We start from the raw sequence: 144,179 nt of genomic DNA on the forward strand, positions 1-144,179 counted from the left end.
ATACTCCCAAATACTTCAAATTTAGGCTTGCTGGCTAACTTTGTATTCTTCAATGATAATGTAAAAAGAAAAGGAAAAGAGAATTGATAACATGCCTCTGGAAAGAGAGTTGCAGGGCTGGAACTGTGAGTTGGCAGGGGCCATAGATAAGTACAGAGTTTTATGCATCCATCTTTCATTAAAAAGTTAAATGTTTGAATTATGAGTTACACCCTCATATCTGGTTACTGTAATAAATGGTATTATATATTTGATGGAAGATTGGGAGGAAACAGGAACTATAGATTCATAGAATACTTAAGCTGGAAGGGATCTGAGAAAGTTCCAGAAAGAGGAAATTTCATTCACATTTCCAGAGTATCAGAAACAGACTCATGAAGGATTTAAATTGCTTAATGTTTTGGTAATAATGGAAGAAAGAAATGGACAGGGGGTTCACACCTTTAATTTCTGCTACTAAGAAGGCAAAGGTTAGCAGTTCTCCAACTCAGAAATTCTGAGCTGTATTGTCTGTTCTAATATATTTGTCCCTTGGGCTCCCTCCTCTCAAAATCCAACATTCACAACTTTTGACCAATAAGATTATTTTCTACTTTCCATAAAATCTTTATGAGAATGGCTTCCATAACTGAGAGTATCTTTGAGTAAAATATGAAAATGGAACATATCAGATGATTGTAAGAAGCATTATTGTAGCATTTGCTACAGTAACCAGATTTGAGGGTATGAACTGTAATTCATCTTGTACAGATGATTGATTACCATAGGTTTTTCTCTCTTTAATCACACAAATTTTTTGAAAAAAAAAAATCCTTATCCTCGATCCTACTCTGTCTATTGTTATTTGATCACATGCACTAAATATATTCAATGGAGAAAAATGCAACCTGAAAGTCTCTTTTTAAACATTGCATATCTCATGCATTTATTAAGATGTCCTGTGATTCTAATACAGTATATTTTCCAGAACTCCAAAATGGGGTCATGGAGAGTCAGACATGACTGGCATGACTGAACAACAACAAAAATGTCATTCTAGGACAAATGCATCCTTGAACGATAGCTTTGCTCAAAAATCCTCTGAAAATTGTCATGAGAGTTTCTCAACTTGGGTTCCATGAAATCCTAGATAAAAATCTGACTCATGATGAAAACTACAAGACTGAGAATCAAGAAGTAAATGGTTAGAGTCAAAGGCAAAGAAATTTATTAATGCACTAATGAGGTCTGCTTAGATTGGGAGCTACATCAACTTTTTAGAATATAGATTGGAATTTTAAAGGTTTTTAGGCCCATTTAGAGTACCCAGTCTGAGGTTATAATGTTACAGGAGTTATGAAAATTTAGATTTGTATAATAGGTCAGTTAATCAATCGGCCAAGTATTGGGGGCACAAATAGAAGCAAAAGACAGTCCCTGTTCTCAAAGAACTCATAGTCTAATGAAGGAGACAATAAACAAACAGTATTTGATTATAAATATATACAGAATAAGCTATATATAGAACAAATGATGATGATATTTGTCCTTTGTTCTTAAAGAAAACTATGACATCAGGGATGTGATGCCATGATAAGCACATGAATTGGATTTAAGTGAGGGGTTTGTGCTAAGTCACCAGCCTTTCTTTTTCCTCTGGAGCATCTGGGCCCTGTGGTCAGATATGAATCAGGATGACTGCAGTCAGGGTTAAGTGAATTGCTCAAAGCCACACAACTGGGAAGTATTAAGTTTATGAGACTGGATTTGAAACCAGTAAACGATGTTGAGGAGTTTTAAGAAAATATCTAGAATTGAGAGATGGAGTGTCTTGCTTGAGGAATAGTACGGAGACCAATGGTTTTGTTGTTGATGTTGCTGGTTTGTTTTTGCAAGGCATTAGGGTTAAGTGACTTCTTCAAGGTCACACAACTAGTAAGTATCAAATATCTGAGGCTGGATTTGAACACAGGTCTTCCTGACTCCAGTCCAAGACTGGAGTCTTAGCTACTCCAAGGAGATCAAGTTACTAGTATTATAGACTAGTATTATGCACAATATTCTGAACAAAATCTGAATAATAAAATAATTATCCATTGTTAAAGAACAGCTCCAGATAATTCTATCTTTTAATGATTTAACTTTTTAAAATATCTTTCATTTTTAGATCACTAGACTTTCTCCTAGTATTTCTTCTCCTTATAGAAATCAGTCCCATATAGCAAAAATTATTTTTAAAGAAAAAAAGAGGAAGAACCAAAAAAGTCAACTACACTAATCAATATTTCAAAAAAGTCTGGAAATATGGTTGACATATCAAACCCAAGGACTTCCTCCTTTACATGCCAATATTTCTGTATCTTCTTACATTTGCCCTTGGCTTATATCTTTGCTCCTGATTAAATATCTTGTATCTTTATGGTCTAATTTCTCCAATTACATGATCTTACATGATTGATGGAGGGGATGGAAAGAGGGAGAGAGAGAAAAGAAAAGGGAGAGGGAGGTAAGGAGAGAGAGAGAGAGAGAGAGAGAGAGAGAGAGAGAGAAGAAAAGAGGAGAGGAGGGGAGGGGAGGGGAGGGGAGAGGAAAGGAGAGGGGCAGCTAGGTGGCACAGTCCTGGAGTCAGGAGTACCTGAGTTCAAATCCAGCCTCAGACACTTAATAATTACCTAGCTGTGTGGCCTTGGGCAAGCCACTTAACCCCATTTGCCTTGCAAAAACCTAAAGAGAGAGAGAGAGAGAGAGAGAGAGAGAGAGAGAGAGAGAAGAGAAGAGAAGAGAAGAGAAGAGAAGAGAAGAGAAGAGAAGAGAAGAGAAGAGAAGAGAAGAGAAGAGAAGAGAAGAGAAGAGAACTGGAGAAAGTAAGGAAGCAATTCCTAGTAACCAGATATTGTGAAACTCTTTGACTACACCTATTTTCTACATGGCATGTATCCTTACTACAATTGTATTTCAAATTCATGTCCACTTTTCCTCTGAATTCTAGTTTTTATTGTTGTTTGTTTTTAGAAACTTTTCTTCAAGTTTTGTAGGGATGTTTTGCATCAACTCTTCTAATCATTTACTAAATATCTGTTTCTAAAAGGTAATTGAAATCTGCCTAATTGATAATAACAGGAATTACACTGGTGGCAGTTCATGAGTAACACAGCCTTCCAAAATTATCCCACTTACATTGGCAGCTATCTCTTAAGAACTCAACCTGTCAATGAAAATGGGAGTTGAAAAGGTAGTTCCAGAATGGATGCTATGTATTTTTCTTCTAAATATATATCTTCACTCTAAATCATGTCAGATAATTTTCCCATGTTCGTTGAACTCTTCATATTCATTATTTCTTATGTCACAATAATAGTCCATTACATTAATATGTGATATTTTTCATCTTTCTATATTCAATAGACATCTGTTTGAAATAAAAAAGTGCTTATATGATGATTTTCATGTATATTGGATTTTTCATGGTTTTTTATCTTCTTGGGTTATATGCCTAGCAATGGAATCTTTATTAAAAAGGATATTTAATTTAGTAGCTATTATAAAAAATATAATTCCAAGTTGCTTTCCAAGATTGTTGGACCAATTCATGACTCTGCCAACAGTGTGTTGTTTCCATCTTTTGTAATCTTTGTCAAGTTTTCAGATATGAGATGAAATCGCCAAGTTGCTTTGCATTTCTTTTTTCATTAGTGAACTGGAGCAACCTCCTATTTGGTTGCTCATATTTGCAGTTCTTTTGAGAATTTTTTCATCATAGTTTTTGACCATTTATTCTTTGTAGAAAAGATCCTAGTTTCATATATTGATGTAAGTTCCTCCTGTATTTTAGATATCAGATTCTTATAAGACATATTTCATAAACACTTTTCTCCTCTCTTCCCCTCCCCCATTGATAGTAAAGCCTACATTTTCACATAAGTATTTTTCTTGTGATTCAGTATGACTGTGAATCATGGAACGCTACCATCTTAGTAGAATTAGATTTTTAGGTTGCCCAAAGGGCAATGTAGTAAAGCATTATGAACATAAATAGTGTGCAATATATCATGAACAGTGACTTGTGTGTAAGAATCATAAAAAAATGTAATAGCATGTAGGATTGGAAAAGGAGGCAGGTCAATCATATTGTAAGTGGGAGGAATAATAGATGAAATAAGCTGAGTACATGATGGGATGATTTCCCTGATGTATTTTCTTTTACCTCATCCACAACATGGAGAAGCAGACCTTCTTCCTTCCCCAAGCCATAGGGATAGACTTTCCCTAAAAAAAAATACAAAAAAGGTACCTAATTGACCCTAATTTCCCCAAGACAACTTCCATGTCACCCAAAAGTACAAAAAAGTCTCAGGGAAGCTGTGATTTTCTTAGATCTGGTGGATTTTTGAAGACTATATTTATAAGTCACCCTGTCCTTCAAAATATCCTGCCTTCATAATAACACATAGAGGATGTACTGTTTGTGAATACCCCATTTTGCTGGAACATCAGATCTGAATTAAATGAGTGTTGGTATTAGAGAGGCCTCAGGGAAGTATCTACAGAATATTAGTACGAAATAGAGGAAGGCCTTAACTATATCAAATACATCCTTTGTAGAAGATTTAAAAAAAATAATTGAACAAAAATTTATTAGATAAGATTGGAGTACTTACATGAATGAGATTTCATGCAGCATATTATGGTACAAGGGTGTCAAATTCAAATAAAAATTGATCCTTCTGGGATGCATATTAATTTAGAAAACATTAACATTATCTGTGTTGCATTGTATTTTTATTTAATTTCTTAAATATTTCTCAGTTAAATTTTAATCTGTTTCAGTTTGTACTCTGGAATTTTGTAGGGCCCCTGAACTTAAATATTCTTTTTTTTGCAAGGCAATGGGTTAAGTGGCTTGCTCAAGGCCACACAGCTAGGTAATTATTAAGTGTCTGAGACCAGATTTGAACTCAGGTACTCCTGACTCAAGGGCCGGTGCTCTATCCACTGTGCCACCTACCCACCCCTGAACTTAACTATTCTGTTATTGTAACATAGATAGAGAAATGGTTGGAGTCAAAGTTAAATTCTGCCTCCTATCCTGACTATCTGTAGGGAAGTTATTTAACTTCTCTGTAAATCAATCTCTTCATTTGTAGAATGTGGATTTTGATGGCCTTGAAGATCCATTTAAACTCAAAATCTATGATCTTATAATTGAACAATCTTTGATGAACTGAAGCATTTAGATAGAATGGATATGTGTATAGAGATGTAGAAATATATATATAATATATATATATATACATAGATATAGATATATATAACTAAAGTTAGAGATTTTAAATTACAGATAGAGATATGAACCATTTTTTTGGGGGGGGAATAATATTGCCATGTTAGGAGGCAGGGTATTCAAGTAGATCTGATAGCAGAATTTATAGTTTGAAGGCATCCATTTGACCTTGACTTTGGGAGTTTCTCGACAGAGGAAGACTGAGAAGAATTCATTCTCCATTTTGTACCACAGAGAAGGAAGTGCTACTGGCAGAATTGAGCTGTTCTGATTTCTAGACAAAGACCCCATTACTCATTTCCCCTCTATGACTAGTGGGACATCATGGCAAGATGATAGCATTCAGAACCAATGGGATTCTCCCTACCAGTCACAGTCTGCTTCTTATTATTTAGAGATAGAAAATACAAGATAGACAGGTTCTGATCTTTTCCTCATCCCCAAAAGCAACTTCAGCCAAAGCATTAGTGCTCATTTCTACTGCTATTTACCTTCTGAATAAATCTTCCTTTGCCCTTGCATTGTCATATACATCCTATATCCAATTACAGTATTAAGAAAATATAGAAGCTAAAAAAAGTCATTAACTTTATTAAGGTTGATATAGGTAGAGATTTGAGAAGAAATTTTGATCTTAATAGAGATGGAAGACATATCTCTATGTCAGCATAGGCTGAGCTGCAGGAAAGAAAGAGCTGACACTGATCCACCTAGAATTCTCTCAAGCAAGATTGGTATAATAATGTCACACCCCCAGGCAAGCACAAGTTTTCAGAAATAAGAAAGATAATAAACCAAGATATGTAATTTTAAATATATCTCCATAGACCTAAATGAGATTAGCCCTTGAGTCAGGGTCAAACTAAGCCCAAGCGGCACTATTCCCATTCATGAATATGACTATACACTATAGAAATTGGGCTTCCCTTTATACAATTTATAGATAGGACACCCTGTGCTTCACAATTCTACATGGGGCACCCTTCCCATTTAAAAACCTTATTTGGAGATGTCATCCCATGGAATTAAATTTTGAAGATTCTCTTTTATTTTTTTCCTGTTCTTTTTTTTCTAACTGAGATGCGTTTTATTACTTTTTTTTTTTTTTTTTAGGTTTTTACAAGGCAATTGCAGTTAGGTGGCTTGCCCACCCAGCTAGGTAATTATTAAGTGTCTGAGACCGGATTTGAACCCAGGTACTCCTGACTCCAGGGCCGGTGCTTTATCCACTGCACCATCTAGCCACCCCATGTTTTATTACTTTTGAAATGTTATTTTGCTCAACTCTTATGGTTGTGATTGTTAGTAACAGTTTTGAGTTTTGAACTTTTGTTAATGCTGGTTGGAAGAAATTTTGTGTCATTCACTTTTCTTGTACTTCTTTGTTTTGGTTGTTTAATTTTAAATATCACTGTGCTTATTTTTTTATTGTGATATTTCACACCACGTTTTAGTTTTTTTACTTGCTTCATATTTCGCTTTCTTTTGTTTTATTCCAAGTGGAGCTTTCCCCAACTTGTTCTGGAAATGTTCTTTTGTTTTTACTTTTCTCTATTTTAAGAAGACTACCAATTCTTTCTGAATGCATTTTTTCTCAGTTTTGGAGGCACATATATTAAATCAGTTTATAATTATCTACCTTAATTTTTGTGGTTTTTATTTCAGGAAAGTTTTACTTTTATTTCAAATTTTTAGAGTGAAAAAAAAGGAAAAAAGTTTAGAAGCTGTTGCCCTTAGCCTCTTAGGGACAATTCCTTTTCCTATAAACTGTCCAGAGATAATATAAAAATGCCATTAGATGAATTGCTTTCTTGACACCACTGTCTGTTGCACTATTTTGACAAAGTATCTGGTTCATGTGGTTTAGTGTAAACAAGTATTGGATCGAATTTCATTCTGGTCCCATTGTTATTTGCTATATATTGGAACATGAGAAAAGTAATATTTTTCATCATCTTAAGTTTATTTCAGGTTATTTAATTTTGATCAGTTTTGCTACTTACTGTGAGAGTGGTTTTGGACAAGTTACTTAATGTTTCTGAATCTATTTCTTCACCTAAAAAGAGAGGAAATTGGAACAAAAAAACATTAAAGTCAATTGTTTTAGATTAATCTTCTTAACCTTTAATTCCTTTATGTTTGTAGTCCAGACTTTTCTGACCATAAATGCCCAGATCACCAAAGGCCTTTGGAATATGTACAGATGGCCTAACATAAGACCTTAGCAAACCCTACAATACATAATAGGTGTAATCTCCTTTGGTTTGCTCCATAGTTGGAACAGACTTCATTTATAAAACTGGACAAGTGGCTGGTCTTTCAGACATTCTTTTTATCCTCTCCTTCCTGCTTTATACAGAGGGTGAAGGGTGAAGAACCCAGTTCATCCAAAGTGCATATGCCATGAACTATGAGAGGTGACAGTCCTTCACCAAACATGCAGGCACCTCAAGGCATCTTTGGAGGATATCTCTAAGATCCTGGGCTATACATAAAATGAGAGGGTTGGGCTCCATAGCCTCTATTAAACCTTCCAGCATTTGATACTGAGCCAGGATTTTATATATGTATACACACCCACACACACACACACACACACACACACACACACACAGACACACAGGCACACAGACACACACACACTTTGTGTGTGTTTGTGTTTCTCATATATATATATATATATATATATATATATATATATATATTCAAATACACATTATTAAATGAACTTTGGAGTGCAATATATTTTCTTTAACCTACTGGATTTATTTACTAACAATTCTCTCTGAGGATAGATGCTATGGACTAGGCTGCATAGACAATGAATATACAAATTAAATGAAAGATAAAAGAAGAATTAGGAGGATTTCTTTTTTATTTCTTCTGGTAGGAGCCAAATTGTAGAAGCCTTAAATACCAGGCTGAAGGCTTAGTACTTTATCCTTGAGATAATAGTCACTGCAGATTTTTAGTAACAGGTTGATCAGTCAAAACTAAGTATTGATACTTCCTTTTCTGACTGTTTCAGAGCTCTTGAGAGGTTATTATCATAGCTAATGACTGTATTCCTTTGGTGAATTTGCCAATCACTGAATGGCTATTCTAGATGTGCATTTGTCTCCCCTCACATTTACTAGCATTGTGACCTTGGACAAGTCACTTAATCATGTTTGCCTTAGTTTCCTCATTTGTAAAATGAGCTGGAGAAAGTAATGGCAAATTACTCCCCCCAAATTCAAATAGGGTCAGGAAAAGTTGGCCACAACTAGAATATCTAAGCAGAAATGACCTAACTAATAATATTTAAGGGACCTCCCAATTTTAACATTCTGTGATTTTTATGCCCCCTTATGTTGAATCATAGCAGTTTAGAATTCAATGGTTATTTAGAGCTGACCTAATCCAAAAATCATCATTTCATAGATGACTAAACAGAGAGAGCATGGAGAGAGGGAATGACTTATCTGGGGTCCATATAGCTTTTAAGCAATTAAAGATAGCACTTGAACTAATAATCAGGACATTCCTCAATGGACCAAATCCAAACTAATATATTTATTTATGTGATGATCATGACAGCAAAGCCTATGGTGTATGATTGAGTATGAAATTGTATGAGACGACCAGTAACATTGGGTGTAATTGCATAGGGTGAAGTTTAGGCTTAATGTAAGGAAAAAACCAGAATTATCCAAAGCCAGAATAAACTACTATAGGAAGATATGGACCATGCTGAAGGTCTTCAAGCAATAGTAGGATGACCACTTATTTGATTTGAGAAGGGATGTTTTGGAACAAGTTGGAATGAATGGTCTCTGAGATCCTTTTCAACTTTGAGAGTGTGTGATTCTCTGATTCCATGAGATTTCTATGCCTTGAAATAGTGTCAGAAAAAATCCTGCTATATCATAAAAATGGCATTTATAGATAGTACTAGCACTGTCCTTTGAGATTTACAAAGAATGTATTGTATCCTTTATTGTTGATCCTGTTGACAATCTTATGACATAGATACTACAATTACTATCCTAATGTTTACAGATGAAGAGACAGGCTTACAGAGGTTATGTGGACTGTGCTTTCACTCCAGTTGTTACATCTATCTGGAATGCCATACACTCATTTCTAGCTACTGAAGCCCAGTCATCATGTAAGGCCCAATTAAAATGACTTCTCCTCCAAGGAAACCTTCCCTCATCAAGGAGAAAGTGAGGCTGATGACTTAACACAGCAACCTCTAACTCAGATTCAATTCACTTGCTTATCACCTCCGTGATATCATGGTCTTCTTTGAGAATGAAGGACAAACATCAGCAGCAGCAGTAGCAATAGCAGTAGCATCACAGCAGACATGGTATTACACTGTTGCTATTACATCCTCCCTCCACCTTTTTTTGGTGTTGGTAGTGGGTAACAGGTATATTAGACCTGTAATTTCAAAGGTGGAGAGAATTCCCAATAAAGAAATATTGTTTATCAAGGTATCTACTCTGCTACTCAGTTGCCTAGGGCAGGCACTAAAAGGTTAAATGACAAGACAAGACAAACAGCATTAACTAAAAGAAAGGGCTTGACAAGGGTATTTTTGAGTCTGTGTCAGCTTTCTATCATTCACTATACTATGTTGTCTTTTTTTTAACACCTTATTAAATTGCAACTACCTTGAGGGAAACTACAGGGACTACTCCTGGGATTTTATTAATATGTGGAACTTTCAAGTCAGGAAATTCTCTTTATCAATGTAGGTTTACACCTTTCTTGGAGCTATGCAATTAGAGAGGTGCCTAGTTCACTAAAGCTAAATGATTTGTCCAGGGTCACCCACTCATGATTTGTCTAGGTCACACAACTTGAACCCAGGCCGCCTTCTTAATTCCTGGGCCATCTCCCAATCCGCTATTGGGATCATATCACATTTATCTTTTTTCTTTCATTGGTGAGTTTTTATTTTCTCTTCTCACATCCTTCTGCCCCACATTGCCACTTGAAAAAAAAAGAAAGAATGAAAAGAAAACAAAATCCTCATAAGAAGTAAACATAGTCAAGCAAAAAAAAATTCCATATTGATTCTGTCCAAAAAATGTGTCTTATTATGTATATTTAGTGCAAGTATCTTCCTCAGTGTCTAGTACAGTTTTTTGAACTCAGTGGGAGACCAGTCTGAACTCACTGAATGATATTTTGAAGATTCCCATGGCATCCTATTTGAAGATCCTATTTTCTGTTTGAATAAAGGGTGCATAGCTTGATGCTCTGATGCTGCTTTTGTACATGCACCTTACATCTGAGTTTGAAAGGAAGAATTCAGGAACATAATTTCTTTTTTTTCCTCCCCTCACATCTCAGTTCTGAACTCCTAAGTACATAACCAGATGATTTGCAATATGAGCAGCCACTGTGTACTTTTCTGATTTTTTTTTTTTTGGTAGCTTTCACTAGTCAGATTTAGGTAAGAACTTTATAATAACTTTCGCTAGACAAGGATCGCTAATACTGTGACCAGAGATGGTGAGAGGATGACAGAAAGGAAGATGAAGGCATATAATTTCTCATAGGGCAACTTTAAAATCTACTGAGGCAATATGTACTTACAAATAGAAAGGATTTTTAAAGAGTATCAATCAACATGTTTTTCTATTTTTTTCCTCTGTACTGGCAGAACCATTCAGACTGTGAAGTTGAGCTTTTCCTCGTGACTCCCCTCAGTTCTTTATTGCCTAGTAAGTGTGATCTTAAATGCATAACAGGCATTACATAAATATTGATTGATTGATTTTTCATATCACACATCTGTCCAGTCTGGGGGGAGTGCAGTGTTGAAACCTTTCAGTCCATGCTGAATGAATGCAGAGTGAGGGCTAGGCTGTAGGTTCATAGACTGGATAGAATACCTGAGATACTTTCTATTGTTCCAATATTGATCTAGGAGAATACCTAAATCATCACCATGGCAACAATGTTTGTTCAGTGGGGGGAAAGTCAGGCATTATCTATGCAAAGAAGAGAAATGAGAGAAAAGTCTTTTTTAATGCTGCCTTTTGCCACTCTCCAAATATGCCCTGACCTCTCCCCAGCAGTTCTAACTTAGGGAGCTTTCAGAAAAATACATGTTGTTGAAATAGCCTCACTGATTCCTGAAAAACATTCTCAACTTGAGTACTATGCCATTAAAAAAACCCCAAATCTCAGTGACTTAATATTTTCCACTAAGATGAATTCTTTATTCCTGTTGTAAGTTCATCAGAAAACTATGAATCAAGGTAATATTTTCAGACAGAAATCTGCAAATGGTTGCAGGTACCATTATATAGCATTGATTCTAGGTATTAAGAATTTTCCATACTCTCAAATTTTCCTATACTAGAGTGGGTCTATGATTTACTTGATGTGTAATATCCCTCTCATCTTATGGATCACAGATCATTTATGACTATTTATCCTGTACCCACATTTTTCCATGTTATCTTATAGAGTGTGTTAGGGATCTACTAACCTGCTAAGGGTCATCTCACCTTTTTTGTGACAGTAGTTTACTAGTGAAGAACTCAAACTGTCCAGTGGCTATCCCTAGCACTTATCACATAAACACTTATGACAATCTTTTTTGGGGATGATAATAACAATAACAAGTTATCAAAGTGCTTTAAGGTTTGCAAAATTCTTTTACAAATACAATTTCATTTGATCCTCACAGCAGCCATGAAAGGGAGGTGCTGCTGTTATTCTCATTTAACAGGTGAGGAAATTGAGGTAGATAGTAGTTTAATTATTAACCCAGAGTTGAACAGCTAATAAAGAGTTGAGGCAGCTCTCTAGAAACAATACCACTCACCACTCCTTGTTCTTAGGTTTCTTTGCTAATGTCCTTTTCTATGGTTCTTTTTTAATCCCTCAAATATCATGTGCTATAGCCTACTCAAACTCCCCATATGCCTTTCAATTCTTTCCAAGTGATATTGATTTTCTTTCTTCATAGACTATAATGTTCTGTGGTTCTCATCCATGAGAAAACATTCATTTATTCAGTACATATTCACAGATCTCTCTCCCCTTTCAGGGTAGTTAGTGGAACAGTGGATAGAGCCCTGGGCCTGAAGTCAGGAAGACTCATCTTCCTGAGTTCAAGTTTGACCTCAGATACTAGTTGCATGACCCTGGGCAAGTCACTTAACACTGCCTCAGTTTTCTCATCTGTAAAATGAGCTGGCATTGGATGAAAAGGAAAACTACTTCCGTATCTTGCAATCCTAAAGGGGGTCATGAATAGTCTTAAATGACCAACAACAGCAGCAAAATCTACTTCTACTTGTGTGATAACCTTAAGGAAGTCATTCCCTTCTCTTGACCTTGGTTTCTTCATTTGTAAAATGGGAAATGTGGATTATATCGCTTCTGAGATCTTTACCATCTCTTGATCTATGATCCTATGAATGCCTACTATGTGTAAAGTTGTTATGATGCTCAGCTTCATTCCCATTAGAAGTATATATTCCAAATTATAAATGCCTTTTAAGATATATGTAGCAATATTTTGTATTTGTTGACTGAATAATTCTGTGAAATCTGTTCTATATTAAAGCACATTTGTTCAAGATCCTTGATAAGTTAAAATACTGTGAGCCTTGTATTAAAAATTGTAAAGCAGATGTGCTTTACATTCAACAAAAGGAAGTGGGAATTTGGTCATCTTTCATATGGTCAAGCATATTGTTCTGACTGAAGAGATTCACTGGGAATTACCTAAGTTCTTGGGATAAATAATTCATTCAAAGGTATTACCAGAGACATAAAAAGACATAGACCTATAGTACAGAAAACTGAATTACTATTCTACTTCTGACACTTACTTGCTGTGCAACCATGAGTAAGTTATTTAAATTCCTCATTGCGTCATGGTGCAGTGAATAGTATACTGGATTTTGAATCAGAGGTCCTAGGCTTACTTTGTTGCTCTGTTATTTACCCCCATGAGACTGTAGGCAAGCCATTCAAGCCTTTTGGGTCTCAAGTTTCATCTTTGTAAAATGAACAGCATGGACTTGATGAATTTCAAGGTCCTTTCCAGATATGATCCAATGAACCTTCTCTGAACCTCAGCTGTCCCACCTTTAAATTGAGGAGAGGAATGACTGCATCATTTACTCACATGGTTGTTGAGCAGAAAGTGTTTAGTTGAACACACTATTTACATGTGGGTTTTCATTTCAGATCTAGGCTAGTTCAAAGAACTGAAGCACTAATCTAAATCAGGGGAAAATATCTACCTCAATTGTATGTTTCAGGCAAAAGTGACTTTAGAAGGATGAAGTATAGGAGGTTTGGAATTTTCTGGACAAATACCTCTATTCTGCACTACCTTTTGCCAGTATAGACAATGCTGATGCCGTAGTGACATAATGAAGATTTTGGCCCAATTTTCTTGGGCCAGAGAGCTCTTTTCTTTTAGTTGAAGAGCAACATCTAAAAATATGTTTAAAGTTCAGTTTGTGACAGGTAAAGTGTAAGATATGGCTCTTATCTTAATGATTACTAAAGGTATTATGTCCCCATGTATAATCCTAGGAGAGTTTTACAAATTCCCCACATTCTCATTGGTTCTCTTTGATAAAGTGAAGTAAGCTTACTTTTCTCTCTCTAGCTTTACCTCCCTTGGGTGCTTTTGTGGCCCTGCACAGGGTGGGATGTTACTCAGGAATTGGTAGGTGGCTGATTGGCATACTTCACTGGAACTGTATTTCTTTTAGAGTGAAAATAAAACTCTTCTTCCTGGGGGGCTGATTAAATGAGGGAGGGAGGAAGGAAAAGGAGTTCGTAAGGAAAAGGAGATTTTTTGGCTCTAACAACAGAAGATCTTTGCCATTTTAAAATTTATCGAGCAAATATTTAATTATATGTTCTTGATTAGAAGCAATATGGCTCTCAGCCTTTGGGAACTGGTGGATCTGGGTTCGAATTCCAGATAGACCTATATAATTTTAGACATTTTTTTAAAATCATCTGGGTCTTAATGTCCTCATCTATAAAATGAAGGGACTGGACTAGAAGATTTCTTTGTCTTAACGGAAGCCAAGAGACATAGGTGATTTGGGAGAGTATTAAGACATGGTGTATAGCCAGAGAGAAAAAGCCCAAAGAATATGGAAGTGGAGACTCATGTGTGAGAAATTAACTGCTAGAATATCAGTGTTTTTTTTTATTTTTTTATTTTTAGGTTTTTGCAAGGCAAATGGAGTTAAGTAGCTTGTGCAAGGCCACACAGCTAGGTAATTATTAAGTGTCTGAGGCCAGATTTGAACTCAGGTATTCCTGGCTCCAGGGCCAGTGCTCTATCCATTACACCACCTAGCCTCCCCTAGAAGATCAGTGTTGCTAGATCATAGAGACTGTAAAAGGTAGTAAAAAGAATGGAAACACAGGAAGGGGGCATGTTGGGAAGGTTTGAAAAACAAAGTAGAGGATTTTTATATTTGATCCTAGAGGTTATAAGGAATCAATGGAATTTATTGAGTGGAAGGTAGAGGGAGAAGGGCAGAGGGGAGGCAGGGAAAGGGCAAGGCATGTTAAACCTATGATTTTGGATGGTTACTTTTGGCAGCTGAATGTAATATGTAGCTATATCTGATACTCTATCCCTATGCCATACTTCTTTTAATTTTTCACCTTTAGAAAAATGTACTTTTATTTGGTAGGCATGTGTGTAGTTTTTCTCTCTAGGGAAGAAGGTCTTAGGGATTGATGAGTGGAAAGTCCCTTAAGAAATAACTATTGTGAAATGAAACTGCTAGAATTGGCTCTATATATAATCTGGTTGTGACTAGGTCCTAGAAATGAGTGTTGAAAGGAGAAAGCTTTGGGGAATTGACTCACCTCTGCTGTGAATGGTCCTTGGGAGAATAATTTAGTTCTAAGGTTACTCTTGGGGTTTATTTCCTCTCTAAAACAAATAAAAGGGATATTCACAGTACCAATACAAACCTAAGTCTATAATTTATTTGGTTCTCCAAAAATTTCTTATATTTAAAGGGAATATTTAACTCAGGAAAGACCTAAGTCCTGTGTCAGAACTTCAAAAAGCTCTTCTGTTTACTTTTTCAAAAAATAGACTTGAATCAATCTAACTTAGAGCTTTAGTCTGGAACCATAAAATTTATTCTTTTGATAGATGCTAGGCATTCATTCATTCATTAATAAATTTTTATTAAGGGCTTATTTTTTGCAAGGCACTTGAGATACAATGCTAGGATACAGAAAGGGGAAGGCAAAAGTATATGAACAACTTTGATATGGGAACAAGTAAGATAAGTTCAGGAAAGATTGAAGTAAGCCTAAAGAAAATGATTTAAGAGAAAGAGCATAGGATCTGGAGGGAGAGGACCTGGATTAAAATCTTGCCTCTCATGCTTGCTTTTAGACTTTGAGTAAGTCACTTATCCTCTCTAGATTTCTGTTTCTTTATCTACAAAATGAAAGCAGTGAACTAGATGTTTCTGAAATCATCTCCACCTCTTCATTTGTTATTCTATGAAATATTCAGAAAATGTGTTATGATAATTATGCAGAATGAGGTAACATTTCACCTCTGGGGGTGGGACAATCAAAGAAGACTTCATGAGGAAGGTTTTACCTTAGGCCTTGAAGTGTGGAAGAGACTTCAAAAGATATAAAAAGGGACAGAGTTAATTGCCCATATGTGAGGTAGCAATGCACCTGAAATACAGAAGTGATGTGAGAGAATTGGTGAGGTGCTTGGTTTCAAGATGGCAATGTCTTGACCCCTGAATGAGAGGCAAAGGTGAAAGCCTCCTCCCCTTGGCCTAAAGACGGCAAGTGGGGTATCATCGCATAAACAAATCCTCCAAGTCAGGAGATATCAGGTCAAGAACAAGAACAAGAGATAAAGACTAGTGTTATTTGACTTCAAAGGTAAGAATGAGAAGAACAATATCTCAATAGGGGAAAAAGATGGATAAGTAGGTTAGTGGAATATTGAATGTCTGGACCCAGAATTAAAACATTGTTTTGTTTACAAAACCACTGAAGGATTGGGAGTTGAGGGAAAGTGTTATGAGTGTTACATTAAGAAGCTATCTGTGCCTTCACAGACCCAACTGTGAAAGATGGATTGGAGAAGTCTCTGATTTAGAATTTGAAAGTATTTCAGATGTAATTTAATACCAGCCCTTTATTTTATAAGTGAAGAAATGGAATCCTTAAAGAATTAAATGACTTGACCAAAGTTATAAAGGTAAATGTAAGAGGAGAGATCTGAATCTTGGAGGTACTGGTTTCCAGAACCAATGCACTTTCTACTTTTTTCATAAGCAGGAAGTCTAGTGAGGATGTTAGTACAAGAAATGAGAAGGGCTTAAACGAGGCTTGGTATTGTGGGAGATTAGCAGAAAGGGCAAATGCATGATATTGTAGAAGAAAAACAGGATTTGGCAGCTCTTTGGATATGGGGAAAAGTGGAGAGATTGATAATATAATTATAGTTATATAATATAGTTATACATGTTATACATGTTATACAATATAGTTATACAATATAGTTATATAATATAATTATACATGTATAACTATATTAAATATATTTCCATATTAATCATATTGTGAAAGAAGAATCAGAGCAAAAAGGAAAAGATGATGAGAGGAGAAAATATAGCAGAAATTTTAAGAATTGAAAATAGTATGTTTTGGTCACATTCAGATTCCAGATTCCATAATTCCATATCTGGATGTGGATGGTATTTTCCATCACAAGTCCTTTAGAATTGTCTTTGTTGAAAACTGAGAAGAGCAAATCCATCAATGTCATCATAAAATGTTGCTATTAATGTGTGCAATGTTCTTTTGTTTCTGTTCATTTCACTCAGCATCAATTCATGCAAGTCTTTCCACGCTTTTCTGAAATCCAGATGCTTATGATTATTTATAAATGGTACTCCCTCCTATTCATATGCCATAGCTTCTTTAGTCATTCCCCAAGGGTCTGCCCTTCAGATATACTTCCAATTTGCTCTCTAGAAAGATTGGATCAGTTCACAACTTCACCAGTTAGTGGATCAGTTTTTCCATTACCCCTCCAACATTGATCATTTTCCCTTTTTGTCATATTGACCAATCTAATAGGTGTGAGATGGTATCTCAGAGTTGTTTTAATTTGCATTTTTCTAATCAATAATGATTTAGAGAATTTTTTTTTCATATGACCATAGATAAATTTAATTTCTTCTTCTAAAACTGCCTGTTCATATCTTTTGACCATTTATCAGTTGGGAAATCACACACACACACACACACACAAATTTGACTTAATTCTCTCTATATTTTAGAAATGAGCCCCCTTATCAGAAAAATTAGTTGTAAAAATTGTTTTTCAACTTAGTGTATTCTTTTTTAATCTTGCTGCATTGGTTTTATTTGTGTAAAGGCTTTTTAAATTTAATATAATCAAAATTATACATTTTGCATTTAACAATGTTCTCTATCTCTTGTTTGGTCATAAATTCCCCTTTCCTTGGATATGACAGATAAATGATCCCTTGTTCTCCTAACTACCTTATCATATCACCTTATCATATCACCTGTTATGACTAAATCCTGTATCCATTTTGACCTCACCTTAGTATAGGGTGTGAGATGTTGGTCTATGCCTTGTTTCTGCCATCCTATTTTCCAGTTTTCCCAGCATTTATTGTTAAAGTTTATTTCAAAAGCTGGAGACTTTGGGATTAACAAGCAGTAGATTACTATAGTCATTTCCTGCAGTTTCTTTTGTACCTAATCTATTCCACTAACCTACCAATCTATTTCTTAGTCAGTACCAAACAGTTTTGGCAACTGCTGCTTTATAATTTTAGATCTCATATAGCTAAGCCAACTTCCTTTGCATTTTTTTTATTAATTCCCTTGATATTATTGACCTTTTTTTCCTCCAAATGAATTTTGCTAGTATTTTTTCTAGCTCAATAAAATATTTTTTCATAGTTTGATTGGTATGGCATTGAATAAGTAACTTAATTAGACATTTTTATCATATTAGCTCAACTTGCCCATAAGCAATTGATATTGTTCTAATTATTTAGATCTAGTTTTATTAGAATGAAAAGTGTTTTGTAATTGTTTTCATATAGTTTCTGTGTTTGCCTTGCCAGGTAGTCTCCCAAGTCTCTTATGTTATCCACAGTTATTTTAAATGGAATTTCTCTTTCTATATCTTTCTATTGTGCTTTCTTGGTAATATATAGAAATGCTGATGATTTATGTGGCTTGGAGGAAGTTTCTAAACAAGGTATTCCCCATACCAGTGAAATTACGATGGAAAAGGAAAAAAGATGCCTTCATAGAGGATAGCAATAAACTCAGTCTTTCTATTTCTCTTCTTTGTTGATTCTTCCTATCCTTCCCTCATACCCAACACTTACAAGGGCATCTGTCTAGTGACTGTTTCTTGTCCACTCCCCAAGAAACCACTGGTTCCTATAAGAAAGCTTCTCCATCTGATTAACTGTGTGACCCTGGGCAAGTAACTTAATCTTAGTTTCCTTGTATGCAAAAATGAAGAAAGTAATAGCATTTATCTTGCTGAGCTGTTGGGAGAGAAATGAGAGAATAATTCCCTTAAGTGAGAGAAGAATCATAAAGCGTTTTTCTAGTGTCTTGCACATATTAGGTTCTATATAAATGCTATTATTAGTCTACTTAGAACTGGTACAGTTATCCCTTCCACAAATCATAGGGGTTAGGGGCATAGTTCCCCCTTGATCTGAAAAATCCAAGTAAAAATTTTTGACCCTCCCTTCTTACTAAAGAAGAAATTTGGATTTTTTCTCTTTTTATGGAGTGTTTACAGTACCTTATTGTAATGACAAAAAAAATTAAATGATCAATGTTGCAGGGAATGTGGGAAAAGTGCAACACTTATGCATTGTTGCTGGAGTTGTGAACTGATCCAACCTTTCTGGAGAGCAATTTAGAACTAAGCCCAAAGAGCAATAAAACTGTGCACACCCTTTAATCCAGCAATAACCACTACTAGGTCTGTATTTAAAAGTGATCATAAGAAAGGGTAAAAAGCCCACATGTACAAAAATATTTATGGCAACTCTATTCATAGTGGCAAAGAACTGGAAATTGAGGGGATGTCCATCAATTAGGAAATAACTGGTCAAGTTATGGTACATAAAACGTGACAGAGCACCATTGTTCTGTAAAAAATCATGAACAGCCAGACTCCAGAAAAACCTGGAAAAACTTGCAGTGAACTGATGTTTAGTGAAGTGAGCAGAACCAGAAGCAACATTGTCCACATTAACAGCAATAGTATATGATGATCAATTATGATGGACTTGCTTTTTTCAGCAGTATAATAATCAAAGTCAATTATAAAGGGATTTATGATGAAAAAAGTACCATCCATATCCATAGAAGAAACCGTGGAGTCTGAATGCAGACCAAAGTATACCATTTTTAATTTTCAAAATTTGATTTTTCCTCTCATGTTTTCTGTTTACTTTTTGTTCTGATTCTCCTTTCACAATATGATTAATATTGAACTATGTTTAGCATAGTTATACTTGTATAATCTATATTAGATTATACTCTGTCTAGGGGAGGGAGGAAGGAAAGGAATTAGGGAAAAATAAGAAACTCAAAATCTTACAAAAATGATTATTGTACAGAATCTTATTGAAAAATTTGTGTTAAGTAATTTGGTCACAAGTTCTGTGATCTCTACTGGCCTTTGAGTATTGTCTGCAGCTTTCACAAAACTCCTTCAAAAATCCTCATTCAATTTCTTATTCTGATTTGAGATGTATATCACAACAATTATGGAAAAAGTGATGATGTGAAAGAAATAACTACATATATATATATATATATATATATATATATATATAAACTTGATTCTATTCCTTTTCTGCTGTGATTATGATATCAATAAGATCACATCAGAAAAATATATCATCCAAAGGATCTGAATGTAACAGTATTCTAATTTCATTTAAGAAAGATTCAAGAAATTTAATTGAACAAACATTTGTTAGAATTTATTAGAAGGTCCCTTTATCCACCAATTTCAAGTTTTATTTGGTGTCCCTTTTAGATTTTAGGGCAATCTACTATCTGCTCAAAGAAGAGAGAAAGATAAGATTGAGTTTATTATCAGTTGACCCATTAAAATGCTAGTTCCTTGAGAACAAAGATTAACTTTGTCTTTCTTATTATTTCTAGCACTTAGCACAATGTGTTACACATAGTAGTTAATAAATATTTATTGAATGATTGATTGGATGCTGTTGGGACAGAATCTGTTAGTATTCTGTATATTCCATAGATATATTACTCATAACTTTTTAGGAATCTAGAAAAAGGTTGGAGTTATCTCTTGGGGAAGCCTATAAAGTGATACTCAAAATCTCTAAATCAGTTTTTGGGTCATTTGCAGATAGTAAGGAAAGAATAGGGAAAAATTGCAATTAGGGATAGTCCAAGTCACAGGAAAGAGTGAAGAGGTTGATCCAGGAATGAAGGCAACACAAAAACCTGGCTTAGTAGATGAATGCAACCTGCTAGAGTGGTGGGGGAGGGATCAGGTAGGGAATATAATAGGGTTTACACTTAAACTATGTAAGGAATTGCTTCCTCAGAAATTTCTAGGCTTTTGTTCACTTTTATACCTATTTGGCCATCTATTCCAGTGCCACTACACTTGGTGCTAGTGTACATAATATTTATATAATTATTTCTGGTGATGGAGAAAGGAGAAAAAGGAGGCAGTTGATTTAAAGAGTAGTTATAGCTGGAAATTATGAGAGGGTCTTTTTGGCTTCAAAGAGTATTTCCCATTGGCTAGGGAATTATTTAGTTGGGAGAACTGAAGAAGAGAATTGTGAAGGCTATGAATTGATGACAGGCTGTTAGCTAATTTAAACAGCTCAAATAATTGCCAAATAATATTTTAGGATGTTGTCTTGCTTAGTGAAAAATCAGCTTATACTTAACTTGGTAAAGATTCAATGACAATATGTGACTAAAAACCAATCAGTCAACTACAGATCTCCCCTTCTTCCAAATACATATTTGGATTAAATATAAAATCTTGTGTAACCAAGACTGGAGTTGTCAAAATATAATTGGATTTTCGATATACAGATGCTTTGGCATTTTCATATCTTCCCATTATGACATCTGGAAATGTGGAAATGAATTCTATTCTACCTCCAAGGGCTGGGATTGGAGAAAAGAAGAGTAATATAAAACTCTAAGGAAACTGTGGGTTCAGAAATAGAAAGAAGCACTTCTGAGATAGTTCATGAGTCATGTGCCCCAAAAAGAGCAAGTCTTTTTTTAATAGAATTTTGCAAACAGAATCTAAGGCATCAGGTAAGTAGGGGCTTACTGTATCATAGACTTATGGGTAGAAGACTCCATGGAAACTCTCTAGTAAACTCTGACCTCCCTCATCTTAGAGGTGAGGGAATTGAGAAATATGAAAGTCAATTGAATTGCCCCTCATTATACAGGGCCAAACTGTATAAGGCAAAGCTAAAATCTGAATCAGATCTTTTTATTCTCAAGTCTTTGTCTACTACACCATATTGTAATGGCTGCAAGGGATGTACTTTTGACTTGGGATTTAAAGAGTGGATCAGAGATTCAGATAGCAATGATCAAAGAGAATAAGAGCTTTGGAACTAGAACTAGGGATGGGGGGAGTATTAGTTTACTAGAAAGTAGAATTCTAATTCCTTTAAAAGTCTATCTCACGTGTGGATACTGGAAAACCAGATAGTTTACAAAAACCTTTGTAGTTAATTAGTTGGTTGTCCTTCATTCTTGAAGAAGACCAAAATGACAACTGTGTTAGAATCAAGCTATTGTGTGCTCCACTGTGGCTGATCAGACCATCATGAGCTTGAAATGCTGTACCTAGTCAGGCACAAATAGTCCATGTGAATATTTCAGGTAGATTATCTAAATTTGTGCATCTCATATTTCTTTTGAGGTGCTTCAGTTCTGTTTTGCTGATAGAACATGCTACCTTCTTTGGGTATGCCATGCTAGGTGGTCCTGTACTAGTATCTCTCAGGTCACATATTAATTCCAAATCAATGCTCAAGTGAGATAATATTTGTTAAGCACTGAGTACTTAGTAGGTATTTTTTAAAATGCTTGCTCCCTTCTTCCCTTTATAAGAGAGGGATGGTATGATATAGCAGCAAGAGATGTGGAAATAATAGACCTCTGTTCAAATTCCAGCTCTATTCCTAACTACCAAGTATTCTTGGGCAAGTCACATAAATTCTCTAGATCTCAGTGTCTATAAAATAAAGAAGGACTAGATAGTCTGTAAGATCTTTTCCACTTTATGATCTATAATCCTCACAATGTGAAGCAGGAGCTGTTATTGACCCTATTTTGAAAATGAGGGGGCTGAGGATCACAGGGATGAAGGGGCCTGTCCAAGGTCACACATTAAGTGATTCTGTGAAGTAGAATGTGACCCCAGCAGGCCTTCCTAACTTTTTGAAATGAAGTCTATTTACTATGGCACACTGCCTCTTAAGACTGTGCACTTGTGACCAAGGTAATTTGAATGGACAAGGTACCTACCCATTTGAAAAGGATATGTCCTCATGATTCTCAGAAATGAAGGAATCCTACCTAACTATGCCATACTAATAAAAATGCTTATTCAAGATGTAGGATTTGTTCCCAATACAAAAAAAAATGATTAGAGCAGCTCTCTAAATCTCTTCTTTTTAAAATGCTTTTTTTCCCCATTTCTCTGGCTATGTCAGGGAGAGAAGCTCTCTTTGCTGCTAATCTATCTTTAATACTTTTGGGTCTTTCTTTGTTCCCAATTGAAAAAAGCTGCTAATCTCATTTCCAATGGAGAGCCTGTCCTCCACGGCAGAGGGGTAGCTGCTGAAGCCTGGTTTAGAAAGTAACTGACTCCATGGTACATTGGCAAGGTACATGGTGAATATTTGAGTCCCAACAAATCTCTCCCAAGATTTCCCCAGCCTGAGGTGAACAAGAGTATCTTTGGAAGCAGTCAAGAAGTTTGTGATGATGGTCCAATGGTTCCAATTAAAGATTATTTTTAAAAATTTATTTTATTTTCATTTCATAAGAGCAAAACAAGAATTCCTATAACACAGTACAATAAAAAAAAAGATTATTTCACATGAAACTGCAAATCTGCCAGGTACAATTTGCTATTCCCTCCAAATTTTTTTCTTCACCCCCCCAAGATGGCTACCATTAGATACAAATAAGTGTATGTCTGTCTGTATGTACATATATATTTGTGTGTGTATGTATGTATGCATATATATATTTAATGTATATGTAAAATTTAAGGGCACCTAGAGGCAACTTGTTAGTACCTAGTGGTTAGAACACTAGTCCTACAGACAAGAAATACTATTTCAAATCTAACCTCCAACACTTATTCTCTAAGTCACCTATTGTCTGTCTGTTCCAGATTTTTTAATCTATAAAATGAGAATAATAATAGTACCTACCTCCCAGGGTTGTTGAGGGTTAAATGAGATAATACTTGAAAAGCACTTAGTATAGCATTGTTCATCCTTCATTTTCAAAACGAGCCAATGACATCATGAGGTGACATCTTAATTTGTGCATGATTTGGATTTACAAGAAGTAGAGTCATCAGACTCACTCTTCTATGGTCACTGAAGTTCACTGGTAAGATAAAAGTCAGGACCATTAGTGTTTTCTATGTCTAACAAACTCTAAATATTCTACAGCAAGTGCTTCAACTACAGTTATGGCATTGGAACAATTGCTCTCATTGACTCCTTCTATAGGGGAAGTTTTCACATATTCAGCCCCCTAACTCACAAATGGGCTAAAGGTCTATCAATTACCCTTAATCTGGTGTAGCCTATATTCCAGGACAGTTTTACCAGGGTATGACTGTTGTGCACACTATAGCTGCTTAAGAGCCATAACTGAGAGTTGAGTGAAAGGTAGATACCAAAGGTTTCCTGCAAAGGACTCAGCAAGCCCTCAAGCAAGATGAACTAGTACTCCTTGAACATCTCATACACAGCATAGTAGGCACCTAATAATACTTATGGGTAGTATATTAGATTACACTGGAGGTTTCAAAACACATTTTGTTCTTGCTGTTGTAAAAAAATTGGGAACAAAAAATAAAAAAGGTGGGAACCACTGGACTAAGTGAGTGTTATTTTCAGAATATATCTAGATTTCAGTCAACTCCAATGACATTTTTGTGTACAAGAAAGGAGAAGGAAGACAGGATGATAGCAATGTTAGGTGAATATAGAAATGGTTGAACTGCTGAACTCAAAGAATTAAGATTCGTTCATTAGTGTTAATCCAGAGGCATGTTGCCATCAGAATGCTAGAGGACTCTGTCCTTCCCTCTGTCCTGTTAAATGCTTGCATAATAGTGGTAGCCTGCTTAACCTATTTTCCCACAGAAAATGAAAGAAAGGATTCATTCAAGGGGCAGGCTATGGAGAAGAGTTGTCCAAACTTGAGAATGGATTGCTCTCTCCATTTCATGGAGTGCCCACATTGACGAGGTCAGAGATTCATCATAGAATTTTTCAATTAAGCCTTGAGACATAGGTTCTATTTTTTCAAATTATTATTTCGATTTTCATTATTGTTTAAGTTTTTGCATATTTATTCATTGTCTCTCAATTAGACAATAAGTTTCTAAAGGACAGAATTAGTTTCTTATTTTTATATAAATAACTGTTCACTAGACAGTTAAGTGGCCTAGTGAACAGAGTGCTGGACTTGGATACAAGAATATTTGAGTTGAAATACAGTCTCATGGGGCAGCTAGTTGGCGCAGTGGATAGAGCACCAGCCTTGGAGTCAGGAGTACCTGGGTTCAAATCTGGCCTCAGACACTTAATAATTACCTAGCTGTGTGGCCTTGGGCAAGCCACTTAACCCCATTTGCCTTGCAAAAACCTTAAAAAAAAGAAATACAGTCTCAGACACTTACTAGTTATGTGACCTTGAGTAAGTCACCAAATTCTGTTTACCTCAGTTTCCTCATTTGCAAAATGAGTTGGAGAAGGAAATGACAAAGGTGTAGCTCATTATGGCCATGTAGTCAATAGAAAAAGGTTGCTCCTAGCCAATGTAAATCAGACCTTCTCTTCCAGGAGCAGGTCTCAGGTTTCTCTTACATGGAAAATGCCATTTTAAGTGTTATAAGAATATGCCACACTTTCATTATACCTGGGAGTGTTCTTCCCTCTCACCTTCATTTTCTGACTTTGAAAGCTACCTTTCAGACAGCTCAAATTCTGTCTTCTATAGAAGTTCTTTTAGTCTCTTTCCCATTGCCTTCCAACTAAGAGTATCTTCTATTATCTCTGTGTATATTGCATATCCAGTTATTTGCATATTATCTCTCCCATTAGATTGTGAGCTCTCTGAGGGCAGGGACTATGTTTTTGCCTTTATATCCCCAATACTTAGCACAGTGCCTAGAATATTAGTAAATGCTTATTGACTGCTTTGAACATAAGCATTCAAATATTTCTCTGATTTGTATGTTCCTTTGCTAGATGCTTTTATTTTTTTCAGATATTAATCTTGTAGCTTGTCTTTGAGATTCTTAATTTCCATTTTGATTCCCACCAGATCTTGTTAATTTATTAGGTCAAAAATGTTTCTCTAAGCTAAATTAAACATATTAGAGTTTATGTGACTAAAGTTTCCTCTGCAGGAGGAAGGCAATATCTTCAACAAGATGGGAAGGTGTTCTAAGTTGACATTTGAGTTCAACAATTGTACCCATGACAATTTAACAACTATTTATTTGGAAGTTGTATATGAGAGTGCATGTTGTCACTTACTTTGGCTATCCCTTTGAAAATGTCTTTTAAAAGCTACTAGTATGAATTTTTTTCCCCTGTCCTATTTACCATGTTCTTGGCAAAAAGGACTTCACTCATCCACAAAATAAGGGAATATCTCCAAATTTCAGGAATTTGCATACATTTTGATCTTTCTTGACCTATAATATTTAAAGTAGTTTAAATAATCCTCATACTATGGTTTTAAGCCTGTACAATAACTACTTTTAGGATTCCTGGATTTGTCTATTCTCTTAACCAAAACCTGGTATGGCAACAAATTAAACTTTCTATTATCAGCACAAATTATGAACTAAATGACCCTTTAAGGCATGCTAATACATTTCTCAAATTTACCTATTATTGAAGTTGAATATCATTTGATGCCATAGCATTTTATGTGTCTCACTCTTCCCTATCCCCTTGTGAATAGTACCATTGTTGCCTTTATACCCCCAACAACTAACAAAGTATCTAGTACATAGTAAACCAATAGGCATTATTAATAAAATGCTTGTGTTATCCACTTAAAATTTCCCTTATGCACTTATGTTATATCTAGGCTCATATTTACCTTTGCACATGCCTAATCACCCCTATTGGGGAACCCTTCTTAATTCCAGTGTCTTCCCTATTCTGATAATTTTCTTTTAATCCCATATAGTTTGCTTTGTGCATATAATTATATGTAATTTATAAATATCGCTGTATAGCTATGCCTCCATTATGAATAGAGCCTAAGTGAAGTAAATATGTGTCAGCTTTATTAACATCAGCACTAACATGGGGGTAGCTATGTGGTGTACTGGATAGAGCACCAGTCACTTTATCCTTACTAGCTGTGTGACCTTGGACAAGTCATTTAAAGGTAACAAAAACCAACAGCAAAAACCAAATCCTTTAGCACTAATAGACTTGTTAATTTTACATATAGATATATATGTTTGCATGCTGTCTCTTCATTAGATTGTAAACTCTTTGAGGGCAGGGACTGTCTTTTTGTCCCTTTTTGCATCCCTGGTGCTTTAGTTCAGTGCTTCACACATGGTATGTATTTAATAAATTTTATTAATTCCTGGAAGTCAGGAATAGGGGGAGTTAGGTGGATCAAACACTGAACCTAGACTCAGGAAGACCTGAATTCAAATCCAGCCCTAGACTTAGTAGCTGTATGACTCTGAGCAAGTTGCATCTCCTTGCCTTAGTATCTTTAGCTGTAAAATAGGAATCATAATGGTGCACCTAACTCTTGTTGGGAGGTATTTGTAAATTGCTCAGTATAATACCTTGCAGAGAGTACACACAATAAAAATATTAGCTAAGATTAATTATTACCTGACATTGTGGCTCCCCCAGCACCTAGTATGATGCTTTGAACTATTTTTTTAATTGGACCTGTAATTTTATTAGTGTAATGAGCTTTGTGGAGAAATTCCCTATGGGGGGGTATAAAGGCAAGTCCCATAGTATTCACAACAATTATACTCTTCCTGCCCTATGAGCTTACCATTACAGACCCACATTCCTCCACAATTTATAGTCTTAGACAATTGTAAAGGACACTAAAATGTTAAGTGATCTGCTCAGGCTCACATACCCAGTGTGGGTCTTAGGACTTCAAGTATTCCTGATTCCTCTACCGTTTTGCTAGTCATTATGATTTGCTAGCAACCTATATAATACAGCCAATAGAAACTGCTCAGTTATTTCAGATATGTCTGATTCTTCATGACTCCATTTGAGGTTTCCTTGGCAAACATTGGAATAGTTTCTCATTTTCTTCTCCAGCTCCTTTTTACAGATGAGGAAACCGTCAAAGAGGGTTAAGTGATTTGCTCAGTCACTCAGCTGGTAAATGAGATTAGATTTGAATTGAGATTTCCTGAATCTAGGTCCAGTGCTTGCTCCATTTTTGCCACCTAATTACCCTTATTAGGTAAAACAGCAAACTGGAATCTTGTTACAACTCTGAGGCAAAGTAATACAGCAGCAAGACCCTAATGTTCAAATAGAGCCCCTCCCATTTACTGCCTGTGTGACCTTGGCCAAGTTATTTAACCTCGTTGTGAGTCAGTTTGTTCTTCTGTTAAAGAAGTTCGGATTAAGCTCCCTTTTGGCTCTAGATCTATAAAACTGAAACGAGCTACAGAGCTTCAGATGTCTCCAACGTCGAGCAGAGGTAATCGGTGAACTGGGCTAGGAAAGGAGATGAATTTTCAGCCTTGCCACTGTCCTGCAAGCACCGTGGACAGCTTGAGTTGGAGCCCTCCTTAGAACGTCCCCTGAGGTCACTTCATTTTCTCTCTCCTTCTAGGCCCGCCGGGCATTCCATTGTTCTCCCCAGGGCCATTCCCGTGGAACTTTACCAGCCCTCCCCAGAATGCGGCAAAACCCGAGAACAGTGACGGTCCAAGTGACGCCTCAGTGGTTGCCCGGGGACAGGGGCCTGCAGGGCCAGGGCAGTGTCGCAGGGTTCTGTGCGTTCTGCCTCTAGTTAAGGCTGAGCTGGAGAAAGAGGCTTTAGGGTCCATGGGCTCTGGATCCAGCTTCACAGCGCAGCGGGAATTCCTGATAGGGACATTGCTTCTGCTGCTGGTGGAGGAAAATAAGGCCAGGACTCCGCCCAAGACCAACGTCTCAGTCGTTTTCAAGGACCTCGACAAGTTGCCGCTGGGCTTAGGCGAGGGCGGGAATGGAGAAGGTAGAAGGCCAGGGACTACGGCGAAGGTTGGAGAGAGAGGAGGGAAAGTGCTCAGAGCCGGGCTGGATCCCCCTAATTAAACTTCACGTGCTTTGGTCTAGTTCGGGAGTCGGGGGGAGGTCGGGGAGTGGGCCGGGGCGGGGGCAGCCTGATGACAGGCCCTGGGGGGGAGTGCGAGTTACCTTCCCTCTGCAGGCCTCTACCCGGGAGATAATTTTCTGGACAAATTGCCTGTCAGCCGTCACTCCTCCACTAGCTCCACTAGCAGCCCCCTAAAAACAGGTGAGCGTATAGGTGCTTTGGGACGTGCTAAGTGTATCTATATGGGCTGTGTCCGGCCAGGGGCCCTGGAACGGCGGCCGTCTGCATGGGAGCTTACAAGCGCGCTGGTCCCAAGTGCCAGAGAGAAAGCGCAAGAACCAGTAGTCTCTCTGCCTTACGGCGAAAAGGGGAGGAAAAAACCAGCATAATCACGAATGGCGACATGGTCTTTTCTAAGTAGAATGTGTGACAGAAACACTTAGGTTCCTACTAGGAAGCTTCTCTGTGTCTTCCCCAATGCACTCAACAACTCTCTTTTTCTGCTTGTTTGTTTTGTTTTGAGGGTGATTACCAAAGAAAATTTTTAGTTAACTTCCTCAGCCCCTCTGTGTATTACTTTTTCTTAGTTTCAACTTTTAAGGATTTCGTTAGTGTTCACCAGAACATTGCCTTTCCACCTCCCCACCCTAAATTTTTTTTTAGAATACTAAGAAATAGGGGCGGCTAGGTGGTGCAGTGGATAAAGCACCGGCCCTGGAGTCAGGAGTACCTGAGTTCAAATCTGGCCTCAGACACTTAATAATTACCTAGCTGTGTGGCCTTGGACAAGCCACTTAACCCCATTTGCCTTGCAAAAACCTAAAAACCCCAAAAAGAATACAGAGAAATGTGAATTTAAAATCACTGAGTAACATTAGGATTTCATTGTAATAAGTGTGTTTTTATATAAAATATATGTAAAGATATGTAAAGATATAGTGTTTTTATTCATTCATTCATAAATGAATAAAAACAGTGTCCCTAAAGTCTTAGTGAAATTTTATGGTTTAATAGCTCAAAATTGCATTACAAATTTTGGAATAGCAGATATGTAATATAGATTCAAGTATAAATATATGTATCAATAGTATATATATATATATATATATATACAAATATAAGTATATTTGTATGTATATTCATATCTATATGTCTGAAATGTGTTTATATATCTGTTGTTCTGAAAAATTTTAAATTTTACACTATTAAAGCATAAAACTGTCCCAAGACTTTTAGGACACTGCATTAATATCCTTACACATATATGTATCAGTTTAATGTTTCCAGTAAGGTATATAACTCTTCCAGGTCACTTCTCATCTGAGAGATAACACTAGACAAGGGACTTAACTTATGACTGATCAAATAAATTCAAAGGATCCATTGTTATTGTACCTGCCTGGAACATAAATTTGCTGCATTCTACTGACTCATTAAATAGGAAACTTTGAGAAGTAATTATTTAGATTGATTGATTAGTTGCTCACATGCTTGCAAACAAAAGCTGAGATGCAGGTTTTGATTCTTTTAAGCTTCCTATAACTGAGTTATATTATTCCCAGGACTGGTCATGAGATTATCTCCTAGTCAGGAGGGATCATGCCTTTCAGTCTCTTTATATCTATGTATCTATCCATCCATCCATCTTAAGGAAGTTGATTGTTTAATAACCTTTTTCCATTTCTTTGATGACATAGTGATCTTCAGGGCAGAAAACAATTGACTGCCTGGGGTTAATACAGGATTAAAGTTTGTAGCTGCCTATATAGCATGACATCATGGGATAGTAGAAAGAAACTTGATTGTGGAAATGTGAAAAACAAGGCAATTCAATGATTCTAAACTTGGGCAAGAATAACCATTTCAATACATACATACATACATATATATGTATATTATGTTATGATTTGACCACTACAAACTGGTTTTGAAACCCCCATCATCATATATTTTAATATTAAACTGATCAAGGTTTTAATGGTTAAAGCAGGTTTTAATGAATATCTCAGAGACATAAAAATATACATTCCTTGTTTAGACAACTTGTTTTGAAGCTGATGTATAATGAATTGTGTATGAATTGATGACATTTCAGATCCAAGGCTAGATGGTCTTCCATTTGAGAATCCTAGCATTTCTTTGACTAGAACTTGCTATTTCTTTAAAAAGCATTTTCTTTTATCTTATGATGTGAAAGATTTGTGTATAAAGATTTTCCCCATGAAATACATCATTTTATTTATCTGATATAAAATAAGCCAAGCGTTCTGGTACAGATAAAAGGGTCACAAATTTTACTTTACTGAGCTTTCTTGCTTTAAAATATTGACTTAGTTGTTTCTGAAAATATTGCAAGTAACAAATATCTGCAAATGCCCTTTAAAGTGAGTCATGGTCATCAATTTCTTATAGCCTTGCTACTTAAAGTTAAGAAAAAAAGATCATGTTGGATGTTGGAACAGTAATTTTGGGAATGAAAATGTTCCTACTAATTCAAATCTCATCCTTTAAAAATATTTCTGGGAGTTAGATTCTCCTTGAATCCATACTGGAAAATTCCACACACTTTATTCCTGGTAACAAGATGGAGTGGTAGACTTGATGTAGTCACATGATCAACAATTGTATTATAATGAAGAAATGGTGACTATTCCATAAGTATTTGTTGATTGATTTAGGATTTTTTTTTGTGAAAAAGGTACATAAAGGAACCATAACTTACTTATCCAAGACCTTATCTTTCTTTAATGTGTACAGAAGTTGAGTTTTAATTTGTTTCTTACTACAGCAGTGTACAATACCCCATTATCTCAGTAATGAAAAGAGATTCCTGTAGTGGGAAAGGTACAAGATTTAGAATCAAAAAGACTTGAATTTAAATCCCAATTTGGTCTCCCTTTTACCCATGTGATGTTATGAACCTGATTTTACCTTTCTGGGCCTCATTTGGGTCCTATTTGTGATCCCATTTGGGGTTTTCTTAGCAGAGCTGCTGGAGAGGCATGTCATTTCCTTCTCCAGCTCATTTTACAAATGAACAAACTGAATCAAAGAAGATTGTGACCTGCCCAAGATAAAGCAGCTATTAAGTGAATGAGGCCAGATTTGAACTCAGGAAGATGAGCCTTCCTGATTCCAGATGCCCTGGCCATAATGGCCATAAACACCATTACTTCAGTCATGGAAATATATTCTTGTAGTGGGGGGAAAGTACTAGATTTAGAATCAAAGATACTTGGAGTCAGATCCCAAATTTGCTCCATTTTACCTTTGTGATCTTGGGAAACACACTTCAGCTTTCTTAGGTATCAGTTTCCATGTTTGGAAAATAAATATGCTAGATCACCTTTATATCATTCCTTCTGATCCTAAATCTAGGATCCTTCATATGCTTTTATTTGAAATTTATTATAACAAATCCATTACAAATATTTTCAGAGTTTATATTATGTGCAAAGTACCTTGGTTCTAGTTACTGTCAGTCTAAGCAAAAATTACACATGAAACTTGTCTTTCCTAAGATATTAAGACATTAGATTAATCAGAACATAGAGAAAAACTTGTATGGTTTGATAGGTTTTGGCTAATAGAGCATGATTGTTTTTGTCTTGGATAAATGTAATATGAGAGTGGATGATAATAGGTTGGTAAAATAAATATATAACATGTACAACATATATACAACATACAATACACATATGTATATATATACACATGAAACTTAAAAAAATTTTAATAGTTGAGATTTAATTTCCAGTTTGAAAGAGAAATTCAAATTTGTTTATATCTTAGCCTTTTTTCCTTGAACTTCAACCCCCAACTGAAGAAGCACTGGAAAATTTGAGACTTACAGAGTCAGTATGGTAAAATGGAAGAGTGAGAGATTGGGAGTTAGAGGACCTGGGTTTGAATCCTGGCCACTTCCTGGAATGACCTTAGGAAGCCAACCTTTGTGGGATTCAGAGTTCTTATTTGAAAAATGAAGGAATTGTAATTGTTGACCTTCTACTCTAAATATATGATTTTAGGATTTAAAGGAAAATACCTGTTCTTTCGCAAATGTTTGCATGCAACACAGAGGCAAGTTTTCTATCCAATATAAAGATCAACTTTAGGAAATAAATATGGAGATTTAGAAAAATGAATAGAATTGATGTATTGCTTATACAATTTTAATAAATCCAATGAATGAAGTTTGTCTATATATTTATTAGTTAGTTGGAAAATAGACTGCAGAGCCTAGTCCTTTAAGCAGACAGATTTTCCCCCCTGATCACTAGATCATACCTAGCATTAGTTTAACATGATCAGTTGGTAAAAAAAAAAAACGAATATAACTTTTCAAAAAATTTTTGAATAGTAACCCTGCTTTTAGCTTATTTCCTTGAATACTTGATTTCTTTCTTTTTTTTTTTTATTTATTTAAGGCAGTGGGGTTATGTCACAGAGCTAGACAATCATTAAAGTCTGAGGCCAAATTTGAAGTCAGGTACTCCTGACTAAGGCCAGTGCTCTATCTATTGTATCACCTAGCTGCTCTGATTTCTTTCTAAAAAATTATTTGTTTTTAACATTCATTTTTAAAAAATCAAGTTCCAAATTCTCTCCCTTCCTCTCACTTTCCACCTACCCATTGAGAAGGCAAGCAATATGATAGCAATTTTACATTTGAAATCATATAAAACATATTTCCTTATTAACCATGTTGCAAAAATTAGTAGAAGCAAGAAACAAAGAAAATGGAAAAAACTCAGCATTCAGAGTTCATCTATTTGCTCTCTGGAGTAGATAGCATTTTTCATCATGGGTCCTTTGGAATTACTCACTTCATTTTGTATCATTTCATTTAAGTTTTCACAGGTCTTTCTGAAACCATTCTGCTAGTCATTTCTTACAGTACAATAAGAAAAATTGATTTCTTTAAATCAACTTTAAATCAGTTTTTCATAATTAGCAACAGAAAACCTACTTTTGCTATTTATTCCTATACTACATACAAGAAATATATGTACCAAATAATATGATAAGCCTTTTTACTTTCCTTGACTAGTAGGCCTCCACATGGAACAAATTTCATTGTAAAATGTGCTTTCATGCTTTATGTTTAGGTATAAATAACACAGAAGGCAAGGATATGGAATTTGGAGTATGCACCGTTACATGTGGTAAGTAGCAAAGCCAATGACAATGCACTGTCACTTTTTTAAGGGATAGTGTGTGGGGTGGGGGGAATGCTAACTGTAGCAATTTGGCATTTGCAAGTCACTTTTATTCACCTTTCATTAATTTCAATTTCCAACAGTTATAATTAACAAAAAGAGAACTGATTGTCCTTAATAGTTTGGGGAAAATATTTTTTAAAGTTTTTGGGGTGACTAGATAATTAACAAAAAAGAATTGAACAGATTGTCCTTAATAGTTTGGGGAAAATCTTCTTTTTAAAGTTTTGGGGTGACTAGGTGGAGTCAGGAGTACTTGAGTTCAAATCCGGCCTTAGACACTTAATAATTACCTAACTGTGTGGCCTTGGGCAAGTCACTTAACCCCATTGCCTTGCAAAAAAAAAAGTTTAATTTTAATGCAGCTTCCTTTATTAATTGACACAGGAGCTGTAACAATTTTTTCATTTGTGAACATCAGGAAAAAGTTAACAAAATAAAAAAAAAATCTCCCAATGTAGATCAATCCCCCACTGACAAATTGATCCCCTTCCCTTGATACACTGGTCTAAAAACAGTCTCTCCTTCTTTCATTTCTGCGAACTGTAACCATGTATCTATCATATATTGGAGAAAAGAGTTTAAAGATTGTAGGAGGAGAGATAATGTTTCAGGTCTCTGCCTCTGCATATTTGTTCTCTTTTTGAATAGCTTACTATAGAGATAAATTCTCTGACTTGGGGAGTAGGAATAAGGCCTCAGATGGTATGCTCCACAGTGCTCAGAAAGCACAGTATATTCACAAATAAAATTAACTGTATTCTGAATAAAATCTGCCCTCCCTGAGAGCAGGTTAATTGCTCTGGATTTGGCAGGAGATAAAGGATATGGAAAAAAGCTGTTGGGAGATAGAAAAGGGGGAGGGGAAATACTGAGCAAAGCCATAAGAAATGATGGAGAATTTCTGTTGACCAAGTATCAAGGTGGAATTCTAAATCCCATATTTAAGGTCATCAGAGTTCCTCGGCTCAGTAAAAGGCAATTATAACAAATGACATCTTCCTTTCAGTGTATATAGTTAGCTATTCAGACTTTTAGATTTTTTAATCAAAGATTTTCTGAGTCCCAGTCTCTTTACCCTCACTAGATAGGAATCACAAAGGAAGGGTCATCCCTTATAAGTAAAACTGTGAATCTCTAGTTATAATTTATATTTGTTTCTTGATGCCTTCCTGAGATATTCACAGCAGGTGGAGAAGGATTTCTGATTACTGGCACTATCATTATATGTTTGGTGCCTGTCACTTGATAATTCATTTGATAAGTTACATGTTATCTCTAAGAAATATAAAAGCCTCTCAAATTATGTACTACACATTTTTGGATCAAATCTGTAATTTCATTGGTCGATAGAACTCCTGGACAGGAAACTTTGTATAATAATGCAGATTGACTTTAGTACTTTGAGTTTTAAACAATTAGTTGGAATACTCAGAGATTAGTGGCTCACCGACCAGGTGTCAAAGACCAGGACTTGAAACTAGGTTTTCCTGTCTCAGACGTTGACTATCATGAACCCATATTGGCTCTCCTGAAATTATTCTTCCCCTGGACTAAATTCCTTCATTCTAATCTTTTGTTCATGGAACCATAAACTTTTATCCATGAAAAGGCATTCAGAAATAACTTAGTGCAACCTAGTCCTCTGGTCTGGAATCCCTGCCTACAATGATGTCTAATGAAATGCCAGTCACTCATCCATTTTTCAGCTTACACGTTGTTTGTGGGGTATCCTGCTCCATTCCATTTCTTTGGAAGCTCTAGTTCTTAGACAGGACTTGCCCTGGTGCTGTCATTTACCTACTCTCAGTCTTTAAATATTTGAAAGCAACAATGGTAGCTTAATGGAAAATAGCAATGGATTTAAAGTCAGAGGTTCCATGTTCAATTCCTGACTTTGTGACTTTATGAAAAGTCACATCATCTCTGTACCTCATTTTTTTTTACTCTCTTAAGTGAGGGGTGTGTGTAATAGATGATTTCTTACTATCGTTTCAAGTTCTAAATATATGACTTTGTGAGTCTCATAGAATTCTTTTCTCCAAATCACCATCCTCATGATGTTCCTTTGTTTCAGTCATGGTCAATTCTATGTGATCCACTTTGGGGTTTTCTTGGCAAAAATACTGGAGTAGTTTGCTATCTCTTTCTACAATTCATTTTGTAGATGGAAAAAAAATGAATCAAATGACTTGTCCAGAGTGATACAACTAGTGATGTCTAAGACTGGATTTGAACACAGGAAGATGTAATTGTAATCATACATCCTGGGTTCAGAGCCCATCTCTACTATTTACAACTTACATAACCTTGAACAAGTTTATGTCTCTGGGTCTCATTTTCCTTATCTACAAAATATAAGGAATGGCTTTTCCAGCTCCTTTCTAGCTTTAAAACTTTTATAAACTGTGACTAATTTGGTTTCTGCAACTTTAACCCTTGCTGGAATTCTTCTTCACTGGCTTCCAGAATCTTGACCTTTGGGACTTCTTGACACCAATATGCACCAAAGATTCATCCAGTGACCTGGGTCTCTGGTACTGGCCACAAAAATGAGTGATATGTTCTGATAAGATCATTACTGTGGAATGCTGAATTAGATCACACTCCAGGACTCACACTTATACCCCAAAACCTCTGATCACTGGATTAGTTATGACGTGCCAATATTTAACCCCCCCCCAAAACACTGGACCTTCAGAGTATCTATATTTTGGTTTTTATATAGAAGAATGGGTAGAAGGCTACCTTCCTGGACATTTCAAGTATAATATGATGCCTTTTGATCATTGGATACTCCAACTATCTTTCAACATTCCATGAAGTCTAGTGTCCATATTTATAGTTTCTAAGACTGGGACTTCTTTGCTTTTTTATGTTCATAGACTCATTTTTTCATTGTCTGAACTAATAGGATTATAAAAGAAACCAAATATATTGAAATGGCTATTAAAATATTTTCCAAAGTGAGTTTGCAGATTTCCAGGTTAGGAATCTCTGTCCTAGACAAAAGGTTAACTATTTATATAAATTATGTCTTTTTTCCAATATTCTAAGTGATACTCACAAATTATTTGTACATCTTTGGGCTCTTTCAAAACTTGGAAAAGATCCTTCTGATGGAATGGGGTTGGAATCCCTGTTCTTATACATATAGTATAGGCTGGAAGAGGGATGCAGATGTACCAAGGAAAGATTAGTATGCTATAAACCCAAAGGATTGGTATTTAGAAAACTATTTTTCTTCCTTATCCCTCAACTTTTTGACAATGAACTTTATAGACTCCATTAAGATTATGCATCCTCCAGCATTTTTCAGTGGTCAGCAAGTGTTAACCCATTTTAAAAGTCAATTCATCTCTGTTCCCATTCTGGGCCTGTTCCAAACCCAATCCAAGTTTAACTATGCTAAAGCAGAAATAACAACAAATAACAAGCAGAAATAACAACAACATTTGTATAGTGTTTTTAAGATGCACAAAGTCTCATTTTTATCTTTAAAACAACCCTGAAAAGTAGTTGCTATTAGTATCCAAAGATGTAAAAACTGAGGCAAAGGTTCAGTGATTTCCTCAGGGTCACACAGGTCTTAAGTGTCTGAGATTAGATTTGAACTCAGATTTTCCTGACTCATAGCCAGCATTCTTATTCAATTAAGGGTCATCTAGTTTCTATAAGGTGGGGGAGGACATAGATATTTCCTCTACCTTAATAAGCTATCTTAATAACTTCCAAATGGAAGTGATCTCCCCTTTTCATTTCTTTTATGGACTTTTATTTGTATTTCTTATGGCAATGATATTTTCTCCATTATATCATTAGGATAGTAATTATTTTCAGATTTAACTTATTTCTCTTCTGATATTAAAAGTTCCTTGAGTACAGGAACCATAGATTTCCCATCTTGATACCATCCCTCCAGCATTTAGCATGGTTAGTACCTTACAAATGGAAGGCACTCAATAAATGCTTAAATTAAATGCTTAATTAAATGTTCATTGAGCACTTACTATATGACAGGCTTTAGGTTCTCTGGGGCCAAAAATACAAAATTGAATCAGCTCCTGACCTCAAGTTTATATTCTACCGGGGGAAAAAACATGTACTTAGATAAATATGTACAAGATAGAAATGAAATGAATATAAATTCTACTTGGTTAAGGACTAATAACTGGATAGATCAGAAAAAGTTGCATGAATGAGATTATGCCTGAACTGTTATTTGAAAGAAGATAAGGATTCTATAAGACAGAGGTGAAAAGGAGAACATTTGAGGCATAGGGAGAATAGGCTATGCAAAGGCATATAGGATAGAGATGTAATATTGAGTAGTATGGCTAGAATATAATGTAGGGTAAATAAAGGATAGTAATGTGAAATTGAGAATAGGTTGGAGTCAGATTTAAAAGGATTTTAATTTATTGGGGTGGCTAGGTGGTGCAGTGGAGGGGTGGCTAGGTGGTGCAGTGGATAAAGCACTGGCCCTGGAGTCAGGAGTACCTGGGTTCAAATCTGGTCTCAGACACTTAATAATTACCTAGCTGTGTGGCCTTGGGCAAGCCACTTAACCCCATTTACCTTGCAAAAACCTAAAAGAAATAAAAGAAAATAAAAGAAAAGGATTTTAAGTTTCAGGCAAGGGAGTTTACATTTTACCTTAGAAACAAAAGGGAATCTTGAGTAGGAGAGAGGAATAGTTAGACATGTGCTTTTAGAATACCAATTTGGTGGCTATATGGAAGTTAAGATGGTAGGAAAAAAGAGACAGTCAAAAGAGAGGTCAATTGCAAGACTATTATAATGGTCCTGGAGAGAGGTGAGAAATCCTGAACTAGATTGTTGACCCTATGAATAAAGTGAGTGAATATATAACTATATATGCGTGTATATATATATATATATATATTATATATATGAATATATCAACATCTTTCCTGAAATTTCAGATCTAGAATCAGAAAGGATACTACTGTTGTTGCATGAAGAGAGGTCAAATAAAATAAAATTATGACTTTCATACTTCCATTTATGCAGTGAAAGGTTATCTAGGAGAGGTAATAGATGCAAAGGGTCTGTACCCTGAAGTCAGGATGATATGGGTTTAAGTCCTATCTCTGACATATATTTATAAATATAAATATATATGCATATATAATGTGATGTGGAGATAGAATCAAGTAGCACAATATATGAGGTAGTTTGGTGCCATGTTAAGACTAGATTTTAATTCAGAGAATCTTCGTTTATCACCTATTTGCCCCTCTATCCTCAATTTCCTTAATGTAAAATGAGAGAATTTGGGTAGATGACCTCAACTCACAGTTAACTATAAACTCTAAGGTTCACTTTGCTTAAATCTAAAATGGGGGGACTGGAGTAGGTGACTTAAAAGACCACTTCATCTCTCATTTCATAATTCTATTTTGTCTATTCAAATATGCTACTGGTTCTAGTCCCACCAGGGTGAATACTTTACTCTAGGGTTGCTCAACTATATTGTTGATCAATTAAAGATGTGATTTTAAATTTTGTTTGTGCATAGAAATACACTAAAGTAAACATCTGGAAAAATTGTGGGTTGGTATATCTGATGATTAAAAATTTGAACATTTTTGAACAGAGTTTATCTAAGTATACAAGTCTATTAGTAAGGAGATTTAGGTTTTGGCTGTAGCACTCCCACAGACCTTAAAGAAATTATATTACCTCTTGGACCTCAAAATTAAAGAATTAAATTATATAGCTTCCTTCATTTCTACCTCAATGATATTATTATTTTCCATAGTTTGTAAAGTGAGGAGTTTGGACTAAAGGATCCATAAGGCCCCTTTAAAATTATAGATGATAGATCACAGATCTAGAGTTGCCATGGATCCTAGAAGTCATCTAGTCCAACTCCTTTACTTTACAGTTGAGGAAACTGAGATCCAGGGAGTTTAAGTGACTTGCCCAAAATCATGCAGGTAGTAAATGACAGAGTTTTGACCTTTCAGTGAGGATTCTTGGCTTTTGTTGTGCTTTATCTTACCCATATCTATGCTATTTTCAGATGATGATGTTTATTGAACTGAATTATATTCTAGAAGCAAAGGCTTCTTCATTTCTGCTTAAGCCAGCAGCATTAGTCACCTTCATATAGAAAGTCACAGAAATCAATCACTATGGAAGTGACAGTGGAACCCAGAGCATTTCAGGACTACAGTGTCTGTTGGATTTTATTTCAGTCCTATTTGTTCAGTTTATGTATCATGAAGCATTGGCATCAACTGGTCAACACCATCTCAAGAAATCAGTTGTATCTGCCAACATATACCTTCAAAAATGTAGGCTGAGAATTTTATGGCAGATAAATAATTTCTTAAATGTGATTACTCTCATTTGTCCTCAGGAAAAATAGGGTGGAAGCCTTATATTCAGGTTCAATTCACCACCCATTGTGAGGGTTCCATCCTTGCTCCAGATGAAAGAAATCCATACCAGAGGCATTGTTCTGCTATGCTCTTAGCTCCATGCCCCTTTTAGTTTTGCAAGGAAATGGGGTTAAGTGATTTGCCCAAGATCACACAGCTAGGCAATTATTAACTGTCTGAGGCTGGATTTGAACTCAGGTCCTCCGGACTCCAGGGCCAATGCTCTATCTACTGTACCACCTAGCTACTCTCTACATGCCCTCCTTAACAAAAGCAAAGCTAAAGTATTATTCAAAACCAGTGGACTACATGACATTCAGTTGGACCTTTTGGTGTTCTCACAACCAAATGAGAGCATACATTAAATATGCATGTATTGGATTAAGTGGATGGGTCTAATAGACTTTGTCATAGATAATAGGCTTCCCTGTTAGGTAGCACAAAGCACAAAGTTGATTTATAACGACTCATGTCCAAAGAATAAACCTAGCATTCCCACATCTAAGTACCTCCAGTAAGAGAAAAATAATTTCCCCTCTTCATAGCTTATTGCACTTTTGGAGAACTGTAATTTTTAGGGAAGTGTTTTCTTTATGTGGAACTGAAATTTACCTTTCTGAATCTTCTATCCATTGTTCCTCTTTCTGTCTTTGAATTCATAAAGAAAACCTAATGCCACTTCCACATAATAACACTTTAGGGATATTTGGAGATAATTATCATAGGTTCACTGAATTTTCTCCATGCTAAAAATTGCAAGTTTCTTCAACTGATTCTTAGATAGTATGTGGTATTTAGTCCTCTGACCATACTACTTCATTTTCTCAGCACTCACTTCTTAAACTGATCCACTTCCTCTAGTTTTTGTTGACTCATCTCCATTGAATTCATTCCAACTTATCAACATCCTTCCTGAAATTTAAGATCTAGAATCAGAAAGAATACCATTGTTGTTGCATGAAGATAATTCAAATAAAATAGAATTATGACTTTCATACTTCCATTTATGCAGTGAAAGGTTATCTAGGACAGGTAGTAGATCCAAAGAGTCCATACCTTGAAGTCAGAATGATCTGGGTTTAAGTCCTACCTCTGATAACATACTAGCTATGTGACATCTTGTTGTACCAGGCAACTCTCCACAACTATGTTACAGATACATTGCAGATTAGAGTGCATGATGACCCTCTGTTCTATTGTATTTCATTCTACTCATGTATCTTTCCCTCTTCCACCTTTGTACTAATGAGTTGATTTTTTAAAGCCTCCACATTCAATTGCATTTTTTTTAGTTAGATTTGGCCTTTTGTTTAAGTCTATCAAAACCTTTGGGGATGCAGGGATCTGAAGTATTATTTATGTTTCCTAGTTTTGTAATCATATGTTATAAGACTAAAAACATCATAGAACTAACCTGGAGAGTTTACATTGAATTTGTTATCCAACTGCAATTAGACTCTAACAGTTTCTCAGTAATTATTTTAGCTTTCTCTAATTGACTCTCTATGATACACTACACAGTGGCCATTCCATAAATTCATTTCTCTCCTCTAGATTTCTCCTTTTGAGCTGAAGACTTTGCTTCTACCTTACTAAGAAAATAGAGAATAATCCTTTATAGGTTCTAAGTTATTACTATAATAACTCATACTTTAATATCTCCCATTCTCTCTCCCTTTGTTCTAACCGATGATGAAGAGATGACATTTTTCTTTGTCAAGACTCTGTCTCTTTATCCAATTGAACCAATTCTCTCCTGTCTCCACTAAAAATGTGTTCCATTGATTATTCTCTGTCTCTGTCTCTGTCTCTGTCTGTCTGTCTGTCTCTCTCTCTCTCTCTCTCTCTCTCTCTCTCTCTCTCTCCAAACTAATTCCTTCATTCCTCACTCAAGTTCTCATCCAACCACACAAACATATCAGTGCTGTCCTTAAAAAATCTTAAATTGATCCTACCATACTCTTAAGAGGTTATCCTATGCCACCCCTCATTCTACCAAATGTTAATTCCCCTCCATTCCTGATCTTCCACTAGCTTTTCAATAGAAAAAAGCAAATTTCTGACCCTACCACCCAATAGAAACTATTCTCTGTAAGCTTACCATTGTCTCTTAACTGCTAAATACTTTTCTCAGAACTTATACTACTTTACTCATAAAATTTTATTTTAGCTTTTGATACCTTCAACTACCTTATCCTCCTAGATAACTTTCTCTTTTCTTAGATTCTATGACCATGGTTCCTGTTGGTTTTTCTCTTACTAGTCTGATAGTACTCCTTTAGACTTCTTTGCTAGGTCATCATCTCTTGTCTACTAAATACAGGAATATATTAAGGAACTCTCTTTAGGTCTTCTATATTGATGATCTTAAACTTAGATTAGACCAACACCTCACACCCTATATACCAATATAAGATCCAAATGGATATAGGATTTAGACATAAAAAAAATACTATAAACAAATTAGAAGAGCAAGGACTAGTTTACCTGTCAGATCTATAGAAAGGGAAGCAGTTTATGATTAAGGAAGAGATGACAAACATCACTAAAAACAAACTAGGTGATTTAGATTACATTAAATTAAAAAGCTTTTGCGTAGGGGCGGCTAGGTGGCATAGTGGATAAAGCACTGGCCCTGGAGTCAGGAGTACCTGGGTTCAAATCTGACCTCAGACACTTAATAATTACCTAGCTGTGTGGCCTTGGGCAAGCCATTTAACCCCATTTGCCTTGCAAAAACCTTAAAAAAAAAGCTTTTGCACAGACAAAAACCACTGTAACCAAGATCAAAAGAAATGTAGTAAACTGGGAAACAATCTTTACAACTAATGTTTCTGACAAAGGATTCATTTCTAAAATATACAGAGAAATGAGTCATATTTTTTTAAAAGAAAGCTATTCCCTAGGGGCGGCTAGGTGGTGCAGTGGATAAAGCACTGACCCTGAAGTCAGGAGTACCTGGGTTCAAATCTGACCTCAGACACTTAATAATTACCTAGCCGTGTGGCCTTGGGCAAGCCACTTAACCCCATTTGCCTTGCAAAAACCTAAAAACAAAAAATGAAAAAACAAAAAGAAAGCCATTCCCCTATTGACAAATGGTCAAAGGATATGCAAAGACAATTTACAGATGAGGAGATCAAAGCAATCCTTAGTCATACGAAAAATTGCTCTTAATCACTACTTATTAGAGAAATGCAAATTAAAGCTTCTCTGAGGTACCACCTCACATCTCTCAGACTGGTCAATATTACCAGAAAGGATAATGATCATTGTTGGAAGGTTGTGGGAAATCTGGGACACTATTACATTGTTGGTGGAGCTGTGAACTCATCCAACCTTTCATCCAAAAATCAACAAAATTGTGCATACCCTTTGATCCAACAGTACCACTACTGGGTATACCCTGAAGAGATGATGTAAAAGGGAAAAAAAACATCATGTACAAAAAATATTCATAGCAGCACTGTTTGTGGTGGCAAAGAATTGGAAATTAACTAAATGTCTTTCAATTAGGGAATGGCTTAACAAACTGTGGTATATGTATGTCATGGAACACTATTGTTCTATTAGAAACCAGGAAGGATGGGAATTCAGGGAAGCCTGGAGGGACTTGCATGAACTAATGCTGAGTGAGATGAGCAGAACAGAAAAACACTGTACACCCTAACAGCAACACAGGAGCAATGATCAACATTGATGTCACTCATTCCTTCAGTGCAACAATCAGGGACAATTTGGGGCTGTCTGCAATGGAGAATACCGTCTGTATTCAGAGAAACAACTGGTGTTTGAACAGACCAAGGACTATTACCTTAAATTTAGGGGAAAAAAAGCTGCTATCTTATTGTCTGATCTTGCTATCTCTTATACTTTATATTTCTTCCTTAAGGATATGATTTCTCTCTCATCACATTCAATTTGGATCAATGTATACCATTGAAACAATGTAAAGACTGATAAATTTCATTCTGTGGGGGGTGGGGGGAGGGAAGTAAGATTAGGGTAAAATTGTAAAACTCAAATAAAATCTTTAATAATAATATATTGATGATCTTATCAGCTGCAATGGGCTGAATTGTGATCCCTATTGGATATACCATTGACATTTAATCCTCAACACCAAATAATTTTTATTTTCCCCCCTCAATACCATTTCTCCCCTGTTTCTGCTGAGAATAACAGATTCCAAATTCAGATTCCCAATCTCTGACTTTGTTTCCCTCCTTCCCCCATGCTAAATCAGTTGCCAAATAATTTCTGAATCTACCTTCACATTATCTCATGTATCTATTTCTGTCCTCTATTCACTCTGCTCTTTGGAGCATTTTAAGATTTGCTTTAAAAAATTTTAAATATATTATTTGTTACCCAAAACAAGAAAGTGGATATTATTATCATCCCCATTTACTGATGAAAAAAGTTGAGACTTACACAGGGTTAAGCAACTATTATCACCTCTGATGTAGATGATTTCAATAGTTTTCTAATTGATTTCCTTACTTTCCTTCTTGAAGACATCCTACACTGAGTCACTAAATTGATATTCCTAAAATACAGATAGGATCATGTCATTCATATACTTAAAAATCTAGTATCTCTATTACTTCTAGGATAAAATACAAAATGCTCACTCTAGTTTTTAATAACTCTCTACTACCTTGACTCCCACCCATTTTATTGTTATTTTATATAATTAAATTTCACAAATGTCCATTCCAATAAAAAGAGCAGCCCACTCCTTTCACAACAATCTCCTGCCTCTGTGTCATTAACCATGCCTAGAATGCTCTCCCTCCTCTTTTCTCCTTGTCTATTGTAATTGTTGATTTCCTTTAGAAATCAGTTCAAATTCCTCTTACTATACTTGGTCTTTTCTGATACCCTCAGTTGTTACAATGAGGTTTGAAGATTTGCAAAATAACTTACAGATATTATCACATTTTATCCTTACAATAAACCTGGGAGGTAGGTGCTATTATTATTTTCATTTTTCAAATAATGAAAAAGAAGCAGATGGAAGATAATTGATTTCCCTAGAGCTGGTCTCTTTTGAAATTACATTGCATCTGCTTTATATTTACTTGTCTATATACTGTAAATTGTATATCACATCCCACCCCAAGTACCTAAGATCTTTGAGGGTAGATATTTAATTTTTTTTTTCTCTTCAGCACCCAAAGCAGTGTTTTGAATAAGGCACTTAATAAATTCTTGTATTAAATCTGCACTTTATCATTGCTATATTTTAGTCATGAATGTCATCCAGCCAAGTTTTAGTGATATCACCAGACTTACTTTGATTTAAAATACCTAGTACATTTTGTTTATTACTCATAATTTGGCATTTGTATATAGATATATGCGGCTAAATTTTTTTTTTTATTTTTGCTCCTCTTCACTATTCTTGTGCACTGTGATGTTCCAAGCATCTCTTAAAGTGTTATTTTTCTTATGTCATACCTGATTCTCTCTATTGCTTTGTAGTTGTATTTAGGTACTCATCTTCCCTCACCCTTTTAAGCTTAAAGCCCTCAATCAGATCAGTCAGTCTAAAAAAATGAATTATAATTTGCTCTTATTCGATATACCCTATCCCTGGCCAAGCTCCCTCTATTTCCGTATCTTATGCTGATGTTTATTCATTTTCAGTTATGTTTGACTCTTTGTAACCCCATTTGGGTTTTTCTTGGCAAAGATACCAGAGTGGTTTGCCATTTTCTTCTCTAGTTCATTTTACAGATGAAGAAAAGGCAAAAAAGGGTTAGGTGACTTGTCCAAGGTCATGCAACTAATAAGTATCTGAAGCCAAATTTGAACTCAGTAAGATGAGTATTCCTGATTCCAGGCATGCACTCTATCCACTGTATCACTCATTTGCCCTCTGTATCTTAATACACAATCCAGAAAGTAAAATCCTGTCCTCTGATATAAATTCCTAGTTAGCCAATCATTTTACAAATTCTCCTTTCTTTTTAAAAAATCTTTTAATCTTATTCAATATCAGGTCTATGTCTTAAAAAAACCCCAAATACCTAGATAATCTATCTCAAGTATTTCTGTGCCATTGTTATTTATTTCTATCTTAATTAGCAGAAGATAAGAGCATTCTTCAGGTTTTTGTTAAATCTAGGAAGGTTATTTCATCTTGAAAATGTATTCTCACTCATCCACCCATCTCTTATATTCTTCCTGGGCTTTGGCTTTTAACATCTCCCAAATGCTTCAAGTGTTCTCATGGTAGCAAAAAATTGAAACGTATGCTTTCTCATAGCAATCATCATTTCTCTTTTAAGTGGCTTACAAGCCATTCACTGGAATTCTGACAGGAAATGATGTCAAAATCAACTAGAACAGTGACTTCTACATGAAAATAATAGTGGAATTATACATTAATTCTGCTTATTTGACCTTGCAGTGATAGTTCTATAAAATAAGTAATATTAATTTTCTTTCAATTAATTACTTATTTCCTTGAAATAGCTAGCATTTTTTTCTGTCAGTAAATTTTCAATAAACATTTATTGAGCATCTACTATGTGCTGGAACCTGTGTTAAGCATTGAGGGTACAAAATAAATTTTTTTTTTTTTTAGTTTTTGCAAGGCACTGGGATTAAGTGGCTTGCCCAAGGCCACACAGCTAGGTAATTATTAAGTGTCTGAGACCAGATTTGAACCCAGGTATTCCTGACTCCAAGGCCGGTGCTCTATCCACTGCACCACCTAGCCGCCCCCCAAATAAATTTTTTAAAGAGACAGTCTCAGGGGCAGCTAGGTGGCACAGTGAATAGAGCACCAGCCCTGGAGTCCGGAGGACTACTTGATACTTACTAGCTGTGTGACCTTGGGCAAGTACTTAATCCCATTGCTTTGCAAAAACCAAAAAATAAATAAAAAATATGTAAAAAAAGATAGTCTCTGTCCTCAAAGAGCTCTCTTTCTAATGGGGGGAGACAACATGGAAAAGAAAGTTGAAAAGTATTGTTTGAGTTGGAAATGAGTAGAAATTATGCAGGGGTAAGATGGAGAAATCTAAAGAGGTCCAAAGGCAAACCAACTGATGGGAAAAAAGGAAAAAACAATACTTGGCTTCCTTTTTTTTTTTTTTTTTTTTGCCCTTGTTACAAAAGCAGTTTTATTGGTGGGATCTAAGGGCAGGCAATGGAGTGGACTGATGTGTGGAAGAGCTCAGGAATATAGAACAAAAAAATAGGCAATAGAGTCATGGATTCCTGAGTGAAAGCAAGGTGCTTAGGGCCAGGTGACCTTCTCAACCTAATTAATCTTGTGTAGAGGAGAAAGGACATAGAGGAGTAATAAAGAAGTGGTGTGAAATTAGGCTTTAGAAATCCCCTAACACTCTAAGAAAGTCATGAGTCCCAGATCCCCAAAGTCAACTATGAATGGTTTTCTAGACATTTGGGTACCTCCCTCTCCCTCTGTTTAATGAGGGTCCAACTGAAGGGGTCATCTTTTAGGACTGAGACTCATGGGGAGAGAATGATAAAAATATTCAGGTCAAATAGGAGAGGCTTCAGAACGAGCTACTCAGGTTACCAGCTGACTTCAAAGGCTGATACAGCAAGTCTTCTTCTGCTCAGACCCCAGATCTTGCCCAGGTTGAGGACTGCCTAAAGTGATTACATTGGCACGGGCATTGTTCTGCCAGTGCTTGGACACCTTGGTGAAAATCTCTTTGAGGACAGTTTCGAAGGCCAGCTCATCATTAGTGAAGTCAAGAGCTGAAGTTTCAATAAACAGGAGTCCATTATTTTCAGCAAACATTCGGGCCTCATCCCTGGGCACCTCTCGGGCTTGACTCAGGTCACTCTTATTGCCCACCAGCATGACAACAATGGTGGCCTCTGCATGGTCATAGAGCTCCTTCAGCCAGCGTTCCACCACAGCATAGGTCTGGTGTTTGGTTAGATCAAATACCAGCAGGGCCCCAACTGCCCCTCTGTAATACGCTGAAGTGATGGCATGGGATCGTTCCAGACCAGCTGTGTCCCAGATTTGGGCTTTGACAGCCGCTGTTCCTAGCAGCACAGTTCGAGTAGAGAATTCTACCCCAATAGTTGTCTGACTATCATGGCTGAACTCATTTCGTGTGAATCTTGACAACAGGTTGGTCTTCCCGACTCCAGATTCCCCTATCAACACCACCTTGAGGACAAAGTTATAATCTTCTGCTCCGTTTCCCATCTTGGTACCACATTGAGTGTGTGTGTGTGTGTATATGAATAAATGCAGTTGGAGTGAGAGGAATGGGTAGAAAATGGGGTCAGGGCATTGGCTCTGAGCCCCTCAATCCTCTGCTTTTCAGAGCCTCGACCTGTCTCTCTTCTCATTCTCAACCCTCGAAGAAGAAGAACCGAGCACAGCCTTAGTCACTACTCACTTGGCTTCCTTTAAATGGAGATTTTCCAAGCTTATGCTTCTGTCCTCTAGTCAGATGGTCCAATCAGAAGGGCAAAGAATACTGAGGAAATGTGAATACAAGGCTAATTCAATCTTGCAGGATAATGAGATTTCCCAATAGTTTTCTGGAACATGAGTTAATGAGGGTATGATGGAGAAATCCAGTGTGTTCAAAAGCAGAGCAAGTGGTGCTATTTGAACTCATAGAAAATTAGTGCTCATTTGATTCTCCATCATCTACAAATAATCATACACCTAATCTCAATGTGGTAAAAATAAATAGCATATTTATTTAAAGCATTTTGATAAATTCCATTATTAGTTTATACTGTCTAGGAAATAATTTCATTAATTTAATTGAAGCCATGCTACTGTCAAACTTTCTCATCAAGTGTATTGATCTTCTTTCATTCCTCCATGGTCTAAATGAAGTACTCTAAATGTCATCTTTAGTGTTTCTCTTCTCTTCTTGTTGTCTTCAACACTATTCACTTTGAGGATTAAGATTTCTCTTGATGCTAAAAAGCCAAATGGTGAAATAAGTTTTCATTATAATATTTTTCAGCTTATGATTTGTTTTAAGAGAGCCAAATAGCTTGGAAAACATTAAAGAATATATATATATATTTGACAGATAGACCATGAATTTTAAGGAGTATATTATATCTCCAGAAATATTGTGCTTTTCTCTATACAAATTGTCATTTACTAAATGCAAATGACCAAATGCTAAATGCAAAAGAAGATATTTATAGAATAGTCCAACATAGTGAACCTGAAACAAGAGTTATAAACATTGTAAATAAATATGAACATCAGAAGATCATAGAATTATACTTGGGAAAAAATAGGAAAAAAAGAAGGAAACTCTAAAATGATTTCTAAAAATTTATTGGTGATTTTTGTGTTTTCCCTTTACCAAAGGCATTGGAATTAGAGAAGTTAAATTAACAAGTGGATGTCCTGGAAAGGAATCAAAATGTATCATTAAAGTGGAAGAATGCAGAGGACCAATAGACTGTGGATGTAAGTAATACTCAGTATTTGAGTAAGGTTCAGTAGAAATATTTATATTAGGAAAAAAATGGAAATGTTCTTCAAATGGGGTGAAATGGTATCATCCAAATGCTGTTGAGTAAAAGGGAGTTTATATTTGTTCCTTTGTTCCTCCCTGACTTCCTTCCTTCCTTCCTTCCTTCCTTCCTTCCTTCCTTCCTTCCTTCCTTCCTTCCTTCCTTCCTTCCTTCCTTCCTTCCTTCCCTCCTGTTTCTTTCCCTTTCCATTTTATTGTAATTCAGTCAATGTGTTGTGTTTGACTTTTTGTGACTCATGAATCGTAGTATGCCAGACCCTTTCACTATTTCCCAAAGTCTGTCAAAGATCATATTCATTGCTTCCATGACACTATCTATCCATTTCATCCTCTGTCATCCTTCTTTTGTTTTTAATCTTTTCCAATGAGTTCTGTCTTCTCATTATATGGCCAAAATGTTTAAGCTTCAGCTTCAGAATTTATCCTTCCAAGACTTCAGCTGAATTAATTTAAGTATTGAAAGTATTGAATGGGGGTGGCTAGGTGGCGCAGTGGATAGAGCACCGGCCCTGGAGTCAGGAGTACCTTAGTTCAAATCCGGCCTCAGACACTTAATAATTACCTAGCTGTGTGGCCTTGGACAAGCCACTTAACCCCATTTACCTTGCAAAACCCTAAAAAAAAGTATTGAATGATTTGATTTCCTTGCTGTCCAAGAGAACCCCCAAAATCTTCTCCAGCACCACAATTTGAAAGTACTGATTTTGTGGTGCTTAATTTTCTTTGTAATTCAATTCTCACAGTCATTTGTTACTGCCGGAAAAACTATACTTTTGACTATAACGATCTTTGTCAGCAAAGTGATATATATATATTTTAATATACTATATAGATTTGTCATATCTTTTCTTCCAAGGAGCAAGCATCTTTTAATTTCATGCAATTGCCATCTACAGTGATCTTTGAGACTGGAAATCCTCTCTCTCTCTCTCTCTCTCTCTCTCTCTCTCTCTCTCTGTCTCTCTCTGTCTCTCTTTCTCTCCACACACACACATACATACATACATACATGTACATACACACATATACATGTATGGGCAGCTAGGTAGTAGGGTGGATAGAGTATTGGACTTGGATTCAGGAAAATTCCTCTTTCTGAGTTCAAATCTGATCTCAGATAACTATTATCTGTGTAACTCTGAGTAAATTACTTAACTCTTAGTTTTATTATCTTTAAGAGGAACCAGAGAAGAAAATGGTTAACCATTCCAGTATCTTTGCCAGGAAAACCCCCAAAGAGTGGGGTCATAAAGAGCTGTACATTACTGTAAATGACTGAACAACAACAATATATACATACACACACACACACACACACACACACACACACATATATATATTCATTTTCTGTTATTTTACTTTGCAAATGTTCATGTTTGTTAAGTTCATAATAAAAAAGAAAATTTGAAAAGAAATTTGCCCAATAGTAGGAGAATCACAGTCATATTTAAGATGACATTCTACCCTAGACTAGCCTGTAAATTAGGTTAGCTCTCTTTCTTAACTTGTTTCAGGAACTCATATGTGCTTATAATATTAAATATGTTCTAAAAAATACAGTAGTGCATTGTTGCAGCCCTATCTTCAGAATCCAGAGCATAATAATTCCATTATCAGAATGCAATGGCTTCATTTTTTAAAAAAAGTATTTCATTTCAGAAAGAAATCTTCTTGAAATTATAAAAAAGGGGAAAGTACACATGTTCTAAAATATTCATAGCAGCTCTTTTTGTAGTGGCAAAGAATTGGAAATTGAGGGGATGCCCATCAGTCAGGGAATGGCTAAACAAGTTATGGCATATGAATACTATGGAAAACTATTGTTCTATAAGAAATAATAAAAGAGTGTACCCTAGAGAAGCATGGAATGACTTATGGGATCTGATGCTGAGCGAAGGGTGTAGAACCAAGAGAACAATGTAAGCAACAACAACTCTGTGAGATGAACATACTTGATGGAAGCAGCTCCTCTCAGCAGTTCAGAGAGCTAGCTCAACTGTATTAGACTGGCTATGGACTATATTATCCCCATCCAGAGGAAGAAAAACAAAACAAAACAAAATACACACACACACACACACACACACACACACACACACACACACACACACAAACAACCATTCAGAATCTGATGAAAACTTATAAAAATTATCTCTTATGTATCTCTTTCCCTTAATCCTAATTCCTCAGACCAAAAATGACTAATCTATAAGCATGTTTATCAAAATATGTATGTACAATGCTAACCTGACTATTTGCCACTGAGGGGAAGGGGTGGGTGGGAAAGGAGGGTGGAAGGAAATCTTATAATTTAAAAAATACATGTGCATATGGATGAAAATAAATTTTTAAAAAAAGAAAAAAGAAGCCTTTTTATTAAATGGATTTATAGGTCAGGTTCCTTTATTATGAGGAGGTCTCAATATTTCAGTAAGAAAGAGATTAGGTCTTTGATGGTTCTGCCTTAAATTGAAACATGCTCTGTACCATATTGTTCTACATCATTGTTTCAGTGTATAACAGGGGTTGCCCACCACTAAATCTGGGGTCTAATAATATACATTAAAGTCTTTGCTGGCAGCACTAAACTAGTTGCTATTATTATATCCTATTCTTCAAAGTTTCCTGGGATTCTCAAAGTACAACCAATAAAGCCCTTTTTTTCTCACTAGACTTAGAGCCTTTGCTGTTCATATGATACTTCACCCTCTAGTCATTGATTCCTGGTGATCTCAGAACTTCAGGGAAATGAATCTTTTTTCCACAGTATGGTTGGATACTCCTCCTTTCCATCTATCTATCTATCTATCTATCTATCTATCTATCTATCTATCTATCTATCTATCTATCATCTATCCTTAACTCTCCATGAAATTAGCTATATATATATATATATATTCATATATATATATTTGTGTGTGTGTTTTGAAATATTTTTATATAGCAATTTAAAATGGTCACAGAAATTTAAAGAGATTTTTATGCATTAACTAAATTTTTCTTCCCTTAGGGGGCATACCAATTTCAGAAAGCCTTTCTACAGTGAAACTTGCTTGTGTTTATGTACCACCAGAGAATCGTTTCAGGTTTATATGGAAAATGCTCATTCCAGACCAGGTAAGTAATCAATCCGTATAATTTGGTGTTTTATATTATATTCATTTGGTTCTCAGGTCTAATGACTATAAATCAATTTTCTTTACAAAAGCAGTTTTTTAAAGGAATAACAAATGCAACTGTATTATCATAATCAGAATTTTTCTTTGTTGATATTTTAAATAAGAGATGAATAGGTCAAAAGTTTGTGCTAGTTCACTCCCAGCTATTATCGGAACACGATAACTTCATTTTTTAAAAGAAGTATTCTATTTCAGAAAGAAACCTTATTAAATCTTATTTGAGTAGAGCAACCAGTGAATATGGCCATTCTCTAGTTGACTAAAATTGCTAACTTCTAAGCATAAATAAAAATGTTCCATTTTGCTGTCTTTTATTTATTTTTTAATAGCAAGCACTCCTTCTTCCCAATGACTCAGCTGTCCTTGAAGTAGACCGGGAAATTCACCCCATGGCATTCCAGTGTGACACATCAGAAAACAACAATATAATTGCCTCTGTAAAGTATACTGTATATTCCAAGGATGGTAAGTTTTAAGCAGACTTTGTTTTTCATCTTTTTGGATTTTTCTTAGAGCTGCTGATTCAATAATTTAAAATGGATGCTGATGAGCTTTACTTCATGAAATTGTTATCTTCTTCAATATCAATTAATATTGATATGTAAACCAGGTCCCCTCAGTTATAGACTCTCTGAGTATCCAGTTTTCAAAATGCATATCATATTAATATATACTTAAAATCACAGCTCACAAGCTCTCAGCAATATTTCATTTATCAGATGAGCCAGAATATTCCCCAGTGCAAAACAAAGGCTACTTGATTCAGCTGCAAAATTGAATAAAGACAAGGCAATTAATAAATAATAAAAGACAAGGAAAATTCCCTCTGAACTATACCAAAGATTCTAAAAACTACAGGTAGAAAAGGCAGTATAAGTTTAAAAATACATGTAACTAGGGTGACATATTTGGAAGAGGGCACATAGATTAGGGGATATACCCAACAAGAACAATTTGTGCTCCTTGATCTGTGAACCTTTTGGAATCCCTCTTTGCTGCAGATGTTGCTGTTTGCCTCTCCACTGAGCTACTGATGTCATCTGCTGATCTAGTGATGTCACTGGACTGCTACTAACCTAATTTCTCTGCTGTTCTAATTTCTCTGATGTATAGTACTGCCATCTGCTGTTGTTCTTTCTAAATTGTTCTCTGATGGGTCTCTTCTATTGCAACCTGCTGCAGTCTACTTAATTTCAGGACTGAACCTCCCCCTCCCTTGGAAATAGAAAGGTCCCTGAACTTTTATATTGCAGCCAAGGTGTTACCATATTTCCCCATGTATAAGACGCTCCCATGTATAAGACACACCTCAATTTTGGAACCCAAAATTTGAAAAATAATCTATTATATAAAGTTATTGAAGTCAAGTTTCATTCATCATAAAATTCATACAACTCATCACTGTCAAAACTCTCATCCATTAGCTTGTCCTCATCTGTATTTGATGACAAATCCATGCCTTAGGAGAAGATCTGACTGCTCTCCTGCCTGTGCTCTGGTCTGGAGTTGATCACAAGCATTCCCTGGTGCATGGACTCATGCTTAGTCTATTCTGTTTCATGAACTTGAAACACCAATTGTGTCCTCTTTTGAAATTAGTCACTTCTTTTTCATCAACAATGTTTCTTGCCCCCTGTTGAACCATCTTTGTGGACACAGGAATTCCACATGCCCTTTGCTCTTCAATCCATCTCTTCAGTTCCCTCTCTAACTCAGACCATTTGGCTGACTTGACTCTCATGACCTTCTTCTGCCTTGGAGTTTTAAGTTGGGTTTCTTCTTCCTGTAGCCAGTCTCAGATTTTTTTCTCAGTTGGAGGAGGACCAAACTAATGTTCAGCAGCATGATTCCCATTCACTTTTGCAAACTTTTAACTTGAAATCAGCACTATAGGAAAATTTTTTCTGAGCCATTTCTGGGCAGAATATAGCACAACATAACCTGATATACTGGTAACAAATGCGAAGCAATGAGCACAAAGACAACAAGTACAAAAAGGTGAGATATGCAAGTAAAAAAACTACAACCACTGTATAAGACAATCCCAGTTTTTAGACCCCAAATTTTTTGAAAAAAGATGCATCTTATATACATGGGGAAATATTATATCTCATTTAGACCAGAGGTATCAATCTCGGAATCTCCTAGGGATCTTTAAGATCCTTTAGTGGCACCTGCTTCTATTTGAACTAGATAGTCAATCAGAAGGCCTTCTTAGGCGTTAAATCTGTTTTTTAAATGGGCTTTATTCTACCTAATTTCCCACTCTTTGAATTCAGTCTATTCTTTGAGGGCATTATTTATCTTTTCAATTTTTTTTGCCTCATTTGTCACTTCTTGATTTCAGTCTACTTAAGAGGAGTGAGAAATTTTCCTCCAACCCCCATCACATCAGTGATCCATACAAATAACCTCTAGAGCTTCATCTAGAAAGGTTGAAAATTAAAAGATGAAGCTGGTAAACTTCACCTGGCTTTTTCTTTGCAGTCACCTGTAAATTCTTTGCCATCCTCAATTCTCTCCTTGCACTTATTCTACATAACCAATCACATGTCACGTCTGGTTTTTTCAACCTTCACAAAATCCCTCCTATACTTCTTCCACTCACATAGCAGCACATCTGGTGTAAGCCTTCAACAGCCCATACCTAGGATAGTCCAATAACCTTGTTGGTCTCTCTGCCTCAAGTCTCTCCCTACACCAGTGTCCATTCTCCATTCAGCTCTGAAAGTGATTTTCCTAAAGTACAAGTCTGAACATATTAATATCTACTCAATAAGATTCAGTAGCTCCCTACTACCTCCAGAATCAAATATAAAATCTTGACATTCAAGACCCTTCTCAACCTGATTCTTTCTTGTTTTTCTAGTATTCTTAACACACCACTTTTTTTCCATATTTGGCTTTCTTGTTAATCCTTGCACACCATACTCTACCTTTCTGACATTCGATCAGCTGTCTTCCATATCTGGGATCTCTCCCTTCTCATATTCACCTCCTTGTTTTCCAGGATGCTTTGAAGAATCAAATCAGATCTCACTTCCTACAAGAAATTGTTCTGGATCCTCCCTCCCAGTCCCACTCTAAGCTCTTGTTTCCACTGCTTTCCCTCTGAGATTCTTTCATCTCCCCTGTATGTTTCTTGGATGTACAATGTTTACATGTTTCCCCTCCCATTAGATCGTGAACTCCTTGAAAACAAGGACTGTCTTGCTTTTTTGTCTTTTTGTCCCTAGCATATCAAAGTAAGTGCTTAATAAAAGTTTGTTGATTGACCAATTTCTTACCAGCAATGATGTTGTAAATATTTGTACTATAATTTTACTGAAAAACAGAACTCTGTAAACTGAATCATAAATTCTCTTAGATTTCCACTTTAAAATTAGAAATATATTGCTCTGGGAGGGGAGTAGAAATTAAGAAAACTTTCAACACAATAAGTCAAACATGATACATAAAATAAGAAACACATGGCATATCAGAAAACTTAGAAAAATTTAAATTATGCATTTAAAGGAAATAAGATTGGTTTCTAATGAAGCATTAACATTTAAACTGTTGCCAAATGCAAATATTATATTAGAAATTAAAATATTTTCCCAGAAACTGTGTTCCCTTGGTTATGAATTTATGTGGAAATAAAGTTGCATTCTATTTTTTGTCTAGGTTTTCAAATTTATTTGCTGTTAGGGGCTGTCCTACATATAGCATGAACATATTATTGTATGTCTTGAAGGTGAAGGAGAATAGATATCTCTAACCTCTTCTCCCCCTATACTTCTCAAAGAGAAACTTGAATTTATTCCAGGAGGAGAACTTGCAAGAGGTTGAGTTCATAAGTTTGATCACTCTATTTTCCCTAGAGGAAAAGGGAATGAGTACTAGATCAGAATTACATCTATTTTCTCCCTTAAATAGTATTAGTCTAGGGAATGCAGTTTTCAGGTTCAAGCTAAACTTCTAATTGCTGTTCATTAATGGGGATAGGGGAACCCAAGTTTCATATGCAAGGATTGATTTCCCTGTCCTCCAAATATCAGTAGCACAGTGAATGAATACACATAGCCAGTAGCAAAGAAATTCATTTATCCAAGTCAATAGTGAAATAGAAGTCAGAGAAAGTATGCAAAAGAAAATTTATTCCAGACAATACACAATGAGGAAGCTTTCCCATTAGGAGTGAAGCTAAACCAAGAGACAGTTCCAGATCTCACCCAAAGGGAATTTCTCTAAATCTTTGATTTAGGAGTATGTTGGAAACTGCTACTTCCTCTCATATTGGTTTCTTCCCAGCATTTTCCCATGGTCTTATTCTTGCTTCAGCAACTTCAGATGAGGGATTGGCATCATCCTTCTTCTCTTGAAGTTGGAAGCTAGAAGTACCCATAGTGATGCAGAGGCTGAAGAATTTTCCTGGCTCTCACTTTCCCCAGCTCCACCCTGCCCCTCATTCATGTGTTGGAGCTCTACGAATGAGGGAGAGAGAGTCCCATACCAATGGGTTGTGAGACTCATATTCTATAATTCCCAGTATCTCAAGGTAAATATTTGATTTTAAGAGATTATCATAGAAGGCAAATTCTTCTGGAATGAACACCTAAAATCTCAAGCATTTATTTATTTGTTAAGATTATTGTTTAGCTCTTGGTGGCTTGGTTAAGGACTTTGGTTAAAAGTGTAATGTTAAGGGTAAACTCAGATACAATGGGATCATAGATATAGATTTGGCAAAAGAGCTTAGAGGACATGTATTTCAGAACCCTTATTTTGTAGATAAGCAAACTAAAGCTGAACTATTTTAGTGACTTGCTCAAAGTCATACAAGTAGTAAGTGGCAAAGAAGGGATTTGAACCCAGGTCATCTATCTCCAGATTCAGTCCTTTTCTTACCATAATTTTGCAGCTTTTTTTCAAATGTTAAAATGCTAATTGTTATTAAAAACATTCTTTTGATTGCACATTATTTATTTAAGTGTAGATTTCCACATAATCTACCAACTCCTATCCAACAAGGATTTAATTCACTTGTACTATGTACAATAAACACTGTCTAGACCCTGAGACCCAAAGACAAAGCAACAAAAAAATCTGTTCTCTGATCTTTAAGGAGCTTTGATTCTATTGAAGGAGAGCATAGAACAGAAAATTAGATAAATACATGTTAATTTGAAGAAGAAAAAAGTAATAATTAAGACTCAGAAAAGGTTTCCCTAATAGGGAACACATAAGCTAACCCTTAAATGGCACTAAGTGATTTTAAAATGCATTCTAAAAAGCACAGATAAGGGAAAAATGTATTCCAGGTATGGAATTTTCCTGTATAGATATATGAAGGTGGAGGATGAAGTGCTGAGTTCAGGAAGCTAAAATAAGCACTGGAACACAGTTCTTAAAAGGAAAGGTAGATTGGAACCAGACTGAAAGGCTTTACAGGAAAACCAGAGAAATTTGTCTTTTTATGAGGACACTAAAGGTCCTTGAACAGAAGAATGACATCATCAGTCATGTGTTTTAGAAAGGTCACTTTGGCAGGTCCTTAGACGATGGATTGGAGAGGGGTGACTAGAGGGTGGTCATCCAGTTAAAATGTCATGGCAATAGTCTTGAGTGAGAGATGATGATGATATAAGCTAGGGTACTTTCCATGTGAATATAGAAGAGGTAAATATAAGACTCCTGTAGAAGTGAAATAAGAAGTTAGAAATAGAGTGAGACAGAAGAAAAGAGTTAAAAGTATCAATTGGAGGTTACAAACTTGAATGATTAGAGGGATGATGCCTCAATAGTAAATGGGAAGTTTGGAGAAGGGATGAGTTTAGGGAAAAGTCAATTATTTTTGGACAGATTAAATTTGATAATGTCTATTGGATATAAATTGGATATGTCCAAAAGGCTATTGTTGATGGAAAATAGTGTTGACCATATAAGATCTGAAAATCACCTATAGAGAGATGATAATTAGACCTATGGAAGTTAACAGAGGCTAGAAAAAGATGATAGAGATATGAAAGGTAGATTGATATTCGAGTTTTAGGCTAATCCTACTATCAGGGTATGGTAGATGGGTGATGATCCACTAAAGGACTTTCCAACAAGAAGATAATAAGGAGCGCATTTAATGAAAACTAAGGGAGTAGAGAATTTTTAGGGGAAGTGAGAGAAATGCTGAAGAGAAGTCAAAAAGAGTGAGGACTAATAATAGGCTATCAAATTTAGCCCCATTTATTAAGTGTTTCTTATATTGAAGGACCTGTACTTGGCCCTGGGAATACAAAGACAAATGAAACATTTCTTGACCTCCAGGCACTTAACATTCTACTGAAGAAATTCTACAGACACGCAGGGGAGTAGGAGAGGATAATTTCAGGAGGAGGAGAGAGCACCTGAAGAAAGGCTTCTCATAGTGGATTTCCTTTTAAGTGAAGTACATAACTTTTTTCCATTTTTTTTTCCCATTTCTATTCAGAACACAAAGTTACAATAATCCAGAAGATAAAATAGCCTTAAGCGCATTCCTCTTTTCCCCCACCAAGTGAAGTTTTCCATAAGAAACTTTATGATGTCTACTTTGTTAGGAGGAACTGGCTGGTTTTCATCTAGACTTATCTAAAAGGCAAAAAGAAGGGGGGGGAACCTCATATCCCCAAGTTATATTATTAAAACTATCAGGAACTGTTCTTAGGCTGTCTTGACACTAACTTCCTTGTCCTCTTAGCCTTGATTTTACTGACTTTTTGTGTGTGTTGCAAATGATTATTACTGGCCTTTGTTAGTTCTTGATTCTACTTTGAAAAGCCTTTTATAATATTACTCCCTTAAGGCATCAAATACTGTGGATGCTACATCATTACTGTATTTCATATACAATTATATATTTTTTCATTTTACTCTCTTTGCACTGTGGGAATAATTCTGTTTCAACATATTTTTTAATATATTGCATTTTCATATTTCTTCTAATAACCTTTGGTTTTTGTTTCATGAACTTGCCTTATTTTTTTTGCCCATTCTCTTTATGTCTTCCCCATTCCATTCCTTTCAAGAACTAGTATCATTTCTATAAAGATTTATAGTTAGAGCAATGAACCAGTAATCAGAAAGCCTGGATTTTGTTCCTGTTCTGCTTTGTGTACCATAATTCTCATTCTCTCTTCCTCTCTCTCTCTCTCTCTCTCTCTTCCCCTTTCAATGTGTTTAGTAGTGTTTTTTAATATTATTTTATTCTCTAGTTTTATATAAAAACAAATTTTAGTATTCATTTTTAAACTATGAATTCCAAATCTTTTCCCTTCTTTCCACCCCACTTCCCCCTTTGAGAAACCAAGTTATTTGATATAGGTTAAAAATATATATAGTCATGAAAAACATTACCATAATAGACATGTTATGACAGTAAACATGATCCCTCTCTGAAAAAAAAGAAAAGCCTCAAGAAAAAAATAAAGTAAAATAGTAAGCTTCAACCTATAATCAAACCCACTCAGCTCTTTGTTTGGGAATGGACAGCAATCTTTATCATAAGTCCTTTGGAGTTGTCTTAGGTCACAGCATTGCTGAGAAAATATAAGGCTTTCACAGCTGATCATCCTGTAATATTGCTGCTTCTTTATATATAGTACATTTCACGTTGCATCTTCTCATTCATGTAAGTTTATCTAGGTTTTACTAATAGTGTCCTTTTTATCATTTCCTATAGTAGAATAGCATTCCATCAGAATCACATACAATTTTTTTCAACCATTTTCCCCAACTGATGAGCATCCCCTTAATTTCCAGTTCCTTGCCACCCCCAAAGAGCTGCTATTTATAATCCTTTTCCATATAGTTCATTTTCTTTCCTACTTTTCATCTCTTCTGGTATATAGCCTTAATAGTGGCATTGCTTGGTCAAAGGGTGGGCATAGTTTTACAGGCATAGTTTTGGGCATAGTTCCAAATTGCTTTACAGAATTGTTGATTTAATTCCCAACTCCTCCCATGGTGCACTAATATCTCATTTTCCCTACATACTCTCCAATATTTGCCTTTTTCTCTTTCTGTCCTATTAGCCAATCTAATAGGACTTAGATATGTTCTAATTTGCATTTCTCCAATAAATAATGAGCTAAGACATTTTTTTAAAAATATATTCATAGATGAGGGAGTAAAGCCAAGATGGTGGCATGAGGACAGACTTTCCCAAGAGCTCTCTCCAAAATATTTAAAAAACCTTAAAATCATGACTCTTGACTAAATTTTTGAGAGACAGAACCCACAGAAAGAGCCAGTGTGGCAGTTCTCCAGCCCAAGATAACCTAGAAGACTATGGGAAGGAGCTGTTCCACAGGGTTGGAGGGGTTGGCAGTGCAGCCATGATCACCACACCAGAGCAAAGGGGCTCCAGCCTTCCAGGAATGGCTGGGTCCCAGGGAGCACCAACTCCTGGCAGCAGAAGCAGTTTCCAGACCTCCCAACCCAGGGAATACCAAGCACAACTTAGAAGATCAGCAGGGAAACCTCTTCCAAAGTTAGTGGGGAGCCAGCTTGGCCTTCAGCACAGCAGTGGCCCTCAGTGCAGCCCAGATCCCAGGAAAGAGAAGCAGGGTCATGGAGCCACCCAGCAATTGCTCCCAGAACACTCAGTCCACAGAAGGTAAGGGGATGGGGGGAGACTGTCAAGGTCTCTCCTCTGTCCCTGGGAAAGGACTCTGGCATTTTGTCCATTTTCAGACCCTGTTCACAGTCTGGGCCCCCATACAGCCATTGTGGAGCAGGAACCCTCTTCACAGCTCCAGGGTAGAGGGGAGTGCTTGTGGTCATCCACAGACCAGAGCACAGACTAGGAGAGCAGTTTGGGCCTCTCATAAGACCTTGAAAGAACTGAGGTCCTTGTGGGGGTGTCCCAATAACTCTCAAAAGCTCAGGAAGCACCCCAAAATGAAGGCACAGACTGGGGAGTAAACAGAAAAAGAAATCTGACCATAGACAGTTACTATGGTCCCATGTAGGATCAAAACACACAAAGTCAAAGCTTCTGTATCTAAAGCCTCCAAAAAACAAATAGGAATTAGGCTCAGGCTATGGCAGAGCTCAAAGAAGATTTTAAAAATCAAGTAAGAGAGGGAGAGGAAAAATTGGGAAGAGAAATGAGAGCGAGGGAGGAAAATCATGAAAATAAAGTCAGTATCTTAGTCAAGGAGATCCCCCAAAATGCTGAAGAAAGCTATATATTAAAAACCAGTTTAGGTCAAATGGAAAAAAAGCAATTCAAAAGGTAATGAGGAGGGGTGGCTAGGTGGCACAGTAGATAGAGCACCAGCCCTGGAGTCAGGAGTACCTTAGTTCAAATCTGGCCTCAGACACTTAATAATTACCTAGCTGTGTGGCCTTGGGCAAGCCACTTAACCCCATTTGCCTTACCAAAAAAAAAAAACCCTAAAAAAATGGTAATGAGGAAAAGATACCTTAAAAGCAGAATTGGCCCGATGGAAAAGGAGATAAGAAAGGTCTCTGAAGAAAATAACTCCTTCAAATGTAAAATGGAGCTAAAAGAAGCTGATGACTTTGTGATGAATCAAGAAACAATAAAACAATGTCAAAAATGAAAAAATAGGAGAAAATGTAAACTATCTCATTGAAAAAACAGCTGACCTGTAAAACAGATCCAGAAGAGAGACATTATTGGGCTACCTGAAAGTCATGATCAGGAAAAGAGCCTTGATTTCATTTTTAAAGAATTTCTACAGGAAAGTTACCCTGATATCCCAGAAGCAGAGAATAAAATAGAAATTGAGAGAATACACCAATCTCCTTCTGAAAGAGATACAAAAAATAACCCTTGGGAATATTATAGCCAAATTCTAGAACTCCTAAGTCAAAGAGAAAATATTACAAGCAGCCAAAAGGAAGCAAGTCAAATATCATGGAGCTATAGTCAGGATTGCACAGGATTTAGCAGCATCCACATTAAGGGCTTATAGGGCTTAGAATATAATTTTCTGGAGGGTAAAAGAGCTTGGAATGCAACTAAGACTCAACTATTCAGTAAAACATCCTCTAACCTGGGAAAAGATGGACATTCAATGAAATAGGGAAATTCAAATGTTCCTTTTGAAACAGCCTGAGCTGAACAGAAAGTATGATCTTCAAGTACAGGACTCAGGTGAAGCATAGAGAGGGTGGACAAGAAGAGTAAATTATGAAGGATTTAATGATGATGAACTGCATGTATTCCTACATGGGAAGAAGATACTGATAATACTCATATAAACCTTCTCATTTATTAGAGCAGTTAGAAGGAGCATATGTAGACAAGGCACAGGAGGGAGCTGAATTTGAAGGTATAATATATTGTAAAAATGGAGTCAGTGAGTGAAAAGGGAATATACTGGGAGAAAGGGAAAGGAGAGGTAGTATAGGCTAAGATATTTCATGTAAAAAAGTCAAGCAAAAGCTTTTGCAATGGTGTGGAAGGGAAGAAGGTGAGGTGGAGGCCCCCTGGCTCCAGGGCTCGTCCTCTGTCCACTGCTCCACTTAGCTACCCCATAGCATACTTTTGAAGAGGGACAGAGTGAAAGGAGAGAGAAAATATAATAAATGTTAGTGGGGAGGAATGGATGGAAGGAATTACAATCAGCAACAGCAACTGTGGAAAAATGTGGAAGTTACTTCTCAAATGGATTTATGATAAAGAATGCGATTCACCCCAGAGACAGAGCTGATGATAAACTGAACATAGACTGAAGCACATTTTTTTCTCTTTCTTTCACTTTCATTTTATTTTTCATGAAGTTTCTTGTTTTTGTTGGGGGGGGGTGATTAAGTTCCTACAAGAAGAGTATTTTAGTAATGTGTAAATAAAAATGTAAATTTAAATATATATATATATTCATAGATAAGATTGATAACTTTATCTAAAAAACTTCATATCTTTGATTATTTATCAATTGAGGAATGACTTTAATTTTTTATAAATTTGACTCAGTTCTCTGTGTTGAGAAGTCTCTGTCAGAGAAACCTGTATCAATATTTTTCCCCACTATTCTATCTAGTTACTACTACTAACTGTAATTTCCTCCATTCTATTCTATCATCCCATTAGTGGTTTGTTTTGATTATTTTTTTTGAATGAGCAGGAATCTTTCCCTATCATCCTTCTACCCCCTGAAATTAAAAAAAAAAATCCTCACAACAAATTTGCATAGTTTAGTAAAAACAAATTTCCACATTCTTTTGTCTTTAAATTACATAAATTTATAAAGGAGTTTACAAGAACAAAAGACATGCCAATTTTCCTTTTTCCTTTTCATAAAATGTTTTCTACTGATCTTTCATCTATTTGCATTTTAAAAGTTTCCTTTCAATGTCTTGATATGTTTTTGAATGACTGCTTGACTGGTATGACTTTATTGAACTGTAAAATCCATAGGTTTGAAAAATCATTATTGCAAGTATAGGAACAAGATAAGAGAGGCATGGCTAATAAGTTCATCTGGAAAGAAAAAATATTTTTTTATATACTTTGCAAATTGTTAATGTAATATGGCAACTAAGAAACATTGTAATCAGCTGATTTATAAGGTAGGAGAATGAAAGAGACATTTTTAAGTACCTATAATATGCCAGACACTATGCTAAGTACTTTTAAAAATATTTATTTTTCCAATTAAATGTAAAAATTTTCAACAATCAATTCAACAACCTCCCCTTGTCAGTGAGTCATCTAATATAGGTTATACTTGTATAACTATATTAAACATATTTTCATAGTAATCATGTTGTGAAAGAAGAATCAGAACAGAAAGGGAAAAAACCAAAAGGAAAAGGACATAAAACATACAAATTTTAATTTAAATTTAAAAACTGAAGACAGTAAACTTTATTTTGCATTCAGACACCATAGCTCCTTCCCTAGATGTGGATGGTATTTTACATTACAAGTTGTTTAGAATTGCCTCTGATTATTATACTGCTGAGAAGAGTAAGTTCATTATAGTTCATCATCACATAATGGCTGCTATTAATAAATAGTGTTCTTTTGGTTCTGCTTACTTCACTCAGCTCATTCAAATCTTTCCAGGCGATTCTGAAGTCCCACCCCTCATGATTTATTACAGAACAATAGTACTCCATTACATTCATATATCACAATGTGTTCAGCCATTCCCCAATTGATGGGCATCCCCTCAATTTTCAATTCTTTGCCACCACAAAAAAATGCTATATTTTTGCATATGTGACTTTTTTTTACCCACCTTCATGCTCTTTGTGGTATTAATGGACCAAAGAATAGCATAAATTTATTGTCTTTTGGTCAAGATTCCAAATTACTTTCTAGAAAGGTAGAATCAGTTCATAACTCCATCAACAATGCATTAGTGTCCCAGTTTTCCCACATCCCGTCGAACATTGATCATACTGGCCAATCTGATAGGTGTGAGGTTAGTTCAGAGTTGTTTTGATTTGATTTTCTAATCAATAATGATTTAGAGCACCTTTTCATATGACTATAGATTCTAATTTCTTTATCTGAGAATTGCTTTTTCATATCTTTTGACCATTTATCAATTGGGGAATGACTTGTGTTCTTATAAATTTGACTAAGTTCTTTATAACTTTAGAAATGAATTCTTTGTCAGAATCACTTGTACAAATTGTGTCCGAACTTATGGCCTTCCTTTTAGTTTTGGTTGCATTAGTTTATTTGAGCAAAAAATTTTCAATTTACTGTAATCAAAATAATCCATTTTGCATTTTATCATATTCTCTATCTCTTCTTTGGTCATAAATTGTTTCTCTTTCCCTAGATATGACAAGCAAACTATTTCTTGTTCTCACATTTGACTGATGATATCTCCTTTAATGTCTAAGTCCCATTTACACCTTAACCTGGTATAAGATGTGATATGTTGTACTTTTGTAACTATTCATCCATTTCACTTAGATTATCAGATTTATTGGCACACAATTGGGCAAAATAGCTCTGAATTATTACTTTAATTTCCTCCTCATTGGTAGTAAGTACGAGTATTTGATACTGGTAATTTTGTTTTCTTTTTTTAATCAAATTAACAAAGGCTTATCTATTTTATTTTTTGTTTTTTCATAAAACCAACTCAGTTTTATTTATTAGTTCAATAGTTTTCTTACTTTGAATTTTATTAATCTCCTTTGGTTTTCAGAATTTCTAATTTGGTATTTAATTGGGGATTTTTAATTTTTCCTTTTTCTAGGTTGTTTAATTGCATGTTCAATTCATTGATCTGTTCTTTCTCTATATTCTTCAAATAAGTATGTAGAGATATAAAATCTTCTCTAATTCCTCTAATAACTGCTTTGCCTCCTTTCCACAAGTTTTGGCATGTTATCTCATTATCATTGTCTTAGATGAAATTATTAGTTCTTTTGTGATTTATTGTTGGATCTTTCTTTAAAATTAGATTATTTAGTTTCTAATTAATTTTTAGTCTATCTTTCCCTGATTCTTTATTACTCATGCTTTTTATTGAATCATGATCTGAAAATAATGCATTTAATATTTCTGCCTTCCTGCATTTGATTGTAAGCATTTTATACCTTAATGCAGGGTCAATATATTTGTAGGTGCCACATATCACTGAGATAAAGGCATATTACTGTTTATCCCCTTTTAATTTTCTCCAGAGGTCTAGCATACCTACCTTTTCTGAAAGGTTATTCACTTCCTTAACTTCCTTCTTCTTTACTTTTTGGTTAGATTTATCTAATTCAAAGAGATAGGTATCTTCCTATAATTCATTTAGCTTGTCCTCTAAGAATTTGAATGCTATTACTACTTGGTGTGTGTGTGTGTGTGTGTGTGTGTGTGTGTGTGTGTGTGTGTGTGTGTGTATGTATATATATATGTATATATGTATATATGTATATATATATATATATTTAGTATTGATATTGTATCATTGTCTATGGTACCTTTTAGGATGATGTAGTTTTCTTATCTCTTTTAATGAGATCTGTTTTTGCTTTTGCTTTGTTTGAGATAAGGATTGCTACACCTGCTTTTTTTTTTTTTTCACTTCATCTGAAGCATAATATATTCTAGTCCAGCTTTTCACTTTTACTCTTTGTGTAAATGTAAATACTCAAATGTGTTTCTTTATAAATAATGTATTGTAGGATTCTGGTTTTTTATCCACTCTGCTATCCACTTCCATTTTGTGGGAGAGTTTTATTACCCTCCATTCTATTTCCTCTCCATTTGTACTTTTCTTTTTTTTTTCATCCTCTTCCTCCTTATCAGTGTTTTGCTTCTGAACACTGCCTCTCCCAATCTGCTACCCTTCTATCAATTCTCCCTTGTCTTTCCTCTTTCCCCTTTTACTTTTCTCATCCTTTCTTCCCTCCCATCTATCAGTCCTTCCTTATGTTTACTCCCCTCACCGCTAATTCCCTAGAGGGTATGATAAATTTCTAAACTCAACTGAATGTATATGTTATTTCCTTTTTGAGTTAAGTTTGATCAAAGTATGATTCAAGCAATTCTTGCCTCATTCCTTCTTTCCCTTTTTATAATAGGTCCTTTGTGCTTCATGTCATGTAATTTACCCCTTCTACTTACCCCTTCCTCCTATCTCTATATAATTCTTTTTTAAAAAAAAATCTTAATTTTTTAAAAATCATCTCATCAAAATCAACTTATGCCCCTATCTTGTGTCTAACTATACTCCCTCTAATAGAAGTAAAGTTCTTAAGAACTATGAGTATCATCTTCCCATTTATGGATGTAACCAGTTTAATCTTATTGAATAACATTTTTTTTATTTTCCTCTGTTTACCTTTTTACCGATCTCTTGAGTCAAATATCTGAAGATCAGATTTTCTGTTTAGCTCTGTTTTTTTTTCCATCAGGAAAATTTGTGTCACTTATTTTGCTAAATATATATCTTTTTCGCAGAAATTTTGCTCAGTTTTTCTAGGTTTCTTGCTAGGATTCTTGGTTGTAATCCAAAGAATATCATATCCAATCCTTTAATATTGATGCTGGCAAGTCCTATGTAACCCTGACTGTGCAGAGGGCAGCTAGGTGGGGCAGTGGATAGAGCACTGGCCTTTGAGTTAGGAAGTCAAGAGTTCTAATCTTGTCTCGGGCACTTGATGCTTACCTAGCTTCAAAACTTCAGGCAAGTCACTTAACCCTGATTGCCTCACATCCAGGGCCATCCTCGGATTCATATATGGCCATCAGATAAGATGGTTCTGGAGGAGAAAGTGAGGCTGTTGACTTAGCCCAGAACACTCTCACTCAAATCCAATTCAAGTGCTTGTCATGGAATCACCTCCCTGACGTCATGGTCTTCTTCAATGAATAAGGACAAACTTCAATCCTGATTGTGGCTCTTTGGTATTTGCTTCTTTCTGGCAGCCTGCTGAATTTTTCTTTGATGTGATATTTCTGGGAATCCCTTTCAGGAGGTGATTGATGGATTCTTTCAATTATTATTTTATCCTTTGATAGGATATCAGGGCAGTTTTCCTTGATGATTTCTTGAAAGATATTTTTCAGACTCTTTTTTTGATCATTGCTTTCAGGTGATTCAATAACATTTAAATTATTTCCCTTGGATCTATTTTTTAGGTTAGTTGTTTTTCCAGTGAGGTATTTTACATTTTCTTCTATTGTTTCATTTTTTTAAATTTTGCTTTACTGATTCTTTAAATCCCATCAAGCCATTAGCCCCTTTATAAAGTTTATTTTCATCCATATGCACATGTATATTTTTAAGTTTCAAAATTTCCTTCCTCCCTCCCTCCCCTCCCCCAGTGGAAAATAGGTTAGTTTCATACAAATTTTGATAAACATGTTTACAGATTAGTAATTTTCAGTATGAGGAATTAGGATTGAGAGAAAGAGATACATAAGAGATATTTTTTATAAAGTGTTCATCAGATTCTGAGTGTTTGTGTGTGTGTGTGTGTGTGTGTGTGTGTGTGTGTGTGTGTGTCTATTTTGTTTTGTTTTGTTTTTCTTCCTCTGGATGGGGATAATATAGTCCATAGCCAGTCTAATACAGTTGAGCTACCTCTCTGAACTGCTGAGAGGAGCTGCTTCCATCAGGGTTGTTCATCTCACAATGTTATGGTTGATGTATACATTTTCTCTTGGTTCTACTCCCTTCACTCAGTGTCAGCTCCCGTAAGTCATTCCATGCTTCTCTAGACTTCGACCATTCATGATTTTTTATAGAGCAATAGTATTCTATAGTATTCATGTACCATAACTTGTTTAGCCATTCCCCAATCGATGAGTATGCCTTCCATTTCCAATTCTTTGTCACTACAAAAAAAGCTGCTATGAATATTTTGGAACATCTTCAATTAACTTTTGCAACTTTTTATATTTGATCAGTTCTATTTTTAAAGGAGCTGTTATCTTTTGCCATTTGCTCAATTGAACTTTTAAGGAATTATTTTCTTCAGGCACTTTTTTGTGCTTCCTTTTACAAGATGTTGAATTTCTCTTGCATTTCTTTCCCCAATTTTTCTACTTGATTTTTAAAACACTTTTTGCATTTTTCCAAGAGGCTTTTTGGGCTGTAGACCAATTCTTATTCTTTTCTGGCACTTCATATGTCATACTTTTTCTGCTATTCTCTTCTGAGATCATGTTTTGCCCATTCTTACTTTCAAGGTAACTTTCTATTGGCATGGTTTTTCTGTCTTCTCTTACTCATTTTGGGCTCTTTTGTCCAAAATTGTAATGGAGGAGAGGTCCACTCACAGACCTTCCTCATTGAGAACATCAGTATACTGTTTATTGGGTAGGGTCTTCTGCATTGAGAATGCTAGTAGCCTACTCACTGGGCTAGGGTCTTACATGTTGAAAATTCTAGCAGCTTGCTGCCTGGTTTGGGCTGTCACCCAGTTCACTGGTTGAACAGGGGATATGGGGTATATGTGTTGCAGTCCTCCCAGCTGGCCTGTTGTTCCACTGGTTTGCTGAAGTGGGACCGACTGGATCCCTCTGTATTCTGCCCATATTGGTTTCAGCTCCTGGTACTGGGATCCACTCCCTGCTCCTGATCATGCTCCCCCTCCACTCAAGGAATACCTTGCTCCACTCTCTTCTTTTGTGGATTCTATTGCTCCAGAATCGGTTTAGAGATTTAATTAATGTTGTTTTTGAGGGAAGCCCAGGAGAAGAAGTTCTGACTCCTTCCCACCATCTTTGCTCTGTCTGCTACTTTTTATAAATCTTATCTCATTTGATCCTCCCAATAGCCCTGAAAGACAATTATTATTATTATTATTATTATTATTATTATTATTATTATTATTATTATACTATTTCAGTCTTTGATAGTTATAGGATAAAATCAAATGAAAGAATGTTTTTTGTTTTCCTCAAATTCCCTCATTTACTAAGTCATAAAACCTAGTGTTTTATTTATTATACCCATTTTACAGTTTAGGAAACTGAGAAAAACGGAAATTATGTGACAGGTTCAGGGTTACATGACAAGTAAGTATCTGAGGTAGGATTTGAATTGAGGTTTTTCCAACTTCTGTTCTACTACCCTTTGCATTGTATAACCTGGCTACCTCTCATTTATGAGATAAATATCTAGGAATAAAGAAGTGAGAAGTAGAATGACCTGCTTTGAGAGGTAGTAGTAGTTTCTATTTCATTAATAGGTACAGGAATCCTAGGAATGACAGCATTTTCCAGATCATTAGTCCAACTTTCAGTCCAGCGCTCAAAACCATCATCTAGAAAAGCAATTCTTGGGAAGAAGCAGCTAATCATACTTAGCAGATGTCAGTCAATGACTACATGCAGAGCAGATAAACAAACCTAGTTGAAGCAGCAAGGCACCTTGAGAGAAAGACAAATACAGCATGTACCAGACACAGGTTCAAGGAATAGTTCTGCCACTTGTTAACTATATAACTTTGGTGAAATCACTTCAACTTACTCTGATATCAATTTTCCCCCTGTCAAATGAAATGTTTGATCACCTTCATGATTTCTTTCAACTCTGCCCCTCTGATTGGAGAGTTGGAAAGCAGGGTAAAACCTGCCTCCTAAGTTAATAATCTTTTTTAAAGACAACTTAGAAACTCAGTTAACTTTACTTCCTACAAACTTTTACTGCTTGCTTTCAACTCCTCCATCTTACAAAAGTCTTTAAAATTGCTCTCTTTAGTAATTTTAATATTATAGTACACATTATTATTCAGCTTCTACTTGCTACACTCCACATACAAATTTATACAAATCTTTCCATGTCTCTCTGAAATGATCTATTTTCTTATTGTGCAATGGCACTCTATCACATTCACATACTTATTCAGCCATTCTTCAACTGATGAGTATGCCCCTAACTTTTAGTCTTTTGCTGTCACAAAAAAATCTATTGTAAACATTATGTAAATAAAAAATCCTTTCCCATTTCCTCAATCTCCTTTGGATGTAGGTCAAACAATGGCACAACTAAAGAGCTAAATAAATGTGTTATTTTTATTACTACAGAAAATCTGCTTCAAATAGTGACATTCCATGGGGGCAACAAATGGTGGGTTGTGTTGGTTTTCAATGAACTAAAAATTCAAAATAAAGCCCACCCTAGTTGGTGTTGACTCTGAATTCATTTGATTTATCATTTGAGTCTTACTTTTGCACTTATATGTCTTTGTCTCATCCTCAGAATATCTATGGTGAAGACCTCAATCCCTTGGGTATCTTCAGTAAGTTAACCTAGATAGATGATACAGTTCAATGGAGTGCATCCTCTGGCAACCATAACACTAGACAAATTCATTCTTTTTATGACAAGACTTTTACCAGTTTGAGCAGCAAAAACATGTCTGTGGCAACTGGCTCATTTTTTTTAAATGACAGTTGTACACAATACCAAAGTAACCATTTTAATAATGAATTTATCAAACAGATATTTTAGTTGAAAATAAATGCATAATATGAAAGAACACACTAACTTGATACAGAAGGTGAATCCAATACCATCATCAAAAATATTTAAATCACTTCTTCCTTGTCTCTCATATATGTAGAAAAAAAGAATGTACAATATACATGTATACACATACCACTAAAGTCAGCTGGTATAGTTATTGGAGAATTCAACTTGGAATTAGGAATATCTGAGTTAAAATAATTTTCAGATACTCATATGTGAACCTGGATATTCAGAGTAATCTAGAGATTACTTAGATTCCTTATCTATAACATAAGGGGTCATTCTCAATGACTTGTAAGGTCATATGTAGCTCTTAAAACAGAATTTCCCAAAAGTCTTAGTGCAGTTTAATCTACTAAAACTTAAAACTGAATTAAGATTTTTGGGATACCCTATAAAGGATTTTGTAAGGAAAAATCTGAGACTTTTGATTGGTCAATAAGCTCAATATTGGTGAGTGACATTATGTGGTAGCCAAAAAACTAATGTTATCTTGAGTTACATTAAAAGACCATGTGCTGGGGCAGTTAGGTGGTGCAGTGGATAGAGCACCAGTCCTGGAATCAGGAGGACCTGAATTCAATTCCAGCCTCAGACACTTAGCTGTGTGACCGTGGGCAAGTCATTTAACCCCACTGCCTTGCAATCACACACACACAAAAGACCATATGCTGTATTTAGTTCTGAGTGCTGCCATTTAAGGGCAGTGAGGAGAGTATTCTAGAGAAGAATAGCCAAGATGGGAAAGAGTTCCTTAATGTGATAATTAGTTGAAGGAACTGGATATATTTGTCCTAAATAAGAGAACTGAGGTGGGAGGAGGAGCATGATAGAGACTTTAAAAAATTGGAAGACTTTTTCATGGAATATCATAAAGACATGTAACATGAAAAGTTTATATTGCATATAAGGAAACATTTCCTAAGCATGAAGATCTTAGATGCTGAAATGAGTGATGAATAAAAATAATGGAAATTTATGAGTTTGTGACAGAAAAGAAAATATAAAAATAACATTAGTGACTTATACATGACTGGTCAATCAATCAATGTACAAGAATCTGTCAAATTCCTATTGTGTGTCCAGCATTGGAAATACAATTAAATAATCAAAGGGCAGATATTGTTTTCGAAGTGTCTTTTGGATTTCTTCTTCTTATGTTGGTTTAGGAATTTCAATTGTTGATCAAGCTTTGTTGACCCCCATTTGGGGTTTTCTTGACAAAGGTACTGGAATTGTCATTTTCTTCTTGCCCAGATTCATACATCTAGTGAAGTGTCCAGACTCCAGGCCTGGCACTCTTTTCACTGTACTTTGTATCTTTAGTTTAGGGCATATTTAGTCTCAAAAAATGAACTGCATGCCCTCCTAAGCTAACCTCATGATAATAACCAATTGTTGTTTTTTCCTTTCTATAAGAACAGGTGTAGACTTTTAGAGCTGGAGAGAACTTTGTAATTATCTATTTCCTTGTTTTAAGAATGGTGAAAAGGGGGCAGCTAGTGGATAGAGCACTGGCCCTGGAGTCAGGAGTACCTGAGTTCAAATTCGGCCTCAGATACTTAATAAGTACCTAGCTGCTTGGCCTTGGGCAAGTCACTTAACCCCATTTGCATTGCAAAAACCTTAAAAAAAATGGTGAAAAGAATGACATCCAGAAGAGGTCAAATTACTTTCTCCTTAGTGGCAGAGTTGGACTAATTCTCAAATAGTTTGACTTTTAGTCCTGGGCTCGTTCCACTGTGTCATGATAATTTCTTTAACATGTTAGTTGTATCTGAAGCAGTAATAATCTTTTTATACTAGAGAAATATAGCTTTTCCTCTGGAAACCAATTTTTTGGTAGCTATTTGCCTGCTTATCTAATATATTTAAGGTCCAACAATAGATTATTTTCACTATATTATTTTAATAATGAGCAAAATCAGATGTGGCTATGAAATTGTCTTTGTAATTTTCTTCTTCCCTCTCTTCATCCCCTACTCTAAATCTAATTCATCTACACTCAGAATTGATGCTGCTTAAATATACTATGTAGGAAGCACAAAATTGTGTTTTTCCTTTTTATCTCCTTTTTTGCAGGTCTTGCTTTAGACAACCTATATTAAATTCAATGGTGTTATATTATAATCTCTTCAATATATAAAAATGATTGCTGAACCTCTGTTAATAACACATAGAATTGTTTGTTTTTATTTTATAAAATAAAACAAGCTTCTGTAATATAGTAGAATAATAAAGAGATGATTGCACATGCAACTTGCAAATCTATATATTCATTCTATATATTTCTATTCCCTTTAAACATTTAATAAATTTATCATGTAAGTTTCTTCTTATTTTCTTCTTTCTCCTCTCCTTCTGCCCTTGAAATGGCTGCCATTCAAAACAAATGTTTAATCTATCTATCCTTCTATCCATCTATGTATGTATTTATGTATCCATCCATCCATCATCTATCTATGTCAGAAATGGGGAACCTTTTTTCTGTCAAGGGCCAAAATTTTAAAATTAGCCTGCTATATTTGGTCAAGCACTTAATTCACCCCTAAAAAGCTTCTAGATTTATTGAATTTCAAGTGCCAGATGAAATGATTTCTCTAGCATTATATGGCCTGGGTTAGATGTTCCCTGCCCTGGTCTATCTACATACACATAAATCATTCTATATATACTTCTAGTTATCTGGATATAGAAAATGTCTTCCTTTCCATGGGATTGGAAACATTTTTCACATTAATAAGAAGAGGGTTTAACCTTGGATCATCCATACCCACATGGGCTAGTAATAGTTTTTCAAAATAATTTGTGATAATTAAGGCTATATAGTTTGTGATGATGCAATATAATTTCTAATCTGCCTGGAGTTTATGGTCCTAAATGTGAAATAAAGGGTAAACTCTTTGAGGGATGAGACTTTATTATTATGTCTTGATATTCTTAGCACATGGTACAATACCTAATGTGTAGAAAGTGATTAATGGGTGTTAATTGAATATGATTCACAAAGTAGAACATCATAACTCCTAAATAATGGCTGGAAAATAGAGGTTTATCAGAATAAGTTAGAGAAAAAATTATCTCAATATCTTCTATAAATGGATTTTTCTGGACTTGAAAAAAGAAAAGATAAAAGAAGACAGGATATGTTTCACTGTGTAATTCTATCCTGTTCTCTCTGTTCTGATTTCTGATACCTCTTTTTGCAGTTCAAACATAAAGTAAGTTCATATATAATTTACTGTATACTGATCCCCTATGCCTTTTAAAATAACTTTTTTCAAAGAATTTAGTTTCTACTTACATTTCAATCTAATTTTTTGTTCTGATAATAGTAATACCAATAACTGAATCACTATATATTCTTTCTTTAGAATCACAGACAAGAAGAGTAAGCAGACCAGACACTGATATAATCCTGGTATTTGTCCTGATCACTGGTGTTATTGTTTGTATTGGTGTGATCTTTGCATTAGTCTTTATAATTATTCACTGGTAAGTAACAGCTGATTTTTGCATTCTGTAACCATGCATCTTTCAGTTTCATCCAGGCTAGTTATTGTAGTCAATCAACTTCTTTAAATGAGAATATTTGTAATATCCCTATTACTACAAAGTCACATGGAGAAAGTATATGTTCAATAGACAACAAACTTTTATTAGTGTCTATGATATGCAAAGAGCTATTTGAGGACCTAGGGTAGATAAAAGGATAAATTAAAAAAAGAATGTCATTTTGCTCTCAAGAAGCTTATAAATTAATTGGCTTCCCAAAGATTAGGCTAGAGAAGTAGGCTGATTTATTTTGAATAATTGTAAAATTCTGCATTTGAATTTAAAAGAAAATCAGCCAAACACAAATATGTTGGTGTAAATAGGGCTAGAAAGCATGTGAAAAAGATTTAGTAATGCAAGTTGATAGTAGTTTAATAATAATAGCTTATATTTATATAGTACTATATGGTTTGTGTAGTTAGCTATGTGGCAAAGTGGAGGGAGCATGGAGTCTGAAGTCAGGAATATCTGAGTTCAGTTCTAGCCTCAGACATTTAGTAGCTATGGACAAGTCAATTCAATTCATTTGCCTGTTTCTTCATCTATAAAATGAGCTAGAGAAGGAAATTAAAAACTACATTATTATCTTTACCAAGAGAACCCCAAATAGGATAATGAGTAGTCAGACACGACTGAAATAACTGATCAAAATAAAGTTTACAAAGTGCTTTATGTAGATTATTCAGGTGAATTCCTAAACACCCTGCGAGCTAGGAGCTATGATCTTCCCATTTTACAGTTGAAGAAACTAAGCCTTTAAGTAGCTGTGACATCCCTTAGCTCACAATGAAAGTGTCTAAGGCATGATTTGAATTCATGTCTTCCTCACTCCAAGTCAAACAAGCTGTCTTTCTTGCTATGCTATGCTACTCCTTAAGCTTAATGTGATAGACCTGAGATCTCTATGATCCTTTTTAGCATCTTAAGAAGTTAATATTATCTCTAAGACTGCATTAATAGAATTGTTGCATCCAAAACAAAGGAAGTGAAAATTCCATTCTCTTCCGTACTGGTCAGAACATATTTGGCACATTGTTTTCAATTACAGGGACTATATTTGAGAAGAAACATAGCAAATGTTGCCATTAAAGGAAAATTAAAAGAACCTGAGGACAGGACATTTATTCTGGAAAAGAGGAGACTTCTACAAAAGGGAATCAGAAGAGTTTTATGTAGTTGGATTATCAAGGAGAGCAAAGATTAGATTAGATTTTCTCTGTCTCTGTCTCTCTGTTTTTCCTCTCTCTCTCTCTCTCTCTCTCTCTCTCTCTCTCTCTCTCTCTCTCTCTCGTGTGTGTGTGTGTGTGTGTGTGTGTGTGTGTGTGTGTGTAGAAACTTAAAATGGCAGAACTAGTTTCCAGTGATAGAAGTTTTGAGGAGGCTCAATATAAGGAGAAAATTCTTGATAATTTAAGCCATAAAATCACATATTTTAGAGGTAGAGGAGATATTAGAAGATAAATCTACCTTCTTTTAACAGATGAGGAAATAGACTCTTAAAGATTGCTACTTACCTGGCATCACATGGCTCATAATGATCTGAAGCAAGGTTTGAGCTCAGGTCTTCCTCAAAGTTTGACTCTCTATCCTCTATTCAACATTGCCTATGAAACAGAACGAAGTAGTGGAGTCCCTGTAATTGTTATCAAGCAAAGATCAGGTGATTGATTGTCAGGAAGTTAGAGGAAGGAAGAGTTTTTTTTCCTATTGCATAGAAAGTTAGACTAGAATCATAAAAGCTCAGAATCAGAAAGAACCTTGAACTCACCTAGTATAATTACTATCTATCCAGGAATCTCTTTATGACACCAACCTCACAGGGCTCCTTGTTAGTCTCAAATTGATAACTTTCAATGATGGAGAGCTCATTAGTCACTGATTGATGATGATGATGATGATTAGAGAGGCACTGTAGTAGAGTACATAGAGAATCAAAAGAATCTGGGTTCAAAACCTGCCTGACATATGATATCAGTGTCATTATGAAGAAATGACTTAATCTCTCAATGTTCCAGGTAACTTTCAGATGGTAAGACACAAACAGTAGGCATTAATCTGCATTAACAGAGGATGTCCATTAGCTCAGATCCTTATACCATTGAATTCTTAGAGTCCAATAAAGATATAGAGAGTTGTTATTTCTGGAGAAGCAGTGTGGTGTAGGCTTGAGGACAAGATATCATTAATTTAAATCCTGTTGCTTATAATTGTTATAAAATGTTTGACCATGGACAAATTATTAACCACTCTGGACCTCAGTTCTGTCAACTCTAAAATGGGTATTATAATGCTTTGATACTTATTTCATAGAGTCATTATAGGGTTAAAGTAAGATAATGCATAAAAGTACTGTACAAATATTAAAGAGCTATATATGTGTCATCCATTATTATTAAGGACCTATCTCTAGGATGACCTTATTCACTATTCTTAAGATTTAGTCATTTAACCATTTCTTAATCTCACCTAGTTGTTTATCATCTAACCCATATCTGTAGTATTCCTCTGTTCTATTAGCCTAGGAACCTGTTTAAAAAAATGTTTTCCCTTGGTATGCTTATTTTTAATGAACCATGCTGGCTCTCTTAATCATCTATTTCCCTTTCTAAAATGGGCACAAAATTCACTAAATGATAGAATATTTTTACTTCTTCCATGTTTGGGAATTAAGACATTTATCATCACCTAGTATTGTGCCATTTTTACTGTTTTCCATAGTTTTTCAAGATCACCAGTGAGAACAGAACCATTACACCCTCAGATGTCTCTGCATCCTGGGAAATAAATATATTTCACCTCTATCTTCTAACCTTAACTCATCAAGAAGAATTAGGAACTTTATTAATATATCTTTACTTACTTATTATCAGTTTTAATTCCTTATTAACTATTTTCTTTCAATTTCCCATCAACCATAGATCATTATCCTTGGGAGAAATAAGTCAAATGTGAATGGGGGCAAGTCTTCTTTCTCTTCATCACTTAATATCATTTTCTAATCCACCCTAAACAGGGTCATATGCTTTCTTCAGTGTCACACTTAATTCAAATTTCTTTTCCTTTTTTCTCTTTTTACACCAAACCAACAACTTCACTTGTTTCAAGAAATCCCATTAAGGTGACTCCATCTATGAATGTAGAACTGAATCATTAACTCTGTTGGTCAACAAGTATTTACCCCAAACTTACAATATGCCAGCCACTATAGTCCCTTTCCAAAAAGGACAAACTATATAGAAAATACAAGCATATATGTGTATAAACACATATTTTTATTTATATTATACAGACATTGTGGTGTATATCTCTATGGTATGAGTAGAAGGGATGTTTAGAAGGTACTGGAGTTGAGAAGGGAAAAACAGGGGATAGAAATCAGGAAAGGCCTATTACAGAAGGTGTGATTCAAGCTGAGTCTTGAACAAAGTCATTGGCAGAGGTGAGAGGGAGAGTATTTCAGGCCATGGTGAGGATCAATGAAAAATCATAGTCAGGAGATGAAACATCATGTACAATGAACAGCAAGGAGGCCAATGTTTTGAATAACAGAATATATAAAGGACAGTAAAGTCTAAGAAGATTGGAAAGCAGAAAGAGGCTAGGTTATGAAGGACCTTAAAAGTCAGAGATGATTTTATATTTGATCTTGGAGGTAAAAGTTAGTCCCTAGAGTTTACTAATAAGAGGTCATGGGGGGGGGGGGGAGGCAATTTTACAGCTGAGTGGAAAAAGGTTTAGTTCAGAGACAGATGAAATTAGGAGATTATTTTTCTAGGTATGAGATGAAGAGAGCCTGCACAAGGGTGGCAACTATGTGAGAAATAGATGAACATGAGAGATGAAAGTAAGAAGAAGATTTTGCAGGGAGTGAGTGTGAATCAAAAGGAGTCAAAGATGTGCTCTGGCTTGTTAGCCTGAGTAACTGGGAGCTGTCAAGGGTACCTTGGTAGTAATGAAGATTTGGAAGAGAGAATGGTTTGGGAGGAAAGTAGTGGGTTCTGTTTTGGGCAGATTAAGTTAGAGATGTTTGTAATACAATCTAGTTCAAGATATCTAAGAATTTGTTGATGATGTGAAATTGAAGAATTTCTTAGTCACTATGAATGTCTATCAGACTCAAAACTTCCTGATTTAGAGTTAGAGATTCAACTTCCTTGAGCCTGTTATTTCATCTATAAAATGGACAATTTGCATTAGATTACCTCTAAGGTTCCTTCGATATGTGTATTTGTAATTCCTAATCTGGAATTGTGGCATACTTAATCTCTATAACTCTATTCCTATGCCACACTTCTCCCACATAAAGTTCTTCTTTGTTTTTGTTAATTGACGTCAGCCAGTTCTGGGTATTATATTTCCAACACTCATCTTTGTGGGATCATCTATTCATTTACTTACATTTTCATTTATTTTGTTGTACTAAGAGGATATACTCACCTTCAGTCTTTTTTTTATTTTTAAAATTTTATTTATTTAAGGCAGTGGGATTAAGTGACTTGCCCAAAGTTATATAGTTAGGCAATTATTAAGTATCTGAGGCTGGATTTGAACTTAGGTCCTCTGCTTGTGCTCTATCTACTGTGCCACCTAACTGCCCCTGATCTTCTGTCTCTTTAAAATAGTTTATTGATGAGTTCCCTATGTAACCACATCTGTCCTTTTAATTATTTTTAGTCTTCAGAGTGAAGAATATAACAACTTATAGTCTCCTTCATTTTAGATTTTTTGATTCACTTTTTCTATTACCAATACCATGCTTATTTGTGAATAGACACTTAAGATTATGAGCATTATTACCGCCCCTCATATATTGTGTCTTGTGAAATAATGGGATATTTGGGAACCTGGGTAGTCCAATGGATTGAGTACCAGGTGTGGAATCAGGAAGACCTAAGTTTAAATCTGATCTCAGACACTTAATAGTGAGACCCTGGGAAAGTCATTTAACTCTATTTGCCTCAGTTTCCTTATCTGAAAAAATGAGCAGGAGAAGGAAATGAGAAACCACTCTAGTGTATTTGCCAAGAACACCTCAAATGGAGTCACAAAGAGTTGGACACAACTGAAACAACTGAACAACAAATGGTGATTTTTAGCTTTCTTTTTCATATCTCCCACTTATTCTTTGTGGTATTTGACTAGTTAGATATTTATGAATATCTTTCTCTCTGTCTCTTCTCAAAGCATTGTAGCACAATGGAGATGGGATGGATTTGGAGATGGAGGTTCTAATTCAAATTCTGTTTTTGCCATTTACTTCCTATGTGAAATGAGGCAGTCACAACATTTCTTCAATCTGTTTCTTTAAATTCAAATTGAGGGGGTGGGATTAGATGCTCTCTAAAATTCATTCTATTTTAAAATCTATAATGTTTCCACTTTTAGTTTAATATCCTTATAGGTTTATATATATATATATATATATATATATATATATATATATATACATATAATGAGTGAAAGAGCTCATGGCAATTAGGACAACATGTAAATTCAAAAGCATTAAGTCTTGTATTTAATTCTTGATTTTTTAAATTTTAGGGGTTCTGTAAAAACATTTTGGGCAACAAAAGGCAACCTTTCAGAGCCGTATTCTGAAGAGAGCTCAGTAAGATTCAAAGATGCAGCTTCTACTGAGCCGTTGCCAACAGATACTGCTGGGGCTGAAGAAGAATGTGTGACTGAATGGAATGAGTGACATAAGCTTTTAGAAATCAAAAAACAGTATAGTATGCAAAATGCACTATTATATAAATGAAATGTAAACTAAAACATTTACATGTTTGGGGAAATGGTTTCTTGTAGCATGAAGGTAATGCCTGGCTTTCTTTAGTACAACTTGGTAGGAAGGTAACTAATATTTAAACCTAAAGCTGTCTTATTAATGCCATTGCCCAGATTATGACATTTCATTACATGGGCTGTATTCATTTGCCATCGAATATAAAGGGGAAGGGAAGTGGAAGGAATAAGTATCTACCTACATAGTGCCTACTACTTAACCAGATACTATTCTAAACACTTTACATTTGTTATCTCATTTGATCCTTACAACAAGCCTGCAAAGTAGGTACTATATTAGTATCCTCATTTTACAATTGAAGAAACTGACACAAAAATTAAGTGACTTGGCCAGGATCAATAGCTGCTAAGTATGCAAGGGTGATAATAAATTCCATTTTTCTTGACTCCCAGGACCAACTCTCTATATACTGCACTACCAACCTACCCATACAACAATATCACAAATGATCCAATGGTACAGAAAACACCCATAGTTATTTTGAAAAAACAATATCCCAAATATGGCATTCATTCTCTGAATTTTATGTCAATGACTTGTAATTTTGTATTCTTTTAGTCATTGCTGGCAGGATTCTTGTCAGAGTCCATCTCAATAGGCTGATCCTTTACTTGGAAGATGTCCACTTTCCTGAGAGCCAGTGTGGCTTCAGAAAGGGTCAAGGAACAGTCAATATAGTATTTGCTGTCCAACAACTCCAGGAAAAATGCTGGGAGCAGAACAGAGGTCTGTATACAATGTTTTTAGATCTGACCAAGGTCAGTTGTGAGTGTTTTTGAAAAATTTTGTCCAAATTTGATTGCCTTGAGAAGTTCATCAGTTTTGTATGTAAATTTCATGATGGCATGTTTGCCTGGGTTCTGGATAGTGGATGATGATCTAGTGATTTCTGGGTCAACAACAGAGTTAAATAAGGCTGTGTCCTTGCTCCCATGCTTTTTAACATGATATTTTCAACCATCTTATCAAATGCCTTCACTGAGAATGAAGGTCACCTGTTTCACTGCCAATTAATTTTTCAACTTGAAAAGACTCCCCAAGACCAAAGTGGAAGGAATGTTGATGCATGATTTTCTATTTGCAGATGATTATGCATACTACTTGTACTAATTTTGCCCTAACAATTAGCACCAAGAAAACACATGAGCTCCATCAATCAGCACCATGCCATCCATATGTAGGATCAATGATTACAGCAAATGGAGTTTTGAATCCTGTGGATAAGTTCATTCACCTTGGCACTATACTTTCCCAGAGATACACATTAATAATGAGGTTGATACATGCAATGTCAGAGCTAGCTCATTGTTTATCGAAATGAAGGTCTACAGGGCTGTTGTACTGATCTCATTGCTACATGCCTGTGAAACCTAGGCAGTATACCATCACCATACTAGAAAGTGAAATCATTTCCATTTAAATTGTGTTAGATACAAAAATATTCATAGCAGCTCTGTTTGTGGTGGCAAAGAAATGGAAATTGAGTGAACGTCCATGAATTGGGGAATGGCTGAACAAATTGTGGTATATGTACATTACAGAACACTATTGTTCTATTAGAAACCAGGCGGGATGGGAATTCAGAGAAGCCTAGAAAGGCTTGCATAAACTGATGCTGAGTAAGATGAGCAGAACCAGTACATTGTACAACTTAACAGCAATATGTTGTTGATGGACCTTAATGGACTTGCTCATTTCATCAGTACAATAATTAGGGACAATTTTAGGGTATCTGTGATGGAGAATACCATCTGTATACAAAAAAAGAATTGTGGAGTTTAAACAAAGTCCAAAGACTATCACCTTTAATTTTTAAAAAGTTATCTTATCTATTATGTAAATTTGCTATATCTTATATTTTATTTTTCCTTAAGGATATGATTTTTCTCTCAGCACATTCAATTTTGATCAATGTATATTGCATAGAAACAATGTAAAGACTATCAGACTGCCTTCTGTGAGGGGTGGGAGGAGGGAAGTGAGATGGGGGGGAATTGTAAAATTCAAAAACAAATTCTTATGAAGATTCTGAAGATCACTGGCAGGAGAAGATACAAAACACTGAGGGAGGTTCTTTTTTTTTTTTTTTTTTGAGTGCAAGGCAATGGGGTTAAGTGATTTGCCCAAAGTTGTGTCTGAGGGGAAATTTGAAGTCAGGTGGTTCTGACTCCAGGGTCAATGCTCTATCCACTGTGCCACCAAACTGCCCTACTGAGGTTCTTTCTTGAGCTATACTGCCAAGTCAATGGACTGATCATGTTGTATGCTTGCCAAAAAAGTCTATTGGAGATCTCACACAAGGCAGGCACTTACAAGGGGTCAGAAGAAGTAATACAGGGACACTCTGAAGGTCTCTCTTAAGTTTGGAATTGACTGTAAAGCATGAGAGATACTGGCATGGTACCGACCCAGTATGGTGTGCCCTCAGAGAGGGTGCTATGCTCTAAGAGCAAGGCAGGATGGAAGCAGCTCAAAGGAAACATGAGATGCAAGTTTAGAATAACCATCCTAGGTGTTCACATGGATTGTTTGTGCCTGACCTGTGGTAGAGCATTTTGAGCTCATATTAGTCTGATTGACCACAGTCAGACACCCTTTAATTTGTCTCTAATATAGTGATGGTCTTTTGGTGTTTTTTGATAAAGACAAGAAGCATTTTTTTTTGGTGTGGGAGCTCATTCAAATGAAATTTCCATTTCTTCATATGAATAATCTTTAAGAATGGTCTGAAGACTCAGACAGGTGACTTGTTAATCATTGTATAACTAATCACTCAAATATCAGGTGCCTATCAAGTATCGGACACTGTAATAGGGGAAATAAATGTAAAAATCAAACATCCCCTGCCCTTCAACAACTTACAGTCTATAATTGTGAAAAAACATGTACATATGTTTATGTATCATATAAATAAGAGATACAAGGTAGCTTTGGTGGGACAGCAATAGTAGCTGAAGGGACCTAGGAGTGGTACAATAATCAGAATTTAAGTCACATATTCAAGACTTCAAGTGCAAGTTCATGATGCTGTATTACTTTGATCACTAACTTTCAGTGCCTGCAACATTACAACATTTAGCACTGCTTATATCCATTCTTATATTATATACTTAATCATGCCATTGCAGAAAGAGATTTGGAAACCAGAAGGTTAAGATTACTATGTAAAGGCAGTTTTAAGGTTTTTCTTATAAAACTTAATAGCAAGGTGTGGAAGAGAATTAAGGAGGCATTAAGGAGCTTTTCTCCAACACCATAAAGTATAAGCACTTTCTGATTGAGAAAGAAGGATACAACATAATTGACCTCAACAAATTAACCATTCCCATGGCTTTGGCAGGCAGAGGGTGTTAAATAACTAAACCCTAGAGAATAAGAGGCTGTCAAGGTTCAAAGAACTTTTAGTGAGACTCCTGCAGGGATCTGGGAGGAAGTGATTTCTTTTTCCTCTCTCCTCCCATCAGCTATGGAGTCTGTCACTGGATTTACTCTTCCAGAAGATGGCACCCCATTGTGTAGATGGAGAATTTGTGATGTTTGAGGTCTAAAAAGAAGACACTCTCTAAAACTATATGGGCACAGAGAAATATTAACACAATGGAGGAAGCAGAGAAGAAAGTTGATGATGGAGTCAAGAAAATTATTAGACCTGGCAATTGGGAGTTGGGTCCCAGAACTGCATGAGGAGATAAAAGACTTCAATGATCTACAGTTTTGGAGTTGAGAATTGTCTTCTCACATTTTCCCTATACATGAGTCTTAACCCTCAATATAGTCTACATTTCTTTTTTCCAGATGTGTGTATTTTGGGAGAGAGGATGTGTGTGTGTGTGTGTGTATGTGTGTGTGTGTGTGTGTGTGTGTGTGTGTGTGTGTGTGTGTGTGTGTCTGTGTGTGTGTGTATGAATTCTGCTCCTGATTTAACTGAGAGACCTTATTTTATAGTAACTTATTGTTTGCTATCTGACTAAATATGTCTGTTTAGTAAATGTATTTTTTTCTAATAACTTAAAATGAAAAACTGTAGAATAGGTAACCATAAGGTACCAAGGTAGCATGCAACCTCTTTGGCTCCAAAACATGAATGAAAAAAGTATATTGGTGAAGTAGCTCAAAGAGGATAAATGATTTGCCTCTGGGAATTTATTTGAAATAGGACAATCTGCAATCTGCCAACTAAAATCTGAAAAATATTTTTATGGCATTAGATAAGTGTCAAAAACACATTATTTGTAATACTATCCTACTGTAAGTCCATCAGCACTTTAACAAGTGCTACATAGAGAAAATGAGCTAAGCATAAAAATTAATATGAGAATATGTTGGGTTACATTTGTGAAATTTTGCTGACTTTTCAATGCTGAAACTTTTCTCTGCTCTCAAGAACCATCTTTTGAAAATATTTTCCCATAAAGGCCACTTGGTGATAAGTGATGGGACATCATTATCTTGAAAGAAATGAAAATGACATATAAAGTCAAAAAGAAGGTTCACAGTGGGTGAAAGTAGGCTGTAACAAATTGCATAAGACATTTTGAAAGGTATGTGAATAAAATAGAGTATTGATCAAGGAAAATGGGCAAGGTATATCAGATAAGCAGTTTAAGTGATGCCTTGGTATTCAAGAATTATCGAAGACTTCTAGTGCATTAAGTAGTTTCTCTATGAAGGATTGCAAGTATAGGGGAAGTCAGTCCAAAAATAATAAAGCTTTCAAGAATAAATCTCTAAAGATAGAAATGCAATGCAATTTTTCCCATAGTGCAAATTTTTCCCATGAAGAAAACTGGGAGTCATCTTAAAATACCAACATGAATGCATAGAGAATTCATTTACCAAATGAGATTAAAATTATAGAGAGGTCAGTGTATTGAAGTGATAGAGAGCCATCATACTACTATAGTAGGAGAAAAGAATACTAGGGATCAAATCCCATCTTTGACACATTGTGTGACTGCAAGTCATTCTAAATATCAGCATCACAAGAAAGATGACTAAACTATTAGTTTGCTAAGCTGATACTGGTCTACAGAGCCAAAATAAGTTCTTTATAACAATGAAAGCAGAGATCTGGTAAAAAAAGTGAACCAAAGCCCCAGATATATAGAGATAAAGCAGGTAACTGAGGAAGAATATAATTAAGATACAAATAATAAGTTACATTGTAAGCTAAGAATAGTATTACCAGTGTTAAGTCTCAAAATTATCTGAGGACATTGAAGGATAAAATATCCTTTTTTAAAAAAGGTATACTGAGAATAAGATGAAGGCAAAAAAGGTCAGACTACTCAGTAGTTTGCTGGTAAGTGTTTAACAACTGGCTCTGCAGGAAAAAAAATTCCCAATACATTAAAGTTTAATCTTCAATATTTTTCCATCACTTAAAACTAGAAATCAAACAATAAACTAAGCCCTGATTTTGTCCATTTCTGAGGGATAAATACCAACATTGAAATTTTAATTGAGACTTATGAGCCAATATGACTGGCTACATTAGAGGCTAACTATTGGATAGGGGTGATAAACTGATTAAACTACTCCACTCTTAAGCTCCTTCTATTTTCTCTAGCAAGGAGAATGATCTGACAGGTAAGGTTTAATAAAATGGTTTACAGAGTTAGAGAAAGGAGATAAGAAAACACTTAAACTTACCTTAATGAGTCCAAATCTTCAGACCCACATAAACTACAGCCTTATGGTATCGAAAGAACTGCCATATTTGAGGGCTTATGATCTTTTTAAAGATCGTTAACAGTGGCATTTGAAAAGTTGGGGAGAAAGATAAGTTAAGATGGTGACATGAAAGGTCCTAGAGGAGCCCAATTCTCTCACAAAATTGAACAAGTCACTTAACCCTTGATTGCCTCACATCCAGGGCCATCTCCAGGGATCCTGATTCATATCTGACAACTGGACTCAGATGACTCTGGAAGAGAAAGTGAGGCTGGTGACTTAGCACAGTATCCCCTCACTCAAATTCAATTCATGTGCTTGTCATGGCATCACCTGCGTGAAGTCATGGTGTCACCTCTCTGATGTCATGGTGTCACTTCCCTGATGTCATGGTCTTCTTCAAAAATGGAGGACAAACATTATGATCCTATTGGGAATAGCTTTAACACTAAGACTGTCAGTTTGCTACTCTGATAACACTCCCTAGAGCTTGATCTCATTGCATGTGGCAGGAACCATGATGCTTTCCAAGGTGCAGGTCCCTCTCTGTAGTGAACCCATTCCAGGGAGGCCCTGCCCTTCTCATAAAAGTTCTCATAAAAAGAGAACTCTCCCTAGGGCTCTTCCCAGCTTCTCTAGGATAGGTCCATTACCATACTAGACACCGCTTGATACCCATCTCTGCCACTCCAGATTCGAGGATCTAAACTCAACTCCCTTTCAATTGTCTGAGGGTAACAGAAGCCATCTGTCCCTTTGGAACCATGCCCTCCTATCTCTTAGGACCAACTGATCCATATTCAACTGCTATTCACATGGAACCCTTCCCTGCTTCATTCTTCAAAGTTCACATTTGAATATTTGCTACTACCACGAAGATCTGTGGTGGCAGAAGCTCCACCCTGGCTTGAGCCCTTGTTTTCTAGACCTACCACTGCAGTCCTTACTCATCATGACCTAATCCCTGAGAAGACTCAAAAGTTGGCACCTTTGCCTGTTCCTTAGCAGTTTGCCCATTGCCAGCACAACCATATATGGGCTGGACAATCCAGTGCCATCCATTTTTAGTGCTAGTTGATTCAGCAGGTGATTTGTAACACATGTAGTTGATTCCAACTGACACAGCCATTATCAAACAAGACTGATGAGCATCTGCATTTGATTCATCCCACAGCTCCAGTTCTACTTATCAAAGATGGCCTGCTAAGCACAATAAGTAAGAAAGAAATCTTTCTTGATATATAGTCAAGAGAACTTATCTGAATTAAGAGATAGCTTTAATTATTATAAATTCTGAAAAAAAAGAAAAAAATGATCAATGGAATAGATTATATACATAAGATCCAGCACCATCATAATGTTTAATAAAGCCAAAGGCACAAACTAAGAGATAAGGATCCACTCTTTGATGAAAGTGTCCAGGACAATTAGAAAGTAGTCCAGGAAAAATTAGGCTTACATCACCATTTTACCAAAATTGCTGTTCCAAATAGAATATTGAGTATAATTTGCAAATCTTATGTAAATGTGTTTGTGGTAACAAAAGCAGTTTTACGACATTATCAATGCAGGTTTTTTCCCACTGATTATGATCACAACTTTCCAGGTCCTTTTATCCCGTGTAATTCTCATTCATGAATTTCTATATATGTTTCAAGAAATTATGAATTTGATTAGTATAAAGAAGCAAAGATTTATATTATCTGATGCAAAATGAAATAGAGCCAAGAAAACAATGTTACATTGTTGTAATAATGTAAATAGGAAGAAAATAACCAAAAAAAAGTTGAAAGTAAATGTTACAAAATTACAGAGAAAAAGAATGAACTCAAAGAAGAGATATGAGAAAACTTCTCCTTTCCCTCCTTTTAAAGGCAGGAGGCTACAGGGAAGAAAATGTAAAATACCTCATCAGCAAAACTACTGACCTCGAGAATAGATCAAGGAGGGACAACCTGAGAATTATAGGACTTCCTGACAACATTGAATAGAAAAAAAGCCTAGACAATATTACAGTATTTAGTGAAGGAAAATTATCCTGAGATCATGAAACCAGAGGGCAAAGTAGCTATTGAAAGAATATATCATTCCCTTCTGAAAAGAGATCCTAAAATGAAAACACCAAGGAATGTTGTGGCCAAATTCCAGAACTATCAGATAAAAGAGAAAATCCTGCAAGCAGCAAAAAAGAAACAATTTTGATACCAAGGAGTCACAGGAAGGATTACACAGGACCTGGTTGCATCAGCATTAAGGGATTGAAGGGCCTGGAACTAGATATTATGAAGAGCAAGGGAGTTTGGAATGAAGCCAAGAATCCACTATCCAACAAAGCTGAGCCTTCTCTTTCAGGGGAAAAGATGAACATTTAACAAAATGGAAGACTTCCAACAATTCCTGATAAAAAAAGAGCTAAATAGAAAATTTGTACATCAAAAAGGAGGTTCAAGAGACACATGAAAAAGTTTAAAAAAGGGGGGGGGGTAAAGAAAAAAACCTGCTATTCAATAAGATGAAACTGGCTATATCCCAGCTTGGGAAAAAGAGTCTCATAAGTCTTAAGAATTGTAACTCTATCAGAGAGAACAAACTTATCCAGAAATGATGGACACTCATGACTTATCCATAAGACTGATATCCAATGGGATGAAACTGGCTATATCTCTACTTGGGAGAAAGACTATAATAACTCTTAAGAATTGTAACTATTAGAGAATATATGTATCCAGAAGTGATGGATACTCAGAATTTTCTATGACTCCAATAGAATGATTTAAAAAACTTCCTTTTTAAAAAGGGAGAAAGGAAGGATACAGGAGGAGGTGGGGCTTTGAATGGGGTAAATCTCCTTACATTTAGAAATACGAAAGACCTATGGTAATAGAGGAGAAGAAGGGAAGAGATGAGAAAAATCTGAATCTTCTCATCAGACTTGGCTTAAAGTTAACTTACACACACACACACACACACACACACACACTCAGTTAACTTAAACATCTTACCTTTCAAGTATTAAAAGGGGAAAAGGGGAGGGGGGAAGAGACAGGGAGGGGGAGAAAAAAGAGGAACTAACAGAAGGAAGTGGTATTCAGAAACAAATACAGATACAGATAAAGGGGGAAAGAGGGAAAAATACAAACAGAGGGAAGACAGCATGAAGGGAAATAAAGAGTAATTATAACGTGAAAAAATCAGGGATAGCAATGCTTATCTCAGACAAAGCAGCTGCAAAAATAGATAGTGTTAATAGAGATAAGGAAGGAAACTATATCCTCCTAAAAGGTACCATAGACAATAAAGTGATTTCAATACTAAATTTATATGCACCCAATGGGATAGCATCCAAATTCTTAGAGAAGCTGAAAGAACTACAGGAAGACATAGACAACAAAACTCTACTAGTGGGAGACCTCAACTTCCTGCTCTCAGATTTAGATAAATTGAATCATAAAATAAACAAGAAAGAATTTAAGGAAGTAAATATATTGTTAGAAAAACATAGATATGATAGATTTATGGAGGAAATTGAATGGGTATTGATATCTCTGGTTTTTTTCTGCAGTACATAGTACTTATACAAAAACTGACCTTATACTAGGGCATAAAAACCTAATGTAGATCAATTTTGATGATTTTTCTTTTCTTTGTTACTTGAGATGGTTCTTTGGGAATGAGGAAAGAAAGGATACAGGGATACATTTGGCTATGCAAAAACAAAAGTAACATTATTTTACAAAACCATACTAACAAAAAGTAAAGCAAAAACTCCCCAAAACAAAGAAAAATCAAACACATAGAACTAAAGAATCCACTACTATTTATTCTATTATCAATTTTTTTCTCTTTTATCTCCTTTAATTTTTACTCTCACCAGTTACAAAGAAAGAAATTTTAATATCTGGGACTTACACTATGGAATACTATTGTTCTGTAAGATACCATAAATGGTCAGATTCTAGAGAAGCATGGAATGACTTAACAGGACCTGATACTGAGTGAAGGGAGTAGAACCAATAGATCAATATACACATCATCAACAGCATTATGATATGAACAACTTTGATGGAAGTAGCTCTTCTCCACAGACTAGAGAATTAGGACAATTGTATTGGAGTGGCTACGGACTATATATTATCCCCATCCAGAGGAAGAAAAACAAAACAAAACAAACATAAACAAATTTAAAAAAAACCTTCTAAATCTGATGAATATCTTAAAAAATTATCTATGTATCTCTTTCCCTTAATCCTAATTCATCATGCTGAAAATTATTAATTTGTAAACATGTTTAACAAAATATACATGTAAAATGCTAACCTGACTGTTCCCTGCTGAGGGGAGAGGAGTGAGATGGGAGGGTGGAGGGAAATTTTGTTACTTGGAAATATGCATGTGCATATGGATGAAAATAAATAAAGAAATTTTTAAAAAAGAAATTTGATTTTCTGTTTTTTTATTCAGTGGGTTGGGGGATTAGAGAGAAAGAAAATAGATTTCTCTTTATTTTTTAAAATAGAGATGAAAGTGTAACATGTAAAATGTTGCTTATACTATCAGATGAGGTTGCTGCCCTATTAGTATTTCTTAACTGTTTTCCTTTTATAATTTTTTATTATTACAAGAATTACAGTTTACTCTAATACAAGGATTATAATTATTATTTCCTCTCATGTAGTGAAGATAGTCTGTATATATATATATATATATATATATATATATGTATATATATATATATATAAAGTAGAAATGTAAAAACCAAATTGAAAACTAAAAGTAGTCTATATAATTATATATAGGTATATACTTGTATGTCTATATATAGATATAGATATATGTATAAGCATATATATCTGAAATTCATTCTGCTGTTGCTATTATTTCTAATATCAGTCTGTACAAAGTTTGGAATTCTGTAAACTGAACTTTTTTGTCTCGTTGGTGCTCATGATGTAGGACTCACTCTTGTAAAGCTAACTTGGTGTCTGGGCAACATAAAATGAAGTAGTAGTCATTCACAGCTGATATAGATATGAAAAGGCTTAGAAGTCATCTAAACCAGAGATATCAAACACTGGAGAGTGGGCTGCATACAATCCACATGATTCCCTAGTGGCACAAATCAGATTAAAATGTAATTTGGAGATGCTGAACAAAGTAAATAAAAATTAGACAAAGCATAGACTATTAGCATATGGTTTTCTAAGTCAATGACCTACAGGGATACTTATATATCATTTAATGGTCCTCATTTTTATTTGAATTTGATAACCACTCATTTTACAAGTAGAGGAACTGAGATTCAGAGATACTGTGACTTGTCCAAGGTCAAATTGTGGTAAGTAGCAAAGTCATGATTTAAATCTCAGTCTTTTGATTCCAGATCAAGAAGATACTTTCTCCAACATAAACTTTGCTACCTCATAGGTGACACAAAAGGTTTAAGTTTTTCAAATCCTTGAACTTGAATGATGTGAAGCAACTAATCCTGTTCCTTTTGATGAAATTTCTGCCAATGCCTTTCTGTTAATGGCATTGTAGAGAGGGCTTTCTTCACCAAATCATTAAAATTTAATCTAAATGTCCTTCCTTTCCATCTTTTCATTTTTTTATTGATGCAATTTTTCTATTTTGGTTTCAACGTTAGCAATATTTTAAATATACTTCTACAGTCACTTTTTTCGTTGTTTTTTGGAGGACAGTCTTTTTGAAATTCATAAGCCATCAGTATGTTATCCACCATCTGTCTCAAGAAATGCCGAGCCCATTTATATGGTTATTTAGGCTTGAAGCTCTCTGCTGTTGTATTTATGTGAGATCTAGTCATTTGTATGACGGAAAACAGTTTGTCTTTGACAGTTTTACTGGTTCTTGTTGAAAATGGAACTTGGCTGCTGTATAGCACATCTTTTGTCATCATATTTCATTAGTTTAAAAGAAAAAATATAAAGGAAAAATCTTTGAAATCTAACTTTTTCTCAAAATCCATTGGATATCTTCAGTTAAAAGTTAGGCATTTGGAAATTTTTTTCTTGAGAGAAATAAAGCTTAAAAGATGAACTTAAGAACATAAAAGCCATAGTTAATTAAAGTATATGCTTATATCTATTTATATTGTTCTTCCTACCTGCCAATGTGCATACAATTATATGCCTCCCTAGTTTCTTAGGATGATGTGACCAGTGGTCTCAAACTGAAATAGAAACAGGTCATTAAGCAATACATAAAGATCCCTTATTCTAAACCAATATATTAACATTATCTATGCTCTATTATGTTTTTATTTATTTATTTCTCAGTTTACATTTTAATATTTTTAGCCATACTCGGGAGTGTGGACTACAATGGGAGCCTACAATTGACACTTCTGATATAGGAAAAAAGGGCATTGGACTGTGATCTAGTAGATTTGAGTAATGTTGGGCAAGTCATTTCATTTTTGCCTCTTGATTTCCTCATCTTTAAAATGAGAAAGTTGAACTACATCAAGGTTTCCCATTTAGTAGACAGTAATGATCCAAAGTGAAGAGGATCATGCTTTTATGACGCCTTATGCAGTAAATAAAATGTTAAAATTCCTTGTGGATTCACAACACATTCTTTTAGTTATTAAAAAATTGTTAAGAAAACATAGGAAACCCTGAACTAAAGGGATTTCAACAACCTAGGCAATCACTGAACTAAATCCTTCCCCATATAGTTGCATAATTCTTGGCTCTGTGGTGAGCCTAAAGCAAAGGTTAATTTATGTTTTAAACAGCAATAGCCAGAACAAAGGATGGGATATGTTTCACTATTTGATCCATTGTCAATAGGCTAGACTCTTATTTAATCAAGAGTTCAGATGGATTCATTCTTTCATACTCTCTTCCCAGCTTTAGTGCTATTTGTAGAGGAAAATAAGGGGGGAAATTACAGCCAAATTCTGTATCTTAATCTCTGATTTCTTTTTTCCTTTCATATACAGAAAAAATATTCATAAGTTACTACTGAAATTAAACTAAATTTGCTCATGGAAAGATTAGTTGTGTATAAATCTATTTATGTGATATAAATTTGTGTGTGTGTGTGTGTGTGTGTGTGTGTGTGTGATCTCAAGATTACACAGAAATGTTCTATATGGAGTAGACAACACCTGGCAAACAACCAAATCTGTCTGGAAGAGGAAACACTGTCAAGATTGAGAAGTAATAAGGACAGTAGAGCAGTACAGTACAACATCACAATCAGATATGCTCTAGGGAAAGACAGCATGGAGCACAAAATTGTTGGGACTAAAAAGCTTCCAATAACCTGGGACTTTGCTTAGAAAAAGAAGTAGGAGTTGTAATGATCAGCAAAAGTGGGAAAATTGTTTCTGATATAAAGATATTGATGGAAAGAAGGGCATAGAGTTGATCTGAAATGATGATTGGATGAAATAGATGCCAAGAGCCTCCAGGGGCAATGGTCAAGCAGAGGAAGAGTGGGAATTTATAGGAAGGGATGTAGATGAAAGCAAGCAGATGCAGAATTGTGGGGAAGCTTTGAAGGTGAAGGGAAGCCAAAGCAGAGTAGGAGAAACAGAGTCTGAACAGCAGGAAAGGAAAATTATTCTGGCAGTAAGATTTGGCAGAGAGCTAGAGAAGGGAATTGATGAGAAAGAGGCCAATCACAGGGAGTTTGTGTAAATCAAGGCAGGATGTAATGAGTGTATTGGCAGGAGAGAGGTATGAAAAAGAACAGATTTTAGAAAAATAAGGCATAGGGTTTTAATGGTTGAATATGCAGAAATATAATAAGAAAAAAAGGAAAATATCAAGGTTCATTAATCTCTCTGTACTAGTTCATTCCCCTTTCCTGGAGGCTTGTTAAGATTCCTCCTATCATGATTAAATCTTCCTTTGACCTGATGTTTTCTATTTTTCTATTCACTGATAAAATACCTACCATCTCTACCTCCTCACCATCAATTCACTCTTTTTGGTTATTTAGTCACTTTTCAATCATGTCTGACTCTTCATTACCCCATTTGGAATTTTCTTAGCAAAGATACCAGAGTGATTTGTCCTTTTGTTCTCCAGCTCATTTTACTGATGAGGAAACTGAGGCAAATAGGGTTATGTAACTTGCCTAGAGTCACATAACTAGTAAGTGTCTGAGGTTAGATTTGAATATAAGATGATGATTCTTCCTAACTCCAGATCTAGTCTAATTTTTTTCCCATCACTTTCAAAACTCTAAAAAAATGAATAAAGACCCAATTTTAAAGTTTCTGAGGTAAAAATCCTCACAATGAAAATTTAAAAATAGGTTCTCATGAGCTGATTCAAACTGGTTCCAGTCCCATCCCACAGTAGTTTTACTTTCACCCAATTTCTATAATACGCATTTGGCAGTTAGATGGTGCAGTGCCTAGAGTGCTGAATTTGGAATCTGAAAGATTTGACCTGAGTTCTAACTGTGATGTTGAAAAATGTTTGAGAGATATAATTTCTGCTTGATTAGTCATTTTATTAATAATGCTAGCATTTAGGGAGCAGCTAGGTGGCTCACTGAATGGAGCACTGGTCCTGAAATCAGGAGGACCTGAGTTCCAGTCCAGCTTCAGAAACTTGATGATTATTTGTGTGACCTTGGAGAAGTCACTTGACCCCATTGCCTTGCAAAAACAACAAAAAAATAATACTAGCATTTTAATTAAAGAGGTCAATGGTCTCCAATGCCAAAGACAACCATGATGGTGGGCTCACAGCTTATATGACCCTGGAAAAATGGTGTGGTAGAGGATGGCAATCAATTCTGATTAGTCAACAATTGTCGAAGATGATGATGTATGCCCTTTGTTTTGAAGAAGACCATGACATCAGAGAGGGTGCTGTGCTAAATTACTAGCCTCTCTGGAACTATCTGAGTGCAAAGGCCAGATATAAATCAGGAAGACTGGAGATAACTCCGGATGCAATGTAATCAGCATTAAGTGACTTGCCCAAGGTGACACATTTAGTAAGTGTCTGAGGTCGATTTGAATTCATTTCCTTCCACTTCACAGTCATCACTCTATTCATTGCATCATAGAGCTGCCCAGATAATATTTAATGAGAGAATGAATATTACAGTGAGAAGGGGGATCACTCCAATTCTGGGCTGAGAGAATGACATGATGTCTCTACATTTAGATTACTCTTAGCCTTGGGTAATCTAATCCAAAAAATTTATCCCCATCCAAACCTGAGTAGAACATAATGGGCTTCCACATCTTAAATTATATTCCTTTTTAAGGTTGGGTGGTTTCTGATTAAGTTTGAGGTGAGTTAATTTGATCAGTAATATCCTTCAAGAGTCTAAACTTTGAAATGAGGGTGATAGAAAAGAAAGGAACTCTGGATCTCCCTAAATCATTGATTGTTAATAATCATCTCTCTCAAAATCTAGTCTCAGACACTTTCTACCTAAATGATCTTGGGGTTGTCACTTAACTTCTCTAAAACTCAGTTTTCTCCCTCCTAAGGTTGTTGTGAGAATCAGTGAAATATTATTTTTAAAGTATTTTACAAACCTTAAATTGTTATATAAATGCTAGCAAAGATAATGACTTGTTACTTACAAGACATCTGGCAATATTTTTTTCCATGTGCCCTTTTTTTGAACGTGTGTGCTATTTTCTTAATTAAATAATAAGCTCCATGAAAGTAAGAGTTGTTTTCACAGAATCTCCTTGATGGCAGGAATCTCAGAGACATTTGTCACAGGCTCAATAAGTGTTCATACAACCTTTGCTCAAAGACCTGTGTAATAATAATAATAATAATAATAATAATAATAATAATAGCAGCAAGAATTTATATAGCAACTACTAGTGTCAGGTATTGTGCTAGAGCACTTTTACAAACATTTGTTATCTCAATTGATAATCCCATCAGCCCTGGGAGGAAGGTACCATTACTTATTTTGCAATTGAGGAAACTAAAGACAAACAAGTGAAGTGACTTTTTCAGGAATATAGAACTAGTAAATATCTGTGGCCAGATTGGAACTCATATCTTTCTGATTCTAGATCTAGCTTCCTATCATTTTAGAGATGAAGAAAGCCAGTTTGAAATAATTTAGCAATAGTAATAGTAATGAATAGTAATAGTAATAGCTGGGTGGTATAGTGGAAAAAAGATTTAGGGGGATTCATTTGGGTTCATCCCACTGGTAGACAACTCTGTTAAGCAGGTTTTTCCTCACAGCAGGTTAAATTTGTCTTTGCCTTTATCTAACTAAAATTGATTGCTTCCCATTCAGCTTCCTGGGGTCAAATAGAATAGGTCTATCCCCTCTTTTTTTTTTAGGTTTTTGCAAGGCAAATGGGGTTAAGTGGCTTGCCCAAGGCCACACAGCTAGGTAATTATTAAATGTCTGAGACCGGATTTGAACCCAGGTACTCCTGACTCTAATGCCGGTGCTTTATCCACTATGCCACCTATCCCCTTTTTCAAGCAGTTATTGTTTGTCCTTCATTTTTGAAGAGTACCAAGAATAATACAAGGTAATGTTTTGATTTCTTTGTGAATTGTATTTAAGTGAGGCAGATTTGCACATCACCAGCCTCACTCAGTCATTAAAATCCAATGGCAGAACAAAAGTCAGAATGACTGGCAAAAGCCCAGGATACAGTGGATGACCTTGGTGTCTGATGTCTGATCAAACTCTAAGCACTCAACAATACTTCCTTCAGCTGCCCACATGGCTGTTAGAACAAATTGTTCTCATCTACCCTTGGGGGACATAGTAGTCATAGACTTGGAATAGATACCAGTAACTCACCAGCAGGTTTGAGGTTGAAGGGTCATCCTTAACTTTGTTTATTTGCCAGTATGGTTTCACTAGAATGTGGCTGCTGCCTGTGCCACAGCTTCTTGAAGCCACAGGTGAGTTGGATAAACAGTGGAAAACAAAAGTGAATGCATAGCCCTGAGAAGAGCTCAGCAAGCTCTTTCACTAGAGGTGCTAATTCTCCTTAAACAACTAACTCAAAAAAAATAAAAAAAAAATTAACTCATCAACGCCCCTCTCCTTCAAGTAATAGAATTTCAAATATTTGAAGACAACATCATCTTCTAGATAAACTTCAAACTCATCTCCTTAGTTCAGTCCTTTAAGCAGATACAGATATGAACACATCTTAAGAGTCTTGACTAACCTTGTTGCCCTCCACATCATGTTTTTCCAGCTTATCAACCCTTTCCATATGTCACCTAGAGACATTCTGGTGGCAATACTCTGGATATGATCTGCCTAAGCAGAATACAGAGCGATTATCATTACCCTAGTCATGGTACTCTAGCTTTCTCAATGTATCCTAAGTTTATATTAGCTTTTCTAACTTTCATATTACATTGTTAGCTATTAGTAAGCTTTAAGTTTGCTAAAATCACTAGCCCTTTTCAAACAAATTACTGCTTATAGGCATGCCTCCCTCTCTTGAACTTATGAAATAATTTTTTGAACCCATATACAAGACTTCATATTGATCCCCATTAAATTTTGTCTTATTGGATTTGACCCAATATACTAATACTAATACTAATTTGGCATTCAAAATGTTAGCCATTCCTTCCCAACTCTGTGTCATCTGCAAACTTTATGAGTATTTGCCTCAATTCTTTATTTAATGCATTGATTAAAAATGTTAAATAGTATAGGACTAAGCAATAATCCTTGCAGCTCTCCATTAGAAATCTCTTTCCAGGCTGATAGAGAACCATTGATGGAGAAAGACTTTTTGGGTTGGATCATTTAACATATTTTGACTCCACATAGTTATATTATCTAGTCTATATCTCTCCTTTTCTAATAGAAAAGAGCATAAGTAACTGTCAAAATGTGTTGCTAAACTCTAGGGAAACTTTATCTACAGCATTCTCTTGATATACCTATTAAATAATCTGACCAAAAAAGAAAATGAGGTCATTCTTAAATAACCTATTCTAGATAAAGGTATGCAAGCTCTTTGTGATATTGTTTGCTTTTTTAGATACTTGGAAGCCACCTTTGTTAGTAACAGCATCTATTTTATGTTGTCTGAGATGGTTTTCTAGTAAGGAGGAAAGGAGACCATCATTGGAATTTGGCTGTTCTAAAGAACTCAGGTACACCAAATTTTATGAGAGACTGAGGTTCCTGAGATTTGGTACAATTCCAATGATACATCTTTTTTATTCCACATTAATGCATTGGTGAATACAGAGGTAGAAGAAAGCAATGTCTAATTTTTGGAAATTGTATCCTTTTAATCTTGTCATGAGTAAATTCATTTTTATTTAATTTTATGGTCCATAAGTATTTCATTAATTCTAAACCTGAGCATGAATCACTGAGCTATCCTGATTTAGGTCTGCCCCAGAACACTTAACATACTCAGCAGGATAGGATTAGGATGATTTCATAGTTAATTTCATGGTTGAAGTATGGAAGTAATGTGGAAGAAAGGAACCCTCAGGTGACTGAATGACCAAATATGGAACTTAAAAAATACAATGCTTAGCAAATAGTATTATAATTTTCTAGACTGCTGATCTCTGTTGCCAGAATAGCATAACATTCATAAATGTAAAATTGAGAGATGTAACTATTCCATTCACTGCATTTTTTTAAAGTTATATTTGAGATGATTAGCTTTCTTTAGTGCTGGAAAGAATGCCCAATGAAAACATAAATGTATTTTAATATTTGAGGCTAAAATTTAGGCAGCTCAAGTGGATAAAATATAAGAAGAAAAAATGAGTATTATATAAAAAAGAGTTAAGGGTGATGAGAATGTGAGAGCTCTCCAAAAAACTCTCATTAAATAGATAATTTGCTATTTAATAATAGAAAAATTGGACATGAAAACATCACAGAAAAGCAGAAAAGCATCACAGAACTTTTTTATTTTATTTTTTCCAATTACATGTAAATATAGTTTTCAACATTCAACTCAAGATTTTGAGTTCTACATTTTTCTCCCTTCTTCCTTTTCTTTCCCTTCTTCAAGACAGCAAGTAATATGATATATATATATATATATATATATATGTATATATATATATCCATATTAGTCATGTTGTGAAAGAAAATTCAGAACAAAAAGAAGAGTAAAAAAAAGCAAAATTAAAGTCAGGATAGTATGCTTTGGGCTGCATTCAGATTCCATAGTTCATTCTTGAATGGGGATGTCATTTTCTATCACAAAAATTTGGGAAATGTCTTTGAACACTGCATTGATGAGCAGAGTTAAGTCTATCATAGCTGATCATCACACAACTTTGCTTTTAATGTGTGTAATGTTCTCCTGGTTCTGCTCACTTCACTCAGCCTCAGTTCACATAAGTCATTTCATCATTGATTATAGAACAGTAGTATTCCATTGCATTCATATACCACAACATGGATATCCTTTCAAATTCCAATTTCTTATCACCACAAAAAGAGCTGCTATAAATATTTTTATACATGTGGGTCCTTTCCCCTTGTTTAAATATGAGCCTAGAAGTAACTGCTGGATCAAAAGATATGGACAGTTTTACAGTCTTTAAGGCATAGTTCCAAAACACTTGACAGAATGCATGGATTGGTTCACATCTCCACCAACAATGTATTATCTATATGACTGTAGATAGTTTTAATTTCTTTATCTGAAAACTGCTTGTTCATATTCTTTTATCATTTGTGAATTGGGGAATGACTTGCATTCTTAAAAGTTTGACTCAGTTCTCCATATATTTTAGAAATAAGACCTTTGAGCAGAGCCAAGATGGTAAAGAAAAACCAGAAACTTTCCTAAGTTCTCCCACATTTCCCTCAGAAATAACACTAATGAGACTTCTAAACAGATTTTGGAATGACAGAACCCACAAATGAACAAAGTGGAGCATCTTCCAACAAGGTCTCTCTCTGGTGGAGCATGAGTGTGCCCAGGGTAGGGAATGGAAAATCCATGCTCAAGTGACAGAGAGAGGTGCAGACCAACCAGAGGTTCTCAACTACAGGAGAAATCTCCACTGGAGACTCTTGGACTCTGGGATCAGCAGGTTAATGACACAATAGGTTAGCTGGGTGAACTCCAACATAGGAACCTAGAACCCCACTCAGGCAGTTTGACTGACTTGGGGACCCACAGCAAATTGCTAGTATTCCCAATCTGGAAGGCCTAACCCAGTGAGCAAGCCTCTGGTGTTCCCAATGCCAATGACTTAGAGAGCAATCTGCTGGCATTCCCAACTTGTATAGCCCCAGGCCAATGAGCAGGTCTCTAGGGTTTTCAACTCTGAAGTTGTGTCAACTGGGCCCTCTAGCAACCTTGGAATAGTGCCCAGTAACAAAATTCAAAATAAACAAGAAAGATCAGAAAAAAGAAGGGTCTACAGAAAGTTATCTTTGAGATAAAGACAGGTAAAACACCATCTCAAATGAGAATGGCAGAAAAAGCACTACATGTGAAGCTGCAGAGGAGAATATATATTGGGTACTAACCCAAAAAGACTTATTGGAAGAGCTCAAAAAGGATTTTAAAAATCAAATAGAAAAACTGGAAAAAGTAATGCAAGAGAAATTCAACATCTTGCAAAAGGAAGCACAAAAATTGACAGAAGAAAACAAATCCTGTAAAATATAATTGGGCAAATGAAAAAGATAGACTAAATGGAAAGATAGACTAAAAATTAATTGGAAGTTAAATAACCTAATTTTAAAGAATGAGTGGATCAAACAACAAATCATAGAAGTAATTAATAATTTTGTCTAAGGCAATGACAATGACGGCCACATACAAAAGTTTGTGGGATACTGCTAAAGCAGTTATTAAAAGAAATTGTATATCTCCAAATCTTAGGTGAATAAAACAGATCAATGAATTGGGTATGCAATTTAAAAAGTTACAGAAAAAATGAATTAAAAATCCCTGATCAAATACCAAATTAGAAATTCTGAAAATCAAAGAAAAGATTAATAAAATCAACAATAAGAAAACTATTGAACTAAAAAATGAAACTAAGAATTAGTTTTATGAAAAATGGAAAAAACCCTTTAGAATAGATAAATTTTTCTTTATTTTAGTAAAATATAAAGAAGAAAACCAAATTACCAGTATCAAAAATGAAAATGGTAAATTCACCACCAATGAAGAAGAAATTAAAGTAATAATTTAGAACTATGGTTGCCTATAAATTTGACAATCTAAGTGAAACGGATGAATATTCACAAAAATATAAATTACCCAAATTAGTAGAAAAGGAAATTAAATAGTTAAATAACCACATTTCAGAAAAAGAAATTGAACTAGTTATCAATGACTTACCTAAGAAAGAATATCCAGGGCCAGATGGATTTTCAAATGAATTCTATGAAACATTTAAAGAACAATTAATTCTAATTCTAAATATGCAAAGAAGTCCTGCCAAATTCCCTTTATGACATAAATATGGTGCTGAGACCTAAAGCAGGAAGAGCCAAAACAGAGAATGAACATTATAGGCCAATTTCCCTAATGAATATTGATGTAAACATTTTAAAATAAAATATTAAATACAAAAAGGTTACAGGAAGTTATTATCAGGATAATATACCATGACCAGTAGGATTTATACTAAATATGCAGGGCTGGTTCAATATTATGAAAACAATCAGCACAAAATTACTGATTGTTTCTACAATTCTTTAAAATTATGTTATTAAATTGTCAATTTTTAGTCTATTTTTCTATGACTCTTTACTACACATGATTTTTAATGAATCATACTCTGAAGAGATTGCATTTAGTATTTCTGCCTTTCTACATTTGATTGTGAGGTTTTTTATGCCCTAGTACTTGGTCAGTTTTTGCATGAGTACCATGTGCCCCTGAGAAAAAATTATATTCCATTCTATCCTCTTTCAAATTTCTCCACAGGTCTATCATATTTAACTTTTTAAAAATTATATTTGCCTCCTTAACTTCTTTCTTGTTTATTTTATGGTTAGGTTTATCTAATTCTCAGAAAGGAAGGTTAAGGTTCCCCACTAGTATAATTTTGCTATCCATGTCTTCTTGTAATAATATAACTTCTCCTTTAAGAATTTAGATGCTATACCACTTGGTGTATGTTTAGTGTTGATATTACTACATTATCTATGCTACCTTTTAGCAAGATGTAGTTTCTTTCCTTTCTTATTTTAATTAGATATATTTTTAGTTTTTCTCTGACTGATTGTTAGCTCTGCTTTTTTTTCCCCACTTCAACTGAAGCATAGTATATTCTGCTCCAGCCTTTTAACTTTATTCTGTGTATATCGCTTTGTTTCAAATGTGTTTCTAAATACCATTTTTGCACAATTCTGGATTTTAATCCATTCTGTTAACTGCTTTCACTTCTTTGGAGAGTTCATTCAGTTCACAATCACAGTTATGATTACTAATTCTATATTTCCTTCCATCCTATTTTCACCTCATTTTTCTTTTCTCTCTCTCCTTTCACCCTGTCTCCTCACTAATATTTTGTTTCTGAACACCACTGCCCTCAGTTTTTCTTCTCTTTTATCAGCTCGCTCCATTTTCTTACCCCTTTCCCTGCCTATTTCTATACTCCATTTTCCTCTCCCTTTTCCCACCACTTCCTTCCCTTTCCCTCCTCCTAGTTCCCTGTAAAGTATGATAATTTTTTAACCCAACTGAGGGTATATGCTATTCTCTCTTTGAGCCAAATCTGAGGAAAGTAAGATTCAAGCAATTCTTACCCCATCTCTTCTTTCCTTCTACTGTAACAGGTCCTTTGTAACTCTTCGTATGTTCTAGATTACCCTATTATGCCTTCCCCTTTCCTATTTTCTCAGTATAATCCTTTTTTATGTCTTAATTTTTTATATCATCACATCAAAATCAATTTATGCCTATAACCTCTGTTGAAGTATACACACCTTCTAATAAAGATACAGTTTTCAAGTTATAAGTGCCATCTTCCCAAGTTGAGATGTAAACAGTTTCATCTATTGAATAACATTTTTTCTTTTCTGTTTACCTTTTTGAATATCTCTTGAATTTTGCATTTGAAGATTGAATTTTCTGTTCAGCTTTGGTCTTTTCATCAGCAAAGTTGAGATAAACCTATTTTGTTGAATGTCTATCTTTTTTCTCATGAAAGACTATGTTCAGTTTTACTGTATAGTTGATTCTTAGTTTTAATTCAATCTCCTTTGCCCTCTGGAATAGCATTCCAGTTCTTCCAGTGCTTTAATTCTGAAGCTGCCAAGTCTTCCATAAACCTGGTTATGGTTTCTTGGTATTTGAATTGTTTCTTTCTGGCTGCCTGCAATATTATCTCCTTGACCTGATAATTCTGGAATTTGACTACAATATTCCTTGAAGTTTTCATTTTGGGATCTCTTCAGGAGGTTATTGGTGGATTCCTTCAATGACTATTTTATCCTTTGGTTCTAGGATATCAGATCAGGTTTTTTTTTTGATGATTTCTTGAAAGTTGTTGCCCAGGCTTTTTGGTTATTTTGGTGTTCAGAAAGTTCAATTTTTTTTTATTTTTATGTTTTCATTTATTTTATTTTTTCCCTCAGTTACATGAAAAACAAGTTTCAACATTCACTTCCAAAAGCTTGAGTTCCAAATTCTTCCTTTATCCCATCCCTCTCCCTATCATGTAGAAAGGAAGTTACTTGACATAGATCAAAATGTGTAGTCATGAAAAACCACAATAATCATGTTGTGAAGGTGAACATAATCCCCCCTCTCCAAAAAAATAACCCCCCTCAAAAAGAAAATAAAGTAGGAAGAAGAAGTATGCTTCAATCTTTACAGAGACAAAAAACTCTGTGTTTGGGATGGATAGTATTCTTTATTATAAGTTCTTCAGAATTCTCTTGGGTTACAGTATTGTTGAGAAAAGGTAGATCATTCACAGCTGATCATTTTGCAGTAATGCTGTTACTTTGTATATGCTTCATTTCTCATTGCATGTACTCATGCAAGGTTTGTTGCTGTTTGTTTCTATTGTTTTTTACTGAGAGTATCCTGTTTATCATTTCCCAAAACAGAACAGTATTTCATCTTATTCACACACTACAGCTTTTTAGACATTCCTAACTGATAGGCAATTCCCCACCACCAGAAAAGACTTGCTGTAAATATTCCTATAAATGTAGGTTCTTTTCTTCCCTTATTTAATCCCTTCATGGTTTATAGCCCTCTGGGCATAATTCCAAATTGCTCTACAGAATTATTGAATCATTTCACAGGTCCTCCAATAGTACATCAATGTCTCAATTACCCTACTTTCCCTCTAATATTTGTTATTTTTCTCTCCTTCTCCCTAATAACAAATCCAATAGGAGGACCTCAGAATAGTTCCAACCTAAATTTCTCCTATCAATAGTGAGTTAGGACATTATTAAAAAATTATTTGAATAGATTTCTTTGATAACCTCATCTGAAAACTGTTCATATCTCTTGGTCATCTCTCAATTGGATAATGTCTCTTAATTTTTATTTTATTTTTATATATATTTATATAAACTTACTGTATTTTAATTTTATTCATTATTTCTTGATGCTTGAGAAATGAGGTCTTTATTAGAGATACTTGTTTCAATGCTTTTCCCTACAGTTACTATTGCTAATTGTATTTCCTTCCATCCAATTCTGCCCTCCTCCATTTGTTTTATGATCTTTCTCTTTTCACCCTGTCCCTCCTCAAAAGTAACTACTCTCTCCCATGATATTCCCTCCTTTCTATCACCCATACTCTGCACACTTTGTCTCAACCCTTTCCTTTCTTCCTTTCCTCTAGAGTAAGATTTCTATCCTCAATTGAATGTGCATGTTATTCCCTCTTGGAGTCAAATCTGATGAGTGTAAGACTCACTCTCCCCCACTTCTTCTCCCTCTTCCAATCTAGTGCAAAACTTTTTCCTTGTCTCTTTTATGTGAAATAGCATTCTAGTTTACTTCTCCTTTTCCTTTCTCATTACATTCCTCTCTCGTCCATTAACACCATCCTTTTAATACATTTACAAACTCAATTCCTACCTGTGCCTTGTCTATATATGTTCCGTCTAACTGCCCTAATAAATGAGAAAGTTCATTTATGTTATTAATATCATTTTCTCATTCTTGAATACATGTAGTTCAATATCATTAAGTCCCTTATGACTTACTTTTTTGTTTACCTTTTTTTATGTTTCACTTGAGATTTATATTTGAAGATCAAATCATTTGTTCAGCTCTGGTAGTTTCATTAGGAAATTTGAAAGTCTCCTATTTCATTGAATGTCTATCTTTTTCCCCAAAAGAGGATGTTCAGTTTTGCTGGACAGTTGATTCTTGGTTGTAATCCAAGCTCTTTTACATTCTGGAATATCATATTCCAAGCCCTACAATCTCTTACAAGCTCCTAAATCTTGTGTTATCCTGACTGTGACTCCATGATACTTAAATTGTTTCTTTCTAGCTTCTTTCAGTATTTTCTCCTTGACTAGGGAGTTCTAAAATTTGACTGTAATATTCCTGACAGTTTTCATTTTGGAAGCTCTTTCAGAAGGTAATCAGTGGATTCTTTCAATTCTATTTTACACTCTGCTTCTAGAATATCAGCATAATTTTTCTTAATAATTTCTTGAAAAATGATGTCTAGGCTCTTTTTCCTTTAGTAATAGCTGTCAGGTAGTCCAATAATTTTTAAATAATCTCTTCTGGATCTGTTTTCCAGGTCAGTTGTTTTCATTTTTGTTCTTGTATACTCAGAAACATGAATAGTGTCTGGGACATAATAGGGACTAAATGTTTGCAGGTGATTTCTGGATCTACGTAACCTGTGTTGTATGTGATTTCCATGATCTGGAAAATTCTTCAGTGAGGTTTTTGACTTGCTAAATCCCTAATTACTTAATATTTCAGTAGTATTTTCATCATAAATGTGAATATTACATTGCATTTTATTGCATTATATTGTATTATATTGCATTTCATTGTACTATTTTATGTTCTTCAATTGTATGCTACTGTTTGTGATTTCATTTAGAGTTTTCTTGACAAAGATACTGGAATGGTTTGCCTTTTCCTTTTCTAGATTATTTTACAGGTGAATAACTGAAGCAAATAGGATTGCCTTTCTCTCCCACTGTCATATAGCTAATAAGTATCTGAAACCAGACTTGAACTAGGAAAGTCTTCTTGACTTCAGACATGTCCCTCTATTCACTGGACCATCTGGCTGCCCCTATGTTATGTTATGTTCTCTTGTCATCTTTATACTATATTGTAGTATATTATACTATCTTGTGTTGTATTATTTTATATTACATTATGTTATGTTGTATTATGCTATATAATATTGTATTGTGTTATATTGTATAATGCTCTGTATTATAATACACTACACATATATCATATCTATAATTTATCATATCATAACACATTACATTATATTTATAAGGAATCTCTTGCTCTGCCTAGGTTGGAAGTACAGTGATCAGCCATAAACCTGATACAGTTACTGGCCTGCTCCTATTGTAACCTGTCCTAGTTTATAATTTTTTAGGGCTTAAAGTGTTAGTCTTAGTGCAGATAACATCCCAGTTTAGTTGTATTGCAACTCAAAGCTCCTAATCCTGCTTGTTTCACCTATCTCAGCCTCTCCTGTAGCTGTAATAACATGTGAAAATTCCCATGCCCACCAGTATATACATTTTAAAAGGGCCCCTAAGATGTTGTCCCTTAATCAGGTAAACTGAGATCCCTGAACTTTAAAAAAATATTTTCATATCCCAATTAAATGATTTCCTTTATAATCTCATAAGATAATCACATATACTGTTGCATGTTTCTGAGTAGGGATCCATAGACTTAATCAGACATTTGCTATAATCCAAAAATGAGAGAGGCTAATAGAGAAGATAAAATAAAAAACAGCATCCAAGTCCAACTACAATGCTACCATTGTAGTAGGACTCAATCAGCATTTGTTGAATTGAATCAAGAATTTGTTGATATAAAGAAAATACTTGGGAGACCTTGTTTTTTTAATGACTGTCAAGAATCTGCTATGTGACTTGGGTAAACTATTCAACTTCACTGGTCCTCAGGATCTTCTATAAAATAAAAGGTTGGACTGGATGACCTCTAAGGTCTCTTCTTACTTAAACATCCTGTATTTCATGCTGAAGTTCACTCTTTCTACCTATGTATCTAATTCTGCTCCATTTTATGAGAGTATTTTTAGCAGATTGAAATGGTATTTACTTGATTACTACCTCTTGAGACATGCTATCTTATTGAGTTAGATTTTCTAAATATCCAAGCTTCCCCTATTTACAAATAAGCTGTGCATGTGAGGGATATTTTAAATTATTGTTTCAATATAACGCAGTGCTTTGAACATTAATACATTTATTATTGTATTCCACCAAATTTTATTACAATACGATCTATCTTCAGAGCAGAGTTGTCTCATCACAGGAATATAGATTTGCTTTAGAGCTAGGGAAAACTCAAAGGCCATCCATTACAATTTCTTTATTTACAGATATAGAAATGGAGAACCTTGACTTGCTCAAAGTCATACATGTATTAAATATCAAAGTATGAGTTGAACTCACACCATCTGACTTCAGAAATATAACCAGTATTCTTTTTGCTGCCTTCTTTAGTATGTACTGTGTAGAAAGCACAATTCTAGTCTCTGAAGAAGATATATATTTTTTAGGGTGTTTTTGCAAGGCAAACAGGTTTAAGTGGCTTGCCCAAGGCCACACAGCTAGGTAATTATCAAGTGTCTGAGACCAGATTTGAACCCAGGTACTCCTGACTCCAGGGATGGTGCTTTATCCACTACACCACCTAGCTGCCCCATTTTCTTCTTTTTTAATGAAATTATTTTTAATTAAAACGTATTTGTGTTCTCTTCCACTTCCCCCCCCACAAAAGAAAGACAAAGTCTTTGTAACCAAAAAGCATAGTCAAATATCAAATTCCCCCCCCCGACCATATTCAAAAATGTATCTGCTGAGGAAAATATAAAGATAAAATGATAAAATGCTGCCTCTGTCCTAATGAAACATGTTTTAATAAAGAATTATAACATATAAACAACAAAAAAATAAAAACCAAATATGATAAGTATATAAGAGAAATACAAACTATATTCAGTATGAGGAAGAAAAAATTTGGGTTTTTTGGAGGGGAGGCTAAAGGACTTGCCCAGAATACACAGCTTGTAGGTGTCTGAGACCAAATTTAAACTCAGTTCCTCCTAACTCCAGGTACAATTTCTAGCCACTGTGCTACCCAGGTGCCTTGGGAAAAATGATTAGGGAAGCCTCCATGAAGGAAGTAGCATTTGACTTGGATGCTAAAGGTTGATTCTTTCTAGACAGACAGACAGAGATATGGATGGAGAGGATGGGAAGCAAAGCTTGTGAGAGTCCACAAAAACATCTTTCAATAGTATAACATACTTCTAGTCTATCTAGACTACGCCACTATCTGGTCTTCCCTTCTCATAAACAAATCATAAAAAACAAACAGCATAAACTTCCTTTAGCCCTTTTTGATAACTTCCTTGCTTATAGGCATTTAGGTTTGCCATATCTCAGCTAGGGCCAACTAACATCAAAACTGCAAAAACTAATCACATGTGCCTGATTGTGAAACTTTCCTATCAAATCCTAGCCCTGCTATTCCATTGAGCCAACTCTCCTGGAGTGCCCTGGGGGGTCCTTACCCTCCCTTGGTTTGAAAGTAACAGGAGTTGTACTGATTGTGTCCATTCCTTGTTTAGCCAGGGTACCTCCATCCCCTTTTGGAGTTAAAATGTGTTGTTATAAAGGCCTATTCCCTTAACCTTTCAGTGGTCAATCTGGCCCTTTTATGTAACCTCCTTTCAGTTCTAAGACTATTGTAAGGACCTGGGACAATGCCCAGATCAGCAAAGAGGTCAGATAGGATGGGGATTGTGGAAATACTATTGATTTTGGTAATCATCATCTATTAGGAGACTTTTGAGAAAATGGTTTCCTTACAGAAATGGCAGTGGGAGCCAGATGGGAGAATTTAGAAGAAAATGGATATTGAAGATAATATGCCCCCCAAGGAGTTTGGTAAGGAATGAGAGGTAGAGATGGAATGGTAGCTGGAAGAGAAATAGGGTATTTCAGAGGTCTTTAAGAGTTAATGTTGCTTCTAAGGATATCTAATGTGCTTAGGGATCATAGGACCCTCAAATTGAAAAAGCCCTAGAAGTCATCAGGTTCAGACCCCTTATTTTACAGATGAGGAAAATAAAGATAAGAGGTAATTAAGGGACTAGCTCAAGTTTATACAGGAAATAAATGAGAGAAATAGATTTGAATCCAGGTTCCCTGTCTCTAAATGAAGTTATTTTCCTATTTTTTTTCACACAATGTAAAGACACAGCTACTGAGAGATATTTCAAAATTCAGCCAACATTTAACAGGTCAGAGAGGTGATGGACTACAGCTACAGAATGAGCGTTTTATTTTTTTCGATCATGACCAATGAGGGAATTTGTTTTGCTTGACTATATATGCTTGTAAGTGGGGTTTTGTTTTGCTTTTCTTTTTAATATGTTGTATTTGTTTTCCAATTATATACAATAGTAGATTCTACCTATCATTTTTGTAAGGTTTTGAATTTACAATTTCCCTCCCACCCTCCCTTTCCTCCCCCCCTTCCCCCTACAGAAGGCAGTCTGATAATCTTTACATTGTTTCCATGTTATACATTGATCAAATTTGAATGTGTTGAGACAAAAATCATATCCTTGAGGAAAAAATAAAATATTAGAGATAGCAAAATTATGTAGTACATAAGACATTTTTTAAAAAATTGAAAGTAATAAATAGTCTAGTTCTTTCTCTGGTACAGATATCCTAAAATTGTCCCTGATTATTGCACTGATAGAATAAGCAAGTCCATTAAGGTCAATCATCACACCTATGTTGATGTTATGATGTACAATGTTCTTCTAGTTCTGTTCATTCTCGCTCAACATCAATTCATATAACTCTTTCCAGGCTTCCCTGAAATCCCATCCCTCCTGGTTTCTAATAGAAGAATGGTGTTCCATAATGTACCTATACCACAATTTCTTCAGCCATTCCTTAATTGATATACATCCTTTCAATTTCCAGCTCTTTGCCACCACAGAGTAGCTATGAATATTTTTGTACAAGTGATGTTTTTATACTTTTTCATGGTCTCTTTAGGGTATAGACCCAGTAGTGGTGGTATTGCTGCATCAAAGGGCATGCACATTTTTATTGTCCTTTGGGCATAATTCCAAATTACTCTCTAGAAAGGATGGATCAGTTCACAACTCCACCTACAATGTATCAGTGTCCCAAATTTCCTACATCCCTTCCAACAGTGATCATTGTCCTTTTTAGTCATATTGGCCAATCTGAGATGGTACCTTAGAGATGCTGTAATTCGCATTTCTCTAATCAGTAATAATTTAGAGCAATTTTTCATGTGACTATTGATTGTTTTGATTTCCTCATCTGTAAATTGTTTACTTTCTTTTTAATTTCAGTGGGGGAGGGGACATGAGAGAGGTGAATTTTTATTGATTAAAAGAATTTTAACTTAAAAAAGAATACATTTGGTCTGTTTGGAATCAGACTATAAGAAGGGCATAATTCTAAAGCTTGAAGGCTACGGATTATAGATCACATATTGTATAATACAACCAATGAATTTTAAAGATGAATAAACAAGTTCAGGACAGCTAGATGTCACAGTCTATAGAATGCTAGCCTGGAGTCAGGAGAACCTAAATTCAGATCTGGCCTCAGATACTTACTAGCTGTGTGACCCTTATCAAGTCACTTAATTCTGTTTGCCTTGGTATCCTCATCTGTATAATGGATTGAAAAAGTAAATGTATCCTATCTGGTAGCTTTGCCAAGACAGACCTGAAAAATGATGAAAAAAGCATTCTTTTTCTGGGACTATAAAGTCTAAAAACAAACATAAGTCCTTGACCTCAAGGAATTTACAATCTACTGATTCCTAACATAATAGCAGCCACAGCTTTCTCAGCATTTGATGATTACAAAGGACTTAATATTCTTTTTTATGGTTAAATATTTTTATTTGTTTTTCTAACAGCATGCAATGGTAGTTTTTACCAATCAATTTTTTTGCAAGATTTTGAATTTTCTCTCTTCTTCCCTTCCCTCCCCTCTCTTCTCCCCCAGAAAGAAAGCAAACTAATATGGGTTCTACAAGTGTAATTATTAGTATTCATTTTGATCTTGTATAGTCCCTTTACTGGATGTCATATATTGAGTCCCTCAATCTTTCCCTAGGCGAGTGTTGGAGGGGGCAGGAGATAAGGAATACAAGTTTCTCCCTATACACCAAGGTCTCCATTTATTTATCAAACTACCAGTGCTTAAATACCTCCCCAGTCTCTAATCCACTCCCATTCCCATGGCACTTAGTAAGATAAGGCTCTGGTGCTCAAGGATACCAGGTGAAGATAATTTACAATGCTTCCATACACAAGTCCCTAACAATTTTGATCTACAGTCCTATGCCCATAAATTAGTACCATGCCTAGAATATTATGACAGCCAGGTGGTACAAAGTGCATTAGATCAGAAGGAGACTCTGCCAAGTAACCAACTTGGATCAAAGTTAACCCCCCAATATCTGCTAGAGCTGTGTCATGGCAAGCTATCCTAGGAAACTCGACCAATTTCTTTATAAGTTGTCTTATGAAACTGCCTAAGTTTAATGTTCCTGAATATCATTTTATTATTGCTGAGTTATTTCAGTTGTGTTCAACTCTCCAAGGCTCCATTTGAGATTTTCTTGACAAAAATACCATAGTGGTTTGCCATTTCCTTCTTCAAATCATTTGCAAATGAAGATTCTGAGGCAAACAGGATTAAGTAGCTAGTAAGTTAAACTCATGTTTTATTTGACATTATTTGAACTCAGTGCTTCATTCACTTTACTGTGTCAACTCACTGCCTGGAATATCAGTTTATGCACCTTTCAAAGGAGGACATTGGAGATATATATATATATATATATATATATATATATATATATATATATATATATATAACCTTCAAGTTTTAGAACTGTCATTTTTATCATCTGATCCCAATCAGTTCAAATATATTTTTTTTATTTTAAATTAAAGTGGTTTTTAATCAACAAAACCCATCTTCTCTTTGTTTTTGTAAAACAAGACCCCAGCTACAAGTATGTACAGTCAAGCAAAACAAATTCTCTCATTGTCCATGATGGAAAAAACTGTTTTTGGAGTTTATCACCTCTCTATCAAGAGGTAGGTAGAATATATAGACAGTCCCAATGTATTCTTAACATTGATTTTTAAAAAGTGCAAATAGTCAGCAACCTGGAAACTAGAGGACAGTGACTGATTATTCTAGGTTGGCCTAGCCTTTTGTATTACTTTTATTCTTGTGAAACCAGCACAGTTTTTCCTTCCACAATTCACAATGGCCATAAAACTTTAGTGTTTTGCAAAGGAACTAGCTTCTCTCTCAGCAACATCTTGGTACGACAACTAGCACTTGGTACATTTGATTCATCAATAGATAAATGCTCAGAATCTTCCCTAGGAGAAACAGGTCTAACCCTCACTCTTTAGTGTTCTCCACCACTCACAAAGCAAGACGTTCTGTTGGTTGGGAAATAGCTTATTGGGGTCTGAAATTTGAATCAGAGAATTAGGTTTTTGTTTATTTGCTTGTTTGTTTTCTCTTGAAGATGAGAGATCACAAAGAGAATATCAAGGTGATGCTTACCAATAGGACTATGGTGATTTTCTGGTCATATTGATGGACAACAATCCACCATTTGCTTTTGTGAATGCATAGTGGTAAATGGATATAATGATAATAGTAAAAAGGAAGACATGACATCCACTTCTCTGGTTCCATGCTCTTTCTTTGGCTTATGATTTATTATAAGGGCTGTGATACTCAAAAGTAAACAAAAAAGTAAAACAAAACAATGAATTGAATGGAATTTTTCAACCTTTTCTTCCTAACCTTAAAGGCTACTGAATATTTCCCCTGAGTAACAATATAGATCTGAAATCCTACTTACTGCTTAAGACATGTCATTTAAAGTGAAACAATGGGGATGAATAGAATAAACAAAGCTTATAACTGAATCTGGGTCTTGGATTCTTTCTCTAGAGCTAGAAGTGAACTTAGAAGTCATCTAATTATAGGATCACAGACCTAGAACTGGAAGGGAACTCAAAATGTATCTAAAACAGCTTTCTTGTTTTATTGATAAAGATATTGAGACCCAGAAAGACTGAAGTGACTTGTCCTTAGTTACATAGCTAATAAGTGACAGAGGCAGGTTTTGGACCCAGGTTTTCTGATAATAAGTGCTATAGTACTTTCCTCTCTATTGTATTAGAATGTGTTGATGGAAGTATCTAGAATTATTAATAGAAAGTCCAAGAAGCTCAATAGTTTTTGAGAACTATTGAGATTTAAAGAAAGATGAGTCTCCTTTATATCCGAGGGATACAAAAATTGATAAAAGAAATCCAACCTCATTCTTCATCTCTTTTTTTTCTCTAATAGTCCTGTGCATTTATACTTATTTTCTCTAAGATGATAGTTTTAAAAGATTGGAGGAAGATGTGTTCCATTTGACAGCTACTATAGTTTAATGATCTATTCATAGAGAACTTTTCCCCTAACTAATTGTGTTGAGACTTGGGGCACATTGTCTCTTCCAGTCAAAACTTTAGTCATTGATATAACAAGGGGATTAGACTAGATCAAAGAAATTTCAGAGAAAGTACTTCAAAAGACATCTTGTCTATCCAATGCTCTAGAGTCAATAGGATAAAGAAAAAGGAGTTCTGGATTCAAATCTAGGTAACCTGTGTTAAAAATCTCACTTCTGCCATTTTACCTATGACCATGGGAAAGTCATTCGATTTTTTGGGGTCTAGTTTTCTCATTTGTAAAAATGAAGAGTTTGGACCTAGTGTTCTGAGGTCCCTTCCAGACCTATATCTATGATATTTTGAAAACCCATGTTGTTGTTTTTCCTTTGTTTTCAAAGAGGACCACTGACAGTCTTGACATGTGTGAGAATTGAATTTCAATGAGGTAGAATTGTGTAAGGTCATCAGCCTCACTTCTCTTCCATAATCATCAGTCCAGCAACAAGACAAAAATCGAGACAACTAGTGATGGCCCAGGATATAATGGATAATCTTAGGTTTTTTAGGTTTTTTTTTTTTTTGCAAGGCAAACGGGGTTAAGTGGCTTGCCCAAGGCCACACAGCTAGGTAATTATTAAGTGTCTGAGACCGGATTTGAATCCACGCACTCCTGACTCCAAAGCCGGTGCTTTATCCACTACGCCACCTAGCCACCCCGCTATAATGGATAATCTTGACGTCTTCCAAGCTCTAACAGTAATTGCTTCAGCTACCTTCCTGACCATTGGAACAAATTGTTCTCATCCTCCCATTCCATAGGGTATATATTCACATTTTTGGGTTAGATCAAAAAAGAAACAAACAAACAAACTACTTTTTACTACTTATCAAAATAGTTCTTTTTACTTTTGGAAAGCGGTGATTACTAGGAGCTTTTCCTTATATTGAACCAAAATCTACCTCTCTGCAACTTATGTACTAGTCTTTCCTGCATGCAAACTTGTACTTATTTAAAATGATGGTCTCCCTTAGCGTAATCTTGATTCTATAGCTTTGAAGTAAAAAAATCACCTCATTTCTCTAGGTGGAAGGACTCTGACTTTATGGAGATCAAAGTTGTGGACTGCTCTTACCATCTCTAATTGGACTAATCCTTCCCCTTAAGGAAGCACAGTAGCTTTCTCACTGTGAAAGTAATTTCCTGCAGAAATCATCTGGTTAGTATTCAGGATCCTGTACTCTGGCACAGGCTTAATTCTGGACCCAATGCAAAGGCTGTAGGGGCTCTGTGGTTGATCCACATATCTCCCCTTGTTCTCAAAAGTAATAAAGGAGATATATAAAACAATGTCTGTACTTCCTCCTAACATTTGTTGAAACTGTGATGTTTGGAATTTATTGTTGGAAGTATATAGAATTCTTAATAAAAATTCCAGCTCTGGTGCAGAATAGAGATCTAAGGAGAAATGAGAGAGTCTCCTCTACTTTCTAGGGACCCAAAAACTGATAAAAGGAAAAACCAACTCCATCCTGCATCTCTTTTTCTCTAAGGATCCTATGCATTTATATCTATTTCCTTTAAACCAATATTTTTAAAAGGCAGGAGGAAAATGTGTCCCATTTGACAGTTACTCCAAGATAATGATCTATTCATAGAGGGCCCTGAATCCTTATCAAGCCCTAGTCTAGGCTTTACTCTGCCAAGCCTTGTTTCTCCATGTGCACTAGTGCATCAAATTGATTAAATGCTTATTAGATATAGCCCACTGTGGTAAGTGGAAGAGATTTTTTAAAAAGATGAAAAACAACATTTTGGTCATGGTAGAAACAATATTTCCTAAGGCACTGCTCCACAGCTGGGCTAACTTTTTCTGTTGCCCCTACCATACAAGCTAGGGTATTTTTTCCTTGAAAGGCATTAAAATTGTTGTGCAGACTTACTTAGTGGTCTAAAGAGTGTCTGTCTTGAATCACTGAAGTAACTTCCCTGTAGCTTAAGGGGAATAAAGGAAGTACAATCAATTCCTTTCAGATTTCCTTAATGTCCCAAAGTCATCTAATTCACTTCATACTTAATACCACATTCTCCTAACCTGAGTTAATGTTTCTTTATAGAGTCACATATACCAGTACTGTAACTTTACGGAATATATTTTCCATGCTATAGCTAAGTGAACCTCCCTTTCTCATGTTAGATGGGCTACAAGTAGCTCATTTCATTCTAGCTTTGAACTTGAGCCACTAGAATAGTCTGAATGAGGGTTTACCTAAAATAGTGACACCCCTCAAATTGATTCTACTATAGTGGGGTGGGAAAATAGAGAAAGATGTGTAAAAATGTGGTTTTTGATTTTAGTAAATTATGAGTCAAGATTTTCATCCTAGCAAGTCAAAGGTAAGTGTGAGGTTCCAATCTCTTGGACTTGGATCTGAACCTAAACTTCCTCCCGTTCTTCCTTTTAGCATTCCTCCTTTCCTCACTGTATTGAGCTCCCCCATCCCAGGTTATTCTGACTTCATTCAGAATTTAGGTGAATTCTCTTTATACTGATCCTCTCCTCCATATATTACTACTCCCTTCTACTGCCTTTCCCTAATATCATCTTTCATGTGCTTCCTAAAATATGGTAACCAGAATGGAACACATTAATATAATTGCAATTTGACTAGGTAAAACTATGATGGAACGATTCCCTTGTTCTGTTTTGTCTCCCAATTCAGGCTGAAATCTTTTCCTTTCCATAGACCCTATGAATCAATCACATTGACCTTACCCTTCCTCACACAAAATACTTCATTTCCTGACTCTTCATCTTTGAACTCTCCTCCATGTCTAGAAAGCTCTCCCTCCTTACATTTGCCTCCTGGCTTACTTGATCTCTTTCAAGACTCTGAAAGAGTGTCTTCCTTTTGGCTTTCATTTACCCTTTTTCTATCTCTTACTGTTTCTCTATCTTCTCTCTTTCTCTATCTTGCTTTCCTTCTCTCATATATATATATATATATATATATATATATATATATGTATATATGCATATACATATATATATGAATGTATGTATTTAATTGGGAGAGATAACATGCAAATAACTAAGTATAAATATATATATATACATAATTATATCTTATATAATATAGAGCATAATTTATGTTGTCACATAAATAATGTTCTTTATGCTATATCATTTTATATATCTTATTGCATATGACATATCATTATCCAATATATATATATATAATATATATATATAACACTTATTCCATATGGTATAGTATATATTTGTATACACCTAGTTATTTGTGTGTTGTCTTTCTTATTTGAATGAAAGCTCCTTGAGAGGAAGGACAGTGGGGTTTTTGTCTTTCTATATCCAGTACTTAGTGCAATACTTAAAAATAAGCCCTTATTGCTTGTCAACTGACTGAAATCTTGTTAGCTTCCTCCCCCCACCATATCGCACTGACTCATATTGAATTTCCAGTGCATGAAAAATCCCCAATCTTTTTTCAAATGAACTGTTTCTACCAGTATCTCTTCTCTAAAACTATGGGTTTATCCTTCTTTTTGTTGCACATTTACCAAAACAACAACTCTGACATGACCACTGGAGGAAGCCAAGTCAAACCTGAGATATGATTGCTGTCTTCAGTGTTGGAGCAGGGAAGCAGCTAATTAATGATGACTTACATAATCTAGATGGGCTCAAATCAACAACTCACTAATTAGATGTTAATCACCTTTCCATCTCCTCTTGTCTTCACACCCCCTCACTCCTGAGCTCACTTGCCTTTCCCCTCACTGAACCCATTCTGCTTTCCCTCTTCTGACAGGACTGTCATATCGCATCCCTTTAGATCAGAGTTTCTTGACCCTTTTTTTGAGTTATGGACTCCCTCTGGTAGTCTGATGAAGCCTTAGAACCGTTTCTCAGAGTCATGTTTTCGAATGCATAAAATCAAACAGAATAATAAAGGAAACCAATTCTAATGAGTATAGTTATTAAAATACTTTTTTTGGAAAAAAACTTAATAGATCTCAGTTGAAGAACGTGTGCTAATTAGAAACAATAGCTAGTTATCAATTGAAAGGGAACCAATACTCTCCAGGAAATAATATTTTAAAAGCTTCTTTAAAATAAATATATCTAAGTGAAATGCCATACCTTGCAAATGGTAAAAGCTTAATAAATGTTTGAAGGAATGGCACCAATTTAATTCAAACTTCTTTAAGAAATATAAGGGGCAGCTAGACTGAAAAAGGAGTGGTCAGGCAGGTTAGGGGAGAATTGAGAGAGAACAATGTCATGAAAACCTAATGATTATGCAAAAGAAAATGACTGGTAGTGACAACAGCTACTGAAACACCAATCAAGATGAGGATTGAGAAAAAAAAAAACATTAGATGTGACAAGAAAGACATCACTGATAACTTTGCATGGAGCAGTTTCAGCTGATGAATTCAGATTCCAATTTTCGGGTTAAGAAAAGAGTGAAAATGGAAGTGGAAGCACTGATTGTAGGTAGCTTCTGTGAGTTAAATTAAGAAGGGGAGGAAAGACATAGAAAGATAGCTAATTGGAATGGATAATCTTTTTTTAAAAAAATTATTTATTTTCATCGATATGCACAAGTATATTTTTAAGTTACAAAATTTCCTTCCACTCTCCCTTCCCATCCCTTCCCCCAGAGGCAAACAGTCAGGTTAGCATTATACATACATATTTTGATAAACATGTTTACAGATTAGTAATTTTCAGTATGAGGAATTAGGATTAAGGGAAAGAGATACATAAGAAATAATTTTTATAGTGTTCATCAGATTCGGAAAGGTTGTGTGTGTGTGTGTGTGTGTGTGTGTGTGTGTGTGTGTGTGTGTGTATTTTGTTTTTTCTTACTCTGGATGGGAATAATATAGTCCATAGTCAGTCTAATACAATTATCCTAGCTCTCTGGACTGCTGGGAGGAGCTACTTCCATCAAGGTTGTTCATCTCACAATGTTGTTCTCTTGGTTTTAATCCCTTCTTTCAGCATCTGATTCCATAAGTCATTCTCTAGAGTCTGACCATTTGTGGTTTCTTATAGAACAATAGTATTCCATGGAATTTATGTACTATAACTTATTTAGCCACTCCCATTTAATAGATATCCCTTCAATTTCCAATTCTTTGCCACTACAAAAAGAGCTGCATGAATATTTTGAAACATAGGACTTTCCCCCTTTTTTATAATTTCTTTTAGATATAGACCTAGAATTGGAATTTCTGGGTCAAAGGGTATGACCAGTTTTATTGCCCTTTGGGCAGAGTTCCATATTGCTCTCCAGAAAGGTTGGATCAGTTCACAACTCCTGGAATGGATAATCTAAGGAAGAGGTTTTGGTGGTAGTTTTGGTGTTGGAGGAGTTGTGGTTAAGTGATATATAAGCAAGAGGAGTGGCATCCATAACTCCATGTCACAAGATATAACAATATCTTTCTCACTAATGACTAATCTCTTCTCTATTTTCCAGGGTATTAACTGTATCTTGAACACTAGAGATTTAGAAAATTTAAACACAAAAAAGTCAGATATCTTTATCTTCTTAAATATATAATAGGAGGGCAGCTAGGTGGCACAGTGGATAGAGCACTGGCCCTGGAGTCAGGAGTACCTTAGTTCAAATCTGGCCTCAGACACTTAATAATTACCTAGCTATGTGCCTTGAGCAAGCCACTTAACTCCATTGACTTGCAAAAAACCTAAAAAAAAATCTAATAGGATCTCCCCTTTAATGTGCAAAAAGAACTCCCACTCTTGATGAAGAAACATTTTGTCTTCCCCTCCCCCCTCATATTTTTATTAGGAGACATTCTCTCATCTCTGGTCGAATAAGATTGAGAGAACTAAGAGAACTGGGATAGATTCACTTAATCTTATACACATTTCTTACTTGATATATTTCTGGGGTCAAAGCTTTCTAGGAAAAGCTAAGATATCCCACCTGTGCAGAGACTAGAGGAGGAAACAAAGAAGATGGAGCTAAAATTCACATGGAAATGTATGATGTCCCAATCCAGCTTTATTTTCCTGCTTTAGTGAAGTTAACTCCTTCTTCACCCTCCTGATTCAAGTTTCTAATCTTCCCTTTGTTTTTCAGATTCATTCCTTCTTCTTCCCTATTCTCCAACTCAGCTTACTTAACTCAAATTTGACATCTAACTTGCATTATGTTGTAGGACAGACTTGGCTAAGACTAGTCCCTTCATGGTTAGGGTCTAACATTGGGGGGGGAAATGAAATAACTGTAGATTATTCTGTGGTTAACAAAAGGAAGCTTATTCATCTAAAGCAAACTAAAGATATTCAAAAAGGATATTAACTGAGTATACCAAGATAGCTGATTCAACTTAGAACAGATTCATAGTGTTGGAAATGATATTAGTCCATAATCCAAAATTTCAGGGAATATCTCCTGGCCTTTTGTGTTCAGGGGAACTGGTTTCCTGAACCAATCAAGTTTCTTTTTTCCCCCAATGTTTAAAGATTTTATTTATTTTGAGTTTTACAATTTTTCCCCTAATCTTACTTCCCTCCCCACCCCCCACAGAGGGCAATTTGCCAGTCATTACATTGATTCCATGGTATACATTGATTCAGATTGAATGTGATGAGAGAGAAATCATATCCTTAAGGAAGAAACATAAAGTATAAGAGATAGCAAGATCAGAGAATGAAATATCAGGTTTTTTCTAAATTAAAGGTAATAGTCCTTGGTCTTTGTTCAAATTCCACAGTTCTTTCTCTGGATACAGATGGTTTTCTCCATCGAAGATAGCCCCAAATTGTCCCTGATTGTTGCACTGGATGGAATGAGCAAGTCCATCAAGGTTGACCTTCACCCTTATGTTGCTGTTAGGGTATACAGTGTTTTTCTGGTTCTTCTTATCTCACTCAGCATTAGTTCATGCAAATCCCACCAGGCTTCCCTGAATTCCCATTCCTCCCATTTTCTAACAGAACAATAGTGCTCCATGACATACATATTTGTTAAGCCATTCCCCAATTGAAGGACATTTACTTGATTTCCAATTCTTTGCCACCACAAATAGGGCTGCTATGAATATTTTTGTACAAGTGATGTTTTTACCCTTTTTTCATAATCTCTTCAGGGTATAGACCCAGTAGTGGTATTGCTGGATCAAAGGGTATGCAAATTTTTGCTGCCCTTTGGCCATAGTTCCAGACTGCTCTCCAGAAAGGTTGGATGAGTTCACAGCTCCATCAACAATGTACCAATCAAGTTTTAGTGAAAATTTCAAATACCTCTTTAAGAAAAAACTAACCTTACTGGTAAATAGTAGGGCCTTAGGAAAAGCTACCCTTGGAGGGGGAGGGAAGGGAATAACACTTTATAAAGTGCTTACTATGTCCCAGATACTTGCCAAGTGATGCTTAATTCTTACAACTCTATTGGATGGGAGCTCTTATTATCTTCATTTTATCATTGAAGAAACTGAGGTGAACAGAGGTTATGTGATTTGCCAGGGACCACAGCTAGCAAGTTGCTGGGGCTGGTTTTGAATTCAGACCCCCCCTGATTCCCAGCCCAGTCCTCTCTCTGCTATTATGCCAGGGAACTAGGTAGAATTGCTCCTATTACACATGTGTGAACTTTAACCCTATCTTCTATTTTAATTAACTTCTGAAAAACTCCAGCTTGTCAAACTCCAATATATGCCCATGAGTCTAACTATACTTTCTTTACCTAGCCTTCAAATCTAGCCAACTATGCCCATCTTGGAGAAGACTGATACATAGTGTCTACCTTTAAAACTGTAAACATTAAAAATATAGGGTTAAAATAAAGCAACAGAAAAATATAGCTTAGACACAAAGCTTTAGTCACTGGGATTTGCCATCTAAACCTTAAGGTGGAGACCATTTCAAAAAAGAAAAGACCACCCTTTGGAATGGGATAGAATTGATTGTTATACAGAAACAGAGAATAGAGAAAATCATTAATCTCCTCTGTGGCCTAACCATGAAAATTGCACAATATCTATGAATAAAACTGTTCCTCAAACATCCTTATACAATACTATCAGGACTTTTTGTTGTCTCTCCCTGGCAGGACAGTCTCCCAGCAGCCTACTTATTGTCCTCCTAAGTTTGTAATTACAAAAGGAGAGATCTTTTGGAGTTTTGATTTCTTACCTACTCATATATGAAGACTGAGCTCTCTCTAAAGAAATTAATCTAAAACCAGGAATTATAGTTTTGAGAAATTATTATACTTTGACAATAGGTAGTCTCTTGAAGATAGTGTAAAGGAAACTGAAGATACCAAATAATGTATTCCAAGAATTTAGAGATAAGAGTGGCATATGTTTCTCTCTCAAATTAAAACTAAAAAGAATTTCCATATAGCATTCAGATTAAGCAACTGAAGGGAAAAATCCAACTCAAAAGATGATTTACTAATGGGTTACTCATTAGATTAGGCTATCTACCAAATGTCCATTAAGGAAATCAATATGTAACTGTAAAGGAAGGTTCTTTGGTTAGAGAACATTGCCACCTCCATCACTTCCCCTTCAATACTTTTAAGTGCTACCTTGAAGCTTCAGTGGAAAAGAAACCATGGAGAAGAAGAATGGAATATGGCATGTTATGTGTACCATAGGGCAATGCCTATAATTTATCTGGGCTACTAATATTTTCAAGAGTGGCCTCAGAAAATTGTTCTCTCTGAGTTTGAAAACCACAAGAAACACCTGAAGGAGCTGTCTGGGTTGCTTGAATTGCTGCTACTTTCTGTTGGGCTATTATCTGCAACACCTTATTCTGATGGATTGCTCTAGTGAGACTTCCCCCAGTCAACTTGATGGTAGGCGGGGGCAAGGTGAACAACACTAATCACTATACTTTGATTTATTTTGATATATGATCTATTTTACTACAACTAGCTAACACTTTAGTGACTTAATTAGGATGCCTCCATTGTCCATCTCTGTAAAGATAAAGGGAATAAATTGTCTTGTGACACTCACAGGGATGTTTCTCTCTTAGTCATTGCTGGTAAAATCATTGCCAGAGTCCTTCTCAATAGGCTGATTCTTCACCTCAAAGATGATCACCTTCCCACGACCCAGTGTGGCTTCAGAAAGGGTCAAGGAACATTTAGATATGGCGTTAACAGCTCAACAACTCCAGGAAAAATGCCAGGAACAGAACAGAGGTTGTATACAACATTTGCAGATCTAACCAAGGCCTTTGATACCATCAGTCATGAGGTTTTATGGAACATTATGTCAAAATTTGGTTGCTCAGAGAAGTTCATCAGTATTATATACCAGTTCCATGATGGCAGATTGCCCAGCTTCTGGATAGAGGACAATGCTCTTGAGATTTTCTGGTCACCAATGGAGTGAAAGAAGGATGTGTCCTTGCTCCCATACTTTTAAGTATGTTTTCAGTCATGTTATCAAATGCCTTCCATGAGTATGAACATGTCAAGGTCAGCTACCACACTGATGGTAAATTCTGAAATTTACAAGCCAAGATCAAAGTAGAGGGAGTGTTGGCACATGGTCTTCTGTTTGCAGGTGATTGTTCACTCAGTGAAGCCTCTGAAGCTGAGATGCAACAAGCATGGATCTATTCTCTGCTGCTTGTACTAATTTTGATCTAACAATTAACACCAAGAAAACACAGGTGCTCCATCAGCCAGTACCATGCTATCCATATATGGAACCATAGATTACAGCAAATGAAGAAGTTTTCAATACTGTGGACAAGTTCACTTACCTTGGCAGTGTCCTTTCCAGGGAGGTTCACATTGACAACGAGGTTGACACACACAATGCCAGAGCTAACTCAGTATGTGAGAGGCTCTGAAAGAAAGTATGGGAGAGTGGAGGTATTAGACTAACTACTAAATTGAAGTTCTGCAGAACCATGATGACCTCATTGCTCTATGCATGTGAAACTGGACAGTCTACCAGCGCCATTGTCAGGAAACTGAATCACTTCCATTTAAATTTGTCTTAGGAAGATTCTGAAGATCTGGCAGGAGAAGATACCAGACACTGAGATCCTTTCTCCAGTTAAACTGCCTAACATTTCAACATTATTACAGAGCATGTACCTACAACAGGCTTGACACATTGTTGGAATGCCAGACGTATGCTTGCTAAAAAAACTATTTTATGGAGAACTCACACAGAACAAGCACTCACAAGGGGGTCAGAAGAGACCATACTGAGACAGCCTGAAGGTCTCACTGAAGAACTTTGGTATTGATTGTGCAACATGGGAAACACTGGCACAGGACTACCCAGCATGGCATGCCCTCGTCAGTGAGTTGGTTGCACTCTATGAGGAAGGCAGAATTGAAGCAACTCAAAGGAAATGTGCCATGTCTAAGTTTAGATTACCTACCTCAAGTGTTCACATGGACTATTTGTTCCCAACCTGTGGTAGAGCATTCTGAACTCATATTGATCTGATCAGTAATGGGTGGACCCACTGTAATTTGTCTCAGACACAGTTAAGTCATTTTGGTCTCCTTTAATAATGAAGGAAAGAATCAACTAACTGTCGATACTTTTAAGACTCACTAGCTGTACTCATTGAAAAGTAATAGAACTCAAACTCTTAACTGGATTAGAGTTAGTTGATTCCTTTTACTCCCACCATGATTCTAGTATCTCCTGTCTAAGTCATAAAAAGTAATTTGAGGTTTGGATAAACTTCAAAAAAAAAAAAAAAGCACGTAATGCAGGAACAGGGTTGTTTACTTTTGTATCCCCCTTGTAACTAGAATATATCTTATTTCTATAGCAGTATTTAATACATATTGAATAAGTGAACATTGTCATAAGAACAGTGTATGTGTCTGCATAGAATTTAGATAAGGACCACCAAAGAATTAGAATTTTCCAGTGTTTTTTCAGCACTGACCCAGAGAGATAATGACTTAATTTGTTGATGTTGATATGAATATACTTAGAGGGAAGCTGGGGACATCAGATTATCATGATTTGATGATACTATTTATTAATATGATTGAATTCCAATTGATCCTGTTTTCATCAACTTATTTTCCTATATATGTTTTTCTAGATTTTAATATGGGAAGAGGACGTACCTTCAAGGAGGTATGACTGTTCTAGTAGTCATATTTCTCTCTATATATTAATACAATAAGTCTGATTTGTCAATCAATTTTTTCTGAGTTTGTGCATTTCCTGAGTGCTCCATAAGTCCTGGGTAAAATGAAAAAAAATTGTATTTTTAAATATATAAAGTTAAGGACCATAAGATCCATAAGGATCATACAGTCATATAAATATGTGACCTGGGATAACACTGTTTGCCTCAGTTTCTTCATATGTAAAATAAACTGGAAAAAGATCTATGGTGACTCTACTAAGCTGACACTACTCTGAGAGGGCCAATCAAAACAACTAGCCAGGTGCCATTGTTTCACCAACACAGTTTGAATAAAACTTGACCATTGCTTCAGGGATGATCCCACCTCTACCTGGTCCTGGTACATGTCAATTTGTTTTACAAAAGGAGACAAATTATACTGAAATATATATGCATATATATATACACACATTTATCTATATCTATCCATCCATCCATCCATCCATCCATCCATCCATCCATCCACCCATCTATCTCTTTGTCTATCAATCTATCTATCTATCTATCTGGCAACAAAGGCAGAGGATCTTTGAGACCTTTTCAGTTCTTCCAATTCTTCCTACTATAGCTGACTCACTGAACTAACCCAATAACGATTTGTATCTTTGTTAAACTTAAAGATTTACAAAGCACTTTACTTATAGCACCATGTGAGGTAGAAAGAGTTTTTATTATTCCCATTTTATAGATGGAAAAACTGAGGTTCTAAGAATTTAAGTGACTTTTTCCTGGTCTCCTGACTCAACATGGAAAGATGGAAAAAGCATTATCCCTGGAATCAGAGGATCCTGACTCAAATCCTATTTGCAACTTATTACAGAGGTACAAAAAGTATCTCAGTTTCTTCACCTTTAAAGTAAGGGGATTGGTTAGTAGTTGGTGTCTGAGGACCCTTTTACCTCTAGTTTTTGATTCCATAACGTAGAGGGATGCCGGAAGATATAGTGGAAAGACCCAAGGATTAGTTGTTAATCCATTGGGATCCTATTCTATTCCTGTTCAGTCATTTTTCCGTCATGTCTATTTCTTCATGACCCAATTTGTTTTGTTTTTTTAGCAAAGATACTTAAGTGGTTTTCTATTTCCTTTTTGAATTCATTTTAAAGATGAGGAAACTAAGGTAAACAGAGTTGTCCCAGGTCACACAGCTAGTGTCTGAGATGATTGTGCCACCTAGCTGCCCCAACTCTGCCACTAATTTTTGATTTAATTTTTTTGACAATTCATCTTCCTTATCTATAAATGAGGGTGTTGTATTTTAGAATCTCAAAGGTCTAACAGTCTATGATCTAAGATAGTTTTCTTCATGTCATCTATATATGAGAAAAATCAAGTCAATATAAAGTCTAGGGCATTAAAACTTTTTACAAAATGGTGCATCAAGGAAGCTTTGGTGAAAAAGCTTTGAAGCAATTAAATAGGTCAAAAATGAAGGCAGTGTTCTTAAAGGCATAGGAAATGGGATGAACAGATAGAGATGTAGTAAAGCATGGAACCTCTATGGGGACTTTGAGTAATCCAGTTTGACTGGAGCAAAGATTAATGAGATAGGACTGGGAAGATGAGGTGATGCTATAAACACACATACAAATACACACATATACATAAATATGTTCACATGTTTTCCTTTCCCCTTCCATTTGAATGTGAACTTCTTAAGGCAGAGACAGTGTTTTTGCCTTTGTTTTTGTCACCAGGACTTGTCATAATATCTGGTACAGAGTAAAAGCTGATAAATGTTTATTGAATAGCTGACTAGCCCATTTCTAAAATGTTCTGGAATTTTTTCTGAAATTATTTCCCTTACTTTTATAGTAAGGGAAGCTTAAGAATATAGTATTAATATTTTATATTACTATCCAATAAATGAGAGATTGGCAACCTTTCAGAAACAACCTGACAAGTCCATTTTTTAAAACTTGATTTTAGGAACTATTAATATATTTAAATATTTAGATGTTCTTTATTTTTATATGACTAACCTATTATTGCATGTAAGGCAAATAAGCTTTTAAAAATATAAGAAACTTTACTTAAAATTAGAACAAAATTAAGAATTTATCACTTTCTTAAGGGCACAGTAGGTTAATGGATAGACAACTAGGTTTGGAAGCATGAAAATCTGGATTCAAATCCTGCTTCTAAAAGATATGGGTTAGATCATTCTTGGCAAGTCTCTAGACCACTAATTACTCTTAGCAACTTATATAAATTGCTGACTTAGAGTGATTTTCTTCATCTTGGATTTCCCTACAATAGTGAAATCACAGATTTAGTCACTAATCATGATATCTTGAGAATGAGTTTTTCTTTCCACTATTCAGCATGTATTTATTGTTCAGTCAGTGAGTATTTATATGCTTTCACTATCAGGTATTTACAGGATACAAGAATACTATCCTAATAATAGGGATGTTCAAAGCATAGGTAAGATATGGCTCTTCTTGTGGAGCTAATGAAGGGATGATACTAGAATCAGTGATTCCATTGGTCAGGGTACCCCCGAAATCATTTCTAATCCCTTTATAACATAGTAGATGATCTCTGAGAATTTATATGATTGAAAAACTCCCTCTTATTCCATAACCCCTGCCCACCCCCTTCCCCTTCTGTGTGTTTGGTTCATTCAACACTTGTACAATAAATGCTTAGTCCATTTGCCAGTTCCATAAACACAGCCTTTCCACTTCTACAGGGGACTTACCAGAGTTTGTGTTGTACTGACAAAATCCCTAAGATTGCATTTTATCCTTGATTCTTGGAGTTATTGACTGCACCTAAATGAAGCATCAGAGTTGACATTAGTGAAGATGTTAGTGGAAAGAGTTACCTTAGGGAAACTTGTTGGGGGCGGGGGGAAGAGGCTTGGCGGTCGCTTAGAGGGGGAAACATAATCACCTTATAAGGGAATGTTACAGAACTCGGCCCCTCATTGAGTAAGAGTTCATGGGAGGGAGGACAGAGGGGATAAAAGTGTCTGCTGAGAGGTTGGGCGGGAGCGGGATGTGATCACAGAAGAATAAAGACTCATTATCCACCTCAGGCGCTCTGTCTGGTTCTTCCCCCATCAAAGAGTGGGGGCCGGAGGTACCCCGAAGACTCATCATGCGTTGGACTGGTGAGTAAGAGGACGGACTAGCATAAAGAAGCCGGTGTTGTAAATTAAACCCCGGCAAGTGGCGCCTGGAACAGGGACCTGATTTTGCTAGGGAACGTCTGAATCCGCTGGTCGGATTCTCCAGACAGCCTCGGTCGTTTCCGACCGGGAGGAAGGAGAGGGCGTTTACTCTCAGATATTGCCTGAAGGACATATCCCTATTGTGTTGACTATGCTTCCTTTCTCTTCCCTTTCTCCTTCCGCTCTAATCACGCTCCTTGCCATGCTGGCCTGTCTGATTGTGCCCTGCTGCCTCCTTCTCTTTTGCCGAACGGGAACTTTCCAGTTCTGCCACCTGTTAGGATTGCAGCCTCGGCTAGTAGACAGCATGGGGGGCCGGAATAGTATTCCCGCCTTTCAGCCGGAGGAGAAAGGGGTCATTGCAGCGCAGCTTTATAAACTCTGCGCTAAGCATGGCTGTAAATTACCTATCAAGACGTGCCGTGCTTTTGTTGAGAATATCTGGAACATCTGCCCTTGGGTGCAACATAGTGGGATCCAACCAGGTAAATGGAAGGTGGTAGGGCAGCAGATGGCCTCCTATGATGACACCTGCCCGGGAAAACTGACCCCTGAGGATTTTACAGTGTATAAGATAGTGGATGCAGCCCTGCATCCCCAGAAGGTGACTTTGGCACGACCAATCAGCACTCAGGTGGGTAGCTCGTTGGCGGGATCGGATTCAGAGAGCTCAGAGGAAGAGGGAAGGCCACCCCCTCCCCTGTATCCGTGGGAGGAACTTAGAAGAAACAATGGGGGAACAAGGGGCCCCCAGGGAGAAGAAAATGCCGCATGCCCCTCCTTACCGAGACAGAATGAAAAGGGGGAGGGCGATGAATGTGGCACACTTAGAGATTCAGGGCCGGAAGTTTCCGAGCGCGGGAAGGGAGGGGTGCAAACAGTCCTCAGGGGTGGCAGGAAGAGGAGCGTGAGTAGGTGGGACCGGGAGGCTGCTGACGAGGAGGGAGGAGTGCGCGCTGATTGGACAGCTGCCGCGCCCCAGGCTTGGCGGCCCAGCCAGGAAACAGAGGCAAAAAATCCCCCGTGTTCCTTGTCCGCCCTTCAGAGATCCCCTCAAGGGCTCCGCCCATCTGGCCTACTTGCCACCAGTGCCTCCATAGCAATAGAGAAAGGGGAGGAGGTGGACTGGGATGACTGGGGCCTCTACCCGGTATTTACGGACCCCCTTACCGGAGCCCGAGACTACCGCCCTGTCCCTTTTAAGATGCTTAAGGAACTTAAGGAGGCCGTGACTAAATATGGCCCAAGCTCCCCTTATGTAAAAAGACTGATGCAAAACCTCTTCACTACGCACCCTTGGACCCCTGCTGACTTTGACGAAATTGCAGCCACGTGCCTGGATGCCTCCTCATATTTAGCTTTTAAGGCTCAGGCCCGCAGAGAGGCCTCTAAGCTGGCAAAATCCCGGGGTTATACTCCCCTGGATTTAGCCATTGACCTCCTGTGTGGAACTGGAGCCTATACTGACCCTGCTGTTCAGGCCCAGTATGGCCAGTTTGAGCTAGAGACTGTTAAAGAAACACATGTTGCAGCTTGGGATAAGATTGGAGCCATGAAAGGGGGGAGAGCCACACAGAAGTTGGTTGGGCTGAAGCAGAGAGCAGATCAGACACCCCTCTCATTTGTGAACGAGGTTAAAGAGACAGTGACTCGTATAATGGGAGACACCCCGGGATCTGATCTACTTATGAGACAATTGATTAAAGAGGGTCTTCGCCCCAAAGGGATCGCAGCCATTAGCAGCCTTCCCCCCGACGCTTCATTAGAAGAAATTGTTGACAAATTGCTGGACATGCCCAGCGAGGATTCAATTCAAGCCTTAGTGACTGCCATGGAGAACCGGGAGGATAGCCTCCTGACCGCCCTTCACGGTATGCAGGTGAGACCCACCTGTTTTGGGTGCGGAAAGCCAGGGCACCTCAAAGCACAGTGCAGGCAGCGGCCCCCCTCCACTTCAGTTCCGACCTGTTATTCCTGTGGAAAGCCAGGTCACATAGCCAGGTTCTGCCGATCCAAAGGGAAGTTGGGAAAAGGGAAAGGGAGGGGCCTGGCCCGGGCCCCGCGGGCCCCCCCCCCCCCCATGCTCGAAGACAGCGGCCCCATCACTGTGACTATCCCCGTGAGGGTTGACTATAGAGAAGGGACACAGCAGAGAGAGATCGGGCCTTGGGAAACCTCGATGATTCCCATCGAGCTAACTACTTTCCCAGCGCTCATCACAGGGGCTGAGAGATGTGTGGACTTAGTCACCCATACCCAGGTCATTTTTGGTCCCGGAAGTCCCACATCCATAAGGGTCACAAACCCCCACCCCTTTCCCACCTTGGTAAAACAGGGCCAAGAGGTGGGAAAGGCGCTGCCCTTGCGGGCCCCTCCCACTCATGTGAACTGGGTCCACCCGGTCAGCTCTGGGCGACCACTGTTAACCGTCACGGTGGAAAATCAGAAGCTCGAAGGGATAATTGACACTGGAGCCGATTGCTCTGTCATAAATAGGGGACAGTGGAGGCCCGAGTGGCCACTCCTACAGAGCCCTCAAGCAGTGACGGGGGTGGGGGGCAATAGATCTGCCATGAAAGCAGCACACGCCCTACGGTGGTCAGCTTTGGAAGAATCTGGACTCTTCACCCCACTGTGCCTACCCGACCTCCCTTATGCATTATGGGGTAGAGATATCTTGAGCCAGCTTAACCTGACACTTGCCACCCCTGATAGCCTGCGGGGAAATTAATTGGGGCCACTCTAGAGATGAGCTTTTCCCCCAGAATAACATGGATTAATAAGAAACCTATTTGGGTTGAGCAGTGGCCCCTGACAAAAGAAAAGCTCATTGCCCTCACAGACATAGTAATGACCCTCCTGCACGAGAACAAAGTGGAACCGTCCCTTAGCCCGTATAACTCCCCCGTCTTTGTCATAAAAAAGAAAGGGGGGAGTTGGAGAATGTTGATTGATCTTCGGGCAGTAAATGCCAACATGGTACCCATGGGGACCCTCCAACCTGGTCTCCCTATGCCCACTGCAGTCCCGCAAGGGTGGACTATTATAGTGATTGATGTTAAAGACTGCTTCTATAGCATTCCCCTCCACCCGGAGGACAAAGAAAAATTTGCCTTTTCCCTCCCCGCGATCAATTTCCAAGCCCCCAGTAAACGTTATCAGTTCACCGTCCTACCACAGGGAATGGCCAATAGCCCCACCCTGTGCCAGCTTTACATGGATACTCTGCTACATCCCGAATTGCATGCTCATACATTACATGGATGATATCTTGATTGCAGCACCTTCTGTGACGGGGGCTCGGGCATTCCCTCTCCCCTTCCGGTAGCACGGAACTCCCCGATCTACCCTCGGCTGCTAGTGACCAATACATCGATGGGGCTCCCTTCTGCATCCTCGGTGGGGCCCCTCATGTGTGGCCACAGGGGAAGACATCGAGGATCCCATACCATGGAGGGATTGCCAGATGGCGGGAGGGTACCCCCTTGAGGGTGAACAAGGACGCTGATTCTGGGAATCACCCTACTTGTTGTCTGTTTCTGCCGCCTAGCTAGGCGACAGAGGGGCTATATGCTTCTTACTCAGAAAGCCTTCATGGCCATGGAGACGGGGGAGGATCCCCAAGTCTGGCTAGCCGCCATGCATGACATGTGACACCTAGGGGTAAGACGAGGTAAACCCCAAGACGGGCAACCTCTCCTAACCCAGCCACCTAAGACAGGCCCTGAGGGTGTCGGGCGCCTAGGACGGGCAAGGTCCTGGGTTGAAGGAGATGACCTAAGACAGGGTTCCTCGCCCCCGGCTATCAGAGGCCAGTAGAAATGACACCGCTTAAGGCTAACCTCAGCACCGCTTAAGGTCACACCAAGTGATAACCTTGTAAAACAGAAAGGGGGAGATGTTGGGGGCGGGGGGAAGAGGCTTGGCGGTCGCTTAGCGGGGGAAACATAATCACCTTATAAGGGAATGTTACAGAACTCGGCCCCTCATTGGGTAAGAGTTCATGGGAGGGAGGACAGAAGGGATAAAAGTGTCTGCTGAGAGGTTGGGGGGGAGCGGGATGTGATCACAGAAGAATAAAGACTCATTATCCACCTCAGGCGCTCTGTCTGGTTCTTCCCCCATCAAAGAGTGGGGGCCGGAGGTACCCCGAAGACTCATCATGCGTTGGACTGGTGAGTAAGAGGACGGACTAGCATAAAGAAGCCGGTGTTGTAAATTAAACCCCGGCAGAAACTAATGGAGATTTTGTTGTGCATATATTTATGAAAAAGGGTAGTAACATGGAGCAAAGGTAGAAGAGGAGCTTAGCCTCTCTTCCTCACCTAACTTTTGCTTTGGATTTGAAAACAATCAAAAGGGGACTTGAGACCTGAAACTTATCTCATTGCTTCAGGTTTCATATAGTTCTTGAGAGGCCTGTTTTCAAAGATTATCCAAAATAGGTCTTGTTATTTTTAAAGGTCAAATCCAGAGATGTAATGGTAGTTCCACATAATTCTCTGACCCTTTTTCCAGTTGCTGTCAGGGACCATGGGCCTTGACTCTAGCCAGACGAAAAAAAAATAGATTTGATCATAGTGTAGGAGAAGTCTTCTGGTTTCTATTAGCAATTTGTCTGACTAATCATGGTGAATTATAGACTCAGCTATAAAGTTAAAGAGCACCAATCTGTCCTTGTCAGAGAGATGCTTTTTAGCCTCTATACTTTGATAGGGCAACTCTGTGGCACAGTGGATAAAATGCCAAGCCTGGAGTGAAGAAGACTTTAGTTTAAATCTGGCCTCAGACTTCTTAGCTGTGGGACTCCAGGTAAGTCATTTAAAACTGTTTGCCTCAGTTTCCTCATCTGTAAAATGGGATGAAGAAAATGGCAGCCAATTCTAGTATCTTTGCAAGAAAAAGTTCTAAATGGGGTATTGAAGAGTCAGGCATGACTGGAATGATTGAGTCACAACAACTTCAATAGACAGGAGCAAAGAGTTCAAAAAGTTGCCTCAGGAAACTCAGCAGATGGTAGTAGAAAACAGTTTGGTTACTATGAGATCAGTGGAGATGTCCATAGAAATAATGATGCAGAGTATAAATAGGGTAGGCAGTGGCAGATATATCCTTCCTGGCAGACACCATTGCAATGCCATAAAGAGGACATTAGCAGAACTGAAACATCAAGGTGCAGGTTTCCAGGTCACCTGCAAGAACTAGCATACAGATTCTTGTGGTATATTCCCTTCACAACATGGGCTTTTCCCCATGGGTGGTATGGTCCCTATGAGCACCATCTATGTGTGATTAGAGATGATGATGAGTGGGATAGTGGGCAATCACTTTTGCTATGCTATTTGATTAAAATCTATTTTTTAAAACTAATTTGTTCTTTGGTAACTGTTTACAATGGTGGAAACTCATGAAATATGAGTTTTTGAGAGTGCTGACCCACAATATGTCTTAAATCTGGGTTAGTTCACATGGACAGTTAGTTCATTTGATACAGAAGATAGAGTACTGGACCTGGAGACAGGAAGACTCATCTTATTGAGTTCAAAACTTGACTTATTCATTTACTAGCTGTATGATCCTGGGCAAGTGAATTAGCACTGTTTGCCTCCAGTTCCTCATTTACACAATGAGCTGGAGAAGGAAATGGCAGACCACTCTAGGACTTTTGCCAAGAAAACCCCAAAGAGTCCATGAAGAGTCAGGCACAATTGAAATGACTGAACAACAACAAAGCTCACCGCCCCCCCCCCCCCCCCCCATAGACTACAGGGCATTGGGTGAGGTCTTTTCTAGCTCTAGGTCTGATGATCCTCTAAATCCATTGGATTGGATCTCTGATTTCATGGGTATAGGGAATGTTCAGTAAGGAAAATCACTCTATTAGTGAAGATTGGTATCTATCCCACAATTTAGAATCTTAGTTAACTGATGTATTGAAAGATTAAGTGTTTTGCTCAGGGTCTGAGACCTCAAAATTCTAATCCAATATGCAATTAAAAAGGCACTCAAATAATTTTGAATTTATTAGAAAAAGCAGTGGTCCCTAAGAAGCTGGATCCAAAACTCACCTCTACAATCATTAATCTTTCTACCTCTACTACGAGTCTGGATTTTTTATAGCAATTGAGAGGATGCCAAAAAAAAATAGATTGAAGTGGTACAACTCTTCTATTAGTCAGTTTCAGAAGGGGCTAATCCATATGATTGGTCAAGGGAAGGAAGTGGAACTCCATGTTTCACTAAAGCAGGGGTGGGGAACCCTTTTTCTGCCAAAAGGCCATTTGGATCATTGATAGACTGTATTTGGTCAAACTTTTAATTAATTAATTCACTCCTATAAGGCATCTAGATTTATTGAATTTTGAATCTTGCCTGCTGTTTTGGCAACACCAGCTCCCTTAGTTAAAGGAAGGAACTCCCATTTGGTCAAGTGAGATGACCATCAATGACCAAACTTTAGTATCAAGCTTTCCATATGTTATCAATCATCAGTGTTTAGTCAGTGATTAGGCAACAGGATTCTGTGACTTTCTTCTTGTTCATTAACACCCTAAGGTGCAAAAGGTTAGGGAAGCTGTGGTTTTCTGAAATACAGTTTCCTGAGTACAGTGTGAATTGGGGTGGGGGGTCGAGGGGGAGGGTGGTACTCAAACAATTCTCTATCTCTAACCTAAATGACAAACTATAGTATAAATCTGTATTCTAATTCATTTAAAAGCAATATAATCATCAATATATAATAGACTAATTCTAACCTACATAATTCTTATTCTAATAATTAAATATAAGTCTATCCTATTTATCTTACCTATAGAACTATCACTGATACCATTAAATTACAATAAATTGTATAACTATTGATCAAATTGAGTAGGGGTAAAAATTTATTCTCAGAGGTCTCATAGCTAGAATGTAGCAAAGGCAGGCCTTAAATTCAAGTCTTCCTGACTTGAAGTCCTTCTCTCTATATGATATGTCATGCTTTCTCATAAGTACAATTTAGAATTAAAAAAAAATCAAGGGGGGGGGCAGCTAGGTGGCGTAGTGGATAAAGCACCAGCCCTGGAGTCAGGAATACCTGGGTTCAAATCCAGTCTCAGACACTTAATAATTACCTAGCTGTGTTGCCTTGTGCAAGCCACTTGACCCCATTTGCCTTGCAAACAAAAAAAAAAAAACTAAAAAAAAAAATCAGGGACCAAGTGAGGTCTCAGGATAAAGATGATAGTGACCAGGGTTGAGTTATCAAACAAAGCATTGAGGGGAAGTAACTTATGGGTCAGGTTTTCTAGACTGAATTAGAATTAAGCAAAGAATGTGAAGGAGGGCATTCTAGACCCAAGGACCAACATGATCAAAGGTATGAAGATATGAGATTTGAGTTCAATTTATCTAGCATATAGAGCACATGAATAAGAAATAACAATGACAGAAGACTGGAAAGATAGTATATCTCTGGCAGATAGAAGTAGTTGGATTTTATTCAGTAAGTAATAGGGAATCATAGAATATTTTTTTAGCAGAGAAGTAATGTGTAAACAATATTATTCTAAAATAAGTATGAAGGTTGGAATGGAAATGAGAGAAGGGAGGTAGGCAGACCTTTGACCTTTGAAGAGTCTATTACAGTAGTGCATAAAAGTGTTAATATTATAATATGATATATTTATAATAAAATGGTATGATACATTTTAATATAATATAGATTTTTATTATATTTTATATTATATATCATAATTATATGAATTGATTATATTGTTTTATATCATGGTATACTTATATTTTGTTATAGTGTGTTATGTTCTATTATATTGTTATATTACATTAAATTATATTGCTATATATGTATACACATACATACACATATAATGCATACCCTATATTAGAGTCCTAGTAGTGGGAATGGAGTGGAAGATACTGTGAAAGGTAAAATATGATATTTTGGAGGTAATGGAAGGTGCAAGTCTGCTACTCACAAGAAAGGCAGAACTAGAGATAAAAACAGGGGAAGTACCTGCATAGAGGTGGGAATTAAAGACATGGGAGTGAATGAAAAAGCCAAGATAGTGAAGTAGAGAGAAAAATGAGGGGACAACTATGGAACACCCATATTAAAAGTGTGGCAAACACACTTTTGGGGAATAATTAAAAAGTTATGAATTTTCTAATTTTAGGATTCTAAGGGGCAGCTAGGTGGTGCAAGGAATGAAGGGCTAATCTAGAGTCAGAAAGATTCATTCATCTTCTTGAATTCAAATCTGACCTCAGATACTACTGTGTGACCTTGGGTAAGTCACTTAATCCTGTTTGACTCAATTTCTTCATATGTAAATTAAGTTGGAGAAGGTAATAGCAAACCATTTCACTATCTTTTCCAAAAAACCCTCATGTAGGGAAATAAAGTGTCAGACACAGCTGAAATAACTGGACAACAAATATAAAGGTGGCTCTCAAACACAGTTCTCTCCTATGGGCAAGTTTCAAATTCACTTCAGGTCTGAAGAGAACAGACATAAATGTCAGACTACCTTTTCTAAAAGCCTTAAGTCAGTGGTTCCAAACCTGATATATGCAAACATCCATATAAGAAACTTGTCAAAGGAGCATGGGGAATATTTTTATTTGATTTCTTAAATTGATTTCCAATCAATAAAGGCACAACCTTCTAAGTGTATGCTTGGAAAAGCAAATCTCATTCTACTTTTATGAAAAATTAATTAATCCCTGCATTTTATTTCTTGGGCATATGCATGATAAATTTTAGAATACATTTCCTTTCATACTGAATAGAAGCTTGGGAAAATCTTATGAAGACTAAAAAATACAGGGAGTATGAAAAGTTGGTAACTCTTGAGTCACAAGACCTGGTTAAAGATACCTCTTTTTAAATATCCTGATATACATAAGACATGTATCAGGCTGAGGACACAGTAGTGATAGTCATTTTTCAAGGACATCTTTGATGGAAAGGATTGAAAAAGATGTGATAGAAGGGAGGAAGAAATCCTTTTGTAAGAGGAGCATTGAATTTGTAATCACAGAATCTGGGTTCTGACTGAATTCTACTACTTTCTTCAAATTTTCCCTCATGAAGCCCTTGAGATTCAACTTCAAAGGAAAACATTTCCTCATTTTGCTATGAATGCCACCTAGAAACTTTTCCAACTCCTTTTTCTTTCCTTCCATGCCTCCTGAACAGTTAGCATTTGAATGAGGTATCATCAATATTCCTTCAGGTAGAAAAGTAGCTAAAATATTGATTATCTTGTCAAGACTTCAAGCCTGAATTGTTTACTAATGGGGCCCCAGAAGTAGTTCATTTGAGATTCTTAGACAACTATTGTGTATTAAGGAGGAAATCTATAGATATACATGTGTGTGCATAGCAGGCAAACATACACACCTGCTTACAAACACACACACACACACACACACACACACACACACACAATTATAAATGCCCATGCATAGATTCAGGTAAAGTAATATGGAAAGCAGGAATGCTTGCCTGCTTAATAGAAGGTAGACAGAAGACTGGACTAGAATATCAATATTTTAAATGGTCAACTTTCGTTTCCTGTTGTTAACTTTTTCATGGATTGTGTTTTGGCATCTTTATCCAATTTACATGCAGACTTTCAGTACAGTATCTGAATGGTGCTACTCAAAATGTCAGCATAGCTCGTTCTGAAAAAAAAAGGAAAAACAAAATAAAGACAGAAAAATAAAACATAAAGTTCACTTTGGGGATTACCAATTCTGGTTGTGTTGTTCCTTGGGGTCTTCATCTTTCAGTTTCTGAGTTCTCCTTAAGAACATCTATGAAAAGTTCCAATAGAAACTAAGGAATGTAGAGATCCTCTTCTTTAAAAATATTGATTTTGGTATGGTCCATTTTATATGTGTGAATAAAACTAAGTTGCAGAAAGACAAGAAAGGACAAGAAACAAGGCATACCTCAATATCAGCATTTATTTGCTCTGTTTAACTCTGGAGATATGATGGATGATTGGACCAGCTTGGTTTTTCCCTTTACTGTTCGAAAAACTTTCTTTTTCCTTGGTGATAACAAGATTTTCCTTTTTCATATAAATTTCTTTTACCTTTATTATTCAACACTATAATCCAATATATGAAATTTGAAAGCCATCCTCTTGTCCTTGCATTGTGGCAGCTCATTTAGCAAATGTTCTGGCTGGATGAACATGAATGAGCTCATTATGTATTGTGGCCTTATTCAGTAGTGTCCTTACCCTTGTGGTGGGTGGTATGGAGCAAAGATCAAACAGGGATTTAGGTTTTGGTTATGATTAAGTATTTTTTCATCTTTTAATTTTTTTGGTTCTCAGAACCAATGAGTTGCTTCTTTGAACATAAGAATTTTCATTTTGAGAGTTCCCTACACTAGTTAAATAGCATACCAATTTTTAAAAGTTAATTACTAGAACATCGGACTGATTTTAAAGCAGAGTTGACCAACCTTAGAGAGCATTTCTGGCCATTTGGGGTCTAACCAGTATGTAGGGAATTTTTTTAGGGAGTAAGGTGGTAATGATAGTTTCAGAAGATCATTGACAATGGTGAGAGCAGGGTGGTCAGGAACAGATCTGGGCTCATGCTTCATGAGGATATGAGTTGAAGGAATTAGAAATGTTTAGTCCAGAGAAAAAAAGATTCCTGGGAGTGCATGATAGCTATATTAAAATATTTGAGAGGACACAAAAGGACAAAAGAGGTGGTGGAGCATCTTCCAGTCACATGAAGCAGCTTTGTATCTGTGGAGCAACATCTGCAATTCCTCTTCCTTAAGCTCAAGCCTCAAAGGGAGATGATAAGAGATAATACTAAAGGAGCAAGACTGGGGACTCTAATGTGAACTCTTCCAACAATCAAATCCAATAAATATTTACTAAGTACCTACTGGAACCTGTTCTAGCAGTAGGAATATAATTAATAAAAAGACAGTTCCTGTTCTCAAAGGACCTCCAATGTAAAGGGGGAGACAATATATAAAAGAAAACAGGAAAGTGGGGGACACTAGGAGGTACTAGGCATGGGGGCATCTTATTCCAGAGTGAGATTTGAGACAAGTTTCTGAGCTCTATAATGGAAGGCAGTGGGAGGAGTTTAGTACTTCTACCCTCCAGGTCTCTATTCAAAGGGGAGATGAGGGAGGTGGTGTCCACCAAAGTCTGAACTAGCAACATGGTGGTGAGTTCAAAGTGATGATCTTAAACTGGTAGGGGCATCTTCTTCCATCGAATTGAACCTAGGCAGAGAAAATAATTATAACCCTGGAATCCACACCTTGGAAGTACCCTCACCCCTATAACCCCAGTCAGAATACCAAGACTGCCCTCACTTCTTATCAGATTGAATACTGGAATCCTCTCTAATTGCCTCCCCCATCTTCTCTTCCCCAATCTTTTCAGTTTCCTTTTATGTGCTATATTCTCATATTAGAATATATAAACTCCTTGAGGGCAGGCACTATGTCTCTTTTTACTTGTATTTGTATTCCCAGTGGCTTCACACAGTACTTGGCTCATGGTAAATGTTTAATAAATTTTGACTAGTGTGCAATGGAAAGAACACTAAATTCAAAGTCAGAGGAGTGAAATTCAAATCTTGCTCATATGCACTTATGGGAAAATATCTGTGTACTCTTTTCTTGCTTACAAAATGAAGAGTTACACTAGTCAACCCTCAAAGTTCCTTCCAGTCTTAAGTCTATGAGCCTAAAGGAGATTAGATTTATTATTTTCCTCAAAGAGGCAATGCCAGAAACTGTGGAAAGTTGGTGAAGATATTGTTTTCAGATAGATAAAGGAAAAAAATTCCCAACAAGTAGAACCTTGGAATGGGTTTTCTTGGGAGACAGTTTCTCCTGGCTAAGGGTCTTTAAGCAATGACTAGAGGGCCTCTTGGGTGGGCTGACGAAGGGATTCTTTTCTCCTGTGCTAAATTCTAGATTGCCTCTGAGGGCCTAGTCTTCTCTGAGGTTCTTGGATTCTGTGATGAGGTTTAGGAAGAAGATGCCATACCTTTCACTGTCTTTGCATTATGGATTATGAAGACTTTTCAAAGTCTTAGCTGCTCTGGTGCTGCAGATGTCTTTTCTTTTGACTTTGACTATTCTTCTCCAACCTGGAGATTTTACTGTATTCAGTTTTTCTTTGATATTAATGAGAGATCAGTAAACAGTTTCCAAGTATACTAAAAATATGTTTCTTTACAAGGTTTTTTTTAAATAGTCTACTTGGGAGAGCAATGTTCAGAAAACAGACAGGTTTTATTGTGTCACCTTATATTTTTGACACTATTCCTAAAGTATCTATAACACCTTATGATGTCCTTTTTGCATAAGGGTTGAGGGACAACCAGCAAAGCTCTCTGAGGTTCTAGATAAACTACTGAATACCAGTGCTCTAAAGAACATTCTTATAGCTTTGATATTCTTTATGAACACTAATAATGGAAGAGATATAATTATTTCAGCATTCAACTATGCAGGCTATTTAAACTTTAGCAACTGGCCTGGCTTATAAAGGAGACACATCAGAAAACCTGGCTATCTAATTATTCTGAATATAAAGATTTTTCCCCCAGTGGACTCCTATAATACTCAGGCACCTAAGATGAAGAATCTAGATCAGTGCCCTTGTGGAATCCCGGGGGTGGGGCAGCTTCACGCTTTTGAAATGGATCATCTGATAAGGCTAACCCAATTCAAAGGTATCCTTGGGTTTACATTCACTTAGAACCACAACTCACTCATTATCAAAGGTGTCCAACACATGTTAGTCTAGCAATGCTGCTAAGTAGTTGCTTCTGCAGATTAAAATGTAATTGGTAAATATTTGATAAAATAAATAAAACTATTTTGGAATGTAGATAATAGTAATATATGCTTTTCTAAGATAATATACAGGATACAAGGATACTAATGTGTAGTTTAGTGGGTCCCCCCCAGATTAATTTTGAACTTGACTCCACTGCTTACAATCATAATTCACCAGAATGGGAAATAGTCATCATTCTCAAAACAGAAAAATAGTATAGTTTCCTGTTATTGATTGTTTTGAATGTTGAATTTTTCATCTGTGTCTTTACCTCTAAACACTGACCAGAGGAAATAATTATCTCAAGAATAAGATTAAACCTGAGTACACTAGCTAGCTGTGAGGACCTTGCTTTATGTTCCAATATGCTTAGAACTTGGGGCAAAGACTCTCGTGCTATAAATAGAAGACCCTGGGGAAAAAAAAGTCCTGATAAATTTTCCTCTCTCTCTCTCTTTCCTCCCCTCCCTCCCCAGATTTTTTGCTGGTTCTTCACCTGGGGCTTTAAAATAAAAATATGAAGTACACTCAATTCTTCTAAAAAGTAGAGATAATATGAGAACCAAATATTCCAGCTAATCTTAAAATATGGAAGTAGAGAGTAGCTCCACTGCCAAATATGCAGTGGAATATTACCTGGAAATATCCTCTGGAGATTTCTTGACCTGTGGAAGCTGAGCCAGGGTGGGAGGGTTATGGGTGTGAGTCTACTAGAAACTGTGCAATGATATCACCAGAACAAATCAGCAGCCCTGTGTTGCCCCCCAAAGGTATGCCCTAGATACAAATGTTCCCTACAAGTGAAGTTCTTAAATGTGTTTGCTTTGTGAGTCTATTCATCCCACTGGTGACTAATTGTATTGTCAGAGAATGTGCCACATAAGTATTTTATTGCTATGTTTGTAATGTGCTTAAATCTCTTTGCTTTAAACTAAATTGTGTCCTTTCCCTGACTAATAAAAGTAAATGAATTAGGTACATATGAGCTATGATTTACTTTGTTCATAAAACACTATGAACTTGGTAGATACATTGTCTGAGACTCGGGATGACTTGAGTGCTATACTTCAAAGAAAACTCAATTACTACCAATTACCCCCCACCCCACTCACACACAAGGTCTCTTGATTCCCAAACTGCTCTCATTATTTGCACACTGACATTTTATAAATTATTTTGAGTTGTTCTATATGTGCAAATTCACATTTATTGTTATAACTTCCAAGTAGAATGTAACTTCCTTTAGGGCAGGAGAAATTCAGGTTTGGTTTGGTTTTGTTTTTTTGGCATTCCCGGGATCTAACAAGCTTCATAATTGTTTGTAGAACACAATTATTCAGTTGATATAAAGAAGCAGAAGAGGTAACCCATGCCCTCAAGGCTCATAATCTTGTCAGGAGAGAAGAAGACTAATATAATGCTATAATTTCAGAGTAATTAAGGAAATAACATTGATGTGCTATCAGAGGTAGGAGAGAGTTGCTTAATTCTTACTTGTTGGATGGGTCATTATTGCAGGTACTGTTCACATATCAAATGTTTGGGTCTCCACTACTGAACTAGAGAATAGAGTTTCCCCCAGAATATATCAGATGATATAAAATAATATAGAACAAAACAAAATATTAGAAGAACCTTTGAATAAATAAGAGAAAGAAATGAATTGGGTGATGGCAATAGAACACTAGATAAAAGGATCACACTGGAATGGTCAAGTATGACAAGCTAATCCAGAAACATTTTTACACTGATTAGGTAGGTTTCTGTTTATTTTATGTTTATATTACCATATATTAAGATTACAACCAGAAAGGTGGCCTTAGAGTCAAGAAGACCTGGGTTCAAGACCTGTCTTTGATATTAACTGAATGTGTTACTTAATTTCAGTGCTCCAGACAGATATCTAAGACTCACAAAGATTTTGTCTTTTGTTATTGAAGATTATGACATCTGGGAGATAATACCATGACATGCAAGTGAATTGGACTTGAGTGAGAGGGTGCTGTGCAAAATTACCAATATCACTTTTTCCTCCAGAGCTTTCTGGATCCAATGTCAAGAAATGGTTCAATGGTGG

At 36.1% G+C, this 144,179-nt stretch overlaps 1 protein-coding gene, 1 long non-coding RNA gene and 1 pseudogene across 2 annotated transcripts; 1 reads left to right on the forward strand and 2 right to left on the reverse strand.

Annotated features, from left to right (window-relative positions):
* Nucleotides 1–7,270: 7,270 nt before the first annotated feature.
* On the reverse strand, nucleotides 7,271–28,457 carry LOC141489779 (uncharacterized). Its single transcript, XR_012468984.1, has 3 exons — nucleotides 28,202–28,457; nucleotides 23,794–23,974; nucleotides 7,271–7,316 (listed from the first exon to the last, which is right to left on the reverse strand). It is a non-coding gene; the product is annotated as an uncharacterized LOC141489779 (long non-coding RNA).
* A 98-nt stretch (nucleotides 28,458–28,555) lies between these two features.
* Nucleotides 28,556–81,508, forward strand: SPACA1 (sperm acrosome associated 1). The gene is made up of 8 exons (XM_074190213.1): nucleotides 28,556–28,843; nucleotides 29,039–29,125; nucleotides 34,033–34,089; nucleotides 49,900–50,001; nucleotides 53,079–53,185; nucleotides 53,577–53,712; nucleotides 75,554–75,674; nucleotides 81,276–81,508. Exons 1-8 carry the CDS (start codon nucleotides 28,672–28,674, stop codon nucleotides 81,430–81,432), a joined length of 939 nt encoding a protein of 312 aa, XP_074046314.1. The 5' UTR covers nucleotides 28,556–28,671; the 3' UTR covers nucleotides 81,433–81,508.
* LOC141489781 (ras-related protein Rab-25 pseudogene) lies at nucleotides 48,121–48,759 on the reverse strand (annotated as a pseudogene).
* Nucleotides 81,509–144,179: the final 62,671 nt, after the last annotated feature.

This window comes from Macrotis lagotis, chromosome 5 (genome assembly GCF_037893015.1).
Source record: "Macrotis lagotis isolate mMagLag1 chromosome 5, bilby.v1.9.chrom.fasta, whole genome shotgun sequence".
NCBI lineage: Eukaryota > Metazoa > Chordata > Mammalia > Peramelemorphia > Peramelidae > Macrotis > Macrotis lagotis.

Coding starts and splice junctions, on each gene's coding strand:
- SPACA1 (XM_074190213.1), top strand. CDS start 28,672: ATGGGCTCTGGATCCAGCTTCACAGCGCAGCGGGAATTCCTGATAGGG. Junction 34,090..49,899: donor AGTATGCACCGTTACATGTG/GTAAGTAGCAAA, acceptor CCTTTACCAAAG/GCATTGGAATTAGAGAAGTT. Junction 50,002..53,078: donor AGGACCAATAGACTGTGGAT/GTAAGTAATACT, acceptor TTCTTCCCTTAG/GGGGCATACCAATTTCAGAA.